The sequence below is a fragment of the Equus quagga genome, chromosome 14 (assembly GCF_021613505.1).
Source record: "Equus quagga isolate Etosha38 chromosome 14, UCLA_HA_Equagga_1.0, whole genome shotgun sequence".
Taxonomy (NCBI): Eukaryota; Metazoa; Chordata; class Mammalia; order Perissodactyla; family Equidae; genus Equus; species Equus quagga.
In genome coordinates this window covers 70,046,487-70,171,633 of record NC_060280.1, presented here as the reverse complement: position 1 = coordinate 70,171,633, position 125,147 = coordinate 70,046,487, and the positions used below count along the sequence as shown (strand labels likewise).

The following is a 125,147-nucleotide window of genomic DNA, read 5'->3' as shown; positions in this document are numbered from 1 at the left end:
CCTCTATTACTGTGGTCTAAAGTCACTTGGAATAATTATTTCCTCTGAGTCCTTATTCATCAAATTGATTTATAGTTAATTTTTAATTTTTAGAGATTACTTGTTTATATAATACCCTTTTTGAATATATAAAACATGTATGTTTCCAAAGTCAAATTTATATAAGGTAAATTTAAATAAATCTTGCTTCTAACTATGATCCTCCCAATCTCCCTTCACTTTTATTAGCTTTTAATCTATTTTTAGTGTTTCTTTTTGCATGTATAAGCAAATATGTATGTATACTTGCATGTTTCCCCCTTTTTTGCACAAAAGGTGGCATTCTATATACATATCAGTTCCACATCTGTTTCCTCCTAATATATCCTAGAGATAACTCTATATCAGCATATGCAATTCTATCATTACTTTTCACAGCTTTGGAGTATTCCATTGCATGAATGTACCACACGTACTCAACTAGTCATTGATGGATGTTTGAATTGTTTCCAATCATTTGCCATTACAAATAATGCTGCAAAGATTAACTTTGTGTATTTTGAATGTTTGCTAGCATATCTTTGGGATAGATTCCTAGAAGTGAGATTTCTGTGTCAAAGGATAAATGTACATAGTTTTCTAGATATTTACAAGTCCTCTTCTAATAGAGTGATGCCTTTTGAGTCCGCACCAACAATGAATGTCTATTTCCTCACAACTTCATCAGTAGAATATTCTCTTGAACTTTGGGATTTTTGTCAATGTGACAGATGAAAAGTAGCATCTTGATCTAGTTTTATTTTGCATTGCTCTTATATTATGAGTGAAGTAGTGCATCTTCTCATGTGTGAGATGGCTATTTTAATTTTTTCTGCCTGTTCAAATCTTTGCATGGACTTTCAAGTATATTAGCATGTAACAACCTTTAATCTCACAACGACCAATAAAGTAGGGATTGGTAATCATTACTGCCCCTTATAGAGATGGAAATTCAGCAGATTAGAGAGGTTAAGTAATTTACCCAAGGTTACACAGCTGATATGTGGCTGAAGTCAAGCTGCCTGACTGTTAGGCCCCAATTCTCTATGGATCTATTTCCAGGAGTGAAACTTGGAGCTCCTGTGTATTGCTTTTAATAAAAGATCAGTGCATGGGTTCACATCACTGACATAGGACACTTCAGGAGGTTCTGTCATGATTGGGCCTGGGGTAAGGCAGGGGAGCCTGTGCTTATAGAGAGGAGGTGGTACCGATGTGTCACCTAGCAGCACCCAGTTCACTGGGGCATTTTGAATCTCAATGGTAGAGGATAATGGTGAGAGACCTGCAACCTATTTAATTCTGTTAGAGAATCAGTGAGGTGCTTGATGAAGCCATTAACTGGGGTTCGTGTCTCCATTCTACTTATAAGACTCCAGGAGGGCAAATGCTGATGGAAATTTATTGATTTCTTTTTCTGCCTTTACCGAATGGGTCAAAAACGTGGTATAACACTGCTGGTTCCAATTAAAATCACCTGTTAGCTTACAAAGGTTGGCCCTTTCCACCCTCCCCCATCTCCCCCATTTAAAAAGGGTTTAAAAGATTTTCATTTAATTGATTTGCTGTAAAATGCCCTTTACAATTACCCAGATAAACTAGGCGTCACCTGTGGAGTAAGAGCCAATTTGAGCTGTTTATCAAGACTTCGCCTCTGGCCACTTCTCACCCTGGGATCTTGAGTCTCTGTATTGATAGCTTGCATCTGTCAACATTGGATATTTTTAGTGGGCTGCAGAAAGCTTTTAGGGAGATGGGGATGGTGGGGCGGCATCTTTGAGCAGGTGAAGAAAGCATGATGGGGTTTTTTTTTTGTTTGAAATGAGAATGCCCTATTGTGCTGAAAACAAGTCAGAAAAATCAGCCCTGGCCCCATATGACTAAAATTAATCAGAGTTGACCCCATTTAAAAACCAGGCAGTGGACCTCAAGGAAATGGGAACACAGGCAATGGATAAAACTGAGTAACAAAATTTGCCCAGTTTCTCTTGGTTTGGGTTTCATGTCAAGCTGTGTTTAATGTTAGGAAGGATAAGTTGGGGAGTCTCTACAAGAGTTGTTAGTGAAGTGACATTTGTGTGCTTTGAGCTGATGGGGGTGGTAGGAAGTTTCAGAGGGTGGGAAACAAAGAAAGAAGGACAGAGGGGTATTTGTTCTAGGTCTTGTGTATTTCTGAAACCCTACACTTGAATCCACTTAATCATGGACACAGTGTTAGTTCTGGCTAAAGAATTATGAAAAAAATCAGTGCCAGAAAACAAAAGACAGGTAAATATGGAAGGAGAAAGGTAATTCTGGAAAGTATAGACCAATAATGTTGAAATTGATCACGACAAGGTTCCAGAATAAATTATGAAAAACATGTTCGGTGAGCCTTTGAGAGAAGATAGTAGGTCACTAAGAATGAGGTATGATTTCATTCTGACTGTTATAAAACAGGGAAGTGCTCCAGACGCAGGAAGTCTTGACTTAACAGGGTGGTTGAAGAGAATAAATGATGGGATATTTTTGAAAACTCTTGGCACATAGTAGGCGCATAATAAATCCTAGTCGCTCTACTTCAGGCTTTCATAATATCCATCATAGTCAAACTACTTCAAAGACTAACCTACTTTTGCCATCTCTAGGTCCTCATCTCCTTCACTCTTGACTCTGGTGTGAACCCCCACCTATCCACCAACGCTGCTCTCTTCTACTACCAATGACCACCTGGTTGCTACATTCTTTTTTTTTTTTTTAATTATTTACTTTTTGGTGAGGAAGATTTGCCCTGAGCTAACATCCATTGCCAATCCTCCTCTTTTTTTGCTTGAGGAAGATTATCCTTGAGCTAATATCTGTGTCAATCTTCCTCCATTACTTTATACATGGGACACCTCCACAGCGTGATTGGTGAGCAGAGTAGGTCTGCGCTAGGATCCCAACCCACAAAACCCACCTACCGAAGTGGAGTTTGCGAACCTTAACCACTCGCTGCGTGACCGGAGCCACTGGTCACTGCATGCAATGGACACTCTCAGTTCTTATTTTGCTTGAATTCATTGAGAATTTTGACATTGTTAACTTCTCCTTTCTCTACAAAACTTTTTCTTCCCTTGGGTTCTCTGACACCACACGCTCTTGGATTTTCTCTTTTCTATCTGCCCACTTCCCAAACTCTTTGGCATAACAGAATTTCTCTGCTGTTCCTTAACTAATAGTGTTGCTTGGCGTTCTTTCCCAGATTCTGTTCCACGCTTTTCTTGGGAGCAATTTCAACACAATTCCTATCAAAATCCCATCAAGATGGGTACTGGATACCCACATGCAAACTGGATATCTATATGCAAAATGAAGGAATTTTATTTTTATTTGTTTATTTATTTTAATTTTATTTATGTATTCATCAGTTGATGGACATTTGGGTTGTTTCCCCTTTTTGACTATTATGAATAATGTTTATGTGAACATTTGTGTACAAGTTTTTCTTTTAACACTTTTTTTTTAAAGATTGGCACCCGAGATAACTGTTGGCAATCTTTTTTTTTTTCTGCTTTTTTTCCCCAAATCCCCCCATTACATAGTTGTATATCTTAGTTGTGGATCCTTCTAGTTGTGGCATGTGGGATGCCGCCTCAACGTGGCCTGATGAGTGGTGCCATGTCCGAGCCTGGGATCGGAACCAGTGAAACCCCGGGCCACCGAAGCGGAGCGTGCGAACTTAACCACTTGGCCACGGGCCCGGCCTAGAATTTTAAAGGAATAAAAAATGAATTTAGACCTCTACTTCACACCATACACAAAAGTTAACTCAAAATTGACCAAAGACCTAACTGTAATTGCTTAAACTATAAAACTCTTAGGAGAAAAATATAGGTGTAGTGGCCGGCCCCGTGGCCGAGTGCTTGTTTGTACGCTCCGCTTTGGTGGCCCAGGATTTCCCCAGTTCACATCCTGGGCGCCAACATGGCACCACTCGCCAGGCCATGTTGAGGTGGTGTCCCACATGCCACAACTAGAAGGACCCACAACTAAAAAAAATTTACGGCTATGTACTGGAGGGATTCGGGGAGAAAAAGCAAGAAAAAAAGGTGTAAATCTTAATGACCTTGGATTTGGTCAATGCTTTCTTAGATATAACACCAAAAACAAAAGCAACAAGAGAAAATATGGATAAGCAGGACATCATCAAAATTAAAAGCTTTTGCATGTCAAAAGATATCATCAAGAAAGTGAAAGACAGAAAGAATGGAAGACACATTTTGCAAATTATATATATGATAAGAGATTTGTATCAAGGATCCATACAGAACTCTTAAAACTCAAAGATAAAAAGAAAAATAACCCAATTTAAATATGGGGAAAAGATCTGAATAGACATTTTTTCGAAGAAGATGTACAAATGGCCAAGAAACACATAGAAAGATGCTCAATACCATTAGCCATCAGAAAAGTGCAACTCCAAACCACAAGATACCATTTCATACTGGCTAGGATGTTGAAAGATTGGAACCCTCATACACTGCTGGTGTGGATGTTAAATGATGCAGCCTCTCTAGAAAACAGTCTAGCAGTTCCTATACAAGTTAAACATAGAGTTACCATATGATTCAGGAATTCCTCTCTTACTTATATTCCCCAAAGAAATGAAAATGTATGTCTACACAAAAACTTGTACACAAATGTTCATAGCATCATTCATAATAGCCAAAAAGTGTCAACAACCCAACTGTCCATCAACTGTTGAATGGATAAATAAAATATGGTATATCCATACGATGGAATATTATTCAGCCATAAAAAGGAACGAAATACTGATATATGCTAAAATATAGATGAACCTTGAACACATTGTGCTAAATGAAAAAAGCCAGTCACAAAAGACCGCATATTATATAATTCTATTTATATGAAATGTCCAGAATAGGCAAATCCAGAGACAGAAAGTAGGCTGGTGGTCATCTAGGGCTGGGCAGAGGGAGTTTGAGGAAGAGGTTTGGAGAGAAATGTGGAGTGACTGCTAATGGGTATGGGGTTTTGTTTTGAGGTCACAAAAATGTTCTAAAACTGTGATGTTGATGCACAACTCTGCGAATATACTAAAAGTCATTGAATTATACACTTTAAACGAGTGAGTTGTATGTTTGTGAATTATATCTCAACAGAGATGTTAAAAACTTCTCCTCTCGCAGTGCTCATACCTTAGTGAAAAGCAAACTGTTTCAGCCTTCTAGAGATCTTTCAAATCTGGCCACTTCTCTCTGTCCAGACTGCCACCACCTCCTGTTCCAATCACCACAAAGGCCTCCTCACTGACTGTCCTGGCCCCAGCGTGGTCCTCTGTGAATCTCCACTCTGCTGCCTTGGAGGGCTTTCTAAAGGGCAAATTGGTCACATCACCTCTTGCCTCAATCTTGCCACGGCTTCCCATGGCGTTCCAGGTCAAGTTCAAACTCCTTACCCGCCTTCGAGAGCCTGCATGATCTGGTCCCTGCTTATCTATCACCCCGACTTCATCTCTCACCACTCACCACTCCAGACATTCACATCTTCTTTCAGTTTCGCAAATCTCTTTGCCTTATCTCATGTGCAGGCCTTTAAAAAGGCTGATCATTTTCTCTTTTGGGTCTCAGTTTACATGCCACTTGCTCTGAAACATTTTTTTCTTAAATACTCCCCTTCTTCACACATTTGGGTTAGATGCTCCCCTGCCCACATGTTCCCACTTATTTTATAATGTTTCTGTGTGCCAGGCACTGTTCGAAGTGTTTTATAAAATTAACTCATTTAATTTTCACAACAACCACAGGATGTAGATGCTATTATTAGCCTCTCCATTGTACAGATGAGAAAATGGAGGCACAGAGGGGCTTAGAAACTTTTCCAAAGTCACACAGCTCGTGGTAGAGCCTGGATTTGAATCCAGACAATATAGCTCTAGAGTTTGTGCTGTTATGTTAAGCTGCCTGCAATTGCTTAACACATCAGAGCACTTATTAGATTATATTGTAATTGGCTGCTTAATTACGTCTCCAAGTGACTTTTAGTTCATTGACAGTAAGGATCATATTGAGTGTATTCATTCTTGTATTCCCAGCTTAGCCCATAGTTCTTTAATTTAAAAAAATCGATGAATGAACAAAGCAATTAATTAGTTAAGATACAGGTATGTGAGATGTACAAGAAAAGAGTTATTGGGTTTCTGGCTAGTAGAACAATGCTCTGATAATTATTTGATATTATGTTAAAAGATCTCTAATTTGCAGGTTACTTGTCTTGAAAAGTTAAGTTCTCGTAAAGTGCCTTATACGTAGTAGATGATCAGTAATCCTTATCTAACTTTAACTTTTCATTTAGAATTAATGTAAGATTTACAAAAAATTACAAAAATAGTACAAAGAATTCCTATATACTCTTTACCTAACTTCCCCAAATGTTAGCATATTACATAACCAAAATACAATGATAAAACCAGGAAATTAACATTGCTACTATACTATTAACTAATTATAGATCTTACTTGATTTTCACTAACTGTCCCACTACTCCTGCTTATGGTCCAGGATCCAATCCAGGATTATACATTGCATTTATTTGTCATGTCTCCTTAGTCTTTTTTAAACTAACATAGTGTCTCGTCTTCTTCATGACTTTGCTTTTGAAAAGCACTGTTCAGTTAAATTGTAGACTATCCCTCAATTTGGGTTTGTTTGAGTTTCTTCATGACTAAATTCAGGTTGTGCATTTTAGTAAGGATACCACATAAGAGATGCTGTGTCCTTGTCAATCCATCATATCGGAAGGCACATAATGTCCATATGTTTCATTACTGGTAACATTAACTTTGACCACTGGTTAAGGAGATATCTGCCCAGTTTTTTCACTGTGAGGTTATTATGCTTCTCACTGTAATGGATAAGCATCTTGTGGAGAGAGACTTTGAGACCATGTAAATATTCTGTTTCTGGTCATATTTTCACTCACAAATTTTAGCATCTATTCATGATACTTCCTTGAAACAATTATTACTTTGGTTTTTGCAATTGGTGGTTGTCTATTTCCATCATCCCTTCTACATTTTTTAATTGGAGTGCTACAGTAAGAAAGAACTTTCCCTTTTCCTCCATTTATCTATCTATTTATTTATTCAATCATTTATTTATACCAATATGGACTCATGAATATTTTTCTTCTGTGGATTATAATTCATTGTTATCATTTCTTATTTTGTTTTCCAAATTGTACCAGATTTCAGAGCCCCATCATTAGCTTATATCATTTCAATACGTCCCGATCATTTTTGAGCACTTCCTTACTTGCTGGTATCACAAGATGTTCCAAGTTCACTCTGTACTTTCTCTGCCCCAGTCACGTAATCAGCCATCTCTTTAAGTAAGCCTGGTTCCTTTTTATTTGAGAATAATATTTAGAAGCAAAGATCTGGACACTAGGTCTTCATGGCTACTGGGGTGTCATTATTTCTTCACTTAGTGGACAGAGCTGGGAAATGCATGTATGTGTGACATATACACACACCTCTACTTATTTCCATATCTGTCTGTCTATTAAAAACCATGCCTTTATACTGATAACTCCGATTCCATTCTAACACTTGGAGTTCATTCTATCCTTTCCCTTTCTTATTTGTAGTTCCTTTCTCTGACAGAAAAACACCTGGTGCTTATTATTATATATTTACTTTTTGCTCAACCCTAGATTACACATAAAGCAGTTTCAAAATTGCTAACCTATAACCTATTTGAAAAACAAGTTTACTAATTAGAGTACAATACAGGTACTCTTTAACCCTAGAGTATACAGCTTAAATTACTATCCAAAGTTACTTAGACTAATTCTTTTTTTCCCACACCTTTTATTGTGGTTATCTTATTAATTTGTTAAAAGGTCAATACGTGTTTTTAAAAGTGAATGATATTTGTAAAACTATTTTGAAAGACACCATGTGTATGGAACTGTTTCTTTCTCTCTGGAGAAATATTCCTGGGCTAGGTACTCCAGAGTCTGTAGAGAGACCCGAACCCTGATCTCTTCCCGCCCTGCTTCTTTCACTACACTTCTCTCCTCCTGGATCCCCTGTTCTTTAGTGTTCTGGGAAGAAATTCTCACAGGTGCTTTAAAAGTCCTGAATTTCCATCTAGCCCACCTCCACTGAACTCCCCACTGCTTCGGCCCCAGCCCAAGTGAGACCTTTTTATACCTGTAATACCACCTTCATCTGTGGGAATTTTCTACCCAAATGTCAGTCGTACCTGGATCAAACATCTTAATTCAATTCCTTTTCCTTTCTCTTGGGCTGAAAGAGGCCACCAGGTGGCGCCTCAGAGTCTACTGCAGTCCCATTTTAAAAGTGGTTTATTTTGGCTTTAGGAAGCAATTGCATTCCTAAGAAAGGGAGAGACATTCTAGCTCCACTTTTAATTTAGTTAAGGAATTTCTTGCCATCTAGGTCTTCAGCTCAGCTTTCAGCAAAATGACAAGAGAAGTGCAATTTAGCCTCTTCCTTCATCTTTGCCTGGAAGCCTTGGGCTCCTTCGCTTTGCTTTTCGTTAAAACTTGCTCTAAGGAACAACATACAAGTTTGTTAACAGCCATAATGGGTTTGCCTGCCAGGGGGCCTTCACAGTAAGTGTGACTGAGCTCCTTGGTCTGTCAGCCTCTCTGCAAAGGAAGCTCAGACAGGACATGAAGAGGCTGGAAATCATGTAGAAACACCACCACTATCGGTGGCTCCTTGAGGGGTCCTTTGGCTGTCCTGGACTTTGGTTTTCTTACGTGTAAAATGAAAGGATTATTGAACTTTATGGTCTCAAACACAAACCCCTCAAGAACCAGGGGGACAATGTAAATCTATCAAGAGCCTGAAGAGTGGTTTAAGACAACAGGAAGTTGTGTTGACTAAACTAGGATTGGAAAGTGCATGTCTGACTAAAATGCACTTTAATTTAAACTTTTACAAAACGTTGAGTAGACCAAACAAAATATGTCTGGGCAGTGAATGTGTCCAGAAAGCTGTCGATGTGCAGTTCATGGACTAGAGACTCTTTATCACCAAGGTTTCTTCTAGGTCTGAGGTTCTGTGAATACTCTGTAACTTGCTCATGCTCTTCTATCTTCTTGGAATATTAGCCGTCGCCATTGTTCTCCATCACCTCTGCGTGTCTAAATCCTAATTCCTTCCTACAAAAGCCGCTCAAATGCCACCTACTCCAGGAAGTTTCCCTTGATTTCTCTCTCTCTAAATTGGAAAACATTTTCTCTCCTCTGAATTCTTCTAAGATTCTAACGTACCCTCTTCATGGCACTTAGGGCTTTTTTACTGTATTGTGGTTATTTTCATGCTTGTTGTCAGTCTTTCTCTCTCTATATTTTTAAGCTCCTTGAAGGCAGAACTCACGTCTAATTTTGTTTTGTATTTCCACCATCAGGAAAAATCAGTTAACAAGTATTTGCTGAGTTCCTATTCTGTGCTAGATATAATTTTTAGGCACTACACTGACTACATAGTAGTGGGCCCAATTTAATCACGAGTCCTTTAAAAGCAGAGAGTTTTCTTTAGCTGATGGCAGAAGAGGGCATCAGAGAAATTGAAAGCATGGGAAGGACTTGATGCATTGTTGCTGCCTTAACTGGGACTGAAAGTGGCCTCTAGAAGCTGGGAGCAGCCCTCAGCTGACAGCCAGCAAGAAAATAGGGAGCTCAACGCTATATAGCTGCAAGGAACAATTCTGCCAACAACCTGAATGAGTTTGGAAGCAGATTCTTTCACAGAGCCTCCAGATAAGAGCCCACATCGGCTGACACCTTGATTTTGGCCTTGAGATCTTACGTAAAGAACCCAGTTGAGCCTGACTAGACTTTTGACCATAGAACTGAGATAATAAATGGGTATGTTGGTGTCGCAATCCAATGTACACATCAGGATAGATGCAGAGAGGGCTGATGGCCACTCTGAGTTTATTATAACCAGCCTTTCAATATATACATAGCTTACATCTGTTAAACATACACAGGTGTTCTGGATGAAGTAATTAGCAAATGCCAAGAATTCTTAGTGATTTCTCAAGGAGCCCTCCCTTGGCCTCTGTTTTGATATTATCATGTTATTGCTGTGCTCGTATATTTTATCTCAGAACATGCAAGGCCTCCTAGGCAACGGCCCCTCCTGCTCCCAATATCGTGTCTCCATCTGTGCCCCCGGGCAACCGATGCCTGTCTTAGGTTGGCTCCCCCTGGAGGTCTTACCCATCATTGGCTAACCGGCCTTCTCACGTCCGGGTCACAGTTTGTTGGCAAGCTTTTTCCAGTGATTATTAACCCTTCCTGCGTCAGGGGTGGTTACAGGGTGCTATTTTAAGCTACTTAGTTTGTGGTAATTTGTTATTCAGCAATGAAATGCTAGTATAGACACTCAACCACAACTGTGGAGAGAGGTACATGGAGAGGAACTTCTGGGCACCACTCGCCAACCATGTGGGTGAGTGATCTCAGGAATGGGTCTTCAAGCCCCAGTCGAGCCTTCAGAGGATGCAGCCCAGGACAACCTTCTGACTGCAGCCTCACAAGAGATCCTGAGCCAGAACCACCCAACCAAGCTGCTCCCAAATTCCTGACTCACAGAAATCACGAGAGAAAAGATATGATTGTCATTGTTGTAAGCCACTAAGTTTTGGGGTAGTTTGTTATGCAGCGGTATGTCACTAATAGAGTAAATGCTCAGTGAATGCTTAGGGATTGATTGCCTACCCTAGGGCATCAAACCAACCAAGGGCATTTCGGGCCCCTTTGACTTCTGGCATCCCAGAATCCAGACCATGCAGGCAGTGTCACACACCCCAAGGCAGGTCCTCTGGGTCTTTTGCCCAACTCCCCTGCCCTCGTGCCAGCCCTAGTTGGAATTCCTGCCTTGGGTTCTCAGGGTCTAGAGTTGCATGCATTGCTCTGGGGAGCATGCTTAAGAGCAAACTGAGCTTCTTTAGGAGGAAAATGGGAAGAAATATACTTTCTTCACAAGAGTCTTGTTAATTAAGTGATAATGGTATGAAAATAAAATACTATATAGTCATTAAAAAGATGGAAAAAAGCACTCTCTATATGATGTGGATCACTGACCAAGGTTGCTTTGTTTTGTTTTTGTATGTCACATGGGTTTGTTTTTTTTTGAGGTAACATTAGTTTATAACATGTAAATTTCAGGCGCACATAACTATATTTTGATTTCTGTGTAGACTACATCATGTCCACCACCCAAAGTCTAATTGCCACCCATCACCGTGTACATGTGTCCTTTTACTCTGTTTTCCCTCTCCCTTCCCACTTCTCCTCTGGTAACTACCAATCTAATCTCTACATCCACATGTTTGTTTGTTTTTGTTGTTGTATTTATCATCCACTTATGAGTGAGATCATACTCATATGGTATTTGACTTATTTTGCTTAGCATACTACCCTTGAGGTCCATCCATGTTGTCACAAATGGCAAGATTTCATCTTTTTTATGGCTGAGTAGTATTCCATTGCATATTCGTCTTTATACCACATCTTCTTTATCCATTCTTGCATTGGTGGGCACTTACGTTGTTTCTAAGTCTTGGCTATTGTGAATAATGCTTCAATGAACATAAGAATGCAAAGAAAACACAGATGGAAGTATCAAACTCTGACTTCAAAGTATGTTACAAAGCTATAGCAATGCAAACAGCACAGTACTAGCACAAAAACAGAGACACAGATCAATGGAACAGAATTGAGAGCCCAGAAACAAACCCACACACATCTATGGACAGTTAATTTTCAACAGGGGAGCCAAGAACATACAACGGAGAAAGGAAAGTCTTCAATAAACGGTGTTGCTAAAACTGGACAGCCACATGCAAAAGAGTGAAAGTAGACCATTATCTGACACCATACATAAGAATTAACTCAAAATGGATTAAAGACTTGGATGTGAGAGATTAAACCATAAAACTCCTAGAAGAAAACATAGGTAGTATGCTCTTGGACATAGGTCTTAGCAGTATCTTTTTGAATACCAAGATTGTTAACAATAACAGATGACAGATCTATTTTTAAATAAAAAGAGCAAGGTTCAAAACAATGTGTACATTTAGGTATCACTCTGCTACAAAAAAAGATATTTATAAACATATACAGTATAAGCATAGAATATCTCTGGTAAAAGATTGCCTTTTGGGAAGAGAACTGGATGGTTGGGGGCAAGGGTGGGAGAGAAAACTCTTTTCACTTTATATCTTTTGTACTTTTGAGTCGATGTACATATACTATCTATTAAAAATAAATTCATTTCTTGGAAAGAGATATTAGGAGCTCACCAACAATTTCCTGCTCGCTTCCCTTAACACACTCACACACAACTAGAACTCTCTGTGCACACACACCTTCCTTCCACATGTACACTTGAACAGTAAACATATAGCCAAATGCTCTCCCTCACAACCACACAGCCTGGGTATGCACACAAAGGCGATTGTGCATCTGTTGTACTCACAGATATCCCCACGCATGTACCCAACAATCATGCAGTCTCGTGTAGTTGTGTATATATATATGTCTATGTGTATGTACGTATATATATATATGTTTCTTTTTATATATATGCATATGTGCCCTTGACCTAGGCCCTTTACCCTCTATGCTCACCTGTGCCTGCTTCCTATGTGTGTACACCTGGATGGATGCCCCCAATTACAAGGCGAAATAGGTTAAAAGTATCCTATTCAAAAGCACTAAAAAGGCCTAATTATAGGTGACTGTAAAACTCTAATTAGGGGAGGACTCATTAGCCACTAAACAAGGGAGGAGAACGCAGACCTGAAATTAAAAGACTTGAATGACAGATGCAGCCTCCTCAGACAGGAGAGAGGGGCTTAATTGCCCTTTGACAAAACTGGAATGGGGTAGACAGGAAGGAGAGGGAGGCCAATAATCAAAGGAGGGGAATCCTGCAGACAAGGCCTCTCCCTCATGCTCCTCCAGCATCTGCCTGGAGGCCATTTGTATGAAAACAGTCACTTGCCTTCCACTGCTGGCAGATGAAGTAGGAGGAACTTGAAACTCACATCCTGCTCTCTCTTTCCTCCACTCTCTGAGCTGCCTCTGGTTTCCCTCAGGAATCCCCAGTCCTTGGTCCCCTTCCAGCTATCAAAATCTATTTTCTGGATGCTGCAAACATCCCTTGTGGAGAAGGCACACGTTCTAATCCTGACTCAGTCACTCACTAGCTGTGTGACCTTTGTGAGTCACTTACCCTAAACGTACCTGTTTCCTCAATTACAAAATAGACAGATAACATCTATCTTCCAGAGTTGTGAACCAGCACAGGATGATAAATGAGAAAGTGCTTTGTAAACTTCAAGTTGCTACATAATTATTAGCCATTATGGACCAGATCCCCCGGACCAGATAGAATGTTCCTGGAGGACAGGAATCATGTCTTAGTCATCTTTGCTTTCAGACTCCTGCTACGCTTATCTAACAGGGTGGAATTGAAAAGTCACTATCACTGTGGGGTGAATGACAGACCAGAACAAATAGGTTCTCTCTGCTCTGGTGTGAACACGTGGACAAAACCTTTGGAGGGATGAAGCTGTAGTGGTTATACCATTAAGTCTAATATTTACTGAGCATTTACTGCATAGCAGGTGCCATCCTAAGCAGTTTACATGTATCCACTTATTTGATCCTCAATGTCCTTAAAAGAGAGTATGTTATCAGAATCATCCCCATTTTCAAGATGAGGAAATAGAGTCTCACGTTTATGAGCTTACCTACATCTACACTGCTAGTAAGTAGAGGAGCAGGTCTGAACCAAGGCTGTCTGGCTTCTACACCACAATGTGTAGGCACCAGCCAGCAGATGGCTTTTGGGGTTTGTGGCCTTTCTGATGCCCTTGAATTACAGTTATAGCTAATATCTCTTGAGTGCCTATAATATAACAGGCACTCTACTGAGACTTCTACACGTGATCTCCTTTTATCCTTCCAACAACTGTATAAAATAGGTGATATTGTTTATTTCCCCAATTTTACAGGTGAAAACCCTGGGGCCCAGAGAGGTAAAATAAATTACCCAGGATCACAGTAAGAGATGAATCTAAAGTTTAAGTTGGAGCTTTGTTAGTCTGACTCAGAGCCTACATCCTGAGCCATAATAATATTTTGCAGTTACTTTGCATAAGCAGCCACCTCTTCTGTTGAAACTTTAAGACTGGTTCCATGTGGTCCAACTAGTCTGGTTCTGCAAGAAGAGGAGAGAAGTCTGGTGGGGGACAACTGCCATGGGGGTAGAGAAGAGACTGAGCTAGCCATGATATGTGAGGGCAGGAGGAGGGGGGAGGAAGGAGAAAGGTGGTGATGGTGACAGAGTGTCTTGTAAAAGCAAGATATTCTGCTAGTTGCTTTGGGGTGAAAAGATAATATAAGCCCCCAAATAGTTTGTGGCTTAGTGGTGGCACAAAACTAACCATCAAATGATTATGCTATGAAGTTGATATGTGGAAGAGAGGAGCAATGAGCTTTGGAGGTTCATCGCGGGGAGAGACACATATGGTGGATGGAATCAGAAACAGTGTCCTGGGTGAGGAAGAATTTGACCTGGGGCTTGAAGGGAGGATACCAATAAACAAAGAGAACTGAGAAGGGCTTTCCAGGAGCTATGGTTGTGATGCCTGAACTTTACCTTTTAATAATGGCCCCATATTTGAAGATTTTGCCTATCCAAGTGATTTATTAAGTAATACCTGTGTATAATTAAAGATATTAAAACTTGATTCAAGCTCCTGATCATCACACATTAGCCAACATTTATTCAACAACAAGTGTTTAGCACTTGCTGTGTGTATATCGCCGTGTCTGTACTTGGAATTCACTGAGTACATCAGTGGACAAGATACCACCCCTCCCTTCAAAGAACTTTCTGAGTTTTCCTGTTGAAACCAAAGAAACTGGACATTTCTGTCCAGCACTATCTTGGTTAGATAAATGGACATCTGTTATTTTGAAATATTTGAAAAGAAAAATTATTACCATTTATTGAGAGATAGCTACGTGCCAGGCATGCATTGGGCGCTTTATAAATACTTGGTTTTGTTTGTGTCTATTTCCATCTTCAATCGAATGCAAACTCCATGTTTTGTTCGTTGCTTTATCTCCAGTGCCTACAATGATGCCTGCCGCAGGATAGGTGCCAACAAATACTAGTTGAATTGGCCAAATGAATTAACTCTAATCTCTCAACAACCTGCAAGGTAGTTGTGATTATTATTATTTTTTTTTTACTGATGAGGAATCTAAGACTCAGAGAGATTGAATAACTTGCTCAAGTTCATACAACTCTCAGTGACAGGGCAGTGATTTAAACCTCAGATGTGTCTGACTTTAAAGGTACTCTTCCCATTCTATTCTTCCAACAGAGATGCCTAAAGACAGGGACACTAGATTGGAAAGCTCTGAATAAGAAGTGAATATACAAAAGTGTGTTTGGTCAGTTTGCACCATCAGAGGGAGGGCGGGCAATGAGGCTACACGGCGTGTTAGTGTGGAAGGCCTGAAATGCTGGGCTGAGGACTTCGAATGGATTTGCAATTTTTGACTTGGTTGGAATTGTGTTTTAGAAAGATGAATCTATCAGCAATGTATAGAGCAGTTTGGATTTTAGAGTGATGGAAGATGATCAGTGTGACTAATCCATCAGTTGAGGGGGAGGTAGACAGTAATTGAATGGAGGCGGTGACAATAAGAATGGAAAGGAAGGATGATGCCAGAGTTGTCTCATGCCCCAAGTGAAGGAGCCAAGATAGAGCTCAGAGATCATTTGCAGCAACAAGTAGGTGAATCAGCTAGTCTGTATGGTTTCCTCCCTCTTCCTAGGGTTATCTCCAGGTGGGTAGCAACCTCTGCTTTAGGGCCACAGCTTTAAACCAGTCATCTTCTTTTTTTTTTTTGAGTGGTTTTTTCTGTTTTGTTTTTTTTTTGTTTGTTTTTTGTTTTTTTTGTTTTTGGAGGAAGATTAGCCCTCAGCTAACTACTGCCAGTCCTCCTCTTTTTGCTGAGGAAGCCTGGCTCTGAGCTAACATCCGTGCCCATCTTCCTCTAGTTTATACGTGGGACGCCTACCACAGCATGGCTGCCAAGCAGTGCCATGTCCGCACCCGGGATCCGAACCAGCGAACCCCGGGCCGCCGAGAAGCGGAACGTGCGAACTTAACCGCTGCGCCACCGGGCCGGCCCCAAAGCAGTCATCTTCTTGGCAGAGACTGTAGCTGGTTGTTTCTTTAGTGAATATTTATGGAGCACTTAGTATTATATGTTTATAGCATCAGTATTTTTTTTTTTTTTGCACTTTGGGCTCAGGTCAATAGATGAATTAAGGTCATAACTATCTTAGGATTTGGAGAGACAGGAGGGAATCTATCAGGCTTCCTAGCTCAATCTATAGGTAACCCCTGCCTTTCAGTTTCTTCCACTGTAAAATGGGGATAATAATTGTGCCTATCTTACAGGAGTGCTGTGAGGATTCAATGAGTTAATATAGGTCAAGCAAATAGAAGAGTGCCTGACATGTAGGAAGTGATTGGTAAGCGTTTGCTAATATTACATACAAGACAAAGCCCCTCCCCTCAAAGACACAACCATGTAACTGGATTCATACAGTCTGGCAAGACACTGTGATAATAGACTTGTTTATTGTTCAAACAGATCCCTCCCACTGACAGCCAAGCTTTCTTTATATCTCCCCAGACTCCTCGGTGATAAGAAGACTATCAACTCTACCTAAGCCGCCACCACCCTAGGACTTCCCTAGAGTGTACAAGAGTCAGAGCCCCCATGCAATTTTGGAGGTGACCTTTGTCCCCTGTCCGCTCAGCAGACCTGCCAGGAATTAAATCTTTGCCTGGGACAAATGAGATTATGTTCCCTTTGGAGAGGAAAAAAAGACAATCTTCACCTCTCTTTGGACACAGATATTCATTTGCCTGATCACCTGCAAGGCAGATGAGCCTCTGAGATGCCCTCTTTCTTGTTCACTTAGGGGTGAAAAATTACCAGCAAGAAACCAATTAGCATCCTCTATGAGCAGATCTCAAGCCTTCTGGAGCCAATTCTTTTGCTCCGTCCTCTGCACATAAGCAGCATCTGCTTTGGGATCTTGTCCTAATAGAGTTGAACCGTGTTGTTATTATTTGTTAATCTAGCCCCAAGAGAGGAGAGGGAGGGATGGAGGGAGGGAAGCGGCTCTGTCCTTCCTTTGTCTCCAGCCTAGAAGAAAGCAACCAAGGGAGAGGGTGATTGGCCAGAGAGGTCAGAGCTCAGGATGGAGGAACTACCTAGACACCTGGTTTACGTGCAACGAAGAATAATAAAACTGAATCTTTCTTGAACACTTATTATGCACCAGGCACTATTCTAGATGCTTTCTATGGATTAACAGATTAAATCACCACGGCAGCTCTGCAAGTTAGGTGTTCTTATTTAAAAATGAGGAACATGGAGGCACTAAAAGGTTAAGTATTTACCCAAGGTCACATGACTAAATTGAATGGAAACCAAGATTTGGGCCTCAACATTCCTTCTGCTGCCTCTGTGCTCATAACCATGATGTTGTACTTCTTCTCACCTCAGCTGGTCCCTTTGCTGTGCTCAGAGAGCTGGGTCGTCAGCTGCAACTTTGGAGGAAAGACCCAAGTCCAGCTGCCTGGGTCTTCGTGATCTCCCACTTATCTGCTGGGAGAGCCTTTGTGAACATCAGGTAGAGGTGGTGCCTGAATGCAGAGCTCTGACCTGGATGCAGAGGAGAGACGCAGAGGAAAGAGAAGCAGCTTTTGGGGATGCCTGGTCTACTGGGGAAACAGGATGTGCAAAGGATTGAGATAAGCAAAGCAAGTTAGGACCTGCCATTGGGGACAAACGGGCTGAAACCCAAAACTCAAACTCCTTGTTAAACCCCTTAGTAAAGCCTGAGAGGCCCCTTGCCCTGTGGTCTCTGCCAACCTCCCCAGCCCCAGGGTGCTTGCCTTGGGTGAAGACTGAGAAGAAGAAATTCCCATGTCCCACATTCTCATTTAAACCCTGCGGACAAAGCCCAGCATCCCAGGGGGCCGGCCCTGAGGCCAAGCGGTTCAGTTCACACGCTCTGCTTCAAGGCCCAGGGTTTTGCCACTTCGGATCCTGGGTGTGGACCTAGTACCGCTCATCAAGCCATGCTGAGCCTCTGTCCCACATAGCAGAACCAGAAGGACCTACAACTAGAATATACAGTTATGTACTGGGGAGCTTTTGGGAGAAGAAAAAAAAAAAAGCCAAAAGCCCAACATCCCCCTCACTGGAGTAAAACTTCTTGGGTTCACATGCAAATGCTAGATTCCAATCCTTCTGTTTCTTAGAGCGCAGGGTTGCATGTTCAAATGTCCTCAGGGGCCAGGCAGGTCAAATAAACAAAACACAGAGGTATATTGGGGCCGGCCTGGGGCGCAGCGGTTAAGTTTGCATGTTCCACTTCTTGGCGGCCTGGGGTTCACCCGTTCGGATCCCAGGTGCGGACATGGCACCGCTTGGCAAGCCATGCTGTGGTAGGTGTTCCACATATTAAGTAGAGGAAGATGGTTACGGATGTTAGCTCAGGGCCAGGCTTCCTCAGCAAAAAGAGGAGGATTGACAGTAGTTAGCTCAGGGCTAATCTTCCTCAAAAAAAGAAACAAAAAACAGAGGTATAATCCAATAGTAAGTGGTGTATCCTGTCTTTACCTGAAGCAAACACATTTTGCCTAAAGGCTTTCAAGACAAAAAAAATTTAAAAACACTGTGCTGAGCAGGCAACCCCTCTGTGTCCATCACTGCAAGGCTCTTAGCTCTTCAGGGGGAGGAATGAAGGGAGTGGACCTAGAATTTCTCCTTTCCTTTGAATTCCTTTATGGTAAGAAAACAGCACAGTGTGATTCATCCACCATGTAAAGGCAAGGATGGACTGTGAAGCCAGATTACATGATTTTGATCCCAACTCTAATATTTATTGCCTCTGTGACTTTTGACAAGTTATGTGCTTCCCTCTGCCTCAGTTTCTTCATCTGTAAGATAGGGAGAATGGCAGGACCCACTTCTGAGAGCTGTTGCAGGAATTAAATGAGTTATATGTAAAGTGCTTGGGACAGTGTCTGGCACATAATTAGTGTCATATAAGTGTTAGCAATTATTATTTCTATAGTACACGTCACAGGTTCCAGATGCTGTGGAGATATGATGATAATCTACAGTTATGTACACAGTGTGACATCAAGAATGTAATCAAGAGTTCTATTTGTGGCAATATTGCTAACTTCCTGGGTTTCCTGGAGTTCACTGCTATATCTCCACTTATGATTTTATGGTTAATAATAATTAGTGTTACTATTAGTATTATTATATAATACAATATATTAATAATAATAAAGTTAATTCATTAAAGGTAATAACAGCAATAGATTACACAGAGAGAGAGCCTTCTGTGAGCTGGGCACCAAACTAAATGTTTCATGTATAAGTCATCTCAATCTTTTCATTAATCCTATGTGACAAGGTCTATTATCATCTCCATTTTACAGGTGAGGTTACTGAGGTTTAGAGAAGTTAAATAATTTGCTCACTTTGTAAAAAGCACAAAAAACATCCTGCCTATATCCTCTGCCAATATCTATGAATCTTATAGACAAGAAATTCTGGGGATAAGAACTATTCTTTCAAAGGAAACTCTTCTGGTGTTTATTTCCAGGTAATGACCTGGTTGGCTAGGAAGAGACCGCTTGGAGCAAAAGAAAGCAGAGAAACTTAGGGCTGAAAATGTGTGTTTAAAACTGTTGCATAGCACTTGACATTTTATTAAGTGCTTTCTAGTTGCTTTAGATCCTTTTTGAAACAAGGCATTGTGTAACTAAATAGTGATGTCACGTTCTTTTTCTTGAACAATCCTCCACAACAAAACTGTGAAATAGGCATTATGATCCCCATTTTACAAATGGGAAAACTGAGACTCGGATGAATTAGGTGACTTGCCCAAGCCAAGTGCAGGGCCAGGACTCATACCTCCGTCCTCCAGATTACCATCTAGCAGCCTTTCCCCACACCATGCTACCTAAGAGAGTTCGTGCCACTGTCAGGGGAGTCAATCAAGTCAGTATATTCATGACACTGTACTAAACGCCACGGAGGAATCAGAGTATCCAGACTAGACATTCCTTATGCTTAAAGTGGAGAGGCAGGATCCACACAGGGAAATGAGTTAATGATGGAAGAAATGTCCCAACCCAGTACAGTTGGGAAAGTAGTTCTTAAATGTCAATAGAGAAGTCAGCTTCTGTGCATATGAAAGAGATCTGTGCACAAAGTATATGGAACATGCTGACTGAATAGATGAAGCCGAAGGGGAGAGAGGCTGCTGCCCTGCTCAGCCCCATAACCCCAACCAGCATGGAGCTGAACTCTCACACACAGAATCCTTTATTGCCACAAAATGTCTCTTCTTTTTCCTTTTCTCCAGTTGTGTGTGTGCTTCATTATGATTTTGATGGAGGACTGGGGAATTTATGCCCTGCAACTCTTCTCTCCAGCATTCTTACCACCTTAATTTGTTGAGCTGCCTGATTACCTAAATAATTCTGGCCAAGAAGCAGGATGGGGATGTTGGGGCTGGTGTATCTATCACCTTCCTCCTCTCCCCTGGCAGTGCCATCCCCATCTCAATTCGAAAGGCCCAGCAGTTTCTGTCAGACTATAGCAGCTCCATTTCCCTCCAATATTAATAATTATGACATTAGAAGGATGATCTGCTGCAATTCAGCCTTTCTATTTGCAGGCTGGTGGCTGAATATCAATGGCATGATTAGGCAAATGAAATCAGATTGGCACTGTTATGAAATATTTACATGGCTAGAATGCATATGCTTCAATCTCATTGTTCCCATTATTAAGCCATTTTATAATCTCATAACATTTAGACTCACACTTTGCATTTCTAATTAACTTGAGGAGTGACTTTGCTGGGAATTAATTGCAACTTGTGCATTCTTATACACACAAACTCACGGAGAAACAAACTCTGGTTGGCAATCATGCAATTCACTCCCAAGATGGACTCTAGACTGACTTCTGTTCTAAACCATTTTCTCTGTCAGTTGGGAAAAGTGGCTGGGGACATTGGTTTTCATTAAAATTTGGCTACATATCACATGCAGGAACAGTCCAAGTACAAGAGTCCCTTTGGAGGGACTAGTTTCCACCTGAATAGCCTTTCACAAAGAAGCGGTTTAACATGGGACAGCGGTTTAAAGCCTTTTCGATTTCCTGGGTCAATAACATCGCTAAAATAATAATAATAATAATAATACAAGATTTGGGATTCTAAATAGCTGTTCTGCTAAGCTATAATATTGCCTTTATTTCAAATTACTTCAGTGTGAAGAGTGTGATCTGTCTCTCACATTTCATGGTTGGTTAGTTAGCATTTGAAAGTCTCTAATCAAAAGTCCATACCCCTGAAGTGGCTACTACAGGCACTTTTATCATCTTTATCTCCTGTTAACACCAGAGTTTGTTAATATGCACAATTGATGTCGGAAATGATTTTTTGAAGGTGAAACAACTGGTGTTCAAGATTTGTGGATCGGTTAGAAATATTGATCAGGCACGTTCTGTCATGAATGAACAGGGATGTGCTTAGAGCTCACATGCTTTGGAGCAGTGCGTAGGCCTAGAATTTTGCCTGGTTTTATTTTAGGAAGCTCATACAGGATCTGGTTGCCTGGCTCTGATTAAGAAGTGATCTGAATCATCTGTGAGTGGACCTTGCTTGCAAGATGCTTGTTGGAGTGAGTGGTTCTCAGTGGGGGACAATGTTGCCTCTCCTCCCTATGGAGGGCATTTGCAATGTCTGGAGATATTTTTGGTTGTCACAATTGTGTGTGTGGGGGGGTGGGGTGGGGGGGTGCTACTGGCATCTAGTGGATAGATGCCAGAGATGCTGCTAAACATCCTACAATGGGGCCAGCCTTGGCGGCCTAGAGGTTAATTTGGTGTACTCCACTTCAGCAGCCCGGATTTGGTTCCAGCGGCATGAACCTACCCCACTCGTCTGTTAGTGGCCATGCTGTGGTGGCAGCTCACATACAAAAAGAGGAGGATTGGCAACAGATGTTGGCTCAGGATGAGTCTTCTTCAGCGAGAAAAAAAATCCTACAATGCACAGGATGTCCCCCTCCCCTAGCAAAGAATGACCCACCCTCAAATGTCAATAGTGACAAGACACCCTGGGAAAGGATAAAGCTTCAGCTTTACTGAGCTCACAGAACTGACTGTATGACTGTTTTTATATCTAATTGCTAATGTTTGTGTGTGTGGCAGAATTTAGTCCGTGCCTCTCTTTCACTGTAATATATGACCCGATGGTGAAGTTAGGGGGAAGAAATCTAGATCCTATGCCTATGTCAATTATTAGAGGTTACCAAATCTATCAAAAGGAACCCAATCATTGTGCATGACCAAGTTGTCTTAGGTCAGTTTGAGACAATACTGTAGATTCTCAGTTTTTTATTTTAGAGACTTCAAATTTTATTAATTCCTGACTTTAAAAAGAAGCAACTATCATCTACTACCACCATGATATACTAACAGAAGAAAAGCTTTATTACCAAAGACGTATAATAAAGAACAATCCTTTAAATAAAATATGTTTAGCAAAAAAAAACCCCATTTATTTTTCTCAACTCATCACGTTAGGATTTGCTCTACTGTCCCCTGATACTGGCAAGAACAAGCCCAATTTAGGAGTAAGTGTGGCTCTTGCTGTCTTTAAAGGGATTCTTCAGTCCAGGAATCAGTCCAGAAAGAGGAGAATCTTTCCCAGAGAAGGCTGAGAAAATCTTCAGGTAGCCAGGCCATTGGGATGACTTTCAAAATCCTTCCTTCACAGTGCTGGAAAGTCACAGATGGTACAAGCTTCTCTATTAGCAATAACTAACTAACTAACTAACTAAATAAATAAATAAATAATCATGACTCCCATTTGACAGAGGAGAAAATAGGCTTTAATGACTTGTCCAAGGTCACAGGACTAACATATATTTTGAGTATGTGAACTCACGTCTCCCTGCCTCTAAGACCTCAGATGGGAAACATCTCTGCCCCAATTTGATAAAGGACTTTGAACGTGTTCCCACTCAGTGTCTGATGGATCATAGTATTGAATGATCTTTAATGGACCATCTGGTCCAGAGATTCCCAAACTTGAACATAATAGATCAACGAACCTTTTGAAAGATAATTGCATATTTTGATTTTTTCCAACGAAAAATATTTTTTTAAAAAACCCAAACACTTGCTACTAATAGTGTTTCATAGAAAACAGGATATTTTAATACCAGGAAAATAGAAAGGAAATAATTCATTCAACAAATATTTATCAAGTCTCTGTTATGAACAAGTATTCATCTGGGTTTTGGTGAAAAAACAGAGAACAAGAACACCAAAGAAGTCCTTGCTTTCTCAGAACTTACGTTCTAGTGATATAATCTCAGAATAAAAGACAGCTCTTTAAGTGAAATAAACTGAACTCCATGAAAGGTTCATCACAGTGTCCTTACTGATCTCATTTCATTTTAATTAATAAAAACCTTGTCGTGTGTCAGCATTGGTCCCCAGACCAGCCTTTGGGAATTCTGGTTCCAGCACATTTGTCTGCTTCCAGGGACTGAGCCTGGAATTATCTCAGATGGAAGGAAATCAGAACAAAAATTAGATGCAGTCCAGATTCTCACTGGGCCCTGGGTTCACGGCTCAGGTGGGAAGCGGAGCGTGGCATTGTGCACCACAGGGCAGCATGAGTCAGATTTCTGTGAGTACGACTTCTGGCGCTTTGGTTCAACCCTAAAGTGGCATTTTCCACATCACGTTACTGTGCTGCCTTTTCTATACCCTCACTGTTAAGTCTGGAAACCCTCCAATGCACTCCAAATACCTTCCCATCTCTCAGCTAGTTGTAGCTCATCAGCAGCCCTGGGAGGCTAAGTTCACTTCACACACGGGGACACTGAGCCCCAGGAAGAGGTCATCTGGTAAGGCAGACATGACTTTAGGAACAATCTCAGCTCTTCTGCTTTTCATCCCTGGATCTACTCAAGGGACAAGTCAGAAAGTCATGTCTGTTCAGAATAGAAAAGGCCAGAAGCATATTCTCCAGGCCTCTGTAACAGCCACCTTGTTTGTTTTTTCCCTCTACTGTTTGGGTTCTACCTCTTCAGAATCACCCTTCCCATTCTGCCCAAAGCAGTGGCCTGGGAGTTCAGGGTACCAGGTTTGCATGGCTAATATCGCTTACTTGCTGAGCTGTCCAGCAGACTTGGAAATGACAAAAAAATGATTCAAATACTGAAAAATTACACCTGAGAGAGGGCACAATGCAGAGGAAGCAGCAAGAGGAGAAGCAGACTTGAAAGTCTGAGGCTGGAAGGCTATTCAGTTAGTTCCCCAGAGCCACCAAAATCCTGAATGCAGAAACCAGAAGGCTAGAATCCTTGTCTTAGTTTGACAGCTGGAAAATAAATACCCAGCTTCTCCTACTCTGCATGAGTGTGGTTAGTTAGCTTTGCTTTAGAGAAAGGAAAGCCTGGCTGGCTGGTATTTTTAAGCTGTCCTTTGGCTTCCAAGCAGGGCTGCATTTGCCTCATGTTTGGGGGCTGCTGGTGGGCAGCGTTCCTCTCCCTCCTGTCAGGGCCACGCAAGTCCTGCAAATGCCTGTTCATAAACGTGCTCTTCCCAACCCACCTCCCATGGAAGCCGTCCTCGGCTGAACTGAGTGTAGTACATTCACAAGTCTCCCCTTGATAGCTTTCATTCCATTTTCTTACTTAACTATGGAATTCATTCTCTGGCACTCATGTTAATGCCATGAAGAACGGGGTCTGGGGGACAGCACAAAACAGAGGCCAATAGCAAGATCTTTCTGTTTGGCACTGCGAAGTGTGGAGCAACTTCTTGAGAGAGACGCATCTCTTTTTGTTTTATTCTTTAGGTTAAGGGCTAAACATGAATTCGTGGTCCCTGAGCCCGTAACAGTTGCAAACAAAATGAAGAATCCCAGGAAGCATGGTTGGGATGGCAGCAAGAACCTTAGAATTAATGCTTGCCCCTGGATAATCTTCAACACATACAATCAAGAGGTAATCTTTTTTTCATTTCTGGAACATTTTATTTTCTTATTTTTATTGAAATATAATTGACATACAATATTACATTAGTTTCAGATGTACAACATAATGATTTAATATTTGTATATATTGCTAAATGATCACCACAATAAGTCTAGTTAACATCTATCACCACACATAGTTACAAATTTTTTTTCTTGTGATTAAGATCTACTCTCTTGGCAACTTTCAATTGTACAATACAGTATTATTGACTACAGTCACCATGCTGAAGAGGTAATCTTTTATGTATAGCATTTATTATACTGTTTAATAGATACGTCCATATATGTGACTAGCTTAGTTTCTTCTGTCAATATATGTTGGATTAATTAGTTAATCAATGAATTAATACAATATGTGTTTCTATCCAGCTTTATTCAGACCACATTGGAATATTATATTCAAGTTAAGTCAGGCGCTCTTTTAAAGTTCAGAGTCCGTAATAGTGAGAGGGTGGAAAAATGATGTGTTAGAAGAAGCAGTGAAGGTTCTGGGATATTTATTCTGGGAAAGAGAATAATTAAAGAAGATCGAGCTATTTTTAATGTTTTTAAATTTTTAATATTGGAAAGGCTTCTCTATAGCAATAAGTTTTTTTCTATATGATTCCAGAGGTCGGAATAGGGGTCAGTGGGAGAGGTTACATGGAAGTAAACTGACGCTTCCTATGAGGAAGTTGTTGAACTGTCTTGGATGTTTTAGACGGGAGGCCTACATTCAGTGGAGGTTGGACCAGATATCCTTTAAGGCCCTTTCCTGCTATAAAATTATTACATATATGTGTATGTGTATGTGGAGATATATATATATGTATGTGTATATATCTGGCATGTAGCTCTCCTCCTGTTCCCAGGCATAGTTTTTTGTTTGTTTTTTAATGGGTAAAATGTGGGTAAGAACATCCCCTGCAAGTACACCATTTGAGGGAATGTGAACATGGTCCATACATAGATACACATACAAAGATGCATCAGCACACGACAGTATTGCCTCATTTTTATTAAGCACTTGCCACATGCCGGGCACTGCACTGACTACTTTCCACCTGTCTCATTTAAAGCTCTCAACCATCCTGTGAGGAGATAGGGACCATTTATTTATATCCCCATTTTACAGATGAGACTGAGGCTCCGAGAGGTCACACATAATCTACCCAAGGGCACACAGCTAGGTAGACCTGGGTTGAACATCCAGGGGTGTCTGATGATCAGCCTCATAAAAGAGGATGTGTGGTTTGTGCTTAAATGCAGACACACATTCTAAGACTTGCATGTATTACAGAGACCACTTTCAAAGGATGGAGTCACGTGAATACTTGCTGCTGTCCAACTCAATCACTGGCTCATCTGATGACGGGACTGGAGAGGGGGTGGTTTAGCTTCTCTCCTAGGTGAGCGTCTCTCCCTCCCTCCTTTAGGATCCACTCAGCTCAACTTCAAGGAGCCCAGAGGTCCATGGCCATGCTGGGCCATGCCTGACCCTGACGTTGACCTGGAGTTTCCCTCCTCTGGCCCATCACAGAATGTGAATAACCTCAGGTTCCTTTAGTTGAAGCAAATGAAGTTTTCTGTGCCTATTTCTTTTTGGTATCTGTGTCTTTTGTGTCTGAATGTATATATGCAGGTGGGGTTTTGTTTTTATTTTCCTAATGGATGAAGTTGGCATTAGAGTAGCTGAACTCTCTTCGGCAGACAGAAGCCTCTGGATGAATGAGGATGGTTAAATGAGAGGAGATGCTTTCCATAATTTGCCCAAACAATCGCTTAATCGGCACAGGAAATTTCTGTGAAATGGGTGAATAGCGTGGGTCCATTTTATTAGCCCCTCAATGAAGTAAAGCCCGCTGGCTTTTAAGACCCAGGCAAGCAAACAAAAAGTGGTCTTTATCCTCACACACCAAATCTGTGCGTCAGTAAAGTGCAGGCCCTGACAGGAATTTCAATTATTTAATCAAAAAGAAAATGAAAGAGGTCTTAAGTGTTGTGATTCGAAGACAGCCTTTTCATAGACCAATCTAGTGCGCGCTCACATTGAATATGAAGCAAAATGGGAAGGAAATTAAGGCAGCTTCGGCTTAAATCATGTGATTGCAAACAGTAAATTAGTTTCTCGATGTTTTCATTTAAGTGTTTAAGTGGAAGGTTTTATTCCTAATGTAGTGTAGTGACACAGAAGAGAACCCGCCCGACTCCAGCCTCCCCACCCTCGCCTCAGTGCTGCATTTGCCCTGGGGAGGGAGACGGAGGCAGAGAGGTCAAAATGGAGAGGAGGGAAAGCAGAGCGGCAGGCACGTTAAGGTGCTTTTGTTTCAAATTGCTACCAAAGTACCCTTTCACAGCAGACTCATTAATCGAGCAGATGAGTAACGTCTGTTGAAGATGTACTAAGCGAAATGCATTTAATTTGGAAGGGGAATCAGGAACTGCATTAGTCAGAGCATATAAATGGCAGCATCATCCATTCGGCTGTTGTTTTGTTTGACGTGGACTCACTGAATTTGTTCTGAAGGGATCAGGGTTAGGTAAAAATGGTCAACATGGAGCTTGAGAGAAAACATGCCCCTCTGGTTTTCAAAGGCTTCTGCAAGGTTTTGCTGGGGCTAGAACGGGAGCCCGTCGTTGGGATGCGCCCGGATGTCACGGGAATCTCTCGGGAAAGCACTAATTGGGTAGGACTGAGTTGACCGAGTTGACCTCCGACTGGTGCAACAAGTAGCTGGAGGTCATTTCTTTGAAAATGAGCATCCTTTTGTGTTTGTAATTAGCTTTGATTATTCGGCTGAGAGCTTACAGCGGTGCACGGTGGGAGGTCGGGCTCTGGGTTCACGCTATAGACCAACAGTGAGTGGACATTTAATATCAAATTAGGCAATGAGGCTCGGCATCTCCGAGGGTTAGCTTCATCACGCCCTTCCTGCCGCCCACTGTGGGAGGAGAGTGGAGTGAAGTGTGTCTTTAAAGAGGCAACTGTCTTGGCTCTGCTAGGGTTTCTGACCCCCGGCTCTGCCCGAGCACATTTCATTTTCGTTCATCCAAGTCGCACCTCCTCCGTGAAGTACTCCTTCCCCACCTCAGGCCAGGAAGTCTTTCTTCTCTCGACTCCTAGAAAGCTCTTGATCTATTTTTCAGGACACAATATTTTTCAGTATTTTCTGGACAGTGGGTACTGAGAATACACCAACTTTTATTATTGTCCAACTTTCTTTTTTATGGGTGAATGGTATTTTTGCCTTTATCTTTTGCTTTTTGTTATGGAAACTTTCAACAAATAGAAAAACAAAGAAAATAGTGTAAGGAACTTCTGTGTACCAATCACTAAAATTTGCTATTAATCTTTTGTCATATTTATTTCATCTTCCCCACCCCCAGGTTTACTTAAATTCAGACATCATGATGTTTTACCTAATTAAGAATACACATTTTTTTTAAAAAGGACATTTTCCTGTATGACCACAAAGCCATTATCACATCTAACAAAATTAACATTTTGTTAATATCATCTAATACCTTAATACCATTTAATACTTAGTCCCTATTCAAATTTCCCCATTTCTCTAAAAGTGTGTTGGTTTTGGTTGGTTGGCTTAAAGCAGCACTCAATCAGAGACCACACATAGCGTTTGATTTTGTCGAAGTCTCCAGTCCTCACTTTATTTTTACTTTCCTCAGGACATTGCCTTGTTGAAGGAAATGGGGAATTGTCCATAGAGAGCTGGGCCTCCTGGGTTTGTCTGACTGCTTCAGTGCGGTATAGTTTAGCTTACTTTTCTATGCTTTGTGTGTTCTGTAACTTGAAGTTCGGTTTAAACCTGACTGGATTCAGGGTAAACATTTGCTTTAGTTTATAAGTGATGGCATGTACTTCATTTAGCATCACTACAGGGGCAAACGTAATGTCTGCTTGTCCCACCATTAGAGGTGCTGAGATTGATCACTGGGTTGAAGTGGTGACAGCCTGATTGCTCCATATAAAGTTACACTTTCTTGTTTGTAAACAGCAAATAATCTGTAGGGTGATACTTTGGCACGTGAAAACATCCAATTTCTCCAATTTCACAGCCAAAATCAAACGAGGGCCAAGAGCCCTGCATTAGAAAGTTTCCTCTTTTCTGAAGCAATTAGTGCAAGATATGTAGTAATGTTCAAAAATATTGGTTGAAGAAGAGAATGAGTAAATGGATGGATGCATGAGGTTCTGAATGAATAAAACGAAAACTTTGACATAATGAGACATTCTGCAAACCTACCTGTGACTGTTACGTTGGTGAAAGGGTCCAACTCCTTTGGGAGTCATAAAATGCTAGCACTCACTTCACTGGATGGGGAGAGACTCAGGTTTTCTAGCCTCAGCTTTGCCACTAATTTGCTGTGTGACTTTGGTCAAATCACTTACCTTCTCTGGAACTTATTTGTACAAGAAGGAATACAAAAAGAAAAGATCTCTAAGGTTCTACCAGCCTTAGCAGTCTAGAATTCTAAAAAATGCAAAGAACTATATCAACGAGGTAATTGGAGCCTGCAGATCTTAAACCCAGCTGAATCTGTTTTTTTTTCTGTGCAATATAGGCTAGTGGTATTTAATAGGCTTACAGGTTGTCATAGCAACCACCCTCCCCACCCCTTACCTGATAACCAGCCATTCCAACTCCATTGCCACCTGGGATCTCTGCCCCACTTGATATTGAATTGGAAAGATGACCAGGGATTGATTTGCCCTCATGCCATTTTCTAAACCATGGAAAACCCTTCTTTCCCAAGCAAAGTAGAATCTTCCAGGCTGGATCATCTGAGTGGCTATTTCACCTATGCGTTTATTTATTTATTCACTTATTCAGTCAGTTAGTAAATATTTGAGAACTTACCATGTGCCGGCCATTGAATTAGAGGCTTGGGATAAAATTGGTCCTCCTTGCTTAGAGTTTACAGTTTACAGAGGGACATTAAGTGATTAAAGAAGCAGTTGTAATACAGTGAGAAAAAGATGATGATATGAGAACTGTGTGATAGCAGAGAGGCAGGGCATCTAACACACCTGGGGGCATCAGGGAAGGCTCCCGGGAGGAAGTGATTTGTTTTAAAGGAGAACTGTAGAGGAGAAAGCCAGTGTTGGAGTGAGAGATGGCTAGAGCAATAAACGTTCCTGGCAAAGAGGGTAGCATACACTAAGACCCAGGGATGGGAGAGAATATGGTATGGTAAAGAGTTTAGAGCACTGGAAAACTACCAAAGAGTTGTTTTTTAAAAAGTTTTTTATTGTGGTAAAATATGCATAACATACCACCTAAGGATTTTAAGCATGGACTAACATAATCAGATTTCCACTTTTGAGTCATCACTCTGGCTAGTGAAGAAAGGATTGGAGGGAGTGACAAAGAGGAACAGAGAGACTGTTAGCAATTAAGATCATGCCATTATCATGAGGTTTGAAAGTCCTAGAAGCAGAGACCATGTTGTATTTACATTTATATCTTCTAAGCTACTACTACCATGCCTAACATCCATAGAAAGTGACTGATGAATGTTTGTTGAACGAATGAATGGTGGTTTATTGACTGAAGGCTGAATGGACTTAAATCTGGAAACACCAATAATTCACTTTCTGGACTTTCTAGTACTCTTCTTCTAATTCCTCATGCATAGAGACTTGAGATAAAATTTCCTAAAACATTGCCATCCACGGTTGCAGCTCTGCTCAGAAAACCTTCACTGGCCGCTACCCTCACCCCACTGTCCTCCAAATTAAGAACAAAGTCTTTTGACTACCTTTCAAAGTACTTATTAATAAGACCCTAACCACACTTCCAAATACTACCCAAAGCCTCCACGCTAGTTCTGCTAATCTCAGTACCTGCAGATACACTATGTTCTGTCCCACCTGCGAGTACTTGTACCTGCTGTTCTCCTGAGCTGGAATAGTTTCATCAACTCCACTTCATCTGTCCAAATTGTACCAACCCTTGACGGTCCAGCTCTAGTCTCGTGTCTTACATGAAGCCTTCACTCATTTGTTATATTTGATGATTTAAAAAATTTTTATAAAAATTAAAGCAATAATAGTAGTTTATTTATTGAAATTATAAGTCAAAATGAGGTTCGGTGGGAAAAGCCCAGTCTTTGAACCTGCGCAAGCCTGGGTTTGAATATCTCTTCTGCCACTTAGCAGATGTGTCGCCTTATCAATTCCTATTCTGAGCTTCAGTTTCTTGAAATGCAAAACTAAGCTGGTTATGTTTACTTTGCAGTGTAGATTAGAGAGAATATATTAAAGCATGTAATACACCGCCTATCACGGAGTGAGTGCCAGCAGCTGTTATCTTTAATAATAACATTGTCATCCTGCTGGACACTCTTTAAAGCTCTTTTGCATATTTTCCTCACAAAATAGTCCCTTCAATGGGCTCTGAGGTAGATGACAGGATCCCCATTTTGCAGATAGAATAACTAAGGCTCTCTAGGGTTCAGTGACCTACTAAAAACGAGAGTATTGTCCTTAGATCAATTGTGTGAGAGTCACCTGGGGCTCTCTAATATGCCACAGAAAGGAGTAGACGTTGATCCTACCTTTATGGAGTACAGTTTGGCAAAGCCAATCAAAATTACAGACTTGATCCAGTAGTTCATCGGCTAAGAATTCCTACAGATATATTTGCCCACGTGCAAAATAGTAATATGTGTATGGTTACTTATTGCAGCATTGTTTGTAACAGCAAAAGTTTGGCAACATCCTAAATATCTTATTATCATCAAAGGGGATTGGTTAAATAAATCATGGTGCATCCATAAATGTTATAATGTGCAATAAAAAAAAGCTGTTAAGTAAAAAAACTAAGATTCAAAAGAATATTTAGAGGAAGATGGGCACGGATGTTAGCTCAGGGCCAGTCTTCCTCAGCAAAAAGAGGAGGATTGGCAGCAGATGTTAGCTCAGGGCTGATCTTCCTCAAAAAAAGAACATGTAGTATGCTACCCTCTATATAAAAAGAGGGAGAAATGATGTGTGTATGTGTGAGGACTATATATATATTTATTTATTTATTCACAGATATATTTGTATATAATAAATAGAATAAAATAATAAAATTATATATAATATATATTTACATATAAATATATATATAATCTGTATATGCTTAAAATATCTCTGAAAGGATACCTAGAAAGTGATCACAATGATTGCCCCCAAAAGATGAATTGGGTGGCTGGAAGAGAGGGATGGGGGAGATTTTTCACTTCATAACTTTTTTTTTGCTGAGGAAGACTAGCCCTGATCTAACATCTGTTGCCAATCTTCCTATTTTTTTGCTTGAGGAAGACTAGCCTGGAGCTAAAATCTGTACCAATCTTCCTTTACTTTATATGTGGGTCACCACCTCAGCATGGCTAACAAGGGGTATAGGTCCATGCCTGGGATCCAAACCCCGGAACCCAGGCCACTGAAGCGGGATGTACTGAAATTAACCCTTAGACCACGGGGCAGGCCTCACTTCATAACTTTTTATAATTTTTACTTTTGAATTATTTGAATATATCACCTACAGAAAAAAATAATGCAAAGTCTAGTTGGAAAAACAGAATGTGACATGAAAAGAGATAAAACATACCAATGTAGTATTTAGCCTATTGCAAAAGTTCCATGAGTGGTACATCTGCTTATACTTTGGGGATTAAGTACTGTGGACAGGAGTGGTTTCCTGAAGGAGGAAAGAATGAGCTGGATATAGATTTGGATGTAAATTACCTATGTAGATGGGAGGTGGTAAGGATAATCCTTCCGGAAAGAAGACAGATGAAAGCAATTTTTTGTGTGTGTGTGAGGAAGATTGGCTCTGAGCTAACATCCGTGCCCATCGCCCTCTACTTTGTAAATGGGATGCCACCACAGCATGGCTTGATGAGCAGTGTGTAGGTCCACACCTGGGATCCGAACCTGTGAACCCCAGGCCGCCGAAGCAGAGCACACGAACTTAACCACTATGCCGCTAGGCTGGCCCCAAAAGCAATTTTTAATAATCAGCTCTTGTGAGGGTGAGACCTCAGAGTGCGAAGTGGAGACTCTGGTTTTGTTCAATTTTGAAGAGATTTTCCCAAATTCATCAGTCCATATTTCTTTTTCACCCAAAACCACATGGTATGTTTTCAAAGAAAGCGCGAAGTATTGCCACACCATCTTGAGGAGCTGCCTGCCTTCCAGCCCATTGGGAGGGATATGGAACCAGTGCTAAATGATTCTTTTATCTGGGAAACGTCAAATAATACTGCAGTCAATCACAGAAGTATTTTTGGGTCAATTTTGGGAGAGTTCAATACTGTACGTTGAACACAGTGGATAAAATTAAATCTTGGGCTTAAAAGTGGAGGCAAACTATATACATATGAGAAAAAACCTCCAAATGGATACCCACCTTTTTAGAAGGTCCATGTTCAATAAGTGTTTGCAAATATAAACTGAATAAATCACAGAGCTCTTGGCTTCACTGTCTCCCAATATTATTTTCTATCTTAATTACAATTGAGTGTGCGTCACCTTAGTGATGAAAATATTTTCCTAATTAAGTAAAACGCGCAGAGAAGCTCTTGGTTGTTTTTGTTTGTTTGGCATATTTTGGGTTGCATCTATTTAGGTGTGTGTGTATTTGAAGCAGATCTAAGGCTTATGTTTTTCTTATGTTTCTTTGTTCCCTGCATTTCTCTACCTTATCTCTCCAAACCACCTCCACAGAGCCTTGCAAAGGCAGGGTACCTGATAGACACTCAATAAATGCTCATTTCCTAATTGGTTCTCCCCCCACCCCCACCAGAAGAAAACAGACTTGGTGTTGATCTTAAAGTATTTTCTAATTTAATGTTTTCAAACTCTGACTGGGGGAAAGTAGAAACATGAATACTGCAGCCATCCAATAAGATGTCATCTTTCTAAAGTAATCTTCAAGGTGCCTTCTAGAGCTAAATAAATATTTTTTACCCAGAGGAACTTTTACCCAGAAGAACACTCCCTAGCACTCATCACCTCCTTCCCAATACATTCTTTTGTTTTTCTTGGTAAGAAACTCTTTCTAGAATTATATAAGCATGCCTTTACATAGCAATATGGTGTTGGATTTATTGATCACTCATGTCCATGGTAACCCTTGTGTTAGTACCTTGGAATGGATTCCAATTCCTAGCGACCCTGTGTAGAGCAGAGTGGAACCCTGTCCAGGCTCTTTGCGCCATCCTCTCACCTTCTGGTGCTGTATCAGATACACAGGGTTTTCATGGCCAATTTTTTTGGAAGTTGGTGGCCAGGTCCTTCTTCCTAGGTTGTCTTAATCTGGGAGACTTCACTGAAACCTGTCTACCATGGGTGACCCTCCTGGTATTTGGAATACTGGTGGCATAGCTTTCAGCACCACAGCAACATGAAGCTGCCACATATGACAACGAACAGATAGTAGCGTGGTTCTCTGACCAGTAAATGAACCAGGCCTTTGTGGTGAGAGTGCTGGATCTTAACCACTAGACCACCAGGGCTGGCCATGGTAGCCCTAGGGTTCCAGTATTGATTTGGATTTGCTTTTATCAGTTAGTCAAGCCCCTGTCACCACCACAACCTCCACTACCACCACCAGCAGCAACAGTAACAGAGCTCCTTGATGAGCAGTAGGTGTGTGCCAGACACTGAGCAAAATGCTTTACGTATATTGCCTTTTTACAATTAAGATATAATTGACCTAAAACATTGGATACATTTAAGGTATACATTACCTTACTTACTCCCCAAAACTATCCCATGAGGTAGGCACTATTATTATCTCCCTTTTACAAATGAGGACAATAGGGCTTAGAGGGTTAGATAGAATTTCCAAGATCATATAGCTAGTATGTTATGGTGGTGGAGCCAGATCTTCAGCCTCAGTCTGTCTGACTGCAAGTCCTGATCTATTTACCACCAGTAATGTATCCTGCCCTTATCACCTTGAAGTGATGCTGGCAAGTATATGTGGTGTCTGTGTGTGTGTGTGTGTGTGTGTGTGTGTGTGTGTGTGTGTGCATATTCACATTCCAAAATTCAACCCTTAAAACATCTTTTCTGGCATTTTTACATTCTAGCAGGTCATGGTATGAATTTATAAACCCTCCAATGAAAAGAATTGGGCAGATTGGCCTCTTAAATTAAGATTTCAAGTTCTATTCCAGATGAGAAATAAGCAGCATCTATTATTCCTTTACTTGTTTATCTTTCAAAGATACTGTGTTTGAATGAATACAGTGTGGACTCTGGGGAGAGAGAAACCTGAGTTCAAATCCTAGCATACAAAGCTGGGTGATCTTGAGCTCACGACTCTACCTAAGTGATCTTCCAATTCTTTATATGTAAAAAAGAAGAGTTGTGATATTCAAATGAGAAGGAGAGCAAAATATATGATGTATAATATAAATGCAAGAAATCCACCTCATTATCCATAGCACCATCATTGAAATAATCAAAAGGCATTCTTCAAAGACCTTTCTTTAAATGATTAAATAGACATTATCCCTAATTTCTGGATGGGGTGAGGTTTGTGATCAACTTTTTGAAATTACATATAATTTATATTAAGGTAAAGAGTTGCAGAACTTTTACTAAGGAATAAAAGTTTATCGTACCTTATAAGCAAATGTCAATTAAACACGACTATGGGGGCCGCCCTGGTGGCGCAGTGGTTAAGTGCGCACGTTTTGCTTCTCAGCGGCCCGGGGTTCGCCGGCTGGATCCCGGGTGCGGACATGGCACCGCTTGGCAAAAGCCATGCTGTGGTAGGCATCCCACATATAAACTAGAGGAAGATGGGCATGGATGTCGGCTCAGGGCCAGTCTTCCTCAGCAAAAAGAGGAGGATTGGCAGTAGTTAGCTCAGGGCTAATCTTCCTCAAAAAAACACAACTATGTACTAATTTGGGTTCAGTAACTTACGGGGAAGGGCTAAAATCATAATGAAAACAATGTAGTGAATTTTGATTTAAATATTTTTGGGGGGTCGAAATTCTTTTTTCTTTATGTTTTAATTTTAATATTTATTTGTTTATTTATTTATTTAATTTCTTTTTGTGAGGAAGATTGGCCCTCAGCTAACATCTGTGCCAATCTTCCAGTATTTTATGTGGGATGCTGTCACAGCATGGCTTGATGAGCAGTGCTAGGTCCATGCCTGGAATCTAAACCTGTGAACCCTGGGCTGCCAAAGTGGAGCATGTGAATTTAACCACTACACCACTGGGCTGGCCGGGATATTATTTATTTTTAACACATATTATGTGCATATGATTCTTACTCAAAAGGTACAAAAGGGCATATAGGGAAAAACATCCTTCTCAACAAGTCCCCAGTACCTCAGTCCCTAAAGGTAACTAATGCTGTGCGTTTCTTATGTATCTTTCCAGAGGGATGTACTGCATAAATAGTCAAGTTTGTATAGTTTTCTCCTTCTCACCTCCTTTAATACAACACTAACATTCTGTACTTTGCTCTTTTCACTTAACAATGCACCTTAGAGCTCCTTTCATTCTGGGTTTGTGTAATTTAGCTATGATGTGCAAATCATATCTGTTAGATCAATTTCAATGTGCATTTGTAATTTTGATGTATATTACCAAATTGTTCTCCACAGAGGTTGTACAAATTTGCATTCTTTGCATCAATGTATAAGAGCGATTCTTACCCCGCAGCTTTGCCAACAGAGTGGGTAATTAGATTTTTTATTTTTTAATTCGATAGGTTAATGAAGTCTCAGTATAGTTAAACTTTTACTAGTCTGGCTTTTAGTGTTATTATTAGCATCTTCTAAAATACTTAACAGTCATTTATATTTTCTTTTTTGTGAACTGTTTCTTCCTATCCTTGGTCCATTTTTAAATTATGCTACTGATCTTTTTCCTTATAGATTTGTAGGAACTTTTTACATATAACAAATTATTTCTGTATCTGGGATGTGAGTTGCAAATACTTTTTCCTAGCTTGTTGTTTGTCTTTTTCCTTTGCTTATGACAATTTTTGCCATGCAGAATTAAAAAAAATTAATATAGTTTTATAAATGTTTTCTTCTATGGCTTTCTGGTTTTTATGTTATACATAGAATGACTTTTCCTATTTTAAGTTTAAAAAAACCTCTCTAATATTTTTCCTTCTGTTTCCTTTTAATGTTGTCTACCATCTTGGTCATTGCGGCACAAATTTAACATTTGTACTTTCCATTTTTTGGTCCACTAACTTGATTGCATTATCAATGAGAGAAGAATAAAAATCAATTTGACTTCATGAACAATATTCTCAAACAAAATGTAAATGATCCAGCATTTTAACAAAAACATACCAAATCTTTAGTTCCATGCACAAAGTCCATTTGGGAAATGTTTACAAGCTCATCTCTATACCTCATTATAGAGTTTGAAAGGGTCTTACAGTCTCTAACATCAGAAATTTACAGTATGTAGTGGTAGCAATTCATGCCCCTTTTGTTTTCAAAACTATGCACACTAATTTGGTATTATTGTTTGAAGTATATTGTGTCTGTAGATGCTAAATTTTAAATCTGATAATAGAATTTAGATGGTTTAGAATGAAAGAAAGGATATTTAAAAGGCAGTTTTGTTAGCTTATTGTGTTTTTTCTGGTAATATATTTGGCTACTCTTTTGAGACTTGATGAAGAAAATGGGGGAATCCTAATAAGAAACTGGTTTAAAGATCACTCTCATTCCATAATATACCTCTTACAGGATTAAGAAATGATATATGATCTTTCATATTTCAAACCTTTGATTCTCTGCCCCAGGTCTATCACTTTATGAAGCATGTTTTTGAATTGAGATGCCAAAGGCAGCATAGAAAACTTCAAGAGAGAAATGAAATGCAAATTTTTGACCCTACAGACTGATGCAATCCTGAATGAGCAAATGGGATGGATTTAGTCCTTTTTGCAGTAGGAATACTGTGATTTGAATATCCTATCCTTGAATGTGTTCTCATGTGAGTTCACATCCTAAATTCCAGTCTAAAAGCATTATTTGAAGATGCATTTGCAGGAAGCATTCAGTGACTCCTGCTCTTCTCTACACATGTCATCCACTTTGGTAGTGCTTAAAATAAAGTACTCAGATAGAAGATAAGTTGAAACAGACAACAAGCAATATAATACAGAATTTCATGAGTAAAGTGTGTTACTCAGATCCTTCTAAAATACATTTCTCCCTTTATTTTGAAGGCCACAGTATAGGCAACTTGGCTAATGGAACCAGTCTCTTCCTTTGATCATCAATAGGGTTATCTTTTCAGGAAACTAAGTCCCAGCTCAGATGACAGTTTTAGATGAAGCTGACATGAAAGAGAGAAGGATTGTTTAATTATTAGCTCCCTAAAAACCTTGTCTTTTCTCTCTTTAAATTAATAATCCTTCAGCTGAAACCATAAGCAGGAGCTCTATCAGGTCTTGCAGGCTGGGTGGGGGGAAATTCATTTGATCTTTATTTTTTTTGCTCAGGGCAGTATGCAGGATCTGGTTTATCTGTCAGCCTGACACACAGCTACAGCCTGCTGGCTCTGGGTGACAGATTTTAGTTAAGTGAGAATCAAAAATAAATGTCATGTGAGTGCATTTATTTAATCTTCTAAGGCTTGGGGAAAGCTTGGGTAGGTGTGTACTGAGTAGCCTGGCATATAGTAGATGCTCAGTGAATGCTCACACTAATCGAATACAATGGATGGAAGAAGGTCAAGCATTGAGAATGTGCTAGGCTGACTTTAGCAACTGCTTTCCATTTTCTGTGTGTCTACCTACATTGGAGAGGGGTAAAAGGGATTACAGCGATTAACAAAACGTGCTGCTCAGTAGATAACCACTAGCCATATATGGCTATTGAGCACTTGAAATATGGCTAGTCTGAATTGAGATGTTCAGCAAGTGTAAAATACACACTGGATTTTGAAGATTTAGTGTAAAAAAAGGAATGCAAAAAAACCCACTCAATAATATTTACACTGACTACATGTTGAATAATATTTTTAATATATTGGGTTAAATGAAATATATTAATATTTCACCTGTTTTTTCTTACTTTTTAAATGTGACTAGTAGAAAATTTAAAATTATGTGGCTCACATTATATTTTTTACTGGACAGCGCTGGTCTGGACTTTTGAGCTAGTTCAGGCAATGAAACATCTCTGCTTTTAGGGACAAATTATTTACAAGCTATCTAAAAATGTAACATTTACCCCTTAGAGAGGCTGGCCCTGGGAGGGGTAGGGGAAGGCCCATTGGCCCTGAATGCCTCCTCCTCTTGCAATGGGACATACCAGAATTGAATCTCGAGAGGGGGCTGAACATCGTGGGGGTCTCCTTCACTCCATCCCGGAAGTAGGATGGGCCAGGCCGGAGCCCTGAGGGGACGGTAGGGTCTGGGTTCTGGTAACCCTTACGTTCCCTCTCTGTTCTGCTCAGGAGCCCCAGTACCACAGAGAAACTTCGCAACTTTCCTGACCTCGCAGTTTCTCCTAGCACCAGGGTCATAAGTCTAAGAGAAAGGTGGGGCCCAGGCACGAAAGGAACTTTTCCAGGGCAAAACCCACCTGCACAGCCTGCTTATTTGCGCGCGGGCTCAGGCCACACAACCCCCATGACGAGCCCCAGCTGGGATGATCTGAGCGCCCCGGGAGAAGAGAGTCTCCCTCCTGGAAAAGTGTGGTGACTGAGGAATCCCTGTCTCCGCCTCCACTTCGGATCCCCAGTCCCTTCTCCGCGCCCCCAGGGGCCTGATTTGGTGCTGGCAGTCCTCTCTCAGCCACCGGGCTTTGTTTCCCAGCGTCGCTGAAAGGGAAAGAAGGGGAGGGAAGACTCCTGCGGTCTCGTGGTCCTGCCTCTTCCCACAGCTCTCCTCCCTCCGTCTCTCACTTAGGTTTCTATGGGCCGAAGCAAAGGCGGGATAGCTGGATTCCCGAGGGAAACGCCTTCAAGTCTCCCTTGGCTGCTAGGCTCTCGGGAAGGCGAGTCCTGGAGCGAGCAGAACTAGAAAAGGGAGAGCATGAGGGGTCGGCCATTCCTCCGCGGCGTCTCAGCCGGGGAGCAGGGTGTGGGGAGATCGCCTTAGCTTTGGGGGAGAGCAGCGAACTGAGTCCAGGGCATATGAAAGAAGGGGCAGGGTAAGGACCGGGCAGGCGCACTACCCTGCCCTTTCCCTTTCCTCCTCAAATCCCTCAAACACTGATTGACGTTTAAGGCTAAATTCTGAGAAAGGTTTTGCAGTGCCTTGGCCCAAAGGTAACTGTGACCCAGAGACATTTTTTACTGCCCCAGCTCCCAAAGGGGCATTCAGTAATCTCTTCATTTCCGTTTCTGAGGCAGAGGTTAGTCCCTGCCCCAGAACGAAGCTGAAATCCCACCCCCAAGACTGGGTGCAAATCTGTGTAGAGATGAAGTGTATTGCCAGCGCAGGCACAGGAAGGTTCTCTACTGAGGCCAATGTTCAATTTTATACCCACCAAACTCTCAATAGCCGTTCAGCCTTTTACTATCTTAAGAGGCAGGACAGGGGCTGGCCCGGTGGTGCAGCGGTTAAATGCGCACGTTCTGCTTCCCGGAGGAGGCCCGGGGTTCGCAGGTTCGGATCCCTGTGCGGACATGGCACTGCTTGGCAAAAGCCATGCTGTGGTAGGAGTCCCATGTATAAAGTAGAGGAAGATGGGCATGGATGTTAGCTCAGGGCCAGTCTTCCTCAGCAAAAAGAGGAGGATTGACAGTCGTTAGCGCAGGGCTAATTTTCCTCAAAAAAAAAAAAAAAAAAAAAAGAAAGGCAGGACAGCTTGGTTTTCACTCACTGGGTACCATAGTCCTTCACTGGGAGTGGGGTGGACGTGGGTGAAGTGTGGACGGTCAGCCCAAGAACCTCTCCATGAGTCTCCTCTGTGTCCCTGTAGCCCTGCGGGAGATGACTGGACCAGGGCTAAGGACTAAGGAAGACTCCTGGAAGTCTACCATTTTCCCTGTCCGTGGCTGCCTGCTCTCCGGTCTCCAGTTCTTACCATTATAAAGTTTTTTAAAAATCACATTTTAGACTCCAGGACAAAGCATTCTGATTTTGTTTAGATGCCTAGTTGCCAAGATCTTATTTTAAAGTTATTTTCCCCCTTCTCCTCCGTCCTCTCACTCTCCTCGTCTATTTACCATTTACCAGTTCATCCGTATGGAACATGATGCTCCCACTTCCCGGAGCACTGTAGTTTGGGGCATAATTGATTCGGGTAATTAATTTGTTCTACCTGCTAGATGAGATGGAAATCCTACCCGTGCACCCAAGGATTAGCACTTGGCTTTCTAACACCTCCTCTAATTATCTAATAGCATGGGTTGTGAGGACTCAGTCTCTATTAAAACACTTTTACTATTAGCAGTAGTGATTGGAATTGTGATGACGACTAGATTTCAACAAATTAGAGCTTAAAAATGGGGAGATGGAAGAGAAGTGGCTTCTTTTAATTTCTCTGAGTTTAACATCAATAATTAGAGCAATTTTCGGAGATGCGAGCCGAAATTACCCCTGCTGTGCTGTAGATGATCACCTTAATTTTAGCAATTTGACTCCAGGGAAATAAATGTGACAGATTTAGAAAAAGACAAACAGAAAAAAACCCAAAAGATTGGGAGAAAGGGAAGTGAAAAGCAAGGCTGGGAAAGCGAATAGGAGGCAAAATCTGGTACAATTATTTCAGGAGGCTAGGGTTGAAAAGGGGTAGTATAGCAGAAATAGCAAGCCTGGTGAGTGGAATGAGGAGGAAGTAATGGAAATCTGAGAGGAGGCGGAGGCTGGCAGTGAGATGTAACTCTGGACATATTTACACAGACCAAATCACTTGACTAATGTAGATATAACTCTCTTCCCACCACCCTCCATAACTGAGGTAAAGAATGTTATGACCATCGTCAACATTTTATTTATTTACCTCAACAATCCAGTCATCTCTCAGACTTCAACTTAAACTGACTAGCATAAATGGACTCTCTTTCGCCTCACTTCTCCTCTTCTCCTTTTTTCTACTATCATTTCTCTAATGTTTAAAAACCCAGGCCCAAGTGCCGAAATAAGTGCCTTATCCTTATTTCTTTGGGGCTCTTTAAATGCCTTCTTCTCTCTAAAGAGGAGTTTGTCGGACGACAGAGACTTTTTTTTTTTTTAAGACGGCTGGGAACAAAGCAGCTCCCTCAGTGGCGGGGCAGAAATTGAGGTCGAGAGAGCTGGGAGGAGCAAGAACCCGACCCGCTCCGCTCTCCCCGGGCCTGGCCGGAGATATTCAGCACAGCGGACAGCTCCCTGCCCCGCCCCAGCCCAAGGCACCCTCCCCTCCGCCGCTGGCAGCCTTGCCATTGGCTCTCCTGGCTCCCCTCTCCAAGCTGCCAATTCTCCTACACATAGACCCAACCTACCCAGGAGCTTGTCTTCTCGCCTCTCCAGCGCCCGGGGTAGCCCAGGCCAGGGAGAGAGCCGCGGGGATCTGAGCCTCGGAGGGTGGTTGTCGGCTCTCGACCAGCTTTGCTGAGACGCTTCCTGCCTCTTACACTCCGTCCCCAGCCCTTGCCCTGTGGCAGGCGCTCGGGCTCAAGATGAATCTCAACTTCACCTCCCCTCTACACCCGGCGTCTTCTCAGAGGCCCACGTCCTTCTTCATCGAAGACATCCTGCTGCACAAGCCCAAGCCACTAAGGGAGGTGGCCCCTGACCATTTCGCCAGCTCTCTGGCCTCCCGGGTGCCTCTGCTAGACTATGGCTACCCCCTCATGCCCACACCCACCCTCCTGGCTCCTCATCCCCATCACCCTCTGCATAAGGGAGATCACCACCACCCTTATTTCCTCACCACCTCGGGTAAGTAATAGGGGCCTCAAGATACGGGAATGGAAAAAGCAGGACTTCCAGCGCAGACCCTATGCCTGTGATGGAACCAGAACTGGCTTAGCCTGGGTTGGCAGCATCCTTCGCTAAGTGACAGTGGAAGGTTGGGAATATAGCTGAGAACACGGGGAGCTCCCTTGAGGCATGCCAACCCATGGGGATAATTCGTGGTCCCTCCAACTCTTTATAATGGAGGAAATGTGCCTAGCCAAGAGGTGGCAGAAGTTTTGATGATATTCTTGGTGGGCAGTGCTCAGTCTCCTTTTTCATGGTCTTCCTGACCACTTTGGTCCAGCTCTTAATCCCAATTCTCTGCCTCTCTCTGCTCTGAGGGAGACCTGTGACCACACTATCATCCTATGGATCAGAACTCAACTTTCCAGCTCAGAAGCTTGAAAGGCTCCAATGGTTCCAGCTCTCTCCTCCCAGGCGCTGAGCATTCACTGATACTGTGGGGGCTTAGTAGTGAAGGAGGGTTTGGAAAATTTTGAGGACTGAAGGTTTGGGCTAGCCTGAATAAGGGAGAAAGGGTAAGACAAAATGAGGGAAAGATGTGGCTCCTCTTTAACCCTCTTCATTTCTAACATCTAGCATTTAACTCACAATCTTGGGCTTGGCTGCCCTCCTCTGCCCCAGTTGCTGGCATCGTTGAAGCCCAGTGCCAAAGTATTTTGATTTCCCAGGCATGGCAAGGAGCTGGGGCCAGCAAAGTCTGGTTGGGACAGGGAGATGCACAGAAATACCCAGGTTTTTTCTGCCTTTCTCTGAAAGGCCACATTCACGCTTTCATCTCCGGCATTTTCATTCCAGCCAGAATAGAATAATTTGTTGAGTCCAGATGCAGAGCAGAGCTGGAAAAACAACCTGGCAGGGGCTATGGAAAGACTTGAGACAGTTTGTGAAATGTGGGCACTGGAATCCACGACAAAAGCTAAAAGTGTCTGTAAAACGGTAAAAGCCAGACTCTGGGACACTGGGTTGGAAGAGTGATTATAAAGTCGACGTCTGCATCTCGGCTTTGGCATTAGCTTCATCACCCAGCCAGCGATAGTCTCTATTGGGCTGCACCCATGTTCTTCCCAAATAGCGCAGCCAAAGCCTGTGATACTGAAACTGCTAATTTTGTTTTGTTTTTTACCCTGGGATTGGCGAATATTGATGTCTGTGGCAGTTTGTCTGCCTGATTCGTCTTAGACACAGTAAAGCCTGCCAGAGTCAGGAAAGACAGAAGTCTCCCCCGACCCAGCCAGGGAAAAGCGCTTCAATCTTTCTGCTTGGGGTTGGCGGGAAAGAATGAGAAAAAGAATAAGGATGAGATTAGTGAGCGGGGTCCCCAGCGCAACCCGGAAACTGATAGCGAGACGTGCGAGGCGGGAATTGCCCCTCGGTTCTCGAGCCTGAGCCTCTCTGGATAAGAGTTTTGGTCTGTTCCCTTAGGCGGTAGGCGGGGACAATGGGGACGGCTGGGGAAAGAGAACGGTGCCTTTCAGTGAGGTTGGGAGGCAAGATCACATTCACGCCTTTATTACACACAGAACAACACAGAATGTAGTCAGGGGTCTGGAAGATGCGGGCGTCGGGGGAGAGACAGTTCCTGGACCACCCAACGTTTGCAAGAAAACTTGGGGAGACGCAACAGAGGACAGGGCGCTGGCAGACGCTACGGAAGTCTCTCCGAGAAGACTTTTTTTTAAGGCCTCTGGATCTATTTTATAATTTTCTTTTCCGTTTTACTTACTTTTTATTATTTGTATTTCTAGATGGCCTTTCCGATAAAGATGTCCAAACGCTATTCTTGCGATTTTTTTTTCCTGCCCCGCAATTCCTGGGAGAAGGGCTCGAGGCGCTTTGGGGCGAGGTGGGGACTGGTGGAGGAAAGAGGCGGAGGGAGGCGCTGGGGGCTAGGCTGGAGAGTGAAGCGGCGGTGGCTCCGGGGTGACTGGGCTCTGCCCACCTGGCTGGTCTTCTCTCTGCAGGGATGCCGGTCCCCGCGCTGTTCCCGCACCCCCAGCACACCGAGCTGCCGGGGAAGCACTGCCGTCGCCGCAAAGCTCGCACGGTTTTCTCGGACTCGCAGCTCTCCGGCCTGGAGAAGAGATTCGAGATCCAGCGGTACCTGTCCACGCCAGAGCGGGTGGAGCTGGCCACGGCCCTCAGTCTGTCCGAGACCCAGGTGGGCCGGAGGACAGGGAGGCCCTGATCTCTGCTTCACTCTCCTCTCCCCTCAACTCCTAACACATTCTGGACCCCTGGCGGGCTTCTCGAGTGGGAATGACCCGGCTCCCTTTTATTCTAGGCGTCTCCAAAGATCCTTAGCAAAAGTACCGGTACCTCCAACCTCGTGTCGGACTTACCGAACCAAAATCTCTCGAGCGGTCTCTGGACGTAGAGGAGAGCCTCCTCGGGTGATTCTGATGATTATTCCCTCTCTGAGAACTATCATTTTTGTGCGTCCTCCACTCTCCGATCAGGGCAGTAACCCGCGTGAAACGTAAAATAAGACATTAGATGGGTTCTTGTCCTGAGAGAAGCCCACACAAGGAGTATTTTTTCTTATTTTAATCTCTCACATAGTTGCAAGGCTTCATCTCCTCCCCGCGCCCTCATAATTTAAGCCCCGTCTCTATTGCCCTGCCCTGTATGGAAGAACTGTTTATCTTCCTCCAGAGGCTATTCACCTGCAACCTCAGAACTCCACTCCCTCTGTCTTCTATTCCCTGTGCCTGGAAACCGAACGTGCGGTAAAATCAGCCCTCCCAGGCGCCAGTGATTTTCTCTCTGGTGAGAATTAGAACGTTTGATTCTCATTCTCCCGTCCTGCAGTCTTGCTGGACCGGGTATTTAGAGGTCGCAGAGGAACGTAAGTTGAAAGTAAAGGAGAGTCATTCGCGCAGCACTTACTCTTAGAAATTCTAATTGATAACAGCATTAGTATTTACTAACCACACCATTTTGATCCTCGTCGTTGTTTCGGGACAATTCCTTCTGGAGCCTTAGAATGTTTGCTTCTCATTCAACTTAAGACGATAACTTGTGAGCAGTTCAGGTGTGAATTAGCGAGGGTGAGACTGTCACAGCTCTTGGATGATTGGGCAATGGATGGTGGTCCGCTTTCCTAAACCCCACCAATCGCTCAGATCTTAGCTCAGAAACAATGAGTCTGAAGGAATGACGTGGTTAATTTTTTTCTCCCCAATATCAGGTGAAAACGTGGTTCCAGAACCGGCGGATGAAGCATAAAAAGCAGCTGAGGAAAAGTCAAGATGAGCCCAAAGCGCCCGATGGGCCCGAGAGCCCTGAGGGGAGCCCCCGCGGCCCAGAGGCCGCGCCTTCCGAGGCTCGGCTAGGCCTGTCCGCCGGCCCCTTCCTGCTGACCGAGCCGGAGGACGAGGTGGACATTGGGGACGAAGCGGAACTCGGCTCAGGGTCGCACATGCTCTGAGCAGCTTGGCCGGGGAGGCTGGGAGGACACCGCGGGGCGGGGCGCGGGTCCCTCCCGGACCAGCAGACTCGGACTCCAGTCTTGGGGTGGGATCAGCTTCTGGAAGACAAACAAAACACACCCGTCAACTCTCCCACCGGTGCAGAGCCGGCGTGGCCTGCGGCTTGGCCTCACGCGCTCCCCCGGCTCCTGCTCCCTGCGTCCCTGCCCGAGGCGAGCGTGCCCGGGTGAGCCGATTCCCGCGCCCCGCGTCTTCAGCGGCGCTTGGGCTCTTGGCTCTCTAATTCGGTGGGGGACGTTTTCTCCGCCGCGATCGCAGATCCCCCTCGGCCCTCACTTCTCAGTCATCTGCCCCCAGCTCCGTTGTCCAGGTTCTGTGGCCTCCCCACCCGAACCCTTTGCCTTCCTTTGGTAGACCGATTGGCTGCAGGTAAGGGACCGGGTGTCTGGGCCTTCCGCTCTGCTGGGATCCAGGCAGAACCACCGTCTGATCCTTAACACGTCCACGTCGGGACGGACTAGGGCGATGCTCGCCACTAACTTCCCACTCGGGTCCCTCCACCCCCATCTCTAACTCAAACACGAAGACGGCTCCCTTCTTCTCAGGGCGGCGCTTTCATCCACTCCCGTCACTGCTCCCCTCAAGAGCTCCCCTCTGCACCCCGGCACCCTTCCTGAGCTTGTGGCCGCCAGGCACCGGCCCTCTTTACGCGCCCCTCTCCACCCCCCATACTGAGCGGCGCCCGCGCGCGGCGAGAAACTTGGGCAGAGAAAACCCACCGAGCAATTTCTGCTTCCCGACCTTGTTGCGCGCCTGCCCCGCAGCTCTTCCACGTCCCACGGGCTACTGATATTTTAAAAGTGAGTGTTCCTTGGGTTGTGTGCGGAAATGCTCATTTTCATTGCATTTTAGGGGATGCGGAGTTTTAGCAAGATTAAGACTAAAGGGGAATACGCATCCCTTTCCGGGCGTGCACCTTTTTGGGGACTGTTGAGGTGGGCAGGAGTCTGATTGGCCCAGCGCGTTGCTCCTCTCTCTCTCTCTTTCTCTCTCTCTCTCTCTCTCTCTCTCTCTCTTTCCCCCGGGAGGTCTCCTATTCTATTCCCAGATTTGCAGTCTCTTTAGATAATAAAGGGCTCGCCGGGCAAAACTGGGAACAAACACGAGTTTCCGGGAATCATTTGTTACTGCGTTCTCCCATGCGCACGCCCCCTCCCCTCCGCCCTAGGCAGTTTCCTGTTCTCGGTAGGAATGAACAGGGTTAATAACCTTTCGTTAACAGATCCCGTTTCCCCTACCATGATTTTTCTGTTTTTAATCGTTTAATAGTTTTGAGTTCCACCTACGTGGAAAAGGTCACCGCAAGTGGTATTTTTTGACTCTCAAATGCTGAAGGGACAGAGATCTCTTGATAGTTGGAGTTTGAAATTGTGTTAACGAATTGTATGACGACACTACATGCCCAGTGCACTTATCAAATACAGGAGTCGTGCCAGAGGTGACCTTGGATTCCGGATCTTCCTTTCACTTTGGTTGTGTGTTTACGTATGTAAGTGAGCCCAGGAAGCCTGGAAAACAGTGAGTGTGGCTAGGTGGAGTCCTGACTCTTGGGTTCTAATGATTAATAATAATTATATAGACCACAGTGGTGTGAGCTTGGGTTGTGTTATCTTTTTGGTTCCTTATTTCTCTAATAAGAGGATGAATCCTAAAGATGCTTTTAGGTCTAAGTTCTATGATTCTCTGAATGTAGCAGTAGGCATTTTTTTTTTTTTTTTACAGTAGGCTTATTTGGGGCAACATTAACTTAAGCAAAGATAAGTGTGAGAGTGAGACTTTTATCCATTCTGCATCATTTAGGAGGCAAAGCTATTGCTTTACTAACATAATCATTGTATAGCTGTTCGAACTTTCCAAAGTGCTCTTTACCAATCAATGATCTTGTGAGTCACAGGCAACAAGGATTATTTTTCCCCTTCATAGATAAAGAAATTGAGGCTTGGCAAGATTGAAGGGTTTATCCATGAAATCAGGACTAGCTAACAGCCAAAGCAGGACAAAAAATATCTCTTCTGACTCCTTGTTCATTTCTTTGCCCAATCCTCTTTGTTTTCCTTCGGTAACAATGCACTGGTTGGTATCTTGCCTCTATCACTTTGTACGGACACCTCTCATTTATTTAGATTGTGTAGATGTGCTATTAAAAGAAAATCTAGGCCCAGATTTCTCCTCTCCTTGTTCAGATAATGACACTAACGTTTTAAGGCAGGAGTTTTTGCCAAATGCTTTACAATAAGACAAAAGACTTGGTTATAGAAAAAAAGTGATTTGTGAATAAGTTGTTCCTGGTAACCTGGAAGGGAAGGTAGATACTATTATACAAAGGGAAAATCTCAAATTCTTCTAGGAAGAATAGCTACTCAAAGGAATTTGGGGGGAATCTTTAAAGTGAATAAAAAACTTTAATTAGATGGTTAACAAAAGCCACAAAGCACTAGGCATTTATCTCTTCTGTCTTCATGAGAAGATGTCAGGGCTTATTTTGGGTCTAGGAGGAGCAGATTAGGTACATTCATGACCTTTTGAAAAGGCAAGTAAATAGGAAACATTGTTATCGTAGGCACAGCTCTGCCTGCCTGGAAACAGAATAAACCCTGGAGCCCAGGGAATGGCTACCTGTGTCGTGGATTCATGAGCATTAAGCGTGGGAAGATGCTCACTCTGCCGCATCATGGTCCTCCCTTTGTGGCTGTTCCTGGCTAGATCAGGTGGGAAGGGAAGAGCTCAGACCTGCAGCACCAGCCACACTGTCTATGGAACTGTTTTCTCATCAGACGGTATTTCCTGAAATTGATGGCAAACCATTCAATAGTAAAGTTCTCCTCGTTTCCTTTTCCTTTTTTTATACACAGGGGGTTACTGATGATAGTAGAAGATAGACATAATTTGGTCTCAATTTAATGTAACATGATGGCACTTTTCATTTTGGGCCTTCAATACTGATCAAAGCCTCCATAGGCTGAAAAGACATTTTGTCTGAATTACCCAGGCTTTTGCTTCAACTCAGTTTTACTTGGTAGTGAAGATCTAACAAAAGCACGTTCATTGTGGTGTGTTAAAGAAAGAAAGACGTAGGTCTGATTCTGAAGGGGTGAAAACATCTTAAAATAGCTAAGGTGGGCAAGTCATCCTACCTGGAATCCCAAATGTGGTAAATAATTTGTTCTGTATATGTTCTTAATGCTGTTTCCGATGGACTTCATTTCATGGATTCTCAAAGAGGGACTCTTGATAATATTGCTGCTCACATGACATAAAACCATAAGAAATGGACAACATACCATTCAGCCCAGTATTAGCTGATAGTGGCACTAAGACATGATTAATTGAAATCCATGACACCACTTCAAAAGACAGAGGACTGGTTCTTGTCAATGTGTTTGCTAACTAGAGATATAGAGATGTGAAGACACAGAGCAAGCAGAGTGCTTTCTGGTGCTAAGAGAATCGTGCAATAAACATATTTAGTTGAAGCAGTGACTCCCTGGTCTTCTTGAATTGGGCTCAATATATGTGCAAAAATAATGAGGTAATTGAAATATTTTATATTTATGTTATATTCTTGGCATCACAGTTTAAAGAGCATGTTAAGCTAAAATTCATCCAGTATACAGGAACCTGGATAGAAAACATTGGAAAACAAGAAAAAAGGAAAGTGAGCTTTTCAGCTTGGAGAAGCAAGGCTTTGGGGAGGGGAGGAAGAGGAGATTAGCTATGGTAGTTGTATCTCAATGGTTGCACGGCTATTAAGTATCAAGGGATGTATCTATTCTGCCATGCCAAACAGAGCAGAACTGGAACCAATGGGTGGTTCCAGAGAAGCAGGCTTTGGAACAACATTTGAATACCTTCTACAGGGTGGGTACTGTGTTGTCCATCTATAGAACAGGCTACGTCCACAAAGCACTAAACACCTTCCTCTAGAAAAGTTTGAGCAGAAGCTAGAAGGCAGAATATTAGGGATGCTCTACTATGGAATTCTCTGTTAGCGGGAGGTTGGGCTAGATATCCTGTTTGGTTCTTTCTAACCCTTAAGATCCTAGTATTCTGTCTTTTTGTAGGAAAGGAACTATAAGTTCCAACTTATTAAAATTAAAGTTGTCTTCTCACTAAGAAGATTTCAGTTCATACACTCTAATTTAAGTAAGTATATCCGTAACAATTAGAAGGATTAGGAGAAACAAGAAAAGGAGGAAAAGGATATTCCTTTATTCATTAAAGAAGTACCAAACACCTCATTCTAGAAAGTAAGTGAATACAAAATGACGTTCCACTGCGTTAAGGACCCAGATATAGTCAGGAGGGAATTGTCAGTGTTAGAAGAGACATTTAACAAAATCTGAGCCCTTTGTTTTATAAGTGAAGAAATTAAGATCCAGATGTAATGAATGCCTTACCGATGTCAAATAGACAGTGGCAGAATTAAGGCTAGAAGCCAATTTTAATTATCACACCTTACCACTGATTAATGTTGTGATAAAAGTCATTGTATTATGTGGAGGAGAGGATTTTGCATAGCAATTTTGGATGTAAAATTAAAAAAACATTTCGTTGGAAATTATCTAGTAAAATCTTATATCAATTTATGGAAAAACTTCTGATTAAGAGCAATCTGAGACTTGAATTGGCTTTCCTAGGAGGTACTGAGTCCTTTAGCCTTGTTTCTACTCAAGCCAAGGTTGAATAAACACTTGCTGGGATGTTTTATAAGAGGTTCATATATCCAATAGGATGAGCTAAATTATCTCTAAGCTATTTAAAATCTCTACATTTCTCTATTCTAAAAATTTTTTCGTAATCTCCTTTAGTTACAGACGAGGTAACAGAGAGAGATTGACTTGCCCAATATTACATGACCTAATAATTTGGTGAGTTACAGAATTAATACCTATAGAAGTCAGAGATAATTCCAGTAAATATTTAGGAGTGAGATGAAGATTTGAAACGATTCCTATATTTTCTCTCCGGTTACATTTTCTCCATTGTATTTGCTGGTTTTAATCTCCTCTCCACAGACAGATTTCTTTTCAATTTTATTTACTCCTTCCCTCTTAGAATTCCCAGTGTGTATGCCGGATAACCTTTCTTCTGTAATTTTATTTATAATAATTCTGTGAGCCTTCTTTTATCACTCTTTATAATGTTGTGGAGCCACAATCAGATTTGGCATCGTAGCCACTGGCTAGATGGCTTGGTTTAGAGACTTAAATTCTAATCTTACTTTTGCTAATGATTATATTACTTCTCTTACTTGGCATTTGAAAAATGAGGAGAGTGCCCTATAAGTCAGTTAAGAGTGGTGAGGGGGTGTGAGATAAGAGATCTAGAAGTACCTACTGTGAGATCTTGAATGGAAAGTGCAAGAGGAAGATAAGGAATTACAATATAGATCTAAAATATTAGTTTGCTCCTTGCTATAACTGTAACAACATGGTTCACTAAAAGTTAGCCTGGTGCTCCATCACCATCTTTATGAGGGGGTTGTTATGTCTCTTTCCAAGGAATTTTGTTTTTTTTAATAACTTTATTTATTTTCTCTTTGTCATTATTCTACTGCGTGAACTCAGAGAGGACACATGAGCCCAGAACTACATAGGATGCTTCAAGTGAGGATGTTTCATTGAGGATGCTTCAATTACAATATTCCTTTTCCTCACCCTTACCTGTTCCACCCCATCCTGCCCCAGGGTTTCTGTTATCCTACTTGGTGACAGACGGAATACTACACAGGGAGAGAAGTTAGAATTCAAATTCATGCATACCCTCTTAAGAGACAAAGAATTGCCTGTGATTCCAGTACAGAATCTACCAGGGACATCCAAGATTTAACCTTCCTTCTGAAGCTTTTTACAAGAATTCTTTAGTTTAAAAAAGGCACACCTTATGAATCTATCTCTGTGACAAGAATAAATGAAGAGTTGTTTAGAAATATTGAGTAATATAGTCCTTGTGGATTATTGAACATTTCTACCATCCATTCTCTCCCTAGCCTCCCCCCATGGCTATAGATAATGGAGTAATTAAGTATACTTACCAATATTCTAGCCAGAAGTTAAAGAATGGCCAAATAGTCTATTACTCCTCAGTGCTTGACTTGGGAAGATCAATAAACTATAGACAGGAATGGGAATAGGGATAGAAGGGTGGCTCCTTATCCTGAGTTTCAAGTGGGAATGATTTACAAGCTAAAAGCAGGGAATGAATACTGCATACTTGTTCTGCTCTTTTCCGATCTGTTATTTTTTCTCTTCCAATTCCTAAGTTCTATAATTTTATTTTTAGAGATCTGAGTTTTATCACTTACCCATGCACATTGTTTAAAGAGTTAAATAGTTCCACAAGGATTATTTAAAAAGGCAGCAGTCCCCTGCCCTCTTCCCTATTTTGTTCACCACAGAGGCAACCAGTTTCCATTTTTGGATGATTATTTTGGTATCTACCTTCATGTTTCTAAATGATTTCACTGAATTGCTGCTTTTTGGTATTTCTATTTTAGGAATTATCTAGTACTTCATACTATAAAAGATGTACTTCTCTTTCTCCCACCACATACATGCACCCTCCCTATCTCTCCTCATTATTGTAATTTTAATTAGATCATTATGATATGTATGTGCAATTCTGAGCTAAGCCAGGTAATCAACTATGATTACTTTTCTTTTTCTGCAAGACTTCTTGTTTTTCTTGGAATTAATATTTGTCTTACTTTATTCTTATTTTTAATGTACTTGTGACTCATTTAACTCCAAACTCTTCACCATTTGTCTATATTCCCCTCCCAAGTATCATATATTCTTAACGTTCCATTTTCCCGAATAAATCTGTCCCAGAGCCTCTGGTCTGCCCCACTCTGGATTCTATGTCAGTGCATCTCCCTTCCCCCTCATCTGGGGATTCCTTCCCTCTTACTCATGTTTCCTTTATCTTTTTCTTGGCGGAGAACAGTCTCCTGTAGTTTCCTGAATGGTAAACGTTTTGGATCATCCTTGTCTAAAGCATATCTTATTTCTAGTCTCATGCTTTATTAGTATTTTGGCTAAGTATGGAATTCTAAGTTGGAAATCGTTATTGAATACTTTGGAATCATTTTGAAGATATCATTCAATTGAGGATTTTTAGCTTCCAGTTGCTGTTGTAGAGTCATTTTGATCCTTGATTCTTCGTGCATCCTGTTTTATTCATTTGTTTTCCTTTTTGGAAGCTCGTAGGATACCCTCTTTCTAGCTAGTGTACTGAGATTTTACAATTATGTGCCTTGGTTGGAGGTCTATTTTCACCCGCTGTTCTGGATACTCACTTGGCTCTTTCAATGAGAAGACTCATTTCTTTCAGTTATGGGAAAGTTTTTTGAATTAATTCTTTGATGATTTCTATTGCTGTTTATGTTTGTTTTTTTTTTATGGAACTCCTCTTACTTGGATTTTTTTACCTCCTGGATTTATCCTCTAAATTTATTATTGTTTTGCCTCTTTGCTCTGCTTTCTGGGAAAATTCCTCAATGGTATCTTCTAACCTTTGTGGTTTTTTTTTTTTCTGAGGAAGATTAGCCCTAAGCTAACATCTGCTGCCAGTTCTCCTCTTTTCGCTGAGGAAGACTGGCTCCGAGCTAACATCCATACCCATCTTCCTCTATTTTATGTGGGATGCCTGCCATATGATGGCCCGAGAGGTGGTGCATAGGTCCACACCTGGCATCTGAACCAGCAAACCCCAGGCTGCTGAAACGGAATGTACGCACTTAACTGCTGCACCACCGGGCCAGCCCCTAAACTTTGGGTATTTAAAAATATTTCTGCTACCATATTTCTAATTCACAAGATCTCTTTTAATTTTCTTATCTTCCTGCTTCTTTTTAATGATGTCCTGTATAATATTCTCAGATGTTTGGGAATCCATGGTTGTCCGCTCGTTTAAGTATGAGAAATGAGAAAGCTAATAGGATGTTATGAATACACGAGCGGGACTTGTTGACTGTGAGCTCTATTATAGGATGACATGGCTGAATTCTTTAGTTGGAGAACCTCTGAGGTCAGACGTTTTAGATCTTTTATTTTGGGCTGATCAGATTCCCCAGAGAAGTGTTTTCCGAACTCCTGCTTGTAGGATGAAAGCCCAACATTCTGGGAGCCAAGTGGCGGAAGAGGACCAGAGGTCTCTATATCGTGTGTGTAGTGAACACACATGTTCACTGTTGACTGTTTCCAGTACTCTGCCTCCTAACAGAGCCGGTTGTCCTTCACTCCAGAGACACCGTTCTGCTGTCTTCAGAGGGTGGAGCAGTCTTTAACTGGGCTGGTGGAGGGGCAGCCATCCTTCGTTTAGCCCCTTCACCTTTTTCACCCCTACTTCCAGAGGTAATTGACACTATCAATTCCTAAGCATTTTGGATATCCTATAGTGTAAATCAGATTGATTCTTGGATGTCCTCTTTGCTAGGTTAGAATTTAGTATTTTTGGAGTCTGCCATTTTTTTTTTGACAACTCATTCATCTGCTTCCAGTTTTCAAAATTTTGTTACTGTTGTCCCTCTTCCTTTTCTCCCTGTTCTTTTATGCTCATGACTTTAAAAAACCCTTAATGTGAATTTAGTGGGGGCTCGCCAAGGGAGTGAAATACATGGGTGTGTTTAGTCTACTGCATTTATCCAGAAACCTCATGATTTGAATTTAATGTTATTTATTGAGACTTTTACAGTCAGTGATGGAGGCGTTGGTCTTTACCTTGATGTTTCTTTTATGTAACTGAATTTATCGAGGTTCAGGAGCATTGCATTGTCATTAGAACAGATTAAAAGGCTGACTTCATTGCCAAAGCACAGAATACCCCTTCCTACCACCTATTGAGTGATACACTGCCAACGGCTTGGGAGCAGCCAGTTTGAGAGCGTTGGAAGCTACAGTTAGTCCTTCAGAATCTTTGTGGAAGGTCCTGAATAGTTTTACAGGATATTCTTAGAAATTTCAAGGTGAGGAAATTTGTGTTATTTCATTTTCCTTGGTATCAGATTAATTTGAAACCTAGGTCCCTAATTCTTTGAGTAGAGAAACAGAAAGGATAAACAGAGAGAGCAAGACAGAGCTACAGACACACACACACTCACACACATGCACACATGCTCCTAAGAAGAATGATGCAAACAGGACAGGGAGAATTGGAAGATGATCAATTAAGACATTAAGTGTTTTGTGACACATGGACGCATCTGCATTTTGCCCTGATAACAAGGCCATCAGCTCATTTTCAGAGGGCTGCTGCCTCCTTTAGCTCAATCCTCAGATCAAAGCAAAACTGTCTGCTTGTATTTTCCAATCAGAATGGGGATGCTAATTTATACTCCTTAATGTGTGATGGTAAGAGACTCCTTCAATTAACTGAATTCTATAGCCAGCAAAATAAAAGGTATACAAAGAGGCGCAGGCTGGAAGAGCCTAAATTCTCATTAAATCAAAAGGTCCAGTATTCATTACCTCGTGCATCTGAGGCTAAACACTAAATATGGGGACCATCAAAGGAGGTTTAATGGGTTAAATTGAGAATATAATCTAATTAAAATATTAGCCATGGCTAAATAGTTCTTTGATATTCATCTAAAGGTTTCATTAAAAATAGGTGCTTGAGATTTGTATGATAGGAGATTATCAATTTTAAGTAGAGACAACAAATTTAGGGACTTCATCAGCACTGCTTCAAAGTGTCACCATTGTGTGGAAGTAGAGGAAATGGGCAAAGACATCACTGCCAGGTGAATGGGTTGGAGATACGAGGTGAGGTTAACCAGGCTTCATGATAGTGATTTTGATAGTTGCCTGGATGGCAAAAAAGAAAGCATAAGGATTAATTTGGGAGACAAATTTGCCACAGAGGAAAGAGTACATTTGGAGCCCAAATTATTTAGTGTAGACATCTACCTTAGTTTTATTCATTGGATATTCATTCTGTTCTCTTATTTCCTTTTCCTGTGTAGACAGCTTCCCAAAGGATAACTGATTATACTTTTTGGATTTTCAATTTCTGAAGGTTATTTTCCCCAGTGTCAAATTTTCACCATAAGGATATATCCTATTTAAATATTTCTTGCAAAAGCTTGGGACTTTGGTGACAGAGGGTACCCTACAAAGCTAGTCTAGCAGCCCCACTGTCAGGTCTGGTCTCTATGAGCTGTCAACTCAGTAAAGGACATTTATGAAGTCTTATCAGATATCTCCAAGGCTTCACTAAATATATTTGCCTGAAATGCTCATATCATTGTAATCCTCTCAACCTGTTAGAGCTATTTAATAGTGGAAGACCATTTATTCAGCTTATTGAAAATTAATTACTTACATTGCTTAGGTTTGCAAGGGGAAATGAAAAGGCAATGGAGAGGTAGCAAGGGAGATAAACCCTGCCCACCAAATTCTTTTTTCCTCTCTTCAGATTACCTAAAGAGCCCCTATATTGAGGGGTAGAGAGAGCTGAAAAATCTGTTCACTTTGCATCTTATTGCATCTTGCAATGCAATATTTTCATAACATTTGGGGAAAGCCCTAACTTTCCAGTTATTTCCCTCAGCCAAAAGTAAGTAACCAAATAGGAAGAATGGGAATCTGTAAAACTGCAGAATTGAATGAATGAATGAATGAACAATCTGCCATCCAAAACCTTCTGTTTTCCATTGACCAGATGTTTGCTTAGGAAATCGAGAGCTTTTGTGTTTTCTCAGTACCTTTGTGAGAAAGATGTGTGGTTTTGCTTAATGAAGCTAGAGGGGGAGTAGAAACAAATTCTGAGTGTGGAGGCAATGGGGGGAGGGGACAATTCTAATATCAGAATTTTAGCTACTTTGAGATTCTACTTCAGTATATTGTAAAAAAGTGGAATAAATATCGAAATAAAATTTTTATTCATATATATTTCTCCTTTATTTTGCCTTTATAGCATACAAATTTCGTTTGACTGTATAGACAGCTCCTTGCAATCAGGGATATAGAGGGAGTGAGACTCTGAGGATAAACAAAATCCACAGTAACCAAAAAAAATGCACTTTATGTTACTGTTTTAAATCCTTTTCTCATGGGGAAAACAACCAGACAGGTAAATGGAGTATTCATCTATCTTTTTGTCTCTGTTTTTACCCGTTAGGAGAAGAACTTATGAAAATGCGCTTGGCATTAGGGAGGTGAAACCCTACAGCCACCCTATGGAATTCTTGAGAGTTGGGTAAAATATGTATTATTCAAGATTTATAATAGGAAATCTCTAATAGGAAATCTTTAAAAAGGCACATTTAGGAGAGCAACCTTGATTTTTTCCTTAAGAACCTTGTCTTTTCAAATGCTATTTCTAATATAATGGTAATACACATTTTGAAGCACGTACTGGACAGAATGAGCTGAACTTGCCCTGATATCTGCAGACTATCACCCAAATTCATTTGCTGCTGTTTTTCAATAAGTAATTAAAAAAGCTTCCCCCCTGAGTTTATCTAGTCTGCTATTGTAGACCATTTGCCATCAACTCAAAGTTCTCAATTAGCTCCAGTGTTGTTGTAATTACTGGATGTGTTTTCAAACAACTCCCAGCTAATAACTGTTGGGATGAAGAGTCATTTTCTCACTATAGACTAGCCTGTGCATGCTCATGCTTTCTGTGATGTTTTGACAATGATTCATTAACCAATAATAAGGCCCCAATTGGAACTATTAGGCATCAGTGCTTTTGCTAGGCTTACCTTTTATTTTGTTCCTCATTATTGTCTTTTCTTGAGTTGTTTTCTAGATAACTCCCAAGAGACTCCTTACTATACAAAACAATATCATGGAGACAGCTGTCATTAAATTCAGCTACTTATAAAAAAGCTCCCTCTTAGAGGATGTTCTTGTTGGAAAGGCAAGATGGAAAAACACCATAAAAAGGAGGCTGTAATAAGAAAGAATACATGGTTTAAAGGTCCTTTATTTACACCAGTTCGTAGAGATTAGGCAAATCAGGCGCTGTCTTTCAATGGCATATATAACATCTGGTCAAATACAGTCTCTCCATCATTCTATCAAGTTTGAAGTTCCTTGCTTTCTAATAGGCAAATTGTTTTTACTTCTTAAATGTCTGAAATAGAAATACTATAAAAATTGATCACTGATCCACTTGGGTCTATAAAAGATTCATGTTATTGTCATTAGTATAATTTACTTTAAAGAAGGAGCAAAACAGTGTTTGTCATTTATTGTTTTTGCAGAATCTCTACCCTGCTTTAGTATCACGGTAGCTTAGGGACATTCTGCTGGATCTTACCATTGTGAGATGACTTGGGGCCAGGTCAAGGCCTATTTTGGTCCATTCTTTGATTTCAACCCCAAGCTTTCAGCAAATATGTTCTATTTATTTAGCTAAAGTCATTTTAGATGCCACTTGTCACTTTCAATATTTATGTACAAAGAATTTTGATGTTCTAGACTCTTATCTGCTGGATGATAAAGACTTGCCTTGGGAGTAAAGATCCTGTGAACTGTCGTTTGACATCGACTGTGTCATTTAACCTGCTTCAGCTAAGTGTGGGTTCTTGACAGGATATGTGAAAGTGCCCGAAGGATTTAACCAAGCCTAGGCTGACAGAGAAATGGTTATGGGAAAGTTTTTAAATATTCTAGAAAAAATTAAAATAGTATCTCTTTTATTGGTCAACAACCGAGTTGCCTTATATATTTCTTTTTATATTTACTTTATCAATATAGTAATGAAGTTGCCAAATTGTACATATTAAAAATATGATAAGGTATATAGTAATGTATATTTTTAAAAAGAGAACTTAATAATGGAAGTTCAGGTCCAAAATTGAGATTCATAACAACACGTTCCTTCTGCCTACACAGAAAAACAAGCACCACCTCTGCCAACAAACAAATAATCAAACAGTGCCATTCTTGGTGTTGAAAGTTCCGAGTTTAGACCTGGCTACTCTCTCATTCCTATCAGTAGGCTGGGTGGACTTCAGAGTCATTTAGCCTTTCTGGATCTCCATTTCCTCTTCTGAAAAATTGGCAGTTGAACAAGATAAATCTGTATCAACCTCTAAATTCTTTTAAGATACTCTAATAGAAATGGAATATTAAAAAAATTTTACCCTGTCCCTTTAAATACAAAAACATGAAAATGTCTCTATATGCATTATTTTATCTTCTAGAGCTAAATTTAAGGCCATTTAGGAAAAAAAAAATCATTCTATCTCATGTTTCTAGAAAAGTCTTCACCATGTACCCTGAAGGATCCTCTTCTTTTATGAACTGTTTTTGGAGCAGTGTGGGCTGTGATTTTCCTGAACTAACTCCTCATGTATGACACGATTTTTCAAGTACCACTGAAACATGACTCGCCAGTTTACTATTTATCTTCGGATACTTATCCTTCCAGACTTTCAATTCTTTTTTTTTTTTTTTGAGGAAGATTAGCCCTGAGCTAACTGCTGCCAATCCTCCTCTTTTTGCTGAGGAAGACTGGCCCTGAGCTAACATCCATGCCCATCTTCCTCTACTTTATCTGTGGGACGCCTACCACAGCATTGAGTGCCAAGCGGTGCCATGTCCACACCAGGGATCCGAACCAGCAAACCCCGGGCCGCCAAAGCAGAATGTGCACACTTAACCGCTGCGCCACTGGGCCAGCATCCAGACTTTCCATTCTAATTGCTTCCAGTTTTAAGAGGAAGTTTTGTACCAGGCAGCTTTTATACCACATCTTGGTATATGTAAAATGTATGCAACATAGGAATAAATCTCCAAAGCTAGTCCTTATGCCACCTGTATAGATAAACAAATTTGCCCTAAATTATTGTTAAAATTGTCCATTTCTGGATATGGGCATCTAAGAATGCAATGCCCATACAGTATAAGCAAGTAATAAAAAATTAAATCCTCCAGTAGTTATTTTAAGACTTGGGAATTTTACAATGTTCATTCAGTTTTAAAAGATTTTTTAAAAACATTTATTAATATTGACATTTAGTAGCAAACTGTGGAATGCTTTTGTCTTACCTAATATTTTTTGTGTGAAAGCACACATTTGACAATATTTTAAGATATCTCTGACGGCAAGATGCCCAGCAAATTTATGTACTTGGAGTAAGAAGCTTTGAGAAGGTGTGGCTCGTGGAGTTGCCTGAGTTGGGTGCGTCTGGGCTGGTGGGCGGATTTCTCATTAATCTCTTGATGCTCTGTTGGTATGACATTGGGATTCGTTCTGCCTGACTAGGCACATCCAGATGGACCTTCATTTTTTTTCAATTTTACATATAAGTCCTGCTAAATTTAGAGATTTTGGAAATGTTTTGGAAATGATATCTCAAAATATACTGATGATTAGTCCAATTTGAATTCATCTTAGTAAAAACTGAAATGTTTATACTTTTTTTTTTTCTTATCAGGAAGTAAGAGAGAAACACAAGTAGGTAGACTTATTTCTGGGTAACTTCAAAGTTTATGGTAAGGAAGGGTAGAGGTCATTTAAGAAATCAAAAGATCCAATATAAAACCAAAAGGCTTTATTCCCTAGTTCTTATTCAACCCAAATTCTAACTGATTTGAAAATAAATAATTAAAGAAAACTTCTTCCTAGAAGGCAAAATGTGGCACCATAATGTATTAGGGCCGCTTATTTTTAAATCCTGTACAAAGCGAAGGTGGAGTGCAGTCAGGTGATGATCCTAGGTCAGCCCTCTCAATGCAGAGGGGTCGGTTAGCGTTTCTGTTCTCCCTGTCCATTCCCCGGGTGTTTTCAGTCTCCTGCACATACGTTGTCTATACAATGTGAAGGACTTTGAAAGCAGCCACAGCCTGTTTTTCCCTTTCGTGTCTGCTCTGCAGTATTTCCAGCAGTGAGATTTCAGGTAAAGTGTCTTCTTTTCCAGCATGGGTTGGATTTTTCTTTTCCTTTGATGCTTGATCGGTCAGGTTTGAAGGTTTGGGTTTTGGAATGGTCTTAGCATATTCCAAAGCCTAAAAACATAAAGAAAAAAACTTACTTGAAATGGGAAGTGAGCCCTGGATTCCTTAAATTAAATCTAGTCTTAGTAAATGCTTATTGATAATATAAAAGGAGACTTGCTACAATAATGTACTAAGATGTGGATGGAAATAGAGACTGAGGGAAAATGCAAATAAGGCAATGTAATGCACGTTTAAACAAAATAAATTAGCCACATCACAATATGCTGTGAAGAAGAGTTGGAAAATGATACGTACAGTTGTACCTTTGGATGTTTTCTTTATAAAACTGAGTTTTATTCAAGCATTTGAAAGTAGATTTCTCCTATGTTTGATCTATTTTAGTTTCCGGCAGTCTTATTAAAACTAAACTTCTATTAAGGAGATATTAACAGACCTTTCCATCCAAAGAGGACTTGTTATAGCTTGAGACCAAAGACATCAGTGTAGCTGATTTAAACTGAGCCTCCATTATTTCACTAACTATTCTTGTTCCTAGGCTCTTAGAACTCTAGCAAGTATTTATTAGAGGTTGAAAATGATCTTTTCTTTAGTATATCTATAGACACCTGCATACTGAAAAAAAGCAGAGTTTTTTTCAATGATGTCAGTTCTGAAAGGCATCACAATAAAAAGGAGATTACTAAATCTGATTTCTAAATCTGCCTTTATATTAGTTTTATATTGTAATAAGAATTTCTTGATAGCTAAAATGGGAATGGGTAATACATTCAGGTCCTGGAAGGGGAAAAAACTTCAAAACAGAAAAACTCCAGACTTCTCAGTGTGTGTAGGTGACTTCTGTAGGAATTTCTAATTATAGACTTGTTGCCTTGAATCTCTTCATGTAAAAATAATGGATTGGAGAAAAAAGAGAACGTGGCATCATGGAAACTCCAATCAAGTGGATTGAGGCCTTCAAGGTCTGAGGAAGAAAGGCAATAAATAGAAAATGTGATGGTCTGTGAGAGAGAACATGAAGTACAAATTCCTAAAAGCACCAAAGGGTCACTTGTCCCTCATGCAGAGGGTCCCACGTCTTTACTGGGATGGAGCAGAGACTTGCACTGCAAAGCTCCATGTCTCCATAGAATATTTCACTCACATCATGACTTATAGCTGGATGACATCTGAGAGGGAGAACATTCTGTATTTTATGAAATCATTTTTCTTTGATTGAGGAACCCACATATTACAATCCCTTAGGAAAAACGTAGAGGAATGAACTTGAGAGAAAAAAATGAAGGACTTTCCTTTGACATAGGTACGCATAAACAGCAAGAAGACACTAATTTCTTAAAACCCTAATGGTAGAAAAAGAAATTGATAGTTAATCAAGATGGCAAGTTTCTTCTACAAAATCACCGTACTATTCAGTTTTTATGTGACAAACTCGAAATACTAGGAAGAAAACGTGGAGGACTAAAGACAATAATGAACTTCAGGGAAGAAAAGGCTAACCTTATAGCCCCCTGTGTGTGTGTCCTTTTTACATCAATATCTATGAATGATGGTTAGCTGCAGAAATCGTACTAGCTAAAACATCCTACGTTCAAAAAATGTGAGGAACTTAAGTTATAAGGTAACAAAGGTTTCCTTTTAATTCAAATTGAAAAGATAACTGTGTTGGTGAGAATTTCTTACCTTCTGCCGAGGGACAGCAGGCTTAGTTTCAGTTTTTGCCGTTTGGGGTTTTGACAGAATGGAGAGTGTCTTCATGTTGTACTCCTTAACTTGTTTTGCATATTCCTTTTGCTGTTTTAATTTCTGCATCTGCTCAGAGAAACAACGTCCCGGTGACTCACAAGTCCTGCTAGATCTCTCTGTTCTCTGTTTAAAGCGACACGAATTTCAGTGAGCTGGCATATCGTGTCAGCAGCACAGAGGCAGCGGGATGCCCACGCCTGGGGTGACAGCAGGGACATGGTTAAGTTAACATTTCTCCTGGACATGGTCTCTCTTGGGAGGACGTCACGGCAATAGCGTACCCAGTGTTCCCTTAACAGTGGCTAAATCATATTCAGCCCCTTCTTGGTTGCATTTACCCAATTTATTTTCATTTTTGCTTCCAACTTTGAACTATACTCTCTTTTTATGCCTTGAGTGCAACTGCAGTTAAAACACATTAAATGAAGATCTCCTTTCACTGGAGGAAAGAGAATAAAGTAGATGCACTTTCATGGGCTGGGAGTCTCTTCCCCTAAGTGTCTTCTCTGTAGCCACTCTTCAGAATTACCAGGATAACTCTATTGTGAAGGGCCAACAACCATGTAACATCCATAGCTCTTTTCATGTGCACGTGTCCCACTTTTCTGTTTGGGCCCTCAAAACTAACTAAAAGGTGGCTATACAAAACAACATTGGCTAAGTAATTTTATTTTATGGTAAAAGGAGTGTCTGGGTCTCTATTACCAATGCTGTTTCAGAAGGGTCCCTATTCAGAGTGAGACATTTGGATCGGGACTTGGTTCTGAGGAGCATCTTTATACAGTTTTGCTCAAAGGGAGATGGGCTAAGCCAAGCCTGAGAATGCTGGATGTACATCACACTCACCTTGTCTCGGATGGACTCAAGGTCAGGTCCAAGGCCTCCAAGCTTCACTTCTCTTTTCTGATAACCTTTCAGCTTGGAACTCTAAAAGTATAAACACAGAGACAGTTTCTTTCAAGAACTTATCTGTCTCCCCAAGTTGTCACAGCCACATAAGAAAGGGAAGAAGGAAAATGAAGAATGGAAGCCTGTGTAGACTGTCAGAGAGTGGGTGCATTTCCTGACAATTCTTCCATTTTAATGGTAGTTATTGATAATAGTTTCTTTGGTAATTTGTAGCTGGTTAGCTAACATGTTTTGACTTTTCCACTTCTGCAATAAAAAAATATTGAAATTCTGAAAATTATAAAAAAAAATTCCAAGTGAGTAAAGTGCTGTTTTGTTATTCACATTTTTAACATAACATATACATTGACATATACACGCACTTTGCTGCTGCTGCTATTGCTATTATGTCTAGTCTTGTGCAGTTCACTAAACCAAATGATTTCCCTGGAAGAGGCAATCTAAACGAATCAGGTAAGCACATTGCTTTAAAAAGAGAGCACCCTGTCTAATGATGTCATAATATTCAAAAGAAAGTAAACATTTAAGGGTTAAGAGTCTAGGCAAGACCTACTGAGACACTCATTCAGTGTGCTTTTAGATATTTTGAAGGGTACAAATAATTTTATATAGCTCTTATTAGTATTTCATATTCAAAGGGACAGAGTAACATAATGAGGCAATTTAATTATAAGATTATGACCCGAGCACAGTAAAAGGCAAGAAAAATACTAGCGCTCTCCTGACTGTAGGCTAGATTAAGATATTTTTGAAACTGCTGCTTTTGACATTAAAATTGACTTACTACTTGCAGCCGATGCCTTTGTGGGGAAACCAAATCCTTTTTTCTTTGAGTTTGTGAGTTTATTTAGTTTCCTTCCTTGGGAAGGGTAGGAAGGACAATACCAAAGAGAGGGTTTGGATGACAGTCATTATCTTAGGACATAGCTAAGTTCGTGCTTAGAATGGAGAAAGAACAGCCATCCTGAAGACAGGGCAGTTCTGTACTAACTGCGCCGGACCATGTGTCTGTATGCTAATGATAAGGCATGGTTTTCCCCTACATTTCGAAAGCTCCTGTTAATTTTTAAGTCCTCAGATATTAAGTATATCTGATGTGCCCTTTCCTGAAAGAGAATTTGGCAGACATAGTCCAGAGACTTAAAAAAAATTTCATCATATTAGTTACTGCATATAACTCCCAAATCTTAACAGTGAACTTATGCATACACATTGTATCAACCATTACAAGAATGTGTTCTACTCACAGTGGCCTACTGACTGACTACCCAGAGGTCATACCCATTAGCTTCTCCATTGCCATTCCCACTGTAGAAGCTCAGAGTCAATACTCTTTGCCTCAGCGCCCCAGCAGTGAGCTGTGGCCCATGAGGTATGAATGAAAATTTGCTGGAGTAGATAGAGGGTGCATCTTGGAAAGCTCTTATTCGGGCTGGCATGGCTTCTCTCTCTTCCCTTTTTCTTGCCTTGAATGTGGATGTGATTCCTGGAGCTAGAGCTGCAGTGGCAACCTTGCAGCCAGGAAAGAAAAAAGGAACAAGAGAATCATACAAACACTGGTTCTGATGTTTTGAGCTATAAAACCACCAGTGCTAGCAACTATCTACTTGTGAATTAATTGTATGTAAGAAGAATGAACCCATATTTTTGAAGTTGCTGTAAATAGTAATTCTGTGATTTGTAGCTGAGGGCCATATTTCTATGGTACTACAAAATTTCTATGGTACATCTTAGCGCTCCAAAGGGCCAAAATCACATGTCATTATGGCAACACTTCTACACTGCAAGGATTAAAAGTTCTGTAAATAGAATTTTCTCCATTAGAATGTTAAACATTTACAGTCAAAACTCTTTCAGTGCATTTAATTCTAAAAGGTGAGAGAAGATCTTTTCTTAAGCTTTTGGACTAAAATCATTAAAAAATAACATATAGAAGAAATATTGTTCATTGAAGGCATTTCAAAATCATAAATCTCCTTCAAGAAAACAGTCATCACCCAGCAAAACCACATAGCTGCTTCCTGCCCTTTAGATTGATCTGTTCATACTTTTATAAAGTTGTCATAATGCTACAAATTATTTTTTTTCACTAAGCAGTTTAGTATTACACTCTATTTCCCTGTCACTAAATGTTTTTTGAAAATGTAATTTTTTATGCCTAATATTCTATTGTCTAGTTACAGTTGAATTGCTCAGCTATTCCTCTAACTGTTGAACATTTAAGATGTCCTAGGGATGAGCATTGTTTGTGGGCTACTCTGATTATTTCTTTGAGAAAATTAAGAGAAGTGAGATTGAAACAAAATCATGAACATATTTAAGGCCATTAATGAACACTTCCAGTAACAATGTGTAAGAATGCCCTTTTTGTCCAAACCTTTATTTATACTGGGTATTACCACATTTTAAAACTTTGCTAATTTTTAATAGGTGAATGCACTCAGATATTGTAGGCTTTGCAATTGCAAATTTGTTCTTTGTCTGGCATATGCCATTTGTACCATTGTTTGCAATCTCTAAGTTACTATTTGCCAAAGTAAACCAACAACAAAAAAGAAAGCGAACCCCAGTCATATCCAAGTCATAAATCCAATTTGTCCAAGACTGATGAGAAAGAAATGATCAGTGCCCAGAAATCACCTCCTTAGTCTGAAGCAGCTTAACTTGAATCATTCCACTGACTCACAGAAGGTACGCTGTGAAGCATGAATAATACATGTGAAGCATGAAGCTCATCGCTCGCCAGCCACCGTTCTTACCATCACCTCAAACGAACATCGTGGCTGTCAGAAAAACAGAGCCGAGGGTCCAGCATTACACACTGACGTGAAGGAAGGAGCGTGGCGCAAAGGGGCTATCCCCAAATGCCACTGACCCCTTTACGGGATGAGCTGCTTCTAGCAGAGATGTTTCTCAAGGGCGAGCGATGGCTCCTAACAGTGTTCTGGGTGACTGGCAATGAAAAATCCTGGATTTACTTAAGTTTGGCTCAAATAATCTTGATTGGTTTACAGCGCCGCAATTTTGTTTGATCTCTTTCCATCAAAAGTCTTTTTAACAGCTTTATTGAGATATTTCACATGCCACCAAATTTACCCATTTGAAGTTGTACAATTCAGCGGTTTTTAGTATATTCATTGGGTTGTGCAAACATCACCACAATCCAATTTTAGAACATTTTCTTCCCCCTAAAAAGAAACCCCAGGCCCATTAGCAGTTACCAAGCTTCCCCCTCCACCTCCAGCCCTAGGCAACCACTAATCTACTTTCGGTCTCTTCAAAAGGCTTTTATAATAAAATAAGCCCTAGAATTTACTTTGATTAACCTCTCCTTGGCTGTTACCAGACTAAAAGGTCACAATAGCATAAAGAAAAAAAAATTTAAATCAACTATGATAGTCCCACTAGGTCTCCAAACACAGGGGAGAAACATAGGCACGTTCTCAACAAATCCCTGACGGGTTCGCTGCTAGTCTTTGCATAAAACCCACACAAACTGACACCCACCAGCCCCGGCAGTAGCTGCGGATTGCTAAGAACAGAGCTGCCCTCTGAGCTGGTGCTCACCATCCATCTCTTCAGCAGAGGATGGCACGGGGCTTTCCTGACGGAAGGTTTCCGCTGGTAACTCATGACACTTCTTCTCAAGCCAGAAGAATGATTTTTATTGTAACCTTGGGGCCAAGTGAGCCTGAACTGAAAATGACATTGTTCCGTGAGGACTTGTTTCAACTCTGAAATGCCATACCCTGCTGTGGGCGACACTGCAGGGCTTTTCTCCAGAACATTCTTCAGATGTGTAAGTGTGAGAAAGTTACTCAAATAACAGGACAAAAAACAATGCCTCAAATACCGGGGAGCAGCAAGTGAAGGAAATTTGCTCTGCAGTTGCTAAACTTAATCCCAATAAACCTCTTCTTAGAGGCAGTCAGGCAGCAATGCCCAGATTGTCTGTGACAACAAACACACGAGTTAATTACCGCAGCTCAGCTCAACACGGTCAGCTGTTAGGGAACGCCTTAAGCAGTTACTTTTGGAGGCTTGCGATGGATATTTTTGTACTGTTTGTCATTCCTTGCACCGTGTTAATCTCTTACAGCCTGACGTCGGGATTTAATGGCATGGACAATGCTCAGTATTCATAAATCAGCCACAACAGAACTGCTGGGAAAGGAAGAATGGTTCTTGGGCCTATTATCTTTACAAATCCTCAAATTTTTAATATGATTGAAGTCGATTCCCTTGGAAACCACGAGATTTGCTGTGACCAGAAAATGGGCATGACCTGGATAATGATTCCCTCTGTCTGGTGCCCCAGCTACCTGCAGTCCTATACAAATAGCTCAGTTCTAAATCATTTTAGCTTCTGGAATAGCTTAAAGGACAAAGGGTGCTTCTGTGTATTTGTCAGCTGTAGGCGGAAGGTGTTGGGCTGAGAAAATGGATACGTGTGGATTGTAACATTCCTGAAAGAGCAGGGAGGGAGGGATTTTCCACGTTGGAGAGCCGGTTTGGGAAGCAGTAACTGGAAGTTCTCTTTCTTCCTCTTCTCCACCCTTCCGTGCTCTTAGATTTCTGGTGATACACACTGTCACTGGGATACTTTCCTCAGTAAAACATGAATTCTAATTACTAAGAAAAAGAGGAAGGAAAAGGAAACTAACATTTAGTTAATGTCTATTTGCTAGAGACTAAGCTAAGGTTTTATACATTATTTTGTTTACTTATTACACCAAATCTACAACAGGAAAGAACAATTCTGATGATGCATATGAGGAAATAGGGACTCGCGTGAATTAATAACTTGTCCAAGTCAGAGAGATATGAGGTGACAGAGCAGAGATGAGAACTTAGGAATGGCTGGGTCCATGACTTCCATTAAACTCTGCTCACTAAGAATTGAGCACAAAAGCTTGCATTTTCAACAACTATCCATAGTTGGCGAGAACCCTAATCCAGAAGGTTCTTTTCTCAGGTAGTGTGTTTGAGCTATTTTTTAGGCCCTGGTAACCCGTAAGTTCTGGAGTAAATGGGCTGGCCTCACCTTGAGAACGTGTCGGTTCCAAAGCTCTGAAAACATCTCCCTATAGAAATAGTAACATGCATGGTGTCTGGCTTCCTCGTCTAGTCTACAAAACCTATTTTATTTATGCAGTACTTGAAAACTGTACTAATTGTACCTCAGAACCTAACTACCATGTAATGATGTTTCTGTGGAAAGAGAAGTTACTTGTCATCCCAGAAAGACCTTTCTTCTTATTTATAGTGAAACTGGGGATTATGTCAGCTCCAAGCCACTAGTAGTGGTTTCCATGGCCTGGGCAAGCATTAGGGCCCCCGTTGGAATGGAGGATATGAGTGAGTGGAATCAGAATGGGGAGTTCAAGGAGCCCTCAGGTGGGGGTATGTGAAGGAGCTGAGGTAAGGACTCCAGGGTTGTGAGTGAGTGAAGACCTGGGCTGCAAAGGGCTCCAAGGTGAGAGCTGCAACTGTGGGCTGGGGTGTTTCATATCCAATGACTTCTGAGGTCATGTCTCATGCCAAGCCAGTACATCTTTTCTTCTCTTTAATATGACCCACCGTCTATTTGAGACCAGCTTCCCCATCTTTTCAAGGCCACCCTTTTCTTTTTTTTCTGAGGGCTCCACATGAGGGTCCACTGACTTCATAATCTCCTGACTTCTTGGAACATTTTGCATCTGCCCTGCACACCATAGCCAGAGCAGTCTTTCTAAAATACAAATCTAACAATGGTTAAAATTCTTCAGTGGTCCCCACCCCTCAGCCTAGAGAATAAAGCCCTCCTTCTTCGAATGATAAACACGATCCTCTAAGACGTGGCTCCTACTTACTTCTCCACCTACATCTCTTGACGCTCTGTGCCTCCCCGTTCCAGTGACAGAAACACCAAAATGCTGTCAGTTCCCCACATGCATCATGTTGTCTCACGCTTAAGAACATTTCACGCTGGTCCCTTTGCCTGAAAGGCTCTTTGTTAACTCTTGATCATCCTCTAAGACACAGCTCACAATGATCTCCTGAAGCTCTGCTTGACCCCAGATTGGGATGTGTCCTCCTCTGTGTTCCTCATGCATCTCTCTCTTCTTTTTTTTAATTGCAATATTATCCTGAAGCCATTTACATGTGTATCTTCCCCAGTTCCTCGGGAAGGTTCATGGCTCATTCTCTTTACATCCCAGTACCTACCCCAGTTCCTGGTAGGAATTCAACAAATACATGTTGAATTGAACTGAGGAAGATTTCCTAAAACTGCCTTGTTGTGGATGCCCCTCTGGACCAAGGCACTCATTCTCCCAGCTGCTGGGAGTGTTGTATGCTACGGCTCACAGTTGAGTCCCTCCCTAAGAACTGCCCTCAGCCAAATGGAGCTGCTAGGCCCAAAGTTACAACCCTTCCCCAGGGGCAGTCAATAGCCAATGGCTGGTCTGTGTTGGGGAACAAAGCCTGGGTCCCTTGACTTTGAAGGGCCATCCCAACCTCAGAACCCTTTTGGGCTTCGTTGATGCTTCTGCTGCTCCCGCGTCACGAGTGCTCTCTCCCTTGGCCCAGCCCTCCCTACCTCAATCCCTTACAGGGGTGGTTCCGAGGCCCTGCTTAACAACCCTCCTGCACACAAATCTCCATTTCATTTTGCTCCTGGGGAAACCAACTCACCACAGGTCTATTGCTTCCAACCATGCCTTTCCCTATTGCTCTGTAAAACGGAATGCATTTCCAGCTTTTTTCTTACAATTTGATGCTAGAAGCAAGTGATCTTTCCTGAGGGGTTTTTATTGGTTATAAGAGTAGAGAAATACAAAGGACATAAAAAGACTCATTCAATGCTCCTTCATGTCTTCCTGGAAAGATTCCACTTTGCCAAACTCGCCCCCTCCCCCCCCCCCAATTTCCCTTATTTAACCATATAGATCCTATGGGAAAGATTTAAGGGTACAAAGGTGCTAGTAATGGGGAACCTTCTTGTAAACAAAAAACCCAGTAAAGATTAGCAAACATTTCAGAAGAAGGCTCAATCATCAGCTCTCCTGGGTATTTTACTGCAGGAGCTGAAGTGAGAATAGGGCCAAGAAGAGTTGGGGGCGGGGGAGTGATGGATGGTGGGGAAATGCAGCGGCAACAGGGGCTTTCGCTCACTCAACCCTACTTTCTCTTCTTCTTGGATACGAGAATGTGCCTGGGAGACAGCCTAGACTGGGAGTGAGGTGTGGCGTGGGGAGCTTTCCTGAGGATGTGATGTTTATGCTGGGGCCAAAAGGAAGACTATTGCCTCTCAGCAAATGTCGATGCTTCCCTGAGATGAATCAGAAAGGGGACGGAAACGGCGTTCCTGGCAGCGACAACTTCCAGGAAGAAGAGGAGGGAAATTCCAGGCAGTGGCAGGGACGCGAGTAAAGAAGTTGCTTAGGCCTTGGGCCACCCGGTTGTGGCAGCAGCTCAGTAACGACCATCCTATTCCAAGGCTATCATAAGGGGAATGGAAATCAAGGCCCATCTGTATTCTCAAAATTAAAAGCTTACTTGGGGGGCTGGCCCCGTGGCCGAGTGGTTAAGTTTGCGTGCTCTGCTGCAGGCGGCCCAGTGTTTCGTCGGTTCGAATCCTGGGCGCGGACATGGCACTGCTCGTCAGACCACGCTGAGGCAGCGTCCCACATGCTACAACTAGAGGAACCCACAACGAAGAATACACAACTATGTACCGGGGGGCTTTGGGGAGAAAAAGGAAAAAATAAAATCTTTAAAAAAAAAAAAAAAAAAAGCTTACTTGGTAAAATGCTTTTATTACCTTAATGCTGCTTCTTTTCCGATGCTTTTTTCCTTTTTCCAGTTGAAACAGATAGCCTTCAGAATTGCTACGACTAATTTTCATTTGGTTTCTTTGGCTTCTCTCTGAACTGAGTTGAGATTCACTTTCCACCCCTGACGATATGGGCGGAAATGTGACGCTGGCTAAGGCCCCTTCACTGGGCTGCACCTCGGTCAGCTGCATTAAGGCTTGCTGGTGCTGCTGCATTATCTGTGACAGCCGGGAATCTGGAGAAGCTCTAACAGGTTGGCTGTCAGAGGAAGAATGGAATTTCCTTAGCAGAAAAAAAAAAGCACAAACCTGTTAATAAAACCTGAATACGTAAGACTTCTAGCACGAAAGTCTTTATGAACCATATATTTGATGTATTTATCACAGCTCAAATCAAATTAATGAACTTTAGCTTAATCTTTTCACACATTAATTTCCTATCTTAAAATTCCCTGTGACTTTCTATGGGACAATATTTGGGGTTCAAATTTACCTACATAATCATGGAAATCCAACACCAAGAAATTAACATAAAAATGATCCCAGAGGAGGGGTACCTCTGTACATCCGGCAAAGCAAATATAAAAGTTCTCTGGAGGGATACTCGCCTACCCAAGCCTGCTAGATTTCTATAAACATAAGTTCACAATCCAAAATCCCAGAATATATGAAGAAATAACCTATCAGGTAAGGGAGCCAGCAGACACACATGCACACGCACACACACACAAAAGCCGTAGTAGATTTCTAAGAACTTCAGATAATAGAATATTAGATAGCATTCATAAAGTAAGCACGTTTAAAATGACTAAGATGTGAATGAAGAAATCAAAACCCAGAGAAACATATTTTGAAAAAAGAACAAAAAAGTTTTAATCAGAGCCATACAGAAATTCTAGATATGGAAATTACCATCATGGAAATTTACAACTCTATGGGTATATCAGAGTATACTGGACACAGCTGAAGAGAGTTATTGCACTGAAAGACTTATCAGAGGAAATTTCTCAGAAGCTCAGAGAGATAAAAGATGGAAAATAAGAAACAATTAAAAAGACACAGAGTCTAGAATAAGAGAATCTAATATACATTTCTTTGGTGTTCCTGGAGGGAAAATAGAGCAAATCTGGGAGACATAATACCCAAAGGGAAAATGGGTGATAATTCTTCAGAATTTATGAAAGAGACAAATCCTCAGATTTAGGAATCACAGAAGAGTCACAAGCAGGATTAAAAATTTCATACTTAGACATATCACAGTGAAACTTCAAAACACCAAAAAGGAAAGGAGAGACTTTAAAACCAACGAGAGAAAAAAGACGACAAATTAAATACAAAAGAAATGATAATTATATAACAAAAGACTTTTCAAAGAAACACAGAAGCCAGGAGATAGAAAAATAATGTTTTCAAAGAGTTTAATTCTTCACCAAGTTAAATTATAATTCAATATAGAGAGTAAAGTAACGGAATTTCAGGTAAGTTCACGGGTGACGCACACGGGCTGAAAGAACTTCAGAAGGATCTACTGCAAGAGGAGAGAGCACAATGAAAGAAGGAAGGGGAGGCAAAGACATTAATCAACAATTAGTGAAATCTCAAACAGCACCGATTTTGTACAGCAGTAATAAAAGCAAGGATTAATTTTGGAGCTATAAGGTCCTAGACAAAATGCTGGACCAAAATAATAAGTGTAACAGAAAGGATATCAGATTGAAACAATTCAATGATTTTGAATATGTTCTGGAGGAGAATAGAAATATTAATTTAACACCACACTACTTAAGTATGTACGTTAAAAAAATAGAGAATAGGTATTTCCAAATCAGAAGAGGGAAAAAGTAACAAAATTCTTATCAGTTCAATAGAAGATATAAAAAAAAGTGGTTAGAAAGGATAAATTAAGATGGTAGAAATAAATCCAAATACATGAGTATCACAAAAAATGTAAATAAAGTTAAAAATATGCACCCCCAAACAAAATAAAACAAAGCCAAAGAAAAAATACATGACCTAAATAGTTTTATAGGAAAATTCCGTGACACTTTCAAGTAACAGATAATTCCACTTGTATATGAAGTGTCCCAGAGGATACAAAAATGGGGCAATATTCTCCAACACATGTTATAAGGCTGGTATAACTTGATAACACTTCCAGACAGGGCCAGTGGCAGACAGGAAAATTTAAAGCCAGTCTCAGTTCATGCATGTGAATGTTAAATTCTAAACAGTGTTAACAAATCAAATCAAGCAATTTATTAAAAATACAGTGTAAACTGGATTAATCCTGGGAATAAATGGATAGAGTAACATTAGGAAATCTGTTACTATATTTAGCCACATTAAAGGATTAAAGGAGAAAATTTTTCAATTGATGCAGAAAAACTATTTGGTAACATTGAATATCCATTTATGATAAAGCTTCTTTGCAAAGGAATAGGAATAGGAGGAAATTTACTATCTCCCTATCTACCAAAAATTAAATTTTATTCTTAATGGTAAAAATGTTAGCAGCACTCCCTCTAAAGTCAGGAAAAAAGACAAAGATGCCTGTTCTCTCTCTCTCTTCTAGGAAGCTAACTCTGAACCTTATAAAATGTACATTCCATACCTCCAAGGGTAGCACTTACATGTCTTTTGATTAATTCATGTGTGTACAACTTTCTCCCTAGTTTGAAAGTAAGCTCCTGGAGGGTAGCCATGCGTCATATTACTTTTGTATCTTCTATAGCATTCCAGCACTATATTCAGCACACATCAGGTGTGTAATAAACACATTTGATTGAATGACATCAAGATATGTCCCCTGAAGTGATCTTTAAAATAACTTTTCTTTTTTCTGATTATAGAAATAATACATCTACATTGTAGGGAACTTGAAGAATTCAGAAAGTATAAAGAAGAAATGAAAAATAACCCCAATCTCTCTTGCCAGAGATAACCACTATTGACATTTTGGTTCATTTTTCTTCTTCTGCGCACATTTTAACATAGTAAAGTTCGTACACCTTAGGTGTAATTTTGTACCTTACTCTTTTCTTTTAATAGAAGTGTTTCCTCATAATTATAATTTTTAATGGTTACATGATATTAAATGTCAGAATTTATCTAAACATTTCCTTATTGTTGGTCAATATTCCTTATTGTCATTTCTATAAATCATACTTTTGTACATACATACTTTTCTATATTTTAATTATTTTCTAGGATAGGCCATGACAGTGTTAGAGATAATTTGTTTCCTCCAAACGTTGCTTGTAACCCTCAAGCTATACTGATCTTTTTTGACTGGGTCCCTCTGTCCTTCTCCCCTCCCACCAACCTCTGGTTTAACTATAATGGAAAAAGTAGAGGAGACAGGGAAGAAGAAAAGAAAAACGTCACAAGTGGACTATTTTAGGCAGAAATCAGAGCAAAAAATGTTTTTAGGTGCATTTTCCCCAGGAACCCTCCCCACCCCACCTGCTTTTCTCCAGCAGTCTCTCATTTCTCCTCTAGAAAACCACTTTAGAAAAGGGAATTCTTACCATAATATTTCTAAATTCTTATATCTTGTCTCTGTAAAAGTCTGTTTGGGTTGCTTCTTCTTTTCAGTCGATCCATTCACATTTATGTTAGAAATAGGCTGAGAGCCTTTCTGGCTCAGGGGCACTTGTCTCTTATTAAGTTCATTAAGGTGGTTCAAGTTCATATTGGAAAGAGTGTTGATATGTAGCTGCTGATATGAAAATCTTTTCTCTTCTTGGTCTTTGCGTCCTCTTTCTTTACTGACATTCATCACCAAGTGATATCCAGGAGAGTTTTTATATAACACTGTGTCAACAGCCTGCTGTGGTGGAGCAAATTTATGGGAGGTGACTTTGGGATCCTGGCTCCTAGGTGGACTTGAGTGTTGTAAATCACTGTTATGGGCATTCATAATCACAATTGTTTCGTGCTTTACTGAAGTATCAATAGGCTTATTTTGGTTTTGTTGCTGTCTGGGAGTGTTATTCTGGTTTCCTTGACTGACAACCAGCTCTTCAGTCACCAAAGACTTCTGGCCAGGCTGGTGTCTATGCTGTTTTCGAATCTTAGGCTTGGCTGGTCTTCTGGAAGGTTGCTGGCCATTGGCTACTTCAGAAGATTGACCTCTTGGTACATTGCTTGATTTTGTACTTTCATATTGAGACCAGTGTTCCTGGTAATTCTAAAAAGACATTTTTGATTAATGTAAAAGTAAAAGATGGGCACTCTTTCCACATTTTAAATTAGTGTTTTTTAAACTGGGAGTTGAGACTTCTAGGAAGGTGATTGTGGAATTGAAAGGGGACAAAGAAAAAGTATGGAGGGTCCTTTCCTAATTTCAGGCAATGAGAAGGTGACTAGCTGAGTGATTCCTCCTGGCAATTTCAGATTATGAATTTTCTAGAAAGAAATAGAGAGCTTAGAATGGGCTTTATATGAAGGAGAAGTCTTTGACTTAAAATGTTGTAAAATGAGGGCCAGGTAGGTGGTACAGTGGTTAAGTTTGTGTGCTCCACTTTGGGGCCCAGGGTTCGCTGGTCTGGATCCTGGGTGCAGACCTAGCACCAAGCCATGCTGTGGTGGCGTCCCACGTACAAAACGGAGGAAGACGGGCACAGATGTAGGCTCAGGGCTAATCTTCCTCAGCAAAAAAAGGAAGATTGGCAATGGACGTTAGTTCAGAGCTTCTTCCTCACACACACACAGAAATGTTGTAAAATGAAGTGCTCTCAAATGGGAAAAAAGAAGCTTTATCTCCTTTAAAGAGCTACTTACAAAGAAAGTGCAAATCTGCATCAAAATACGCAAGTTTATTTTAACTAAGATGAATATTAAAAAAAAAATCTTAGCCAGAAACAGCATCAGTGATTTGCTTTACCAACCAAGTACAAGTTTAGTATGAAAAATAATTCAGATTATCGGATCTTCTTACTCATATAGGTCAGAAGCTATAAATGACCTCTTTACCAGATGAAACAAATTAGATGTTATTCAGAAGATTCTAAGAGTCCGCACTGTGATAGGACATCTGTGAAACCATAAGTGTTGTTTGGCTTCTCTTCCTTAATAGAGCCTATACTTAGGCAATCAAACATCTGGGAGAAATATTTCAATTTCAGAACAGTCTTTATGCTTTTCAAAGTCTTGTAACAACAAAACATACTCCTCGTATAATGATACACTGTGTAACTATATTGTGCTAAGCCATTTAGAAATATTTTCCAAGGAATAAAGCACTCATTACTTTGTGAAAAACTAGCTGAGATAAGAGGCCTTTGGAAAGAATGATTAAATGCCCACTGAAAACAGTAAGATGACCATATGTATCAGTGTGTTATATAACTGCAACATATTTCTTCCTTTCTGAACACACATCTTATAAAAAATATGGCCTGTATCTATGCAATGTTAACTGAAAAATGCAAGTTACCTGGATCATTTGAGAAAAAAAACTTGAAGTGAATGAATCCTGTTTAGCTCAAATGGTTTGTTTTAGCTTGCTAAGAAGAATGATCAAACTATTGCAATGTGTTCAACTTTTATTTTACTTTTCTGATTTGATTGCTAAGACGCATCCTATTTCTGTGTAACTTTAAATGGTATTCTATTTCTAATGAAATGAAATTTAAAACAGTAATATACAATATTTTTTTTTTTTAAAGATTTTATTTTTTCCTTTTTCTCCCCAAAGCCCCCCCGGTACATAGTTGTGTATTCTTCGTTGTGGGTTCTTCTAGTTGTGGCATGTGAGACGCTGCCTCAGCGTGGTCTGATGAGCAGTGCCATGTCCGCGCCCAGGATTCGAACCAACGAAACACTGGGCCGCCTGCAGCGGAGCGCGCGAACTTAACCACTCGGCCACGGGGCCAGACCCAGTAATATACAATATTTTTGTACCAGAGTTTTAAGTAAGAATGGCTTATAATTTGAAAGTTAGAGTATGTTCTCCTTAGAATTTGAGCTTTCTGGAGGATTGGCCAGGTTCTGGTTAACTCTTCTAAACTTTAAATTTTTACCTGTGGTGCCAAAAAAGAAAAACTTTTTTTTTTTCAATATTTCAAATAAGAAAGGTTCTTCCTTCCATACAGTATACTGAGCTACATGGGGGAACTGTGGACAAATAGATAGCCCAAGAGCATCCTTCCCTGTAGTGGAGCCAGAATAAAATTGTTGTTTTACGATCTTATAAGTGTGTTTATGAAATACAGTGGCTCTTTTCACGGCTGTCATCACCGTTCATGAAGGTCAAAAAAGACCCCCTTTGCTATGATCTATATATCTTTACTGTTGCTGATCAGGTCATTCTTTTCAATATTTGTTCAGCCTTTTAATTTCTAGAAGAATAATTGGCCATGAGCTCTTTTTCTGCCACCATCTGACTGTTAACTGTCCCAGTTTTCTCTCCTCATTCCCACTAAAAAAGAAGAAAACCTATCAGGAATTTTTCTCCTAGGGTACCAGACTTGAAATCTTGGGTTACCCCTTGGTTTAATCCTGTTATACCTTTGCTGCTGACAATTCAGATCACAATAGTACTCTTCACGGGGCGCTTTGTCAACAAGGCCAAGGACTCATCATTTTATGAAACTTCAATTGTCTCAAGTGTTAAATCTGCTATTCACGTAAATGTAAGTGCGAGATGGCATTTCAGTCCCCAGAAAGGAAGACATTTATGGGCTTGATGTGATTTCTCTCACCTTCCAAGCAGCCTACTTGAGATCTGTGGGTTACTGAAGATTTATTACCCTACAATTGAGGCATCAGGTGTCACTCTTTAGGTGGCAAGACCTGAGTCCCCTGAAGTTAATATACAAAGCCATTCTCAGGCTATTTAATCTCCATCAGCACTGAAATCCTCTATTTCATCCTGCTCTCACTGGGGTTCTTTTGTTACCAACACTCACAATCAGTCCATACTACATGCACTCAGAGTAACTGCTTAATGGCAGTAGGTTTTCCTGGCACACACAGAGCCGGGTCCTTTGGCTGGAGCATTAGCATCGGGGAATCCTGATGCCTAATTCTGGGATGATAATTTCTTAGTAAGACCTGTCCTTAGTTATTAATGTTTGTTCATACTGTGCCATCCAAGGGAAGTTCGCCCCCAACCCTGTCAAAGACAGCATCCGGCTGTGTCTCTTTTCCAGCTTACCTGTTTACATGGCATAAGCAGAGAGGAGAATGTGTGCTCTGATCTCAACCAAAAAGTTCATCTGCTTTAAAACAAAAGCTGTTCTTGCCCTTAGTGACCCTGATCAACCCTGGAGTCGTGAGGGTTGTGCCTGGCTCCAAGATCAGCTCTGAGGTAGAGAAGTTTCTGTTGTGTTTCTTAACAATAACACACAAGTACTTTGAGTTTGGGTTATAAATTCCATCTGATAATATTAAGAAAATTTACAGCACACACATTAACTGGCTCTAATGCTCAGTATCAGTAAGGAAGGACTGTGTTCAGATGAATAAAACAAGCACAGCACTGTTGACAGTGTTGGAGGCAAAACCAAATTTGGAAAGTGGGAAGATTACTTGGGATGTGATTACAAGGACTTTGACATTAACTAGTCAAAGAGTGAATGATTGATACTGTCATTCCTTTTCCTTGCCTGGAAAGTCAAGACTTATTTTAGAGTGGCAAGAAAGAAAACGTCCTATTTCATCCTTTTGAAACCTTATTTAAATGGGAAACTTTTGTCTATTGAAAACATGCTCCTCGCCTGGAAACTCAAGACTTATTTTAGAGTGGCAAGAAAGAAAACATCCTGTTTCATCCTTTTGAAACCTTAATTAAATGGGGAACTTTCTATTTTGTCTATTGAAAACACGCTCCTTGCCTGGAAGGGTCTTCTGCCCTTTGGACATGCTTCCTTGCACTGGCCAGCAAGGGTCAGACCCTTTGCTAAGTACTATGTCTGGTTCTGGGTACACAACGGAAGTGGGATTTGGAAAACCTGTTCAAGATTCACAGGAGAGCACACAATGATTCAGGAGAAGACCTATGTGGAAAGGTAAAGTGAAGAGGGATTAAGACACGTAGAAAATGACGATGATGACCATCAATTCTCACTATTTTTAAAATGAAACTACATAGGCTTAAATTGTCTCAGGCACCTTGTTTCTGGCATATCTTCTTTCTTTCCTTGCCCTATCCCTAGTTTCTCATTCTTTCTAGCATGTGAATGTGTTTAGGTCTCTTCTATTAAAAAAAATGAAAGAATCCCTCACTTGATCTCATTCACTGGTTAAACCTCATCTCTTAATCCACAGCCAAGCATCTTAAAACTGTAGGCTACACGGGTCTTCACTTCCCCATCTGTCATTCTGACCTCGACACCCACAGTAGAGCGCTTATTCTCACCACTCCATGGAAATGGCTCTGCTCGGGCCACCAATGACCTCTTAGTTGTTAAATCCTGCGGTACCTTTCTCTGTAACTTTCTATTTTTTCAAACTTACCCAAAAAATGACAAGAATAGCACAGAGAACTCCCAAATATCCTTACCAAGCCTCACCAATTTTTAACATTTTGCCACATTCTGTCATTCTCTCTCATTTCTTCATATATAGATAGACACACAAAGATACATATGTATATCAGTTATATTATTATTGTTTGCATTATTGTTTTTAGTTTTTTATGGACCATTTTAGACTTGCATATATCAGGCCCCTTCCATGGCACCTTGCTACTTGTCTTCTCTGCAGAGTTTGACCCTGTTCACTGATTGTTCTTTCTTGAAATTTTCATGTCTTAGGTTCCATGACATTATTTTACTCTGGTTAACTCACTGCCTCTCTGGCAATTCTTTCTTTCTTTCTTTTCTTTTTTTTTTTTTTGAGGAAGATTAGCCCTGAGCTAACTCCTGCCAAGCCTCCTCTTTTTGCTGAGCAAGGCTGGCCCTGAGCTAACATCTGTGCCCATCTTCTTCTACTTTATACGTGGGACTCCTACCACAGCATGGCTTGCCAAGCGGTGCCATGTCCGCACCCGGGATCTGAACTGGCGAACCCCGGGCCGCCAAAGCGGAACGTGAGCACTTAACTGCCGCGCCACCAGGCTGGCCCCTGGCAATTCTTTCCTAATCTCTTACCTTCTGCTCTCTACCTCTACCTCTGTCCACCCTTACAATTCTACCTCTCTCTATAGGGCCCTGTCGTTGACCCTTCTCTCTTCTCCCACTGCCTACAGTTCCTGGGGCATCTCAGCAATTCCTACAGCTTCAATCCACCTGTGAATTCTTACGATGCAAACGTACATGGCTAACTCAGATGTCTCTCCTGAGTTCTATGCCCAGATCACATACCTTCCTCCCCACAGGTACCTCGAGACTCAACCGCAGGCCCACGATGTCCTTGTACTCCCGTCTTACAGCCCCACACCAAAGCCCTCCTTTTTTCCTCAGTGGTATTGGCAACACTTTCAGAAACCATTCTCTTTCTCTCTTCCCCATTTGCCTTGTATTTAAGCAATTGCTAAATTTGTTACTTCCACTTCCTGACCATAGGCAGAAGCTGAGGGGGATCAGGTGCCGACCTACAAAAAGTTTAATCCAGTGGGTGGAGTAAGATACATCCACCAGACTGAAAAGTGAGCTAACGGCATGTGGTGTCTGACGAACACAGAGTGAGCACTGCCACCTTTCTTGTTCCCTCATCATCTCTTGCAGAAACCACAGCAAAAGTCACCTTACTGGTTTCACTGTCTCTGCATCTCATTCCCCTCCAATTTATTCTTCAGATCATGGCCAGAAGGAATTTTCTAACACGCAAGCCTGATTATGCCATTAACCTTCTCAAAATTTATAATGGCTTCCTGCCGTCCACAGGATAAAATCTAAAATCTTTTGATTGACATAAAAAGCCTTCATGGCTCCCAGCTAACCTGTCCAGCCCCGTGTCACCTGCCTCCCTGTCCTCATCCTTTCTCCTTTAGTTACGGAACTACATGCAATATTCAGGACATAACACCTTCTCCCACACTTTCATACCTTCTCCCCACTTATCTGCTTGGTATGTCTTGATTCATCCTTGTAGGGGCCACTCAAATGCTGTCTCTTTTTAGGAGACTTTTCCTGTCTTTTTAGGGCAGAATTAGGTGGTCTTTTAGTTCCACTGCATTTTGTTCCTGCTTTCATAATATTGCATTATAATGATTACATATAAGTGTCTTGCCACTAAAGTTTTGAGCTCCTCGACAGTAGGGACTTTTTTTTTCTTTTTTTAAATATCTTTCATCGAGTTTTATTTATTTTTTTCAAGAGTTTTTCTTTTTTTAACCGTGTCATTTGGGTCAGGCACCTAACCCCAGGGCCTGGAATATGGTAGATACTCAGTAAATATCTGTGGTGTGAATTTTAATTTTATAAAAAGATGTTTCTTATTAGTGAGAGTTATTCATTGTTAGCGTAGGTTTACTGAGGGATATGTAGCTTCTTTGAAAGTCATCCTCCAAGAAAAAAATTCAAATGAGGCCCATTTTCACTTGGAGATTCACTAAATGACCTTTAAATAATGTTTCTTTAATCAACCAGTAAATATCGATTGAGCATCAGCTTTCGGCAAAGCATCATGCTAGGAGATATAGAGGAAAATACAATGGGGACCTTCAAGAAGTTTACAGTGTAGTTGGTACAAGAGAAACACAGGCAGCAGCTAATGAGACATGGGCAAATACAATCAACCCTGAGGGAGTGGTCCAGACCGCAGGCACAGCAGGAGCTGAGAGAAGGGGCAGATGACAGGGGGAAGAGACTGGGAAATCTTCATGCAGGAGGGGAACCAGAAAGAAGGCATAGGATTTGGGTAGTTGAAGAGGAGAAAGAAAGGCAGCCTGAAGGGTTTGCATGCCGAGTGCTGGCCAGTGTGTGTGCAGGATGCAGCGGGCAGTTACCAAATCCTTTCTGAATAAAGAAAGAGGCCACTCTGTTACTGTCATTTACATCTAAGAATCTTTAGATGTTTGGCTCCTCTCTGTCTTCATTCAGGATTGGGTTGTAAACAAATGAGTTCTGGTACACACAGAGGATAAACAGCATTCTTTTCACTTTCCTCTGATTTTTTCCATGTGAAGTTTTTTACTGCCTCTGTCTATGGCCATGTCATGACTAATCAGACCTTGATGATTTTATCATTGGCTGAGAATCCTACAATTTTCTGTAGTGATAATTATGAAGCTATAGTTTGCAAGACTCTTACATACTTCAAATGTGTTTTCTATAATAATTAAGGAACTAGAGATAAAGATCATAGAATCATATAGCATTTTGCAGCTGGGATGGACCTTGTAGTTCATTTGGCCAAACCTTCATTTAATAAAGAAGAAACTTAAGGCTCGGGGGAAGTTGAGATTTGCCCAGAGTCATGCATGAAGTAAATGGCAGGTGAAGGCCCAGAAATTCATGTCGACTAACTCAGTCCATTACCCATAATGATGACAAGCCCCAAAGTGCTCCCTTTGTCCTCTTGATCCTGTTGGCCAGGACGAGCCCTGGGCTCTCCATCAGGTCTGGAATAGATCCTGCCCTCTACATCCCACTGCCATGAGACACTTCAGTGCCCATCCTCGCCGCTTCTGGGTGTGGCCCCCTTGGCATCAGCTTTCAGGAAGCTCTGGGTGAACAACCATTTTTATTTCTTTTTTTGCGACTCTAAGAGTAGCCTGGAGGCCACTGCGGACGAAAAAAGAAGATTTGAGCTGTTCCTCTCTTCTAACTTCTCTAATTTTTATTCTTACATTTACCACTGTCTATAGTTTTAACTGGTGACGTCAACAGGCTCTACAGTCTAGGTGATTTCCAAGGGTTCATCCCTTGTTAAACAGGATAAAACCTGGTCTAAGAGTGACTGCTCCACATAACTCCATACACTCAGCTGCTAGTGCTTTTCCTCTTTCTTCTAGAAAAACAGTCAGTGGGGACAGTTTCACAAAAATCTTCTCTAAAATTACGTTATGACTTCAGAGTAGTGAACCCATGGCCAAACAGAATGCCATCAAGCTACATTATTATTGGGTTCCATCTGCAGAGGAGGGTTCAGTGAGGCTCTGGGGCTTCCGCCCATTTTTAGGAATCGTGTTCCCCATCACCTGGGGACACTATGTAACCACCAACTCCAAAGGGAAACAGACTTGGGAGTGGAAGAGAATTGGACAGTGTTTTGGAACTGTGATTTTTATCCTGCATTTTCTCCATGCCTTCCTTCTGGGAGGAGTTTCAACTCTGAATGTTTAATGAGCGATATGATGATTTTCCTCTAGGAAAAACGGGTAGGGCTGGCTGAGCAAGCAGTGGCCTATCTGGGCAGAAGCCAGTCTTAGCCATAGGAAGGTGGGTAACTATTTTCAGGCATAAGAACAAACCCATAAGTGATAAGAAGTCAGTTGTAAACATTACTTATATTCAGCAGTAACCCTTGAAACCCATTTAAAATTCACTCTAGCAGGTAACCTTTAGCTGTTGGGCTCTTTGATGCCATTTGTCTTCAGGATCGATGGCTGCATTTTCAATCTCTTTGGCATTCTGAATAGATGTCTTGTCAGTTACTCTGACAGGGTAGGAGATCTGAGAGGATAAAACATAGATAGCATGTTAACTGGATTCCTGTTAGTCTTACAGCCATGGGGCTCAAGTCTGTGTACTTGAGAAAGAGGTCCTGCAGGGCTGCATTTTATTTTCAGTTCACTTCAAGGATTCCTCTCAGTCCTCGGGGACCTGGATTGTTCCCAAGAAAAAGGGGAATAAATAATGTTTCCTATTGCAGGCGTGAATTGGTGCTTTGAGGTCAAACTATTAATTACTTAAAATGCTCAATACATACTCAGGGGACCCAATTTTAGAACAGTTTTCTGAGCTGGATGCTACAACTAATGTTTGAGTATGTCAAATGAAATAATGAGTATGATGAAATAACACTATACTCCAAAATGATAGTAACAACAATAACAGAAATAACAATATCTAATATACAGTGAATGCTCATGGTATGCCAGTAGCAGTCCTAAGCACTTAGCAAATAATATACCTATTAATCCTCACAACAACCTTATCAGGTGCATAGTATTATTAACCCCTTTTTGCAACTGAGAAAACTGAGGGACAGAGAGGTTAAGTCACTTGCCTAGAATCAACAGCTGGTAAGTGGAGAGCCAAGCAGTCTAACTGCAGAGCCTGCATATGTAACAATTTTGACTAACTCACTTATTAGAAATACTATCTTTGACTTGCAGAATTTGTAGTTTTGGACCCAGTGAATTTGAATGATGTAGAGTCTCAACTATAGTTAGATATTAGAATAACCTAGGAAACTTTTCGAAAATATCAATGCCCTGGTGCCATCCCAGACCAATTAAACCAGAAGCTCGTGCTTTAAAACCTCCTCAAGTGAGGCTCATCAGCGGCCAGGTTTGGGAACCACTGAGGAAGGCAGCTAAATGGGATTTAGGTCCTCAAATTATTCATGCGATTTAGGTTCCCAAATTATGGAGGCCCTTCATTGCCTCCACCAGCTACCTGCTTTAAATCAAGAAATTAGATTGTCTCCATGTTGTGTGGAATTCTAGCCATCAGGTAGCATTTCAGAAAGCCAACTTAAAGTTATACAATCTTAATGTCGGAAAGATTCTGCAGCCGATCCAGTGCAACCTCTGCTACTTCTATACCAGCCCTGGCAGAAGGTCATCCGCTCGCTGCCTAACACATCCCCCTCCTCCTGGCAGGGGCTCCCTGTTCGTCAGTATTAGTACAGGTTGAAAGACTTTCTATGGTTTGAGGAGGAGGGGAAGAATAAGGTGGCTTGTGAGTATTCCCTTTCTGTGGGAGACCTGGTCTTTTCAACCATGCCGTGGAGGAAAACATTAGATCTCAATCTCTGCTTCATGGACAATGAACATATTGTTCTACCATTGAGCCACTTACTGCTAGAAAGCTCCTTCCTTATGAGAGCAGAAATGTGTTTTCCTCTAATTTCTATCCCTCTGTCCTCCGAAATAACAGAATAAGTCAACCTCTCTTTCAGACAACAGCCCTAACCTGCTAGAAGCTGACTAAGATGTCTTTCCGAAGCCCGCTCTTATTTACAGGCCCTGCGGTGAGCTTTCCTCGCCATTCCTCCTGGGACAGGTTCTCGGTTGGGCTCCTCTGGCCACTCTGCTTTATCACCTGTAAATGCTGGTCTCCCCCTTTCTAAATGGACCCAACTGAGTTTTAAATTTAGATTCAGGACTTTACACTTGTTTTATTAAATTTCCCCCAGTGGGCGCTGTAGTGTGAGAAGCAGCAAGCTGTAAGACTGGAAAGAACGTGGAGTTTAGAATCTGCCATGTTTGTCTTCAAATTCTCCCACTGCTGCTTGCTGTTACTTCCTGTTTATGCAGACCAATATTCCATAGAGAAAGAAGCAAAAGTATCTGATAATATTAATAAGTAAGCATTTGACAATGAAGATAACCTCATTCCTTACCACTCAATGTGGCTTCTCCGGCACAAAGAGGACATTTCCTTTATTTTGGGGTCTACCCTTATCTCTAATTGAACGCCTACCTATCACAATTACTGTACTCATATACACATAGATTAGGCAAATAGATGGTGTGGAAGTTTAGATACTTAAAGGTAGATCTCAAAATGAGAAAAAATGAAACTAAAGCTTTTTCATGCTTGAATTTTTACTGCTAATAGAAGGAGCAAAATGTACTATTTGATCATGGAACTTTTCTGATTACAAATGGAAGTAATCAACAGGTTTTGAATGACTACCGACTCTGCAAGTGAAAACTTCACCCTCAAACAGTTTAACTGGTGTTGAAATGGAAAGTTTAGAACTATAAATGCCGCTGCTCAAGGGCGGGAAGCATTTCTCATGATTCTCAGTCCCTTTCACGGTACCTGTTCAAGGAACACCAGATGACTATAAAAGTATTAGATCTTACAGCTTTGTCATTGTTATTGCAAAGGTTTCAATCCTTTATGGCCATGATGTTAAAAAGAAACACAACTGATTTGAAAGCAAAGTCAACTCTGTCCTGGAAAAGAAATGAAGGCCAAGAGACTAAACACAATCTAAAGAGGCTGCCTGAGCAGGCAAGGAAATAATCCTTTTTCAACCTTCAAACAGGCAATGTCTTGGCGAACTTACCTGAAGCCTGGGAGAAAGAGAAGTTGGGCTTATTCCTAGATCTGCCACTAGGAGGCCTGCTTCCCTGGCTTTTGTAAAGGGGACGGTTAATTCAGTTTTCACCGGCGATATTAATTGTTTGATTGACAATGATGGGATGTCTTACATAGCTTTGGTAAAAAGTTTACAAATTAAAACTACATTGTCTTACGCTTCCTTCCGTAGAGAATGCAGGATGCACAATATTTCCGTCCACAGGCTGTTTTAGTGGAACCAGTCTGAGTCACCCCAGGGGGAGTCTCGGGCAAGTAAAGCATACTTCTACATTATCTCTTTGAAAGTGGAATGGGACACAACCTCTGCCAGCTATTTTTTTTTTTTTTTGTGAACCATTCTATTAATACCAATCAAATCGAGAAAATGATCAAATGAAATTGCATTTTGAGCATCATAAGCTGTGTAATGTCTATTCTGTTAAATTGGGGCCTATAATTGCTTCTCTACTGAAAAGATACAACAAAGACAGCAATCATGGCTTGTCATTATCCCAGACTAGAAAACCGGCCTTTGCTGGGAGGACTTCAAAGGCTTGTGGTTCTCGAATTGCATTTGGCTGCTATTGTTGAAGCGCAGGCAATCTTGATTAGGTGTTTACACTGAGGTAAGGCGCAGAGCAGAGAGCCTGAGTGCCTGGGTCTAGAGCCATTAAAAGATTGTACATTATGTTCCTTGCTTTGAAGTGAGGGTTTGTAGGTAGGAGAGCAACTCAGACTGAGTACAGCTGAGCTAGATTGGGCAGCTACTTCTCTCTCAAAGAAACTCGTCAGGTTCTTAGAGAATCAGCAGCACACAAAAAAGTTGATGCTTTAGCAAGAGCTGTATGTGAATTAGTGTATTTGCATAGATGCACACTGCAACATGTTTAAATAGCATATTGCCATTAACTTCTGCAATGGCTGGGGGTTTGGGTCCTTTTTCCCTTTATATATATATTTTTTTATTACTGACCTTATATTTAGATCTTGTGGGGAGTCTCACATTTATTTATTAGGTTCCTTAATCGTATTAACACTTAGCATGTATCCAAATTAAAATAGGCCAAAGAGTCTGCTTTTTTAATGTAGTATTTGCCTATCGTCATTCTGACATAGCCGTTATTTAATCCCCCTCTTAGGAGCATAGTCACTGGATTCAGTGAGCATTTCTGTGTGTTGACTTGGCTAATGAGCGACCTGCAGTGTTAATTCTCTGTCCTGTGTCTAGTACATTTCGCTCTGTGTCGGTTTGTGCCCACTAACATCAGCTCTGCGGCCGCCTGTGTGTATCCATGGCCCTCAAAAGCGGCTGGGGCACGACAGTACACAGAGCCTATGTCGTCAGGCTCCGACAGGGACAGTTAGCTCAGCTGTTTAAATTATCTGGGGGATCTGTATTAGTTATTCAGCTACAGACAAAACACATGAAATAGATTGGCTCTGCTGTTGGCCACTTTCTCCATTCCCACAGAACACTTCAGAACATGGATGTGCTCAGTAAGAATTCAATGACACTGACCTTTGGATATAGTATTTTTTACATTAATTTTCCAAATAAGATATTCAAGGTTTTAAAACCCCAAGACTAATTATGTCAGTCATCTACTTAAAAACCTTCCAAGGCTTTCTCATTGCCTTTAATCTTTAAAGGTATATAAGGCCCTATGTCCTCTACTTCTTCAGCCTTGACTTCTTGACTCTTACTCTTCATTTTTCAGTTCTGCTAGGGCGCCACACACACGATTATTTCTGTCTGTGCATTGGCCATTCTTTGCCTGGCAACGCCTCTTCACCCCACTTATTCTGACCAATCCCATTTACTGTTCCAGCCTTGGCTGAACCAGGACTTCCTCTGGGAAGCCTTCCCTGACACCCCAGAGGAGGTTACAATTGATGTACCTGGGCACGTGGCCTCAGCACCTTGTAACAAGTACTTTCCCTTTTGTAACAAGCATGACCCTGGTAATTATGTCTGTTTCCCCTCTAGACTGTAAGTCCCAGGAAGACAGGAAAAGAGGGCCACTGTGCAGGGCTGCCACACTGCACAGCTCTAGGGACACTGCTCACACAGCTATGCGGTGGCTCTGAATGTATGAGGTGGCTCTGAATGTGCCTGGCACTTATATGCTCAATAAATATTACTGAGTGAAAAGATCCATGTGCACTGCTCACTGAGCTCTCCATTTACAGCAGAATACATATGATCTACTTGCTTATCTGGCTAGATTAGTGGCTTATATTAAAGCCAGGTAGCCAACTGTCAACAAAATAAGGTAGAAACTAGGACCTCATCCTCCATGCCTTTCCCTGGTCGCTAGGCCCCCGGCCCACTGACTCTTTGGCCCTTTGCATTTGCTGTTCCCTCTTCCAGGAATGCTCTTTCCTCAAATATTTGCATGGTGAACTCGCTCAACTCCTTCATGACCTAATTAAAATTGTCATTTCCCTCCACCACAGCACACCCCACCCCTCTGCTCTGCTTCATTTCTCCCCTTAGCACTTACATCGCCTACTAATACACTGATTTACCTATTTTGTCCATCATCCATCTCCTCCTAATAGAAAGGTAGCCCCACAAGGCCTGGGATTTTTGTCTGTTTTGTTCAGTGATGTATTCCAGATACCTAGGACAATGCCTAACACATACAAGGCTCTTAATAAATATATGCAAAAGGGGCCAGCACCCGGAGCAAAGTGGTTAAAGTTCTGCATGCTCTGCTTTGGCAGCCTGGGTTCACAGGTTCAGATCCCAGGCACAGACCTACTCTATTCATAGGCCATGCTGTGGCAGCATCCCACATACAAAATAGAGGAGGACTGGCACAGATCTTAGCTCAGGACTGATCTTCCTCAAGCAAAAAAAAAGAGGAAAGTCAGCAGTGGATGTTAGCTCAGAGCCAATCTTCTTCACCAAAGGGTGAATATATGCAAATGAAGGAAGCAATTAACCACTTTCAAAAATGCAACAGAGATTTTTGTGAGTGTCTTGTGTAACCTAGATGGAGGTCAATTAGCAAGCAACCTGAACCCTCTATAACACAGTTAAGAGTAGGTAAGTGTGACCTCTGGATGGTCACAGTATTCAAATTGCTTCATTACTAAAATCAGTGATTCCGTATCACGTAGAGGAAAGGCCCAACTCGGTAGTACAGTGGAACTAAAACTTGAGCACGTGTCAGAACCACTTGGAGGGTTTGTGAAAACACAGATGTAAAGGCCTCACCCCTTGCATCTGAGTCAGGAGGCCTGGGATGGGGCCCAAGAAGGGACATGTCCAAGGAGTTCCTAGGTGATGCTGAGGCTGCCGGTCCAGGGACCACGTTGTGAGGGGCCCTGCTTTAAAATGACACACAAGGGCCTACGTGGAAGGCGCCTGCCAATTTCTCTCACCTAAATACGCATCCTCACCATCTAGTCGTATACAACACAGCAGCATCCGCCTCCTTAACTAACTTCCTGCATTAGGCAACACTTTCCAGTCCTTCTTTAAGATGTGCTAACTGATGCCCACAGCTGACTGCGCATGGCTGCTCGGCGGCCCGACAGTCTGCCTCCACACTTCCAGTTCCACCAGCTGTTTGCCAAGAGTCTTGTACATTTGTTCCCAAACCTGTTTATTCCTATCGTGCTTGTTAAAATTACGAAATTTATTTGATGACTAGGTAATCTGGAAAAACCTAAGCGTGAACAGAGTTGTTATTTTCATGAAAACTAAGTTAAATAATTTAGAATGACCCAATAAAAGCAGATGGCAAAATAACAAGTGAGAGGAAAAACTACAAAAGATTAGGGGCAACATACATAAGAATCTAGAAAGATTATGTTCTTAGATTGTTTCTAAAGGCTTTTTAAGTTTTCGCTTTTAAGAAATCAAAAGTGGGAATCAGAGATGCTCTCAAATGATGTGAGAAAGACAGTGCACGGCTCCAATCAACAGAATATGCACCAACAGAAAAGGCCTTGGCCTCTCTGGAAAGATTGGTGAATTCATGTACATTATATACTTTAAGTGAAAATCCAAGATTTAAGGTATAGTTATTTTTCATATCTGCATTAACCAATTTATTTGATTAACTGATCAACAACCAGTTCCTGACTAGTCCCACAGAGGCTCCCCTCGGAGCGGCGGGCTTCTATTAACCGGGGTCCTTTCACGCCTTCAGACCATCGCACATGCACCCTTCGCCTGAGATACCTTTACTGCCCACCTCCACCTGTTAGCTTTACTTCTTTTGAAAGAATCGGTTCAATGACTGCCTCTTCTGGGAAGCCCTCTGACAGAGTCAGGCACTTTTTCTTCTGTGTGCCTTTGGGACCCTGCATGCCTCCAGTAGAGCAGTTATCACTTAGTGCTGCCTGTTTCCACATCTGCTTCCCACTTGGCCAGAAGCTCCTGAAAAGCAGATACACTGACAGCAGCAAAATTGACCGCAGACTCACAGCAGTCTGGGGCATTTAATAAAGAAGGAAAGAGGCATTCCCATCGCCATAGCTCCCGCCTTTACTACAGAACACTGCAACATGGCCTATGTAAGAGCACACAGAATTCTCAGGTACACTGGGCACATCTTTGAAGGCTATCCTCCGAAATGATTAATTATGTTAAAGTTCTGGTTTTTGAAAGGGCATGCTTTAGTTGTGGGGAGAGTTTTCTTTCTGTGGATCCCTCCTCAATAATGTCAAATTGATGAAGTGTCACTCTATAGATCACACAAATTGGTAGTTAAGCAACTAAGTGCCGGCTAGTGCTCACAAGAAAGATGCCCGAAGAAATGTCTTGTATTGAAAAAACCATAAAGATCAATTTAAATTATGCTGTCATAAGTAAGTGCTCCTGTTGTGGTTGCGCAGGGAAAATAAAAAATCTAAGAATCAATGAACATACAGAGTACTTACTCTGTAGAATAATTCTACAAGTGTAATAGGAGCTGTGGGACTCAAAAACACCAACAAACTAGAAGAATTCTATAAAAAAGAATTCTATGTCTCTAACAAAATATAATTAGAAAAATATTTTCATAATTTAAAGGTAAAGCTTAATTTTATAGACAACCAAAAACTTCAGTAAATTTAAAACTATAGAAAAGGAGAGCAATATATCACTTGGATATTAATCTTATCCAGCAGGAGACTAAATCCAAATCAAACATTCAATAATAAATATAACATATTTATACAGGGCTGTATGACTATACAAAGCTTTCGCCTACAGTATCTCTTTTGGTCACCCCAATAATCCGGGGTCTGTGGTAGAAGGCAAACATTTGTAACCTCACTATAGCGGAGAAAAACGGGCTCAGCAGGATTCTCTGATTGGCCAAAGGTAATAAATGGCTCCAATAATAATGGGGCTCAAATCAAGTCTTTTGGTGTCAAATACTAATACTTAAGTCAACAACACAAGTTCCAATTAGTCTTTTCATTTTGAAAATAATAAAATTCTGGCCCAAAGAAAAAGTAGTTAAAAATTATATCCCTTCATCAAAGAATCAGATAGTGCTTCCTGTATGCCAGGCTGTGGGAATCAGAGATGAGTCAGCCCATGCCCTAATGGAGCTCAGGGTCATGTAAAGACACACAGACACATAAATGAAGCAGTGCAATATGGTGTCGTGGGTTCCGTGGCAGATGTTGAAGTGTGAGGGAGGTTGTGGGAAGAAGGATATTCAGGGAGTCTTCATAAGGGCAGAGGCCTTTGAGCTGCATCTCAAAAGGAGGGTAAGGTTTTCCCAAGCAAACAAGAGAGGGAAGAGTGGTCCACCAGCATTAACAGAGACCCAGGGGAAACACTGGGTTCTGGGAGCTGTGAGTTCCCAGAGTATGGCTGGAGCAGAGGATGCAAGCAGGGAGTGACAAAGGATGAAGCTAAAGCAGCAGGCAGGGGCCAGGTCACGAAGGACCTTTGTACCACTTGAGAGACGGCATGGCAAGTGTGAGGTGTGCCTAGGAATACCCCTCTTTGTGGACAGTCTTTTGGGAGTCACATCATAGAAAGGGCTCTAGAGCATACAGATGCTATTCTTTTGGCTACGCTTTGTTCTTATTCTACCTGAAGTCATATCCCTCTCATTTTGAGGCACTGTAGCCTGAAAAAAAAAATCTGTTTAGCAGGGCCTATTCCCAGGGTAGATTCCTTTCCTTTCTCATGGCTTAAGGAATGCCTCATAGTAATAATAACTTCCCTTTACTGAGTGTAGTCCCTGTGTCAGGAGCTTTGTGTAAACTTTTCCAATAGCCCTCCAAGGCAGAAATTGACCCCACAGAATTGATGACAAGATAAGGTTTAAAGAGTCACTTGAAATGTCTAGTAAGTGCTACCAGCTAGTATGCTGAAGAGCCAGGATTTAATCCATGGTTGTCTGAGTCCCAAACCAGTATTTTGTTTTGGTTTTATTTTTTATCCCATAATATTGTGTTGCCCACTCTGAGGAATGCTGTTACCGAGGCTGGGGCAGACCAAAGCTCTCCCCACAGCTTGCCTAGCTTTCTCTTTCTCATCCAGTCACATCACGACTCGAGATCTCCTGAGACCCTTCCCCAAGCACCTGGCTAAACATCCAGTCACAGCCCCCCCATTGCCTTATTAAGCAGTAAAGCTTATTAATAATATTAATAATTCTTAATTAAATTTAATTTATTAATAATAGTAATCAATAAAGTTTATTCAGTCTCCTTTGAAGTGTTTATCAGTAGCTGAAATTATTTTTCTACATGTTTCTTGCCTGAGTTACATGACTAGAATGTAGCTGCCTCAAGACAGGGGAGCCGCATGTCTTGTTTTCTGTTACGTCCCTAGTACTGGGGAGAGTACCTAGCACACAGTTGGGGCTCAATAAACGTTTGTTGGCTGACTGACCTGCTGTCTCAGCAACAGCCACAACGCTGTGTTGACCCTGAGACTGGAGAGTGTATTCTATACAGGGCTTTCTATTGTCTTGAAGACTATAGGTGATTGAATACCCTTCCTATATCCACATTTGGAAGAGAAGAATAAGATGTATGAAGCCCTTATTGCTCTTCTCTGAGCTCATACTAAATTTCACCTTCATCGGTTTTCAAGGGTACATTAGAATCAAGATAGGAAGGTAGCTCATTTTTTAAGACACAGTTTTCTTTAATGGTAGCTCATAAATGGACTCACATTCTAATGAGTTTCAGACAAATACTTCTAGCTACGGAACAAATCATGAATAAAAGTAAGCACTGAATATCCACCAGCAAACTTCCTGGCTGACTGCGAGACTCAGGTGCCCTCTAGCGTGTGCTGGCTTGTACATCAGTTCCTTGCTTCACACATCATGTGATAAAGATCTTATCATGCATTCAGAGGTGATTTTTCCAGTGCATCTTATTGTATCATCCACAGATCTATGAAACATGGCAAAAACGTTGTGGAGCAATTGAATTTAAAAATCAATGGTTCTACTCTAAGCCATTACTTACAAGTAAAAAATGCAATTTAGGTGACCCTGAGCGTCAGGGGGGTGTGAAGTTATAAGGGTTACTACAGAATATCGTATATTGTAAACACATAGGCATGGTTCAAAGATAAGAGAGATGAAAAGGTACAACGTGAAAAGTTGTTGTCCCGGGCTATTCCCCTCCACCCTCTGCCATTAACTGTCTATAGATCCTTCCACAGTTTTTTATGCATGCCAGGCAATATGACATATATTTTTATTCCTCCCCACTTTTTTATACTGTATGCACTGTTCTACTCTTTAATTTCTCTAGTAATCAATCCTGATATGTTGTCTATAACAGTTCATGGAGAACATTCTCATTTTTTTAAACAGCTACAGTGTATCTATTGTCTGGTTGTACTATAATTTATTTAAGTACTCCCCAAATGATAGACATTTGGGTGGTTTCCAATCTTTTGCCATGACAAATAAGGCTGAAATGAATGCTCTTTACAGGAGTTATTTCAAAACTGCATACATATAACTAGGATAAGTTCCTAGGAGTGGAATGTGTTGGGTCAAATAAAAATAATAATTGCTAACACTTATATAGTGCTTGCTACAAGCCAGCCATTGATCTAAGCACTCTACATATTAGCCCATTTATTTAATCTTCTTAATAATCCCATGAGGAAAGTATTATTATTATCTCCATTTTAAAGATGTGGAAACTGAGACACAGAAAGGTTAAGCAACCTACCAAAGCTGACATGTGTCAGACAGCTGGCAGGTGTCAGTGCCAACCAACCTGGCTTTAAAGTCTATACTCTTAGCCATTTTGCTTTACTTTCTCAAGGAGTATATGTATTTGTATTTTAAATATATACTAAGAAATTGTCCCCTGTACCGGTTATACCAATTTATTCTCTCACCAGCTTGACTGTACTTTTTTATCTACAGGCATCAAACTTTGGGAATTTTGTTCATTTAATTATAGGTAAAAAATGAAATCCCAGTGTAGTACTAATTTGCATTTCTCTTATAATGACTAAGGTTGGATATCTTTTCATATGTTTAATAGCCATATGTATTAACTTTTTGTGAGTTATTCATATCTTTAGTGTATTTTTATATTGGGATATGGGTCTTTTTCTTAATGATTTATAGCAGCTCTTTATATAATAGAGATATTAGTGTTTTGTCTGTGATATGTTAGAAATACTTTTCTAGTTCTTTATATTTTGACTTTCTTATGCTTTTTTCCTGCAGAAGTTTTTTATATTTATGTAGCCAAATTTATCAGTCTTCTATAGACTCTGGATTTTAAGATTTTATTTTTTTCCTTTTTCTCCCTAAAGCCCCCCGGTACATAGTTGTATATTCTTCGTTGTGGGTCCTTCTAGTTGTGACATGTGGGACGCTGCCTCAGCGTGGTTTGATGAGCAGTGCCATATCTGCGCCCAGGATTCGAACAAACGAAACACGGGGCCGCCTGCAGCGGAGCGCACAAACTTAATCACTCGGGCACGGGGCCAGCCCCCAGATTCTGGATTTTAAATACTTTTAAAGTTATAGGAGAATTTTCCTGTTTTTTTCCTAGTATTTTTATTGTTTCATTTTTAAAAGTTAAATATTTGATCCATTTGGAATTTATCTTGTATTATATGAAGTATGGATCCAACTTTATTTTTTCCCAGATGCCTTATCCAGTTGTCTTATTGAATAATCCATCATTTCTTCGCTGATTTGAGATACTTCCTTTATCAAATCATAGTATCAATCATATATTCTCATAATTTGGTCTTATTTCCAGAATTTTATTTTGTTCTTCCATTTTTCTGTCTGGATATGCATTAAATATTACTCTACTTTAATTATTGAGGCTTTATAAAATACTATACTGTCTAGTAGGGGTATATTCTCTCATGACTTTTAATTTCCGCTTTCTTTATTATTTTTGCCTATTTTTCATATGAACTTAATAATCAGCTTTTCACGTTTTACTTTAAAAAACCCAACTATTGACATTTTATTGGGATGTTGTAAACTCCTTAGACTTACTTTCAAATCTTCCCAAATACAATACACTACTTAAGACCCTGTCTGATCCAGCTGGGCATGGGTGCTTGCAACACAATGATGTATGAAAAAGCTGGGTTTTCTTGGCAGTGTGTAATGGTATTTGACCTTTATTCATTCATTTAACAATAGATGTCATTTATCTTTTCAACGTTCCTATTTGTAAGACAGTTGTCATCTCTTTCAAAGAAATTAGAAGAGGAAAACAAATTTTAAAATATGAAAAACTTCCAGATGGATGCTGCTTGATCTAAAACAACAGCCTCCAAACCTGCTGCCCTAAGTTCACACTTCCTGCCCCCAAACCAGACAAATGATCCCATCAGCTGAAAACATCAATGCTCTATGCGTACTGACCTATGCAACTTTGACTTTAGGTTTCTGCTAAACCCTTTCCTAGCCCATTGCTACTCACAGTGTGGTCCATGGACCAGACCAGCAGCCTTGGCATCACCTGGGAGCCTGTTAGAAATGCACTCTTGAGTCTCACCCAGACCTACTAGATCAAAATGAGGATTTAACAAGACCCTGAGGTGGTTAGAAGTACCTTAAAGTTTGAAAGCAAAAGATCAGTGGTTCTCAAAGTGTGGGCCTGATAGCAAAAGCGGCATCACCTGGAACCATGGAGAAAATTCAAATTCTTGGGCCCCACCCTACACCTATTGAATCGGAAATCCTTGAGTTCGATCTAGCAATTTGTTTTAACAAGCCTCCAGGTGATTCTGATGCACGTTGATGTTTGAGAACCACTGCTCTAGATCAGAATTACCTGGGGAGCTTGGAAAACTCCCCATGCCTAAAGTGCACCCTAGATGAATTAAATCTGAATTTCAAGGCTTCAGGCCAAGGAATAAGTACTTTTAAAATTATCCAGGTGACTCTAAAGTGAAGCCAAGGGTGAGAACCTCTGCTCTAGTCTGGAACAACGCTTCTCCAACCTGGCTTCACCTTAGAATCACCTGAGGATCTTTAAAAAAAATACTGATGCTCAGGAGCTCACCCAGAGATGTCAACTGCTCTGAGTGGAGCCAGGAAGCACTGTTTAAAAATTGGTTTCTCAAGTGATTCTAATATCCAGCTAGGATTTCAAACCACTGCTCCAGAAATACCCCCACATAAACCTCCCCCACGTGAACTTCAAGTCATACTAAAGAGAATCAAGTTTGGAAGTGATGGAAAACACAGTTTTCATTTCCCATGTACTTACTGAGCCCTTACAATGTGTTAGGCTAGTTACTATAAAGATTAAAAGTAAGTACAAAACATAGTTCCCGCCCATAAGGGAACAGATAATCTGTACTGGCAGAAAAGATCTGCACACGTTTCATATATAAATAGTGATTCAAAAGGAACACATCATTCAATGCTACTGACTATAATTCAATAAAACAAGTAATACACATTATTGTACTACTGTTAGGTCAAACTAATCTTTATCCTTTTTAAATAACAGGAGAAAGATAAAGGAAATATACATTGGGAAGTGGTGAAGAAACTATTTTGAATACAGTTAGCAATCAGCTCTTAGACATTTGAACATGGAAAATGTGGTGGACAAGGCCAATGGCCACTCAAAGAATAATTCACGAGCTTAAAGATCAAGCAAGCCCAAAATGCTTTAAAGTTTCCTCCTTGGCATAACGAAAAGAAAATTAGCTATGCAATCACTGACAATCAACTCACCCTGATATTGTTTAGTAAATTAAGTTATAACTCCTAAGAAAAGTTAGCAATTAAGAAATCTGCAGTTAGGGGCTGGCCCCATGGCTGAGTGGTTAAGTTTGTGCGTTCTGTTTCGGGGCTTGAGGTTTCACCAGTTCGAATCCTGGGTGCGGACATGGCGCGGCTCACCAAGCCATGCTGAGGTGGCATCCCACATGCCACAACTAGAAGGACCCATAACTAAAAATACACAACGATGTACCGGGGGCTTTGGGAGAAAAAGGAAAAGTAAAATCTTTAAAAAAAAAAAAAGAAATCAGCAATTAAAGAGTTTATAAGTTTTTTTTTTTTGAGGAAGATTAGCCCTGAGCCAACATCTGCCGCCAATCCTCCTCTTTTTGCTGAGGAAGACTGGCCCTGAGCTAACATCTGTGCCCATCTTCCTCTACTTTATATGTGGGACGCCTGCCACAGCATGGCTTGCCAAGCGGTGCCATGTCCGCACCCGGGATCCGAACCAGCGAACCCCAGGCCACTGAAGCAGAACGTGCAGAACATGCACACTTAACCACTGCGCCACCGGGCTAGCCCCCCTTTTTTTCCCTTTTATTATTAGAAATAGAACTATTTCTTTTGGTCTCAGTATTTGCCTCTCCTTCTAGATCAGCTTCTTTTGAGAACACATTTAAAAATAATGAAAAATATCATCCTAATCTGGAAGAAATTAGTAACTATAAACATTTTTCAAAGATATTGGACTGTTGAATTTATTTATACTTTTAAATGTGCAATCAAGCAAAATTCAAAATTTCACATAAGTTTTATGAAACAAAAAGGTATGTTAACATCTAAAATTGGGTCCAAAATGTTGAAAACTTTAAATTCAGCTACGTATTTGTTTTGATAGTTCAGCTAAATATACTACACCCATCCCTTTGTTTTATTATTAGTGACAAAGGCAAAGGTGTGGCTAATCCTTTAAGACTATAAAGAGAGTTTCTGAATACGAAAAAATCACAAATGTTCATCCACCTCATCGCTCTTGTTCCATCAGAAAACACTTACAGGGTAGAGCGCTTTAAGTAATACTGATTTGGATTTGGAACAGGTCTAAGGGCATCCCTATTTCATGTAATAACCTCTCCTTCATATCTGAAAATGACCCCACATTAGTAGGTGATGAATTTCAAGCTGTTTCCCCAATAAGGGTGGCGGATGGACGGAGCCAGTGACTCTCTTTTCTTGTGTGCATGGACACGTCTGCTGGGAGATGGGCTCATGTGATCTTTATGTGTGCCCATGAAGTAGAAATAAGTTTACTGGCTCCAACAGGTTTTGAATCCATCATCTGGGACGGAATTTACCCTCAATGAGAAAGGGAAGGTACTTATTATTGCTCCAATATTATAGACGGAGAGACTAAGGTTTAATCATATCACATCATTTGCACAGGGTAATAAAGGACTGTGTAGTGATTATCAATGGGGAGTTGGACAGGTCATAAAATCACCCAGATAATTAAAAACTATACTTCAGGTTGTACCCTGCCCCCTTTCCACCCAATACGTATACAGAATCTGAGTTGAGAATCACTTCAGTATGTGAGTCGCTGTCATTGATATGAGCGTGTCATGTCACCTCCAGTGTGTTGGGGACAGTTACTAGGGTTGAAAACCAGTGCTGCAGTGGAAACAAAGATGTTCAACACAGGGACTCAACCCTCAGTCTTGTATTCTATCTATTGGCATATGCAGTTTGAAAAAAATTCTCTGGTTGCTTGAGTGGAAACATTTTGGATATAATAATCGAATTACAGCAATTGCAGCACTGTAAACCATTGATGGCTTTTATTTTGCTCTTAAGAATTTGTGGGATAATTCCCCTGATTCTTCAAAGGGGCAAGGAATAGGGCATTTGTTTTACTCAGCCAGGTGGTTACAATGACATCATCGTCCCTAAGGAAGTGCTGCCCAGCCATTTCAAGCAAAGGCAAGTTCCAGTTTAGTGCTTCGGGAGAGATTTTTAAGTAGGTGCAACATACCTGTTCTGGGTGAGTATCCCCCCTTTTTTTATTGTGAAGTTGAAGATAAGAGTCCATTCTAGGAGTGGGTAATCCCAAAGTCAGCTTGTTTTTTTCCACAAAATATTGTTTGGATTTCCTTCGCCGAGGGCCACGTGATGCTGGCAGGAAAACCTCATTATGTGAACTTGAACTCTTTAAGTAGGAAGACAGGTTGCTCGACTTCTCCTCCAGATCACTGTCGCTCAGCTCTGAAAATGGCTCACTGCGAGGTGCACCACGCTCGTAGTTTGGGCTTAAAAATTCACTACCGAGTAAGGAGGCTATGCTCTGTGGGCTCTTTTTCTGTTCACCTTCTCCCCCTGAGAGTTCCACTGATGTCTCCTTGGAAGGGTAGAGTGGACCCAAAGTCAGATTTTCTGTAGAGCTGTCTACAGACTCAGGCAATGCTTCCACGGTCAACAACTTGCCCTCCTCCTTCTTATTCTTCCAGTCTGGGTCATATCGGAGGTCTGAATATTTATCTTCTATTGGTTGTTGGCTGCCCAAAGCAGAAAAGCAATGTCAAGTCCTCAATCCAAATAAATTGACTCATTATCATCAGTTGATCATCTTAGTATTTGAAATCAATCTCAATCTTTCTCCTATAATTTTCCTTTTACGATCAATATATTAAAGACATACTCCAGGCTCAAATCAGGCCTATTCACTACACATAAGGGCAATAAGGTGTTAATTACCCAAATGCATTGCAATATGGAATAAAAGTGGGAAACAGTTAATTTCTAAATGCCAGAAAACAACTACAAAACAAATGTCCATAATGTTAAACCAGTGAATCTCTATGGTTAAGGAAGGCTAATACTTATGCACACCATAACTATTTCAGCTGGTGAAAATAAAATCGACTTCACACTTTAGCTGATGACATACAGATTTGGTTGTTTAGCTAGGAAAGGAAAGCCAGGTTGTTGCCTACACAACATTGACCTCAGTCTGCTACTTTTAGGGGAAGCAAGATTTATCCTGACTGAATAGCCACATAGGTTCATCCTCCTTTTCAGTGGTTTTGTCACTTTATTTTGCCTTTGTAGATTTTATCAAATGTACTACAGAAAGATCCCCAACATTTAGAATCAGATAGTGGCTCAGTGAAAAGCTCTTAGTTCATAATCTTTTGGCTGTCAGACCTATGCACAAAAAACTCAGTAGACAGGTCAGCGAGCACTTGAAGCTGTAGGACAGCCCTATGTGAATAAAAGGTTAAGTATACAGTTCTGCCTCAGGGAAGTGAACTAGTCCGTAATCAGTGCATATGACCCCAAACAAAGTCCTCCCTTTTCCCCATGACAATCTCAATTTGTAAAGCACCTCCTAGTCTTAACCAAAAAAGGAAAAAAAATGCTGGTAATATGGCATATTTAATGGCCCCTTTGATCTTCAAAAGCTAAATGGCAGAGATTCTCCTTCCTTGAGTACAGTGGATGCAATCCTCTAATCAAAAGGAAATGTAAATCACCTGGGCTTTTTATGCTATTTGCTATTCCCGTTTACAGAGGACAGAATTTTATGCTGGGTAAACAAACTAATGGTGCCCCTAATGCTAATTTCCTTTTCTTAATGTGGACCCAGACTTCTTTGATTTGAGGTAAAGAAAAACTACAGCAAAAAGCCCCAACTCCCAGGTCTTGCTAAATTGTCATTTTGAATTTTTTTAGTTCACATGTTAAGATGGAAAACTTCTCGGCATAGCTGGCTCTTCCTTTTGCACCCAGGGAAGAGAAATGATATTCTTCTCCAGCAAAATGCCAGAATGGAGATGGTCCAAATTTGTCAGGAAATTGGACATCAAACAATACTTCTCACCACTCCCTAAACACCACAGGGGACCTGCCTCGGGGACTTCCATGAGGAGGTTCTCCCAGGTGATGTCACCGCGCGCGTGAACTGACTGTTTTTTGGCCCTGCCTGTCACTTGGCTCTAAAGGTCACTGGGCATGTATTGAGGACAGGGAGTCGTCCAGCAGGGTACCAGCTGGACGTGGGGCTGGACAGACCTGGGCTCGTGTTCTGGATCTGTCAGTACCTGTCTGTGCATCCACTGGCAAAGCATGTGGTCTCTGAGCCAGTTTCTCTCATCTGTAAGAGGGAGGAGTTATATTTGTTCTGTTTATTTCTCAGGATCACATAAGGATCAAAATGAGACTACTGTCTTTGTGCTTATTTGCTTTTCACTCTGCCTCCTCACCTAGTTACGGTCCTGGGCAGTGGGGACTGGGGGTTATCCTTCCTTCTCTGACCTCTGCCCTGTGCTGTGGACAGAAGAGTTGGTAAGTGTTGCTTAAATCAATAACTGAGCCTCTAAAAATACTCTAGCAACACAAATGTAGCATTAGATATTTATTTTTTAAAAAAATCATAGTAAACTAGAACCTAAACATTCAGAAAAGCTTCTTGCATTGGATGATTTCAGAACTTATCTTGCACTGAATTAAACATAAGGTTCAACTGGGGTTGTTTATGTGGGGAAGAAAAGATTACAGTAAATCTTCAGTAAATAAACATATAACGATTTTTAAGGAAGAAAGGTGCTGTTTCCCCATATCTATGATACATTGAAAGGAAAAAGTGAATTTAACTCTCCTTGTTCATTCATTCACTTGATTCAACAGAATTGAACTTTCCACATTCATTTGCTCACTCATTGGTTCTATAGAGATTTACTGAGCACTTACTAAGCTGGGCGGGATGGGGGGGACAGTGGTGGACTCACAGCCTAGTGGGGGATACAGACAAGGAAGACAGCAATTTACAATGGAGTGATGAGGACCCTGCTGAGGAGCACAGGGCCATCAGGACTCAGGAGGGACATCCAATTCTGTCTTGGGAGACTGGGGAAAGCTTCCTGAAGGAAGTGATGGTTTACCTGGGCCCTAAGGCTCAGAAAGGCAGGAAGTGTACACTAGGCTGAGGGAACAGCATGTAAAAAGGAATGGAAGGGAAAGAGAACATGGTGCCTTCCAAGAACCAGTTCTGCATGGATAAGATGGAGGGTGGGAGGAGGCAAGGGCGAGGAGCAGAGCTCAGGGTTAAGCAGAGGTGAGATCTTGAGGGGCTTTGTAAATTCTCTGAAGGAGTTTGGCTTAACTACATTAACTTGAGAGTTCAGATTTAATTTAGCAAAAATAATTTAATTAGAGGACAAAGATTTTATTTGGTAAGACATAAATAGTTTTGGATAGCCAAAGTGATGACTTTTGGGAAGAGATTATCTACAGAGGCTCTAAGGTGTTTTTGAAAAGTTGTAGAACAAGTAGTCCTCTTTTTTACACTGTTCAAAGCAGGGTTTGGCAGCCCTTAAAGGTGACACATCACCCTGGGATCACTGCTCTGCTCCTCAGTCAGGGGTAGGATGTGGAGTGCTACCTTGGGAGGGCAGCGCATGTTACTGCATGCTGATCTAAGGAATGCTTACAGTGACTCTCCAGTTTTTTCCTTACAAAAACTCTGTAAGGGAGGTTCTATTATCATTCCCATTTAACAGATGAAGAAACTGAGGCTTAGTGCGCTTATGTAAATTTCCCAAGGTCACAGAGCTACCCAGTGGTGGAGCCAAGATATAGACCCTGGCAGTCTGCCCCAGGACCTGGCTCCTATCCACTAAGTTGCCCTGTATCATGCAGCTATTCCCATAGGTGGTAGTGAAGCAAGTGTTGTTTCAGGGCCCGCCTTATGTGAGTTAGTCAATCAGTGAGTCAGTCAGTTGGCCAGTCAACAAACATATACTGAGCAGCTCCCCAGGTACTGGCACTGAAGATAGAGTGGTGAGCAAAACAGCAGCAGGGACGGACCTTACCTGCTATTGAGGAAGACGGGCTTTATGCGCCAACAGTAATAATCAAGTCATGAATTAGATGTGTAAAGAAATACACAACGTTATGAGGATTTAAAATAGGACGTAACCTTGTTTATCACTGAAAATGTTAACCTCTTATTTCTCAATTCAATTGCTAGACGATATCTCAAAGTCCATTACTACTCTGTTGTACTGTGATCCAATGATGAGCTCACAAAAGAATCAATAACTGAGGAATGTCAATTGTTTTTTAAAAATACGTAGTCTTCAATGATTAAAGGAAATGGATTCCCTGACTTCCATCTCTGCAGTTATACTAAGAAAACTGGCACTCAGGCTGGCCATCATTTATTTAACCCGCACCAGCTGACAAAGGCATAATGTCTACAGTCATCGCTATACACCTTCCTCAGTCATATGGCATCTCTGTGGGGCTTTGCTTCTCTGAATCATGATGTGGAGAATGTTAGTGCTGAGAAATAGTACAGCAGAGTGTCTAAGGACAGGGGTCCTAGAATCTGACTGCCTGTACTCAGTTCCTGGTGCCACCAGTTACCGTTTGAGCGTGGGCAAGTTATTTAACTTTTCTGCGCCTCAGCTTTCCCATCAATGAAATGAGCATCACAATAGTACCAACCTCAGAGTATTGTTGAGAGGATTAAGTGAACTAACATATATATATAAATACTTAGAACTATGTCCTTGACACAGAGTAAGGATCCAGTAAGAGCCAGCTGTGAAAGCACGTCAGTGGGCTCCATCACTGGTCTTTGCTTGCTGTGTGTTGCATTCAGTCACCATGACATAACCCTGTTGTGCATTGTGCTTCCTGCTGATGGATCTCAAGAGAGTCTTCTCTCTCCAGGGCGTAAGTTATTTCCAGGGCACAAAGTTGTCTTGTGATACACTAAGTGGCACCTTAGTGGCCTGAAAGAATTAACACGTCTTTAACAATCCAATATTTTTCCATGACTTAGGCAGCCTGGAGAATCTGTTCAAACAGTAACTTAGGAAGCGGGATTAAGAAATGTCAGTGTTTCCACATGATGAAAGATTCTAAGAACTTCTGAAAGATGATAAGGAAGATAAAACTGAGAGAATTAAAATACTTTAGGCTTTTAGAAAGAGCTGTAGCTTCTAGCCTCAACAAATTTCCATTCTTAAATGCCCATAGAAGCAATATCTCACAACATAAGTGGAAACTAGAAAATATAGAGGGTTTTGGGACAAATCAGACAAAATGAATTGCTTCGGCTGAGAAAAATGTTTTTGAACCAATCATTTGAAGAGAAACTCTAAAAATGTATATATACAAGATTAAAACCTGAAAATGTGGCTCTTAAGAGCTTTAATTACACTGCATCATTTACACCAGTAATGATTACCTAAAAGATCCCTTTTCTCCCCTTTCTAGATGGAAACCATATGTTGAAACAAATGAGAGGTTATGTTTTGCAAAATCATGAGCATGGCAAGCTGTAATACTTCATGGAAACAAGTCTAATGGTTGAAATAGGACATGATACTAAGGAACCGCATTGTACTGAGCTTGTGTGCTAAGCAGCTCAATTGTGTTGTGTGGTCCAGGTCAACACACTGGAACAAATGAGTGTGAAGTGCTCCTTCATCAGTAATCATCTGCACACAAAACACGCACCTCTTTTCCTCCGCATTTGATAGAAGGGTTACACAGACAATGAGTACACAACTCTTTTGTTACCGTTCAGACAACAGATGCCAGGTCTCCTCTTCAGATGCCTAGGTGAGACATGGATGCAGAGAGGAAGGGGAGGGTGGTCTTACAGGCACAGGCCATGATATTTGCTGCCTTTAATGGACCACATTTGAGTAGTTACTGTGACAGCTTCAAACAAAATACAATCAAATCTCCTCTTAATGAAGAGCCTCATATTCAGTACAGTATTCAATCAAAAAATTACTAAAATTAGAGCATGTTTCCAGTACAATTAACATCCTTTGCACTCATAATAAAATATTCAATAACTGCCCATTTTCCCTGTTGAGGTGGTGAATAAAAGCATTGCTATTAATCATTTAGCTGTTATTTATTTGCCACTTTATTTTAAGCAGGCAGTTAAATTGAAACTGCATGTTATTATTGATTTAGGTTTAATTTAATCCTTTTAAACAGAACAATTATTCCCAATTTATATGCCATTAAATCTTTTATGCATATGAGCAGCAAATTCAATTTTCATTTAAGTGTAAAGTTTTTAATGCTTCTTTAAGGAACTATAAAACTGATGTTGTTTCCAAGGGTTTCTGAATTCAATGCCCTTCTTAATCTTTTTATCAACGGCCTTTAAGTAAATAAAATGAAATAAATCCAAAGGATTAAAAGATCACTTTTGCAAGTGTGAAATAAAATGGTCCCACAAATATACTGAAGGGCTTTGGGGAGGTTATTTACAACCCATAAAATTTCATGTAAAGCAGGTATTTATTTGCTAAAAAAATGAAACATTTTAATAGAAAAAAGATGGTTTAATGAACTGAAGGCCAAAGACCGTCTATGGAAACACACTAAAGTGCAGGGGCTGGACTGTTACCCAGTGAATTTTATTTACAGCAATTGTATAATTGGGATAATTCCAACCAAAGTCCCTACTTTTTCTTTGACAACAGATTTATGGCTGCAAAATAACCACATATTTGTCCCAAGTTCTTATTAGTACCAGTTTTGATTCAAGGACAATCTGTGAGTCAAATGAAACCAAATTATCTAAAGAGGGCATGTTAGTAATTGCAATGTAAAATTCTAGCACCTCACTTCTATTAAGATGATCTTATGTGAAACAAAGGCTGCATCTTCACAGGGGACATGCTATATGACACAGTATTTAGAAACATAATTCCTCTCATTCAGTGACAATTTACAATGCTCATGCCAGACATTTTCCAGGGAAGGCGTAGATATTCTTTTCATTCTCCAGAAACATGGCTAAGAGGCAAAGGACCAGATTTATAAAATTTCCAGGTGCTTATACTTTCTTTAGATAGAATTTCTTGTGTTTTAAATGCCAGACATTGGCATTGGAATTGCAAGGTAGCTGTGACGTCATGGGAAAAGCAATGGTCTTGACATCTGGGTCCGAGTCCAGATTTTGCTGCTGACCAGCTGTGTGAACTTGGGCGACGCTCTTCACCACTCTGGGCCTCAGGTTCTTCCTCTGTACAACAAAGGGAATACTCTGACCTTTAAGAGCCCTAACAGCTCCAAGAATTCATTATTTTATTGATTGGATTGGGGCTGTCAGATGAAACTCGGCCATGTATGTAAGTATTGGGAAAATCATTTATTTTAAATTCAAAACATTAAAAATTATAGTAATCAACACTTTCTATATTTTCAAACTTGTCAGGGAGTGGAAATAAATGAAAACAGTAAAGGTCATGAATTAAACTATCCCTTTAGTATCTTGGTTACAATCCTCTTAATCCTCTTGATAAACTCACAGGATTCTAGGGCATATAAATTTAAATGACACTTTGTGAGGTTTCGAACTCACTATTTGTTTACTTACTTTAACAGAGTAATGCATCCCAGTTTTGAAATGAGCTAGAAAGGAACTAGTGGTTGTCTCCGAGGGTAATAAACCCAGGAGTCACTGGCTTGAGCATTTCTGGCGGGGACTCTGCCTTTAATAGACACAATTCATGCCCACGCACACTCTGCTTCCTTCTCTGACTGCTCATCTGTTATGATGGCACCATGCCTGCTCTGAGGAGTGTGCCAGGGTTTAACTACAGCAGAGTTTGTGAGCAAATGAGCGAACATGAAACAGAAATGACTAATACCTACGAGAGAAAGTCTCTTCTTTGATATAACTATTCCTATGTGATCAGAAATAAACAAATAAAATGCTAGTAGCTATCCCCCAAATACTGTGTAGAATAACGTCTGTCATGTAATGCATTTGAAGAGGTTGGCCAACCAATACCTTTAAATTGAAAATCTATCTAATGAAGACAATAGAAATTAACATGGATGAACATTGCTAGAAACCAACAGGAAGGAAAGTCGATTCCCGGAAGCTCTCAGAATGCTCTTACTTATACTGGAATATTAGACCTAGCCTTGAGTGTTGTCTTTGCTCTCCCAGACAGTGCAAAAAAAATTTCTACAACACCTGTGAGAGAAAGTAGGCTATCCTTCAGCTTAAATATTTCCAATGTGTTCTACAAAACAGTCTGGGAAATATGAGGGGAAATGAAAGGGCTAAGTTTTGGTCTTTACTAAGTCTCTCTTTACTCACTATCTGTTATGGTTATCCAGTACTGCGATTTAAGTCCTAGAAATCATCATTCAATATTTTACCAGATTCTTGCATTATTAATCAGAAACAACGTCCTTGAAAGCATTTGAGAGAAAAAAATTATATACCACCACAACACAACACAAATTCAGATTATTACTACTGAGTCCCTTTCTTACTTTCAGACAATTGTGAATATTCAATTTCATTAATAATTCCTCATTGTGCCTATCTCCCACCCAGTCATTTCTGGCATAAGGTGGTTTATTAGAATACGGGATCTTTTGTGAAGGCTATGGTTCCCATGTGATGAGAGAGGAGGGCATCTGCAGACCTCGATGATGGAAAACATTCTGTTTCCCAGGAGAGGTGCTCAAGATGACCCTGCTGCCAAAGTAAACGATGATTATGTTTATTTATTTCAAGGGCACAGTGTCCTTTAAAAATTTTTATTACTTTACTAAAGTTGATGATTTTGCATGTATATTTACTCTGGCTTTGGGTTAGTACATATTAAAATGGTTATATCTTTAATTTTTGCTAGATAGTACAGTTGAATCAGATCAGTCCTTGATCACCTATGGAGATACCCATAATTAAAGGCTCAGACTTTGGAATTAAGACAGCGTTCATTCAGTTCAATTTCTGGCTCTGCCACTTAGTAACTACATACACCCACACAACTCTCAGTGCGACCGTTCCTTACCTGCCAAATGGGGATAATAATGCCTACCTAAGAGGCTCTTAGATAGTATATGAAATAGTATGAATGAGATAGTATATATCAAGCAAATCGTGCTAGAAATGACAGCTAATTATATTTAAGTATCTTTGTAAACAAGACCTTATTAAACACGTATATTTGGTACTGTACTGCTGCTCTGATTTTTTTTTAAACATATAAGGTTTCAGAGGGCCCCAGGACTGAAGAGGTTATTTCTAACACTCTAGGAATTACATTGATCTCTTTCTTTGTGAGCACCGAGTGTCACAAGGCTAGTTGTGGAGTGGGGTTTAAGGATTATCACGTGAAGATCCTTTCTCCACTCTTGACTCATTCACTGCAGTCAATGCTGCTCCAATTTCCATTAAGTAAAAGGTTTTCTCTAATCCATATACATTGAACTATGGCTTGACTTTGGTGAGATACAAGGGAGTAATTGCTTTGAGGAGGTTGTAGTAACATCAAAACACAAGAGTAGGCCTCAAGTGACTTGTCAGGCTTTTAAAATTGTTGCTTATAAAAGCAAAAAGAAAGAGATTTTCCTTGGTTTTCAGGCAAGGCTTTGACTAATTTTTTTGAACTACAATTCCCAGAATGCCATCCACCTTACAGACATGAAAGCCTCCTTCAATTTCATATTGAGAGTCTGAGATCAATTTGTCTATTTCACAGCTCATGAACTACTTAGATCCAAGCAACATTACACCGAGGAGAGGTTTCCAAGACAGAAGTGAGGCAGAGAAAGGGACCGATAACTAAACACTCACCTGAATAATATTTTTGAGTCATCTTTTGGCTAAATGATCCAGTTCTGCTTTCCTTTGTATGTTCAATGTATGAAGCACTACAGAGCCAAACAATTACTAGGACTAAAACTCATTCCAAACCGAGGATTATAGTCTACCATTAAAGATTTCCAAAGCAAATCAGCCTAAGGAAAACAGCATTATTTAAAGATCTCTGAATCAGGAGATAACGGACCTAACCATAATTTTGATTTTTCTAAGTATTATTCTTTATTTTGAAATATATTGAGTGGTATTTACCGTGTCCTTGGGTAAAGAGCAGGGTTAAAGTTAGGTCCCTGACCAACTCAAAGAGGAAAAACTCAACACTGGGGAAATGAGGTCACTTAATGGATCCTTGCTTTGGCTTCTTCCTCTTAAATATACAGACAAGAATACCTATCCATCACAAAAGATCTTTCCTTTCTGATGCCCCCATTTCTGTAAATAAAACCACTACCACTTATTACCTAGGAGAGTATGACTCTCTTAGAGTAGAGCTATGATAAAAACATGGTTTAGGGGCTGGCCTGGTGGTGTAGTGGTTGAGTTTGTGTGTTCTGCCTTGGCGGCCGGGGGTTCTCAGGTTTGGATCCTGGGCACACACCTGGCACTGCTCATCAAGCCATGCTGTGGCGGCATCCCACATAAAATAGAGGAAGATTGGCACAGGTGTTAGCTCAGCGACAATCTTCCTCAAGCAGAAAGAGGGAGATTGGCAACAAAGGTTAGCTCAAGGCCAATCTTCCTTACACACACATACACACAAAACATGGTTTAGAGCATAGAGTCAGACTGCCTGGGCATTCTGCTCCACCACTCGCTAGACGTAATAAATGGGTCTAACATAACCTCTTTAAGCCTCATTTGCAACCTTTAAAGTGGGATCATTATAGTGTCCACCTGCCAGGGCTGCCATAGGACTAAATGAGATAATACATGTCAAGTGTTTAGCACAGTGGTGGGCTCATGATAACATTCTATAAATGCTACCTATTGTCATTACAACCTTACAGTAATCTTTGGCTTCTCTTAATCCTTCAGTCACCATATCTAATCTGTCAACAAGCCCTGTCAATTCGTTATTTTTTCTCTATATCAATCAATCAATCTCTCTCTCTCTATCCATCTATATCCACTAATTATAAATTACCTATGGAGGAAATGAATAAAAGATTGCTAGGAAGGATATACACCCACATAAGAGTACCAAATTGGTTCTCTCGGAGGAGGAAGATGGGAGTAGGATTTAAGAAGGGGAACAAGGAAACTTTATAGATTTTATGTCTTTAAATATTATATCTGAAACAAATATGGCAGTAAAAGTGATATGGTATTTTTCTCTATACTTTTCTGTAGGTTAGACTTTTTCATAATTAGAAAAACTAACATCAATAACAAACAACAAACATCCTCCCAGAGCACTATGATCAGTTGCCTCCCCATCTCTGTTAGCCTTACTGTCCTTCTCTGGAACACGGGAAGCAGCACTTTCCTGCAGGGTGACAATGAAGAATTAAGTGAAATTACAGCTAGGCCTTGAAAACGAGATTTTGTCATTGTCATTGTTGTCGTCCTTATAATTATTACCATCTGGTAGTCTCTTTGTCCATTGTGTGTTTACCTGCTAATTCAAAATGCACCAGCTTGCAGAATAATCTTCCTTAAGCACTGCTTCATCTCACTGCCCTACCCAGGATCCCGATTCTCTGCTCCTGGCGATCCAACCCAGCCCAGGCAGGGCTGGCAGGCTGGCTGGAGCCGTCCCCAGCCCTCTTCCTGTCTCCAGCACTACAGCTGCACCTCGGTGACAACACTCTTACTGTACTTTGAGATCCCCTAAGAAACAAAAGAGTTTGATTCAACTCCATATTCCCAGGGAAGGAGAGAAGGAGGGGAAGAAGAACAGACTGGGCTTTAATTCTGGCTCCCACACGAGCCGTCACTGTGACTCTATTCCTGGGTCGAGTCCTTTGAGTTCTGTGTCCAACGTCCTACCTGTGGCGTGGGCTGGTTGCACTCCACGACAGCCCCTATAATCAGGTCCTACCCAGTCCGCTTTCCCTACACTCAGAACAAAGCCTCTGCCATCAAGCAGGGCTGCTTATGTGCCACACATGTCACACTAATTCTGTTCTTTTTTCTAAGTCTACAAAACCCTGCCTGCCCAAGTGACGGGCCTTCCAATAAACTTTCCTCAATATATTTTACCTCTAATTAAAAAAGAAAATCTAACACATATATAAGTTACAAAGAGCCAGTCACTCTTCTAAGCACTTTATATACATATATTTATAAAATATATATATGTTTATTTTAGCTTCATGGTAACTCTGTGAGGTAACTATTATTATTTTCCCATTTTTACTGACGGAAGACTGAGGCACAGAGAGATTAAGTGGACTTAGCCAAGGTCACACAGCTAGTAAGTGGCAGCATTTGAACCCAGATGGTCTGCTTCAGGCTCTATGAACTTCACCACACTAAAACCCCTTTCCAATCAACAGTTTTTAACTTTTTCTATATCATATCATTTATATTGTCATTAAAAGTAATATTGCACTAATTTATATTATATTTTTTGGTAGCTTATGGCATAACGTTAATATCTCATAAATACTGGTTATTAGGAGTTCAATCTTTATGTGATTACATAAGCCCCGGGGGTAGACCTCTACTAGCTCAGGGAGGGTTCTACCCCCAGAGCACACTTTACTGACGCTCATAGCAATCCTGTGAGACAGGCAGGCCGCATCATTTGACAGGAGAGAAAAAGCGAGCCGCAGAAGACTGACGTGACTTCTTCCAACTTCTACACTAAACAGCAGAGCCTGGACCAAATCCAGACCACCTGACTCCAAGTCAGGGTGCTTTCCTCTACCAGGCGTCCTGGGATTTCTCTGAGGTGAGGTCATAGCAATATGGACAGGAAACAAGGAGCATAAGAAATGCCGACACCCCTATGAATACCTAGTCTTTTGCATATATAGATATATAATATATATATACACACATATAATGAGACCAAAAGCCTGGCTCCAAGCTGCGCTTAGCTGCTTGAAGACCTGTCTCAGACACATTACAGGGTGCTCATTATGACAGCCTGTCCTTACTCTCACTTGGGACAGTACCAGTAATTACTTAGTACATTTCAGAACCCACTGTTGTCTCACATGAGCCAATTCCTTACCTGTTCTTTGCGCCACTGTCCCGGGTCTGGAGGTTGTCCTTGCTGGCCGTCTGAGCTGCTTTTCTGCTCGCTTCCTCTTCTGTCTCACTCAGGCTCTCCTGAAGAGGGCTTTCCTCCTCTAAGCTGTCAGCCTCCATATCGTTGCCCTGGATCCTGTCTTCAAGTTCAGACTGGGACTTAATCTCTTGAGTGAGGCTTTCTGAATCAGATTCCAAGGAGTCTTTTGAAATCAGATCTAAGTCTTCTTTCTTAAAAGGTGGCTCTGAGGACTGGGCCTTTAAGTTGGTATGGTGGGTGGGAGATTGAGTAGAGCGCTTGGGGATTAATCTACTATGACTCATCTTGAAAAAATACAAAAGTTAGGGTATTCTTGTTGATACAAGCAGTTGGCTGAATATTTGACGCTGTGGTTCACAAAAACATTACCTAAAAAAATTATATTTATGTTACTCTGGGACTACTGAAATCTCTTTAATTCCAATGTTCATCAAAAACTTTAAAGAGCAAGAGAACCTTGTTAAATTATCTCCAGGCTTTTGTGTGCACCCTTTTGTGTGTATGTGGAAGGTCTAGTGGAAAAACTATTGTGTTTTTTTCTGTACAGAAACACACCTGAGGCAGAGCTCATAAACAGCCTGAGTAACTGAATGCAGCTTCATTGAGGAAATCAAATGGCTGGATTCCTTTTTCTAGCTTCTAAGGGCCTGTTACAGACAAGCCTGGACAAAGCCAAAAGGTTAATTATGGACAGTACTTGGATGGCCTGATTTCAAATACCCAGGGCACGGGTGTAAATATGCCATATTCAGTAATAGTCATGGATAGAATAAAAAAGGTTCAGGGTCTACCTTTTGGAAAGTAAAGGAGGGAGAGAGGGGAAGAATGTGGTTTCTGCAGTTGGAACTGTAAAGACGGACACTGTTTTGTTCCTGGACCTATTTTGGCTGGCTTCATCATTTGGAAGTCTTTCTGATACCCAGGTTATGATTAGGTAGGAACATGTAATTTAGGTAGACATTACCTGGAGACCAACTGCAGCTCAGTATTAAAAAACCCCATAATAATGATTAAAACGACTAAACAAAAGATTTGGCGGCTCTGTGAATTCTGCCACTGAGCAATTCACAGCAGAGGCTGGATGGCCACCTTCCTGAAAGGGATGCAGTCCTGGGGAACGCGGGGTGGGTGAGAGATTGGCCTGAATAAGAGCTAGGGTCCTTTCTAACTCACTTAAGAATGTGGTTTCAAGTGAGCCCTCCCTGTCTCAAAGGGCTGTTGTGAAGACCCAGCAGATGGTTTATGGAAAGGGTGCTTTGAGTTCATACAGGATTGAGACGAAATGATGTTTGCGGATTGTGCTTCCTTTCATCTCTACCTCGCATTTCTATCTGTTCTGTCTTCTCTCTCATGGCCTTTAAGGCCTTTTTTTCTGTAGGTCAGATAATAGAAACTTTTACCATCAGAGATTACTGGAAAATTTGTTTTAATGGCTTGCTCTTGTTCTTTTGGCAAATCTTAACTTTAATTAAATAACATGACCTTCCTCCTACTCCTAGCATCACTCATAATGTTGATCTTGTTGCTAACGTTTCCAGGGAACATCTTCAACTCCTGGGAGGAAAGCACGTTAGCAAACAGAACAGACAAAAGTAACGTTCATATTTAAATATAGATGAAGTGGTTTTCTTTCTAATTCAAAGTTCCCCCTGTTGGTAGACTAAATATTATTGTCCAACTGTACAGACTGGTTTGCTGTATTGTCTCTTATTTTAAAAACATATATTTCATTCTATAATTTTATTTTAATATTGATAAGCAGATTAACAGTTGCTTTTTAGGATATTTCTAGAAAGCAGAAAATCCATCAAGTACTAATACATTTTAACTGAAATCGTTTGTATAAACACTAGTTTTACCCTAAGAGTTCAAGTCACTGAATTTGGGATCTTAAAGAAAAAGCTTAAAGTAATCATAATATTTCAGTTTGGAATGGCTCCTTCATGAAATAATTCAGTCCCTTCAATTTCTCTTCTTTTCCTAAATGAGACAGACTAGAGATTCTTGGAGGTAAAAAATTAAAAAAAAAAAACTATGTCCACAGAAGAATATAATTTTGTTAACAGATTAATGAAGTTTGAAAGAGTATGAAGAGAGCAAAGCCAAATACCACAAAAGCTTGGTCTTCTGTGGAGGCCTGATCCTACAAAAGCTGGGATTAAAGAAGGAAAAGCTGATAGCTCGAATAAATTAGAAAGTGGGCATCTGAAACGTAAGGAATGTGGCTTCCTACTGGCACAACAGCTTTTCACTGACATTCCTGACCAAGAGAGGCTGACATATCGAAGTAAACAGGGCAGCCAGGGATCGATCCTAGGTGCTGAGAAACGGCCGGTTCCCTAGGGGTCCCTTCAAGACCTCGGGTCTAGTCTTCTAGTGCTGGGAGAAAAGAATTTCCTGCTACAGACGAAAAGGAACCCTGATCGCGTTCGCCCAGATGAATGGTAGAGAAAAAGTTGCCTGTTTTGGAACAGGCCGGAAGCTGCCCATAAGGGGCGTTCGGTTAGTTTCCTCTTTGCCTTTTCTCTGATGGGCAAGACTGGGCAGCAAGGGGAGTTTTAAGGCCCAGGAAGTGAAGGGTCCGGCGGCTCTGGTGCCCTGGCCTGCCCTCAGTCAACCGAGGACAAGGCTGCTCTGGGAGTCTGGGAGCCAAAGTCTTTCTAGATCCCGGCCACCCGGCCCTGGGCCCTCGTCCCTGCCTCTGCCGGTCCGCCCTCCGCGCCCCGGTCCCAAATGCTGCCTGGCGTGGGCTCCTTGGAGTTCTCCCCGTCCTGATGCAGGCCCCTCCGGAGGTTTCCCGCTGTCCCCACCCCCCTGGCCCAGCCCTCCGCCTTTCCGTCCTCTGGCACCCGCACCGCCCACCCCCGTTCCGCAGGCAACCGCCCGTCACCTGCCCGGCGCTCCTCGGCGGCCGCGACCCGGCGGCCCCGCATCCTCCCGCGCCGCCGCCCCGGCTCCAGCAGGGCCGCCTCCCGGGCCGCCGGCGTCGCCCAGCGCTGCCCTGGAGACCGAGGCCAACAGAGCCCGCCCCGCGCCGCTCGGCCGGGCTGCCGCACGGGGAGGGCGGGGAGGTGCAGGTAGCGGCCACCGCGTCCCGGGGACACCCCTCCGCTGGTGGAGAGGGCGGGAACGGTTGTGATGAACCCCGGAGCTCTCGGTGAGGCTGCTGTCAGGCCACCTTGACTTTACAAAGTTGGAAAGCCAGGCCACCGAGCAGGGGAAGTTATTTGCAACCAACGCTACTAGGGTACGTGAAGAACCCCTACAAGTCAAGAAAGCAAAGAATCCAATTAAAGAATGGGTCAATGACTTGAACAGGAATTTCACAAAAAAATCCAAAGGGCCAATAAATATTTGTTGTTGACTGAAAGGATGCTTAAGTCATTAATAAGCAGAAGAGGACAAATTAAAACCACAGGGGATATCACTCCATGCCCACCAGATACGCATAAATTAAAATATCTGCAGGTGCCCAGGGTTGGGGAGGACGCCGTGGGGAGAACCCTCAGGTGTTGTGGATGGGAGTGGGAAGTGGTGCAGCCACTTTGAAAAATAGTTGGACGTTAGCTGCGGTATGTACACCCTATGAGTCAGCAATTTCACTTTTATGTATTTACCCCTCAAAAGTGTGTGCTTATGTGCACCCAAGTGGAAATAACTGACGTCCATCAACGGTAGAATGGTTAATTACATTGTGGTATTCCATATACTGGCACACTACACAATAGTGAAAATGAATGAAATACAGCTACAAAAACCCCAAAATACATATTGTATGATTTTGTATATAAAAATTAAATGTAGGCAAAATTAAAGTGAATTATGTTTGTGGATGCATACTTAGTGGAGAAAACTATGAAAACAAGCAATGTAGTGATTCTCGAAAAGTTAGATCTTGGCAAGCTCTGGCAGGTGGGGTGGGGGTTTGGTGGAAAGTGGTTTTGAGATTGTATTTCCTGCTTTTTATTAGAGTTAGATTTTTTAACAACTTTTTGACAGCAGGGACCTTGTCTTATGAGTATGTAATCAGACCTCAATGTTACTTGAAGAAATGAAAGCACAGTAGCCAAAAGCATTGGTGTTATTCTGCCCAGCATGTTAGATCCATTAACACAGAGCAACTGCAAAGGTGCAAACGAACGGCAAGCGGAAGGATTTATTCCTCATGGCAGCTTCCAGAATGTGTTATGGAATCTGTGCCGAGTTATTCACACTTGTCCACTTTCTCATCTACTGGTCCATGGAAATTGATGCTGTGGTTCTTCAGGCTCTCCAAGTGCTTTCTGCGTCATCCAGAGAAGATTTTATTCTGCTTTTCTGGGAATGAGTGTTTCCTACGTGAGTCAGGAGTCTATCAACCCAGCAGCTACCTGCAGAGCCTAATCACACACGGAACCTGGGACACCCTGAGCCTGATTTTCCTCCTTCCTCCTCTGCTATGACTATCCTGATTATTCTTATTTGGAGCAACTACAGACTGGAATAATAAACATGGGCGGCAGTCAGGGGCCAATCAGGAGACAGAAGCCACACCACTTATTTTAATGGAAATAACTTCATATGGAGATTTATTAACTGAAAAGTTGAAAAGGAAACTTAGGTATCATGGGAATAGTAACTACAGGAAGCAACTGCCACCCTTATTTCTGGGGGAAAACAGGGATGAATTTGGAATTAACATTTGGAAGCTTGGAGGAAGGTTGCCAGAGCGGGGATCCAGGCCTCTAAGGAGAAGTCCCAGGCTGTTGGGTGCTGGAGTCTTTGAAAAGGTGTGATGAAGCTGGTTCCGGGAGTATTGGGAACACTGGAATCAACTGCTGCCGCGAAAACAAACCAAGCTGCTGGGACGAAGACACGTTGTCAGGTTGACGCAGAGAGGGAAGGAGCTGTCCCTCCTCAGTCTCCCAGCCTTGGCGTCTCCCTCTAGCGCCCCCTACTGGCAGAGCCTAGCAAAGCCTGTTGACCAAGAAGAAATGAGGTTTGCAGAGGTTGCCCGATGCCAAAACAGAATATATGAGTGAAACTGAGAAAAAAATGCTTTAATAAGCAGCACAATAATACTCCGTCCTTTAGAATTCTTAAGGATTATGGAGTGCATACAAACAAAATAAAGCCATAAAGTACTTTGCTTTTATCTGCTGTTACGGTAATAACAACGATAATTGACATATGAATAACACTTCCCAGGCTTTACAAAGTACTCTTCCACATACTATCTGTTCAGAATTATGCTGCCAATCGGACCTTGAACTAATCAAAACACAAAGAATGAGAAAAACAAGTCAAAAATAATCAAAATAGGTTAAGCAGTAGTGAACTGATTTTAATCCTTCCCCACCCCCACTCCATCTGTCCCTTCAACTCCCTCCTTCTTTTTCCCTCTCCTAAGCTGTTACTCATGCTCTGCTTGCAAAGCCCTTTCCTCTACCCCTTTTCCCCTCCTGGTCTAACTTCTACTCTGTCCACAAGACCTAGCTCAGCTTCATCTCCTCCAGGAGGAATTTTTGGACAAACTCCCAAAACTGTCCTCATGGCTCTTGGACTAGAGTAATTCTCAACCTGGGGCAGTGCTGTCCACCTGGGGACATTTGGCAATGTCTGGAGACATTTTCCATTGTCACGGCTTAGGGGAGTACTACTGGCATCTAGTGGATAAAAGCCAGGGATGCGGCTAAACATCCTGCAATGCATAGGACAGCCTTCACGACAAAAAATTATGCAGTTCAAAATGTCAGTGGTGCTGAGGTTGACAAATGCTGTGCAAGAATAATGGCCCTTGGTCTGTGACCCCAAGGTACCCCAGTGCATGCTTCTATCTTTATAGATACACAGGTATGGCATTGTGTTATAATTATCTGTTAATGGTTCTGTCACCCCTGTACTATAGCATAAGCTCCAAGAGAGCAAGAACTACCATTGTGCATGGCAGCTGATAGATGTTCAATAAATGCTGAGCAAAAGCCACAATTCCCTTATGCTTTAGCACTTGGATGAGGGCAGATGAGTGTAGCCCATCGGGCCTTTTATTAGAGATATGCTCTTATGTGGCACGTAACTAGGACAGTTAGATAATTTATTATTAAAACCCAGGATGCATTCAAGAATTAAAAAAGATGCTATTAATAAATGCACAAAGACAACAGGTATAAACTGAAATTGTCCTGGGTAGCCAGAAAGTGTGGTCACTCTCTGTATAACTCTAACAAGTTTAAATGTCTGCTTCCTTCACTTGTATGTTAAATTAGAAGCAGCAAATTAGGAATGGGGAGGGAAGGGTACGCTGAGGACAGAGAGAAGAGACAGTACCAGCAAGTGAAGGGACGGAAATATCACAAAAATAAGAGATGTTCAAAAAACCCCAAAGCAAACTGGAGTCATTAGGTGTAGCAATGAGCAACCTTATAGCTGAAAACCCTCTGTGAGAATTACAGTGTGATAGCAAGCGTTGCTGATTAATTTTCACAGTGATTAATTTTTAAAAACATGTAGAATAGATCAGTTTAATAAATACTGGCTAGAAAGGTAAAAATTATACAATATATTTTACAAGGGTTTTTATCAAAAACACTAAAATGTTAAAAATTTCAAGGGATCAACTCTCAATCATCCAAAAAAAAAATTCATTTAGAATGACCAATCTTGAGAATTTTAGATGACTGAAGTTGTATTAAATATGTTTATACAGACGACACAATTCAACACAGAAGTTTAAGACTAGAACACTGTTCTAGAAGAACAGGCGGTGTGCAGGGGGGGCCCAGAGGAAATTCTGCCTGGCTGGGATCAGAAGCTTTAGGAACGAATGACCCTATAGGGTGGTCCTTATGAAGACAAATTAACAAATTACCAATGACTGCCTTTTTCTTTTTATTTCCTTGGTTTTCTTTCTTAAAAATAATTTTAAAGCATTTTTATTATGGAAATTTAAGAACATATACAACAGTTGAGAGAAAAATATAATGAACTCACATGTAGCTCTCACCATCTTCAACAAAGATCAACCTGTGAGCAATCTAGTTTCTGCACGTGCTGTGCTCTACTCCCACTAAATATTTAAAGGCAAACCCCAGCTGTCATACGGTTTCATCCATAAGTACTTAAGAATGTATCTCTAAGAGATAATTTTTTAAAAACTGCCGTAGCATTACTTCTAAAATAAAATTAACGGCTCCTTAAATTCATTTAATGCTGAGTCAGTGTTCATTTAGTGCTGAGTCATTAAATTCATTTAATGCTGAGTCAGACTTCCCAGATTGTCTTCTACATGTCTTTTTATAATTGGTTGGTTTGAATCAGGATCCAAACAAGTTCTACAAAGTGACTTTTTAAAATAACAGTTGTACTAAGATACAATTCACATACCACACAATTCACCCTTTTAAGGTACACAATTCAGTAGTTTTTTTAGTGTATTCATGGAGCTGTGCATCCATCACAACTATCTAGTTCAGAATATCTCCCCCAAAGAAACCCCACACCGGTCAGCAGTCACTCCTCTTTCCCCTTTTCCCTCAGCCCCTGACAACCACTACTCTACTTCCTGTCTCTATGGATTTGCCTATTCTGGACATTTCATATAAGTGGAATCATACAATATACGATACGTGTTTTTTTGTGTGTGTGTCTGGCTTCTTGCACTTGGCATAATGTTTTCAAGGTTCATCCATGTTGTAGCATGTGTTAGTTCTTCATTCCTGATAACATTCCTCTGTATGAATATACCACATTTCATGTATCCATTCATCAGTTGATAGACATTTACGTTGTTTCCACATTTTCACCATTATGAATAATGCTGCTATGAACATTCTGCTATGAACATTCAGGTACTGGGTTTTGTGTGGACATATGCTTTTAATTCCCAAGTGTATACCTAGGAGTGGAACTGCTGGAGCATATGGCATCTCTATGTTTAACTTTCTGAGAAACTGCCAGGCTGTTTTCCAAAGTGGTTGAAACATTTTACATTCCCACCAGTAATTTCTCTATATGCTTTCCAAAACATGTTATTGTCTGTCTTTTTGATTATAGCCATCCTTGTGGGTGTGAAGTTCTAACTCGTAGTTTTGACTTGCATTTCCCTAATGACTGATGATGTTGAGCATCTTTTCATGTGCTTATGGCCATTTTTATTACACAGTGACTTTAATGATGTATTTCAAACTTCAGATTACAGAGTTGGTGTCTGAGCAATCTCTAAAAGTGATCTGCATTTGATAGTTTCTTTGCTTTCTAGTATAAAATTTTCCAGAATCATCTTGTACATTTTTTGCCCAAACCTGGAGTTAGCTATTTCTTCAAGGAGGCTTAGGTTGTTTTAGTGAGAATGTTATTTAGAGACCACACTCTGGGCCCTAAGGGTGCTTATTGCCACTGGAATGTTTATTGTCTCTGGGCCACTTCAGTAGAAAAAGCTAAAAAATACTTTTGTTTTTCTTTTTTCAAGAGAAACGTACACTATGAGGGCATGCTTTTGTTTCCAATTCCAATTTAAGAATACTTAGTTGATTTTATATTTACATCTCTTTTATGCTGGAAATCTTGGTTCCAATTCTATTAATATAATTAATTTACACTTTGCCCCTCGCAATATATATTATATTTTCAAAATGGCTGTACCAATGTTGTAACTAACAATATGACTACTGAAAACAATTTAAAATTTGTTTGCAATTCTTTTTGTTGTTAGGATATATCCTGATGGTGTACGCAGTCAAATGTCGATGTTTTAAAGTAACTTGAACTAATTCTTCCTGTGTTGCAGTTTTTTTAATTAATTTTTAATTTTGATTTAATTTTTAAATGATTATGTAAATCATTTAAACATAGTTCCAAAGTCAAAACTGTAAAGCCAGGTATATTTAGGGAAGTCTATCTTCTACCCCCAACCCCTCCACTCAGTCCCCTCTCAGCTCAAATAGACAATGATTTTTATTAGTTTTTAGTTTAGCCGTCCTGTTTAAAAAATATCATCTAATATGTATATATTTATAAGCCACCCCCTTTCTCAGATTAAAGGAATCTATATACTCTCTTCTGCACCTGGTTTTTTTTCATTCAATAATATATCCTGGAGATCACTCTATAGACATATGCAATGAACTTCCTCATCAATCCTTTTCATAGTTGTATAATACTCCACTGTGTGCCAACCAGTACCCTATAGATAGATACTTGAGTTGTTATAGATGGTGCTGCAATGAATAGCTGTGATATTGTGATTTAACAAGAAATATATATTTGGTCTTCATCCCCAGTACATGGCACAGAACTCCTAAAACCCTTGTAATTTCCTGAGTGATAAGAGTGATGGGAGCATCCTTTATTATAATATTTGGTCTTTGTCTCAGGTTCCTGACACAAGAGATTCTAAAACCCTTGGACTTTCCTGAGTAATAGTGGTGAGAGGAGTGTCTTTTGTTTTTCATAATAAGCCCCATTCAACCATACCTAAATTTATGCCAATAAGGCGACTCTTGGTGGGCCCTTAGATAGCTTCAGGATGAGGACTGGTTGTCAGAGGAGCCAACCATGAGATTAGAAGGTTAGAAGTTTCAGCCCCACCTCCTGACCTCAGGAGAGGGGAGAGGGGCTGGAGATCAAGTCAATCACCAATGGCCAATGATTTAATCAATCATACCTACATGATGGAACCTCCATAAAATCCCCTAAATGATGAGCTTTGGGGAAGCTTCCAGGTTGGTGAACCCATCCACTTGCCAAGAGGATAGTGCAACCCAGCTCCATGAGGCCTGAAGCTTCTGTGCTCAGGACTCTTCAGACCTTGCCCTATGACCTCTACGTCTGGCTGTTCATTTGTATCCTTTATAATAAGCCAGTAATAGTAAGTAAAGTGTTTCCCTGCATTCTATGGGCTGTTGTAGCCAATTCTTAGAAGTACAGGTGACCCTGGGACTTAAGATTGGCATCCAAATTGTGGGACTGAGACTTTAAACTGTGGAATCTGCCCTAATTCCAAGTAGTCAATATCAGAATTGGGTTGGACTGTAGGACACCCAGTTGGTGCCTAGAGAGTTGGAAAATTGGTTGATGTGGGAAAAAAAACTCCACACATTTGTTGTGTCAAATGGCAAACTAAAACAATTCAGTAACGAATTTGATATCCTTTATTCAAGGGAAAACAATCCATGGATTGGGGGAGTGCAGCACCTCACAAGCGGTGGAGCACCGTTCCTGAGGAATTTGGGGCAAGAGTGAGTTTTCTAGAGCTTGAGAAGAGGCAATGTGGAAATGGCATAATTGGCCAGGAGGTCGGGATTTCCTTATAAGGCCAGCAGGTCCTGTTTTCTAGGGTGAGGCAAGCTAGCCAGAGCTGAGTGGGAGGATTGTGACTGGTGTACGTTAGGTTTCCTTGACAGATGTCTTCTGTATGTGCAGACTGACAGGTTCAGATTTGTGATGTGGGGGTGGGGATGGAGGGTCACTGGGGTGGCCTCCATTTTGTGGTTCCTGACATACGAATTAACTTTACCAGTTGTTGGTAGTGTGAGTAAAAAACAGTTCATAATAGCCATGTCCATGTGTCAAATCATAATTTTACCATTTGCCTTTGGGTTAGATTCCTAAAAGTGGGATTCTTGGATTAAAAATTAAGTACCAAAGTAATTTTGCTAGATGTTGATGAATCCCCCTTCATAGGGTCTCTATTATTTTTCATTCCCACCAGCAACATGTGAGAGTCCTTGTTTCCCTATAACCTGGCCAACAAACCACGTTGTAAAATGTTTGCATTTTTGCCAATATAACAGATTAGAAATCATATTTCAGTGTAGTTTTAATTTTGTGTTTCCCTTAGTATGAGTATCTTTTTTTTTTATATGTTTGACAACAATTTGCCTTTTTTTCTTGTCCTTTTTTGTCGAATGGTGTTGCTTTTTTTTTTTTCTTTTTAATTTTTAGAAGCTCTTTATACTTAGGGATTTAACCCTTTGTTTGTGATATTAGTTGCAAATATTTTTTCCCAGTTTGTCGTTTATTTACTTTTTTTGGTCACAAAAAGGCATTAATTTTTAGGTAGTCAAATTTATCAATCTTTTCCCTCTGCTACTTCTCAATTTTGAGTCATTGTTTGCTGCCGAGACCAGCTAGGCAGCCAGCCGAAGGGGCGGACAGAATTAATAGACAGAACACAGTCTATATTATTCAATGGGACAGGGGACCATCAGCCTCAAGGACTGAGGTGAGGTCCCTCGGATCGCCACATATTTATTTGCGGGTAAAGAATCACAAGCAATTACAATAGCAGAAACTCATGCCTGCAGGGACACGCAGGACAGAGTCCAAAGGTTCTATTCTTCATCCTCGGAAGCACACCAGCCCATCCCAGTCATTCCCTTGGGGAGTATCTTAAGGACAATCAGCAAGGTATTCAGGCAGCATTCTGTTCCTGCAAGGGCCTGGCGTTCCTGAGCCCCTTGCCTTCATGCCCCATAACATATTCCCTTCTGGCCTGAGAGTCCAAAGCACAAGCAATCTGGTATAATGATTGTGAGAATCAGCAGATCACATATCCCCCGACTCACCCATTTGGAATTTATTTTTCCTTAGGCTTAAAGCCTAGCAAGAATGCTGCTATGATCTCCTGCAGCAATTGTTAGGTAAGTTTATTCCATTTCCAGGTTATAGAGCAATCAACTGATATTTTCTTCTAGTATTTCTGTGGTTTCATTTCGTACATTTAAATTTTGCATCCACTTGGATTTTATTTCTGGTTTATGATGTGAGCAATACCTCCAATGTTATCATTTTCTATATTGCTACCTAGTTAGTAAAAAGTTGATCTTTTCCTACTGATCTGAGATACCACCTTTATCATATACAAAATTTTTATTTTACAGCATCAATTTAAAATATTTGCCTGTAATTGTTACTGATTTTATTATGAGTTGAGGTGATC

The 125,147-nt window shown here is 41.0% G+C and overlaps 2 protein-coding genes across 7 annotated transcripts; one reads left to right on the top strand and one right to left on the bottom strand.

Annotated features, from left to right (window-relative positions):
* The first annotated feature begins 42,850 nt into the window (after positions 1-42,850).
* Positions 42,851-46,581, top strand: BSX (brain specific homeobox). The gene is made up of 3 exons (XM_046685022.1): positions 42,851-43,112; positions 45,116-45,312; positions 46,342-46,581. Exons 1-3 carry the CDS (start codon positions 42,851-42,853, stop codon positions 46,579-46,581), a joined length of 699 nt encoding a protein of 232 aa, XP_046540978.1.
* Positions 46,582-60,188: 13,607 nt separating this feature from the next.
* On the bottom strand, positions 60,189-116,246 carry JHY (junctional cadherin complex regulator). Of its 6 annotated transcripts, none has more exons than XM_046684483.1 (9): positions 116,121-116,246; positions 113,174-113,599; positions 100,363-100,882; positions 84,478-84,591; positions 75,556-76,217; positions 72,017-72,311; positions 64,150-64,230; positions 63,241-63,426; positions 60,189-61,608 (listed from the first exon to the last, which is right to left on the bottom strand). In XM_046684483.1, exons 2-9 carry the CDS (start codon positions 113,512-113,514, stop codon positions 61,411-61,413), a joined length of 2,397 nt encoding a protein of 798 aa, XP_046540439.1. In that variant the 5' UTR covers positions 113,515-113,599; positions 116,121-116,246; the 3' UTR covers positions 60,189-61,410. The 6 variants fall into 6 exon arrangements, 5 of the variants coding, with proteins under 5 accessions (XP_046540439.1, XP_046540442.1, XP_046540443.1 ...); XM_046684484.1 differs by having other exon boundaries at positions 60,191-61,608; positions 63,241-63,369; XM_046684485.1 differs by having other exon boundaries at positions 61,486-62,521.
* Positions 116,247-125,147: the final 8,901 nt, after the last annotated feature.

What these genes read in the sequence shown, in the direction of transcription:
- BSX (XM_046685022.1), top strand. Translation starts at nt 42,851, where the DNA reads ATGAATCTCAACTTCACCTCCCCTCTACACCCGGCGTCTTCTCAGAGG. An exon ending in TTATTTCCTCACCACCTCGG is followed by an intron (nt 43,113 to 45,115) that starts GTAAGTAATAGG and finishes TTCTCTCTGCAG; the next exon opens with GGATGCCGGTCCCCGCGCTG. An exon ending in TCAGTCTGTCCGAGACCCAG is followed by an intron (nt 45,313 to 46,341) that starts GTGGGCCGGAGG and finishes CCCCAATATCAG; the next exon opens with GTGAAAACGTGGTTCCAGAA.
- JHY (XM_046684483.1), bottom strand. Translation starts at nt 113,514, where the DNA reads ATGAGTCATAGTAGATTAATCCCCAAGCGCTCTACTCAATCTCCCACC. An exon ending in GGGATACTCACCCAGAACAG is followed by an intron (nt 84,592 to 100,362) that starts GTATGTTGCACC and finishes TTATCCTCTCAG; the next exon opens with ATCTCCTACCCTGTCAGAGT. An exon ending in TTGAGTCCATCCGAGACAAG is followed by an intron (nt 63,427 to 64,149) that starts GTGAGTGTGATG and finishes CGCTTTAAACAG; the next exon opens with AGAACAGAGAGATCTAGCAG.